Genomic DNA, 144,179 nt, shown 5'->3' on the forward strand with positions numbered 1-144,179 from the left:
TATTGCTTGCTTAATCATCATCAACAATAAAGAGAAACTGCTTTCCCATTATACAATCTTGTTTCATTCTTCTGTGTCTTTATGCTTCCTGTATAAGTGGACTATATTCCCTTTTGCCATAGTCTTTATTTTTAATTTATTCTTTTTGTTGTTGTTAAATTGCAAGCAGCATGTTTTTTTTTCTGTTTCTTTTCTTTTTTTAACTTACATTCAAGTTAGTTAGCATATAGTGCAACAATGATTTCAGGAGTAGATTCCTTAATGCCCCTTACCCATTGAGCCCATCTCCACTCCCACAACCCCTCCAGTAACCCTCTGTTTGTTTAAGAGTCTCTTATGTTTTGTCCCCCTCCCTGTTTTTATATTATTTTTGCTTCCCTTCCTTTTTGTTCATCTGTTTTGTATACGAGAGTGCTCAATATGAGTGAAGTCATATGATATTTGTCTTTCTCTGACTAATTTCACTTAGCATAATACCCTCTAATTCCATCCACGTAGTTGCAAATGGCAAGATTTCATTCTTTTTGATTGCTGAGTAACACTCCATCGTGTGTGTGTGCGAATATACTGGTATCCAGTATGTACTGAGAGCTTTGCCCCTAAGATCAGGAACAAGACAGGGATGCCCACACTCACCACTGTTATTCAACATAGTATTGGAAGTCTTAGCCTCAGCAATCAGACAAGACAAAGAAATAAAAGGCATCCAAACTGGCCAGGAGGAGGTCAAACTTTCACTCTTCACAGATGTAGTGATACTCTATATGGAAAACCCAAAGATTCCACCAGAAAACTGCTAGAACTGATCCATGAATTTAGCAAAGTGGCAGGATACAAAATCAATGCACAGAAATTGGTTGCATTCCTATACACCAATAATGAAGCAGCAGAAAGAGAAATCAAGGAATCGATACCATTTGCAATTGCACCAAAAACCACAAAATACTTAAGAATAAATCTAACCAAAGATACCTCTTTGGATTTTTCAATCTATACACTGAAAACTATAGAAAGTTTATGAAAGTTTATAGAAAGTTTACAAAAGAAATTGAAGAAGACACAAAAAAAGAAAAATATTCCATGCTCCTGGATAGGAAGAACAAATATTTTAAATTTTATTCCTAACTTGTTACCTGTTTCCAGAAATTCTACTTGTTCCAGAAATTTGTATAAATTCTACTGGATTTTAGCTATATCCAATCCTCATGTTTCCCCCAAATACTTCACTCAGCTCAGATTGCCTCTCATCTGTTCTCCATAATACCCTACATGTCCACCTACTTTGTCTTTGTCTCCATTACCTTCTTGAAGAAGGGTTGTCAGTTTTATTTGCACATTCAGTACCAGGGATACATACACGTGTGTGTGTGTGTGTGTGTGTGTGTGTGTGTGTGTGTTTAATATGTGAATATACATATACATATATTACTGCATATAAATGCATACACATATATAAATAAATATATAATTAAAATAGTTCATCATTGCTATGTGGTGGTTTTATTACTCACTTAAATGTCACTGAGGAAAATGAGCTTATTAATTTGTGTCTGTCTAGCAATATATGTATAGGACACAGATTTGAACCCAATAATACCTGAGTGAACACTAATGCTCATTGCACTACGTTTCATGTTTCCAACTGAAATATTAGAATTAAATGAGTTGAACATTCATAAAATAAATGGCTATCATATTTAAAATGGGAACTCACTCCCCAACTTTTTTTTACACTGAAAGCATTTTCATACCAAAAAGTATATAATTATTATACATTCTAAAATTTTTAAGTATGTCATTATGCTTACTTTAAATTATTTAAATTGATATATAATTATAGGGTTGACAGATAATATTCATAACCTTAGTAAAAAGTAATACATATTTACTAAAGAGTTCAAACATATTATTGAAATGGAATAAAATTAGGAATAAGGAAGCAAACTGTTTCCAAATATTAAAGACACTTATTTACTTAAAATTTTTTCTACTTGAGATTTATATATCCATGAATGAAACGATCAATTCATATATCCAAAAGTATACCAGAACAACTGTAAAAACATTTACTATTTTTAAAGGAAACTAAATCTTTTCTTTTTTTAACTGACATCCATTACATCATCAGATTTTCCGCCATCTGCATACAACATTATTTGGTGTCATAAATCTAGAGGCATCAAAAAATACAAGCCCACATAAAGCATCCTACTTATGCAAATAGTGCATCTGCTGCTGTTTGAGGAGGCCAAACACTATTTCCAACTAGAATCAGACCTCCATAATACAGTGAAGATTAAGTCAATCAAAACAAAATTATATTAAAAGTACTTAAAATCTTAAATGCCATAATATACACCTGCTCATAGAGTCACTTCAAATTTCCCAGAAAATTTGGATGTCAAATCACCAACCAAACCTCATTGTTCCCAACTGAGAAAAGTTTCCTCTGCATTTTAATCAGTATAAAATTATCATGTCTAACTCTTTAACATTATTATCGTATTGACAATTATTTGCTGGGTACTATTAAAATCTTTCTAGTAGTCACTTATAAAAGGAGGTTAAAGCAAGGGTAAAATAATATTTTTCTTAGGTTTAAATATTTTGTAGGGTTATTTTCTCTGTATAAGGAAATATTAGTTGGGTATTATGTTTTTAATTGCATTACTAATATGTATGACTGAAATAAAAATAATGTTTTATAGTTTCAGAAATATGGTTATATAGCTTATTAAAGAGTCCAGTTCCAGGCCCAAGTCCTACGTACAAATCTTTCAAGCCCAACTATAGAAGATCACAAGGCTTTGCCTAGCAAGTCTTAAAGCAGAAAGCAGCCTTCCCCACACAAGACTTAGTGCCCATCCAGGGCATTACAGTTTTTTAGAAGGAAGTGCAGACTAGGACCCAGCCCCAATCCCCTCCTCCTCCATGGCCTCCCATGTTCACAAACATGTCTCTATCCCTAACCCAAGCTTCTCCACTCAGAGGCTTCCTGGTGGAGGGGATGGAAGTCAGGCTGAAACCCTTTTTAGGAGCTCCTCCTTACACCTTTTGGGCAGGGTTTTCACTAAGATATTTCTCCACTCTGACTCAGTGCTTTTCCACTACTAGCCCTTTTCTCTTTCCTTCCTTGAGAGACCCTGTGTCTATGAAATGGCAGGAGCTTCTCATTCAAGGCTCTTCAGCAGTGAGATTACTCCCATTTGTACTACATGTCATATGATTGACACTCTCCTAATAGTGGTCCATGGGGAAAAATAAAACATTGTTGTTCTTGCTTACACGACTGCAGTAAATGAATGAAGATTTGATTGATACTTTCATTTGGGGGTCTTTGTCCTAATGGACCACTTCCACACCCAGAAGCTCAAAACTCAATCTTATGTTTCTTCCAACCACTCTGTGAAGAGAGCTATCAACTATTGATTGCTCATATATCAAGTAGAAAATCTATACTCATTTAGAAAATACATACTTTAAATGTAAGATATAGTTTTCTGAATCCTTCAGACAACATTTAAAATTTGCTAAATGTGTAGAGCTACTAGGTTTATGTTGCACTTAATACTTCTGAATTTATTTATCTACATATTTACATAACAACAAACTAAGCAATGTGAGGTACTTAAATTATCCACAGGCAAAATGAATTCTAAGACTTAACACTGCCTAAGGACAGAGTTCAATACAAAGCAAAATAATAATCTTCAGAATATATAATTTATTTAACAGTAACTAATATTGACTTCTCTCTAGGAAGCGATTTGTATTTTATTCTAAACATGTTTCTGACCCTATCTATTGTATTTTTCCCCCTTAAGGGTATGATACACTTCCATCAGTATCAGTGACCAGAGATTCACTACAAACAATCTGTAACGATGAGGTAGGGGAAGAGGATATAATTAGAAGGATTCATGACAGGGGGTTTCTGTCTACCTTCCACAAGGGTGTACTGCCTCGTATTGTCTCCAATAATTTAGATTGCTGATGGAAGAAATAAAAACAAAATAAACAACAACAAAAGGAAATGAATACAAAGTACTCTGCACCCCCTTCTCAAAATTATAATTTTAAAAAGTTTATTTTGTATGTATATTGTGATATGTCTTATGTTTTCAAAATTAAAATTTATAAAACAATATACTGTAAAAGTCTAGTCTCCATCTTTGTGCCCTCAAATAATTAGTCCTGTATCCAGATGTAAATCAAAAAAAGAAAAAAGAACAGCATTTTGACAAAAATTCTAAAAAATGTTACACATATTCAAATCAAAACATGTACTCTTTTTTTCTGCTTTTTACACTAATGATGTTATATTATTAACAATATTCAATACTCTGCTTTTTTATATCATATATATTTAATAAATTTATATCTGTGTATCATATTGGCCAGTTAACATCTGTGCATAAACACACTCCTCATTCATATTTTATACATGCAAGCTTTATTGACATAACATAACTTATTCACCCAGTCTCCAGCGGATGAACATCTTGTTTCAATATTATTTTGCTATCAGACATAGTGATGCAATCAATGAGGGTGCAAGAAATAACCTTGTATATATTTTCTATGTACAAATGTATCTGTAGAATCCATTCCTTGAATGAAGATTGCCAGGTCAAATGATTGTATAATGACATATTTGAAAAATAGAAATTATAAAATGATTTATTTGCAATCAATTACTTAATATCTGTGTTGACCACTAGAATATATTAGCTTGGTTACTTTATTTTCTTTCATAAAAGTGAATGCATTCCAAAGTATAATACACTGGTTTGGACCATGTCATTGCTGCTATTATGGAATGAATTCTACAAACTTTATGAAATTTCACATTGCTTATCTAATAGCTGCGTCAATGTTCTTAACCAACATATTTTGTCTCTGGAACTACTCTTCTCCATCTTGAAACACTTTCTATTCTACTGGCTTCTATTGACTTGCCACTCTCCTCACTCTCCTCTTCAATACCTCTAGCTAATGCCGTCATACCACTGGCTTACATTTTTATACTGTTGGCTAGTCCTTTTGTTCTTGCTGTTGTGGTTTTTTGGGCCCCTTTCAAATACCTAAATTTATTTGTTGTATTGTTTCATGTACTTATCTATACTCTTTAAATAATCTTACCTGATTCTTTTAGACACCACACTGTAGCTTCCCACATGGATATCTCCAGCATTGATCTTTATGCCCTTGTTAAACTGCCTTCTCAGATGCCTGAGGACATCTCTGTTTTCAGTGAATTGCACTGCTATCCACTGTGTTGTCAATGGTGGAATCTATTATTATGCGTATCTAGGCCAATATTCTCTTAGTTAGACCCTTCACTAGGCTCTTCACTTTTTTCCAATCTGTTTCTCCTAAAATCCATTCTTCCCACAGCATACAAAATGATCACTTACCACTTTAACACAGTTAATGTCATGTGTCTTCTTCAAATCATGAGTGGCTTCTTATTGCCTTTGTTCTTCTTCTGTATGTAATCTGCTATTGCTTCTGATCATTCGCTAAGTTTCAGGCACTTTGGTTACCTTTATACACTGCTATTCACTTGTCAAATATCCACTGAATACCTATTACATGCCAGTCTATACTTTCAATAATAGGGATACTATAGATAACAACAACAACAAAAAAGAGATATGGTCAAAGTATAAACTTCTAGTTATAAAATAAATAAGCCCCAGAAATATAATATGCAGCATAGTGATTACAGTTGATAATATAGTACTGAATTGTATATTTGAAAGATGCTAAGTTATCACAAGGAAAAAAAATGTAACTATGTATGGTGATGAATGTTAACCAGATTTATTGTGATCATTTTGTAATATATACAAATATGGAATTATGTTGTACACCTGAATTTAATATAATGTTGTATGTCAATTCTATCTCAAAAAAATAAATAAAACAGAAAAAAAGAAAAAGTCCTTATTTTTATAATGTTTCAGTTCTACTGGAAGAAAACATAAATAAATAAATAAATAAATAAATAAATAAAATGGTAAGTGGTATAAAGTACTAAGAATGAGGGGGAAAAACAGGTTAAGGTTAAGGGTCATAGAGTGATGACAGATAGTGTTTTTAATAGGACTGCAAGTGAAATAAAGCTCAGTGGGATGAAAGATAAGCAGTTACAAAGGATGCGAGGCAGGAACATTCTTGATGCATTGAAAGAAGAGTATGACCAGTGTAACTGAAATGGTACTGGTGAGTGAGCTAGGAGAAGGAACTGCGGATAGCTTATCAGGATGGGGAGGATCATGTAGAGCCTTGACTGGACATGGAAGTTCTTTAGCTTTTATTGTTAGAAGAGAACCACAGTGACATGATACAATCCAGCTTCAATTTTTGAAAGATCACTCTCAGGGTATGGGGCACCTGGGTGGCTCAGTCGGCTAAGCGTCTGACTTCAGCTCAGGTCATGAATTCACAGTCTGTGAGTTCAAGCCCTGTGTTGGGCCCTGTGCTGACAGCTCAGAGCCTGAAGCCTGTTCTGGATTCTGTCTCCCTTTCTCTCTGCCCCACCCCTGCTTACACTCTGTCTCTGTCTCTCTCAAAAATAAAAGTTAAAAAAAAAAGAAAGATCACTCTCAGGGTAAAATGAGGAAAATGTAGTGGGTGGATGCAAAAACAAAGATAAAAGGAAGGAACTCAAAGGAGGCTAACGCAAAAATCTAAGTGAAGATGATAGTGCCATGAACACAGGCTAAACAGTAGTTATTCAAATGTTATCTGAATCGGAATGAATTTCAAACTGGATTTGTTAACGAATTTCACTTGAAAGATGAGCCAGAGACATTCAAGATAGAACCATGTTTCTTGTTGTTGGTTTGCTGGCCAGAGCAATTAGAATATGTGCAAATTGAGAAAATTTAAAAACATCAGATATTGGGGGAGGAGAGTCTTTCCTTGTTCACAGGTTAGTCATCTGATATGGACTAGAAACGGGGGAAAAGAAGAAGCAGCCAGTGAGATGGGAGGATGCAGAATTAGAAAACACTTCAGGAGAGAATGGTCAGCATTGTCAAATGCTGCCAACAAGAAAGGGAGATGAGCAGCAAGTAAGAATCACAGTTGGATTAAGTGATTGGAGGTCTATGTTGACCTTGAGAACTGCAATTTTTGTGGAATTATGGGGATTTAAGTCTGATTAAAGTGTGTTCAATATGTAACATCAGGAGTACTACTGAAGACGGAGAACACAGAAAACTCTTTCTGGTGTTTTACTGGAAAAGGGGAAAACGTAGTAGTTTCTAGAGTGAGGTGAGGACAAGCAAGTATTTTTTTTTAACTGAGATGGGAATAATACGGCATATCTGGATAATGATGGAAATAAATGTTTTTATTTATTTTATTCTTTCCTTCTTTCTTTCTTTTTTTCTTTCTTTCTTTCTTTCTTTCTTTCTTTCTTTCTTATAGAATTTAAAGTCTTTAAAAAAATGATGTGACATAATGAGAGGTGGCAGATACAGGCATGGATGTGTAGGCTTCCTGTGCTCCAATCCTTAAATCAAGCAGAACAATCTGATTTTCTCTTTACTAGCTCTATTATTTATAGAGAAATGTTGAAGACCCAATGTAATTGTGGACACATACATTTCTCCTTCCAGTTCTTTCAGCTTTGCTTTGTATATTTTGAAGTATTCCTTGAGTTTCCTGTTATATTTTATTATTGGTTCCTATTTTAATTTCATTATGGTAAAAGAAAATAGTTTGTATTACTACAAATGTTTTTTTTTTTTTTTTTTTTAAATTTTTTTTTTCAACGTTTTTTATTTATTTTTGGGACAGAGAGAGACAGAGCATGAACGGGGGAGGGGCAGAGAGAGAGGGAGACACAGAATCGGAAACAGGCTCCAGGCTCCGAGCCATCAGCCCAGAGCCTGATGCGGGGCTCGAACTCACAGACCGCGAGATCGTGACCTGGCTGAAGTCAGACGCTTAACCGACTGCGCCACCCAGGTGCCCCTACTACAAATGTTTTAAATGTGTTTAAATTTTATTTCATGGCCTAATATAAGTGTTCCAAGTGCACTTGAAAAGAAAAGAATATGTGTTGTCTATTATTAGATGGAGTGTTTTATAAATGTCAACTGGATCCAGCTGCTTGATGGGTGTTTTATTCAATCCTCTCTATCTTTTTTGATTGTTCATTTACTAATTCTATTAATAACAGGAAAATGTTAAAGACTTCAACTATAAGTGTGGATTCATATATTTCTTCTTATATTTCTTTCAGTTTTTGCTTTGTGTATTTTGAAGTTCTATCTTTAGACATATAAATATTAAAGCTTGTTATTTCGCTTTGGTGAACTGACCCTTTTATCAATATACTCATCTTTTCATTGTCAGTAATTTTCCTTCTTTTGAGATCTATTTCAGATATTAATATAGCTACTCAAGCTTTGATTAGATTTTGTATGACATAACTCTTTCCATTGTTTTTAATATTAATGTACCTCTATCATTATTTTTGAAGTTTCTTGAAGATAGCATATAGTTGAGTCATATTTTCTTAACATGCTTTGACAATTCATGTCGTTTAAAATTGGTGCTTTTAGATCATTTACACTAATGTAATTATTGATTAGTATTGATATGATAAGTACTATTTTTTCCTTGTATGTTTTTTCTTATTTTTCCTTCTTGGTAGTTCCTTTGTTTCTATTTTTCCCTTTTATTTTGGGTTATTTGAATATTTTTATGTTGAAGTTTAATTTAGTTTTTGTGATTTTGACCATACCTCTTTGAATAATGTTTTACTTGTCACCCCAGGATTTAAAATTCATACTTAATTTTTCATAAGCCATTTAAAATCAACAATTTTGTACTTCAAGTGAAATTTTATGAATTTTACAGTTCCCTTTACCCTCCCTCACTTTAAGCTATATTTAAATTATATATTACATCTACATACATTGAAAACCCTATCATTGCATTATATATGTGTGTGTATATACATTTACTGTATGTGTGTATGCCTATATTAACTATTCTCTTCTAAAGTTCTTAAAACATGTTCGGCAATTGTATAAATACACACACACACACACACACACACACACACACACACACTGCAAATACCAAACACATTTTAAGAACTCTGGATAACAGGCTGGGATTCAAGATGCCAGCGTGGGAAAATACTGAACTTATTTCTTCTCATGGACACACATACAGAACACTCCCTCCTAAATAAGACCTGAAAATTAGCTGAACAGCTCCTCCAAAACAAAGGGCAAAAGAGTCACATGAAAATGGTTAGGAGAGACAGAGATACAGTCTTGTAAAAAAATCTCACCCCTGGTATGGTAATCTATGATATAAAGGGAACTCACAAATATGGAGCTTCCCCCTGAGGAGTGAGGAACCAAGCAAAAGCAGTTCTGATAGGGAAGTATACAGAAATGTAGGCCTACCTCAGAATACTATAAAAATCTTAAACAGTTTAATCTTATACCCAAAGGAAATACAAAAAGAGGAACAAACAAAGCTCAAAATTAGTGGAGGGAAGAAAATAAGAAAGACTAGAGTAGAAATAAATAAAATACAGACTTAAAAAAAAAACAATAGTAAACATCAACGAAACCAAGAGCTGGTTCTTTGACACAATAAACAGAATTTATGAAAGCTCATCACGAAAAAAAGAGAAGACCTAAATAAATAAAATCAGAAATGAAAGAAGAGAAATCACATCTGAGTCCACAGAAATACAAAGGATTGTAACATAATAAAAAATTATATACCAACAAATTGGAGAACCTAGAAGAAACAGGTAAATCCCTAGAAACATACCATATTTCAAAACTGAATCAAGAAGAAATAGAAAATTTGAACAGCCTGATTATCAGTAATGAAATTAAATCAGTAATCCCGACAAAGAAAAATCCAGGACTAGATTGCTTCAGAGGTAAATTCTACTCAACATATGAATAGCTGATTCCTATTTTTTCAACCTATTCTGAAGAAGTAGAAGAAAGAGGAGGAGGAGGAAAAGGAGGAGGGGGAGGGGGGCAGAAGGGAAGGGGGAGGAGGAGGGGGAAGAGAAGGAGGAAAGAAGAAGATGATGAGGATGGTGACAATGACAATGATGACAGAGGATGGGGAGGAGGGGAAGAGGAAGGAAAACTTCCAGATTCATTCTGTGAGACCATCATTACCCTGATACCAAACCAGATAAAGACATTACAAAGAAGGAAAATTACAGTCCAATAGTCCTGATAAATTTAGATGTATAAAAATATCAACAAAATATTAGCAAACTGAATTCAACAATACATTAAAAACATCAGTCACCACAATCAAGTGTATCTATTTCAGAGATGCAAGGATGATTCCATATTTGCAAATCAATGTAACAAATTAAAATAACAAAGAAGAATAAAAATCATATAATCCTCTCAGAAAACACTGAAAATGCATTTGACAAAATACAATACCCATTCCTGTTAAAACTCTCAACAAAGCCGGTTCTTAGAGGGTGTATATCTCAACACGATGAATACCATATATGACAAGCCCACACCTAACACCATACTCAATAGTGAAAAAAACTGAATACTTTTTCCTCTAAGGTTAGAAATAAGACAAGAATGGCCACTATGGCCACTTTTATTCAACATAGTGTTTGAAGTCCTAGTCAAAGCAATTAGAAAACAAACAAAATACCCAAACTGGAAAGGAAGAGGTAAAATTCTCACTATTTGCTCATACATAATTTTATATATAGAAAACCCTAACAGCTCCACCAAAAAGCTCTTAGAATTGATAAATACAGTAAATTTTCAGGGCCCAAAATATACAAAAATTGGTTGTATTTATATATGCTAACAATTAACTACCAGAAACAGAAATTAAGTAAACAATCTCATTTACAATTGCATAAAAAGGAACAAAATATCTGGAAATACATTTACAAAGAGGTGAAAAACCTGTACTCTAAAAGCTGTAGCTCGTTGATGAAAGAATTTGAAGATGACAAAATAAATGAAAAGATATTTCATGCTCAAGGAATGGAAGAATTTATATTGTTAAACTGCACATCCTACCCAGAGCAATCTACAGATTTGATGGAATCTCTATCAAAATGACAATGGCACTTTTCAAAGAAATAGAACACACAGCCCTAACATTTGTATGGACCACAAATTACCCTGAATATCCAAAGCAACCTTGGAAAAAAAAAAAAAAGGTGAAGGCATGACTCTGACTTCAAATGGTATTACAAAGGCCTAATAATCAAAACAGTATGGGATTGACATAAAAACAGAGACGTAGATCAATGGAACACTATAGAAAGCCCGGAAATAAATCCATGTGTAAATAATTTATTTACTTATGCACAGGAGCCAAATATATAGCCAATTGGGAAACGATGGTCTCTTCAATAAAGATGCTAAGAAAAATGGACAGTCACATGCAAAAAAAATGAAGCTAAACCACTATCTTACACAAGACACAAAAACTAACTCAAACTGGATTAAAAACTGGAATGTAAGACCTGCTGAAAACCTAGATGAAAACATAGGCTATAATCTCTTGGTAAAAGTCGTGGCAGATTTTTGGATCTGACTCAAAAAGCAAAGGGAACAAAAGCAAAAATAAACAGGTGGGACTATGTAATACTAAAGTTTCTGCATAGCACAAGAAAATGCAACCTACTGAATGGGAGACAATATTGGCAAGTCACGTATCTGATCAGGGGTTAAAATCAAAAATATATAAAGAGCTCATACAACAGATGTTCAGCTCATAGATATTCAGATCATGTTCTTATTTCTACCTTACAGTTTTATTTTACATTTCAGTTAATACACGGAGTATTTAAATATATCAAATGCACCTATTTTATATCTGCTACAAAATGCTGTACTTCTCCCACCTTGTATATAAGTATTTTATGTTTGGGGCCTGTCTTTAATTTATCTAAGCAACAGACAACTTGAAACCAGATTCTGTTATCCAACCTACCCAACCAACTCTGGTAATGATTTCATTAGTTCTCTTTGGTTTCTATGCCTAAAGCCATTCCAAAAGAGTTTGTACTTATAAAGATATGATGGATGAATGCATTAGGATATGTTCATATGTCTGAGGCAACTCATAAGAATATTAGGTCTGTCCAAAATTGCTACTGAATCAAAACAAAACATTTAAAGATGATATGTCATGCAAACCCTCTAACAGTTTTCCTAAATTGGCTAACACTCAAACACCAGTTTCTATATCAGAGTCATTATGTTGCTTCTCATGCAATAGTTTCATTTTCCATGAGAATCATATACAAAAATCGGAAATATCTGCAGTCTCTACACAATGAGGCTGCAAACAATTTGCAATCAATGCCCTATATTACTGATGAATGATAACATTTATATTAGTTATAGGACATTATTGTAAGAAAAATTACAGTCATCCAAATGGCTGATACTTTCAGGGAACAATGTCACCCATTTCACAATTTTTTCCCAAGCTAGAAACCAAAGGATATAATTTTATTACTTGTGTTATAATGAAAAACATGTTATCATCAGCCCAAACTATAATTTTTATATATAAAATGAAATCCTGGAACTTTCAATGTAACAGTGAGTAAATGAGAATACTTTGTACATTTAATGAAATTTCAGAAGCAATCAGTGGAGGGATAAGCAAGATGTGCCACCTTTGCCAGACTGTCATTTTATGTAACTACCCTGTGGGAAAACCACTATTAATGGTTGAAGGTTCTTAATGCCTTAGGGCCCTCTTCATTTGCTAAGACATGATAATCAGCTATGCCAGGTTGTGTGGGCTCTGTCTCTGCCAACTCATGAATACATTTCTCAAAAAGTTTCATAAACAGAAGGGAAGATAAGCTGCTTCTGTCTTCAGAGCCTTCTGTCAAGAATTTAGAAGCTCTCTTGTTTGGAAAGAGAAAAATAAATAGAAGCCAAATTGAAAATGTCAATCCTGAGAAGGAAAATACATTTAGGTCATATTCAACTCTAAATGATCTTCACATCATAAGAAAAAAAAACATTGTAATTGCTAATCCAAAATATTTGAACATCTAAAACATATGTTAGTGAGGCATATTCTCCTAAGCTCTTTAAATTCTGTGAGAAAGTATCGTATTATTCTCCTGCTACACGAAAATACTGTTATGAGTAACCTGTTTTTTTGTTCTTTATAATTTACTCTTCCACTTTCTCAACTGTATTTCTTACTTCTAGGTTTCTTTTAAAGTGATGTTTAAGGGAGAATTAGTTAATTTTCAACAGGAAGAGGCAGAAATATGTTTGTTGCTTTTTTTATGCTGCTACTACAAGAGCATCACTATACTAGAATCATAATATGGTAGATGCAAAAACTGCCTCAAATCCATCCTTTCTTTGTGGCCATATCCTTTGTTAGTGCATCACTTGGTTATATTATTTTCTTTGATCAATGAGACATTGGCAAAAGTGAAATGCTGGGACTGGTTTCCTGGTTTCTTTAGTTAGAGAAATATCTCCCAGACCCTCCTTCGTGAAAGAACTCACTGCCCAACTTCAGGAAGTGCAGTTAGCAGAAAACCTACAGTTATCACCTCCCTCAGAGTCTACCTCAAAGATTCATATTGCTGGAGGTAAAGCCTTTCTGATATTCACTCTAGAATTCCAAGATGGATGGGAACAAGGATTCACTAGAGTTGTTTCACAGTTTGACTTCTTTTTCCAAATATGTTTATTTTGGCTTCTTTTTACAGGTGGTGGTCACAAATAAATATCTTGTACCTCACAGTTCATCTCCAGATTTGACATGAAAAACTAAACTTGAGACAGAAAATTCCATTACCTTGTAAACAAGCCTGGGTTAGTGTTCTGGAAGGGAAGATAACATCTGGAGAATATATGAGCTACATCAGCTGAGGTCTCCATTGGATCAACCAGCACACTAGCCAACTGGTTAACTGATTAAAGACGTATGAGTGATCCCAGCTGAGATGAACAGAAGAATCGCCCAGCTGAGCCCACCCCAAACTGCTAACCTGTGATTTATGATGTAATTAGTAGTTGTTATTTAAAAACAAACAAACAAAAAAAAACCTTCATTTTGTGGCATTTTATTACACAGAAGAGATAACCTAAAAAAGTGACACTTAAAATTGAAGGGCTGCTGAACAAAATTTTAAGCCATGCAATGTTAATTTATTGATTTAAATATAAGTTGAATTAGCAAAAGGACCAACAGCTTGAGCTAAAAGGGTATGAGTTAAGCTATGAAGAGGCTACCAGGCCCCCAACTGTGTATAAGCAGAAAGCACAGTGGCAGAGCTATCTAGCTGCATAGACCTATCTAGCTGCAAATATGGAGCATTTGGAGAACATAGAGGGAGGCTTAGAAGAAACAGTCAATAAATCTGAGGGCAAAGCCAAGAGACTCAAAGAATGTTGAATGGGGGAATATCCCTAGAGAAAACTAGAGAAAACCTGATAGACGAGCTACTTCCAGGTAGCAAAATCTGGGCCTAATGAAGATTTATCATTTACTACCAGAGAAGGTAGCCTTTGAGATTTGTGTCCAGCTCAATTTCAGAATGCTAAGGCTTAGCAACAGTTATGGGAATAGAAATGGCCACAGCAGGTAATCTTCTGTCTCAACATTGTATGTTGGGCAAGTCAGAGGCAGAAAACATCTTTTTAGTTCAGCAGTTTCTGAATTCAAGAAACTTCCTCAATATAGGGGCGCCTGGGTGGCTCAGTTGGTTGAGCGTCCGACTTTGGCTCAGGTCATGATCTTGTGGTCTGTGAGTTCGAGCCCCGCGTCGGGCTCTGGGCTGACAGCTCAGAGCCTGGAGCCTGCTTTGGATTCTGTGTCTCCCTCTCTCTCTGCTCCTCCCCCGCTCATGCTCTGTCTCTCTCTCTCTGTCAAAAATAAATAAACATTTAAAAAAATTAAAAAAAAAGAAACTTCCTCAATATATAATTAAAGCTCATGAAATCCTGGACTTCGAGGCTGATACAATGATTATATTCAATCTGTGGAGATCCTAGAATGGCACTGAGGATATTTTATGTGTAAATATTGTGAATAATTGATGGCCAGAAGGTAGACTGTTTAGAAGTTTGTAAAGATGGCTACAAAAGTTTCCTCTCCCTTGTTCATGCCCTTCAGTAATAAGTTCTCATAATGACTTTAAGACTGGCCATGTTACACGCTTTACCAATAGGGTAATAAGCAAATGTAACACAAGTAGAGGCTTAAAAATGCTTGCACTTTAGGGCAGGTTCACTTGTTGATCTTGGGAAATATGGCACCATATGAAGAAGCTAGCCAGCTGGCCAATGGGAAACATCATGGAACAAAAATGATTCTGAATATGCTGAGGTTTTCCTAGAACAACCAGTGCCTTCTTCCTCAGCTGACAGCAGTGATCCAGCTGAGATGTGTAGAACTATCCAGCTGTTCCAAAGCAAATTACCAACTCACTAAATGTAAAGTCAAATACACTGTTTAAAACTAGTAGATTTGGGATAATTTAGTTACACAGAAAGTTAACTAAAACAATCAAATATAAAAGGTATCCTAAATTAATAATTTCATGATAAATAAGTCATAATATAACATAAAGTAGACTTTTAAATTCAATAATGCTACACAATTGTCAAGCTCCTCTATTAGATATAATATTTCAGATTTAATTCCTATTTCATCAAAATTTAATGTTACTTGAGAATATAAGCATATTAGTATGATTACTATTATATCACATTTATAGTTTACTCATGAAAATAAAGAAAATTCAAGTAACACTTATTTACTTCAATTACTTATATCATGATTGCTTATCAGCTCCTGGACATACGAGTCAATCATTTTTGATAATTTGATACTTTAAAAATATAAATTATTATAATAACAGGTTTTACATAATCTGTACTTCTCATTTTGAAGTAGTTGCATTCACTATTTAAGGATTTCCTGATGGACATCTTGAAAAAAAAGCAAAAAAAAAATCATCAAACTATCATAAATGTTGAGAATAAAGAACCTGGGGTGAGGGTTAAAACTATTGCTCAGTTAAATAGTCCCTTTATGTGCCAGCAACAGCTGGGCAATCAACTTTCTGTCATAACTATCTACAGTAAGCAGCTTGCCCATGGCCAAGTCAATAATTATAGAATCAAATGGTTCATCAACTTTCTTCCAAGGTTTAATTTGGCACACAGTGCTTTGAAAAATAAAGCATTATAAAATATTATTACAATTCCTGAATTTAATATCCTACTACTGTTTCTGACCTAGTTAGGTGGAATAAATTGAAATCCTTTCATTAATATGTTAACAGAGTCATTTTAAAATTGAATTTCGATAGTAATCCCCTTGAAATTGCTTATAAAGAACTACAGTATATTGCTGAGTTTCTTATGCTAATTTTAAAAAGATGACAACTGTCTTATGATCTTAAAATACCAATGCAAAGTTCTGTGTCAGTCAATTTCTTGGCAACAAAATAAATTTCAATCTGATTATTCTTGATTTAAAGATTTGCTAATTCTCTTTAATTTGTGAAGAGCAAGATTTAGTATAAAGTTTCACATATATGCAAGGTAAACATGACCTTATTTTATAAATATTGTTGAGATGGTGTCATATCTAAGTTTGTGGTTTGTAAATATTGGTGTGTTCAAAAAAATTCAGTGGACAGTTTATTAAAAATTCAGATGCCCAAAGAATCATGTTGATAACTTTGTACTGCTAAGTAAAAGCTAGGTGCTCCAGGATTTCTGAACTACCATTCTAAAGGAATTCACTGATGATCAAGTCATGTAAATGAATACATTCAATACTATAAAATAGTGGTCCTTTTCCATATAACAGCTGAATGAAGCACTGTGATATAACATTTTCTTTTTTTAATTTTTTAAATGTTTATTTATTTTTGAGACAGAGAGACAGAGCACGAGTGGGGGAGGGGCAGAAGAGAGGGAAACACAGAATCCTAGCAGGCTCCAGGCTCTGAGCTGTCAGCAGAGAGCCTGACACAGGGCTAGAACTAAATGAACCACAAGATCATGACTTGAACCAAAGTTTCTTTATGGCTCTCTAGAAAGATAATTTTTAGTCCACAAAAAAATAAGAATTGTGTTACCATTAACATACAAATAATTTCAGAGATACTTCTTCAAAATATATATGTCTCTTTTCTATTCCTTTTCTTTTTTTTAAGTTTGTTTATTTTGAGAGAGACAGACACAGCGTGAGCAGGGGAGGGGCAGAAAGAGGCAGAGAGAAAGAGAATCCCAAGCAGGCCCCTCACTGTCAGCACAAAGTCCAATACAGGGCTTGAACCCAGCAACTGTGAGATCATGACCTGAGCTGAAATCAAGAGTCGGAGGCATACCCAACTGAGCCACCCAGGCACCCCTACTTTACTCCTTTTCTATTTGAATCAGAATTTCCATAGGTTGGGATAAGAATGTGGATTTTTAGCAAGCCAAGAAACTGCCTCAATAAGTGGTTCTCAAAGTAATTCTGTAAAATAAACCATTTACCAACAAAACATTTTTATGTTGGTATACTATTGCTTATTAAGTCTTCACCTTTGACAGGCATGCAAGTACCTCTCAATCTCATTTATTTTACTGCGCAAAACAATCATATGAAGTAGATATTCTTATACCCATGTTACAGGTGTAGAAACTGCAGTGAAAAAATTTAAATAATTAACTCAATCACACAGATATCAAGGAATAAAGCCAGGAAGTAATCCTGGTATGTCTGACTTCAAAGGTAATGATCATTTCTTATCTAAATGCCCTAATATTTTACTTTGATTCTTCAGGTCTTAAGAGTGTTAAAATAACCAAATAGTAAATTAAGGCTACTATAAATATTGCCATTATGTGTATATATTCAGAAAGAGATTGTCTGATGAACAGACATTGAATATAGAAGGAATCACTGGAGAAACTTAGTGATATCTGAATTTAAATAGGTCTCTTGTTTTTAAAGTCATTTTTAAACTATTAACCTTCTAATTTCAAGGTCAAGAAAACTGTGGAAAATAGCATAAAATACTGTATTTATATATGTATGTACACTAATGTATTTATCATTTATTAAATTTAATAAATTGTAACATATTTAATATATTTATAAAATAAATATAATAATATATTACTATTTATTTTATTATATATATTTGCATAAATACTATACATATATTACTATATGTATGTAGTACTATATATACATATACACATACACATAAATAACACATATATGGTATTAAAAGGCTATCCTTATAACCTTTTAGGTGAAATAAGTGCTGATAGACTTGAATGGGTTAAGATTCTTACATGAACAAAACATTTATACAGTATTCATCACATTATTGATTTCTGTATTTTTTTTCTTTGGATATCTTTGTCTGGTTTTGGTATCAGCATAATATAGTCTTCATAGACTTAGTTGGAAAATGTTTCCTGTTTGGAAACTTTTTGGAAAGGTTTGTGAAAGGTTGGTATTAATTATTCATTAAACATTTTTAAAATTCACAGTGAAGATATCTTGTCCTAGGCTACTCTGTTTTTAAAGATTTCCTTTTGTGTTACTAATTCAATCTCTTTTAATTTACAGGTCTATTCATATTTTCAATTTCTTCTTGCGTAAGTGTTGGTAGTCTTAATAGACATCTGTTCATCTCATTAAGGTTATCTAATTTTGTATTAAATTTTTCATGGCATTCATTCCATTGTCATCATCTTTATATTTCTGTAAGATCTGTAATAATGTTCTTTCAACCTTGTTCTTAGTAATTTGATTGTTCTCTAATTTTTCTTTTGGATGGTCAACTAATATTTGTCAATTGTGTTGATCTTTTCAAGGAGCATGCTTTTGGTTTCATTGGTTTTTCTCTATTGTTTAGAGAACAATATTGTGTCTATTGTGTCTATCCTCTATTTCATTTATTTCTGTCCTACTCTTTATTATAATTTCCTTCTTTCTGCTTGTTTTGATTTCAGTTTTTTTCCCCCTAATTTCTCAAAATAGAAACTTTGGTTGGTATTTGATATTTTTCCCGTTGTAAATATAGAGTTTTACAAGTAATATAAACCTTTAATGCTGTACTCCATAAATTGTGGTATGTTGTCTTTCATTTTTCACTTATCTCTAAGTATTATTTAAATTCTCTTGTGATTTCTTTTTGATTCATTGGTTATTTAGGAGTATATATATATATATTTTTTTTTTATTTCACCCTGTTTTTAATTTCCCAAATTATTTTTCATTATTGTTTACTGATTTCATTATATTATAGTTGGAGAAGATATTTTGTATGATTCAAACACTTCTAAAATATTAAAATATGATTTATAGTCTAGCATATGGTCTAGCCTGGAAATACATGTGCACTTGAGAAGAATGTACATTTTGCTGTTAAAGGTTGAGTGTTTTATAGTTGTAGGCCCATTGGCTTATGGTATTATTTAAATCCTCTGTTTCTTTATTGATCTTTTGATTAGTTTGTTCCAGTCATTATGGAAAGTGGGGCATTGAGTTCTCCAACTATTATTACTATAGTATCTATTTTTCTATTCTATTAATTCCTGCTTTTGTATTGCTGTTAGGTGCATGTATATTTAAAATTTTATGTCTTCCTGATACATTAGTACCTTCATAACTTTAGAAAATGTCCTTTTGTTTCCAGTTATAATTTTGTACTAAAGTCTTCTTTATCTGACATTAGTATATACAATCCAGCTCTCTTTTGATTACTGTTTGCATGTATATCTTTCCAATCCATTCCAAAAGAATCGATCCATTTTCTTCCTATTCATTTTACATTTACTTCAACCAACTTGTGTCTTTGAATCTAAAGGGTGTCTCTTATAGACAGCACATAGTTGAATCACAATTTTTTAGACATTTATATCAATCTTTCCCTGTTGAGTGAAATTTCGAATCCACTTTCATTGAGCATAATAGCTGATATGGTAGGAGTTATGTCTCTGAATTTACAATTTGTTTTGTATTTGTATTACTTTTTTTGGGTCCTCTGTTTTTATATTACTGCTTTCTTTTGCATTAAACAGATACTTTTAGTGTACCTTTTTCAATTTATTTTTGTTTTTCTTGAATAAATGCTCACCAGATTCTTGCATGCCTTTGGCTAATTTATAGAGGTCTAAAAAAACTGATTTTGGCTTTTTAAAAAGGTTTGGCTATTTTTCTCATTTATTTTATAGAAGTTAGAATTTTTGGAGGTCTTTGTGGAGGTCATCCCTATAAACCATCTAGAACTATCTTAATGACTATTAATTTTTAATAAAGCATAAAAGTGAATCTACACAAGTGATTAATTTATCTGTTCCAATTTTTAAGGGCACATTTTCTGTCATATTAGCTATCAAATTCACATGTTAAAATCTTCTTTAATAATAAAATGGGTTTTTAAAAGTCCAAAGGCAAAATCATCTAGCTGTAAGAAGTAATTGTTCCAATGATAAACATTAGTACTCCTCTGTTATATCAACTTAAAATTAGATTATCTACTGTTCACTAATTCAAATCTAAAATTACCCAGAGAGATTATTACAACTTGTTTCCCAAAATGTATCAAAGAAACTTGGGGAAACATTTTTAATGTTTTTAAAATGTCTAACTTTATAAAAAAACAAATCTTAAGTGAAAAAAAGTGGTATACATATATACATATATATATATGTATATATATATATATATATATATATATATATATTTCTGCAGTTCACCATTTTACTGTAGTTATGAGTACATATGAATAGTATAAATTTGTAAAGTTATCTAATAAACTTCCATTATATTATTAACAGATGATAACTCAAATTTTATTTGGATACTTGCAAGTATTAATAAAAGACAAATCCTGAAACAGTTTGGAAAGCTCTAATTATTATAATTTCTTCTTAGCTAAATGAGGTATAATTACTTTAAATTTAAATTTTAGCTCCTCCCTGAATTCCAGAATAAAACAAAACAAATATGTTAATCTTCCTCCACAGAAGAACCTCATATGATGAATATAATGAAAATATTGTATTCACATTTCCTTCAAGTGAAAGAACTAATATATAATATAATCCCAAGAACTGTAAGGTATTCTTTTCTCATTTTCATATTGAACTTTTTGAAAATTAGTTTAGCAGAATCAGTACTGAAAACATTTTCTGAAAAATCACTGGAGATTGTAAGAGATCAAGATGTCTACACATCCCTTACTATTCCTCCCAGCAGGAAGTGGAGGTTAATTCCCATTGAATTTTGGCCATCTTTACTGATTTTCTTTACTTACATACTGTACAGAAGTGATATTCTGGAACTTCTGAGAACAGATCCTAAGAAACGTGATAGTTTCTACTCAAGCCCCTCAGAATGCTCTTCTTAGGATGTTCCTTAGGATGCTCCTTAGTGGAATGTTCCCTCTCAAAACTTCACTGCTATGCTGAAGAAATCCAAGCCACATGAAGAAACAACCACGTGTAGGTGTTCTTTTTGAAAACTCCAGCTAAACTCCCAGTAATATCTGGTATCAACTGTCAGCTATATCTGTGAGCATGAAACTACTTGGAAATCTACCCTGCCTGGGTCATTAATGACTGCAGCCTCAACACCACCTGATACAGTTAGATGAAGAATTTGGAGCAAGAATCCTTTGCTGAAACTGTAAGTCCCCAGAATCATACAAAGTTAGATAAAATTGTTTTAAGCCATTTGGTTTGGAGTGCTTTTTAAGAAAATTTTTATTTTTCTAACTAAGCAATCTCCACACCCCACACGGGGATTGAACTCACAACCCTGAGATCAAGAGTCACATGTTCCACTGACTGAGCCAGCCAGCCACCCCAGGTTTGGAATGCTTTTTATTTTTTGTATTCTTCAGTAAGAAATAATAGGGACAAAGAAATAGTCCCTTGTTCTGAATAGAATTTGCATTTATTTAATGTAAGCTCCTTGTACTAATGTATGCATTACACTGCTGGCTAATTTTAACTATGTACTCAAATTCCTAAATGAAATTTTTAACCAAACCACTCAACACTAAACTAAATCTTCCAGATTTTTTATTGTGGAAAAAAAAAAAAAGCAAAACATTACCACATTGTAAAGTTAGGTCTTATGAAATTAATATTTGCACAGATTACAAACTGCTTAATTTGAAAGAAAAATAATTTCATACTTGTCACGAATTATCAATCCTTATTTAATGTTTGCTTCAAAACCCTCTATTTAGAGTCTTGAATATTAAATTTGAGAACTTAAAGATTATTTCTACACCTCATATTGGAGAGTAAAATGAGTATTAAGGGAAAGAACAAATAATTGAGTAACATTTGAAAATGGTTTATGAAACATACCAAGTGACTACTCAAAGAATAGGAAATATTTATGACAAATTATCTCTGTGATTATTAAAGCCATGACTATTCTCTCTCAAATTCTAGAGAATAATTAATTGCTTTTACCTTTTTCTCTAATTTTTTGACAATATTGCCAATATTGACAATATCAAAGTTCTCCTTTCGTACACTATTTTTAGTATGACAATAATAAAGAGGGGCGCCTGGGTGGCTCAGTCGGTTAAGTGGCCGACTTCGGCTCAGGTCATGATCTCGCAGTTCGTGAGTTCTAGCCCCGCGTCGGGCTCTGTGCTGACAGCTCAGAGCCTGGATCCTGCTTCAGATTCTGTGTCTCCCTCTCTCTGACCCTCCCCATTCATGCTGTGTCTCTCCCTGTCTCAAAAATAAACGTTAAAAAAAATTTAAAAAAAAGAGAGAAAATAATAAAGAAAACTAATATGGTTAGAAGATAAGGACCAGAAGAAACAACTAAAATTCCACCAAGTTATCTGTAGATTTGATATATTGTACCTATCATTATAAAGTACATTACATGTACTTTATACAAGTACATTATTACAAGTACATTTACATGTTCTTTTAATATTTCCCTCCTTAGAACTGAAAAACAGTGCTGTCTCTAAAAATAGCAGTTTGTAAAACACTCTCATTGTAGAATTCATTCTCTTTTTAAAATTTGCTGTTTAGCCTATTCATATATTTTATATGCAATTTGATTTTATTTAAAATTTTTTTTAATGTTTATTTTATTTTTGAGAGAGAGAGAGAGAATGGGAGGGGCAGAGAGAGAGAGAGGGAGAGAGAGAGACAGAATCCAAAGCAGGCTCCAGGCTCTGAGCTGTCAGCACAGAGCCCAATGTGGGGCTCAAACTCATGAACCGTGAGATCATAACATGACCCGAAGTCGGATGCTTAATGGACTGAGCCACCCAGGCATCCTGAAATTTGATTACTTTTTATTTTAAAAAGTAATTCTCTAATATAATTTACTAAAGTATAAACAATTATCAATTATTTCAAATTCTAAATACCATTATTACTAACCTATTGAGAGTCTTTTTCTTTTCTTTCCTAATGACCATAAACTGACTGAGTTTGGACAAAGTTTACATTGGGAAAGGGACACTGACATGACCTAGTGGGTAACTTCTTTCGGGCCAAATGGTGTGCTATTGTTGAAGCTACATCTGAAAGTGTAGCTGGAATACATTTGTTATATGCTTGTACACCTCTGTCCCCTCCATGCTAGGGGGGAATCTATAGGTTGGAAAGAGATATAGGTAGAGAAGTACTACTACTTTTCAGTCCACACAACTTTAAGATTCTTTTGAGTCAAATTCCTCTGTGACTGATGCTTTGATATTTGGAGCCTCTGGGGAAGGGATGCAGCCCTACTCAGAAGAGCCCTTTCGGGGATGGTATGCATCACCTCTCTGACACAGCTACCAGGAAAAACCCATTTGAAGAGCACATTGCTACTGGACTCTTACTGAAATTTAATGTCTTATTCATGAAACCTATGTAATTCACCCATCTGATATTCTCATTTTGTGTGAGTCAACTCAGACTCAGTAACTATAACAAAACTGAAAGTGCCTCAAAAGCCTCACTTATCAAATAGAAATGGTATATTTAAGAGCTGACACGTATCCTATAGCACCTCGGTTTTAAATAAGAACACTGAATAGGTATTTCTGAAATAAATTTATTCACATTCTGCTGTTTGCAACAACACTGACCACTCACTGGGGACTCTGATTCATAGAGGTTTCCCTGATTAGCTGGGCCTTGTTAGTTTACTGAAGTCTCAGCTAATCTGGAAACGAATGGTGTCACTGGGCCATTGTGGCTTATCAGCAGCAATCCAGAAATGAAAGTAGACACAATTGTTAAAGTATGTAGGCAGAAATCAGGGCTGTTCTCATAGCTTTGACCAATATTCCCCTTGATAAACCTTGTTATAGTTTTATTGACTCTTGGACTGTTGCCAATGGCCTAGCTGTTTGGACTGCTATTTGGAAATCTATAGACTGGCAGATAAAAAGTAAATCTATCTGGACTGTGGAAACAAATTATGGCTGCTGATTCAACTGTCTGAGTCACTATACAGATGCCAAGAATAAGGACAATTCTCTGATGAGAGATATGGATTGCCACCATTGCTGCCTAGATCCATTATCATACCAGATATAACACATCCACCAATAAAAATACTAGGCACAGGGACGCCTGGGTGGCTTGGTCAGTTAAGCGTCTGACTTCGGCTCAGGTCATGATCTCACGGTCCGTGAGTTTGAGCCCCGCGTCAGGCTCTGTGCTGACAGCTCAGAGCCTGGAGCCTGTTTCAGATTCTGTGTCTCCCTCTCTCTCTGCCCCTCCCCCGTTCATGCTCTGTCTCTCTCTGCCTCAAAAATAAATAAACGTTAAAAAAAAATTAAAAAAAAAATAAATAAAATAAAAATACTAGGCACAATGTAAAGACTTTATTTATGATTCAGAGGTACCATTGCATGCCAGACTTGTTATTCCTGTCAAAATTTAACTCATTTGTCTAAGTGAAAGAGACCTATTACATGCCCTCCTTGTCCTCTCTCTGCCTGTTCCCAATGGTTTGACTACTGCAGACATTTGTCCCCATTGATGGTTCTTCACTGTTGTCAACACATTTCCAATTATGCTGTTGTTCTAGCACAGGCAACTGACTGTGGACCCACTCTCATAGCCCTTAAAGCTAACCTGTGTTATATGTTTGGCTTTCCAGAACATTTGTAGTCTGATGACAATATACCGTTTGTTGTAAAAATCACTCAAAAATGAACTCTAATCAGTGTGTTCAATGTATATTTCATGCTATCTACAATCCAGTCATCTAATATTGTTGAGCACCGGAATAGCTCAAAAATTAACTCAACGCATTATTGACATACTCTTTTTTCCTGCTTCATACTCCTCAGCAATGAAATTTAGTTAGTCACTGAATGCAGTTGTTCCCAGAAAGGAATTATCTCCTCTGTACCACTTCCTCAATAATGATCAGGGTCACAGTGGTAAAGAGTTATACAAGCCTTTTTTTTTTTTTTTTAATATACAAGCCTTTTTAGAAAAGTCTGGATTCTTCCCTGGACACTCCTTGGCATTTTTTTTTCTCCCCCTTTCTGAATAGCTATCTTTCCAAGCAGGGGTTTGGGGGATTCAAAAAATCTTGGTTGTCTACTTGGATTATTGTCTTGGGTTGACACTTTCCTGGATAATAATTTAAAAAAATGAAGGGCACCTGGGTGGCTCAGTTGGTTAAGTATCCAACTCTTGCTTTGGGCTCTGGTCATGATCTCATGATTGTGAGACAGCCCCACAGTCGTCGGGCTCTAAACTAGGCATGGAGCCTGATTAAGATTAAGATTCTTATTCCCTCTGTCCCTCCCCTCCTCACGTGTGTGTGCATGCGTGCAGACTCATTCTCTCTCTCTCTCTCTCTCTCTCAAAAACAAAACAAAAAAACACAAGACAACAACAAAAACCCAAGAAAACAAAAACCAATAACCAAAAAAAAAAAAATTAGCAAATGACCACTTGGTTGATTATACCCCAAATATTACACCTACACTGGCTCAGGTGGCTAAAGTAAGGGATATGTGGTTCTCCATAAGTTTTATAACAGTATCCTTGTTCCTCTTGCACCTGACCCTTCTTTCTATGATTAAGTCTGGGTGCAAGTAAAGAAAAATGCAAAAATGGTGGAATTGTAGTTATTGAAAGGGGACACTCTGATTTCTGTCAGTAGGAGTAGAAATAACCCAAGCACTTGATGGGGAAGAACTTAACACGCCGGAAAGTACAAGGGAAAATGAACATTAATGATCTCTTTCACTACCATCGCTAGTGCCTTCTTCAAGAAGAAAAAAAGCCCTGGTGATCTCTCCAAGGTATTGCAAACACCTCAAATTTAATTGACTCTCAGGTTTACCATTATCCCCTCCCCAAACAACTCCCTCCCAAAATAAGAACTGTGCTCAATTATTTGAACTATCTGGTAACCCTAAGATCTACCAACTAGTCAGGACGCAAGTTGGAAGTGCTGTCAACCTATACCCCCAATTGATATATATCATATTTGGGACTCCCAAAAATTGTAAACAAGATTTTACTTTCAGGATCACTAATGACCTCCAAAGCATTGTATTTCTTATGTGAAAGCAAAGTTTCAATGGACCTCCACTGAAGAAACATTATGACTTGCATTTTAGGAGCTTCCATAAAACACCCTAATAATTTTAATGAGATATCACCAGTTGATGACAAGGTGTTATGTGTAACATCTTGATGACTGCAGAAATGTCTCCAAATAGAGGCTTCCCTTGGTTAACTGAGAAGCTTTCCAGAGGAATAACATTATGTGTATAGTGATCCCTATGTTGAGAGCCATATAATTAGAAGAACTGGTGTAAAATTTCTCCTGACTTTATCTGATCATGACACCACTTCAGCCCTTAAGACATTCACATGAGCCTCAATTAACTATCCAGGGTTGTTATGAATAATGGAATTGCCCTAAATGCCCTCCCTAAAAGCCAAGAAAAAGTCTCTATAATGTCTAATATATATTTCTGCCTCTGTATTAATGCCTTATTCCAAGTAAAAAAGCCAACCAAAATTATAGAGAAAGATGCCTAGATTTCTAAGGTACACACCAATGATTTATGAGATTTGTTAAACTGGTTGGGTCTGGGATTTTGGTGGTAAAGTTGGGTTCAATTATACAAATTGGTCTTATGCTACTTCTTGGAGCCCCACTGATAGACAATTTTCCATAGGTATCTCATATTTCTGGATATCTTATCATAAAACATTTCAATTGCCCTTTTCTTAAAAATAGCCTTAGAAGATAAAGATTGTGTCTTTTTCTGAGTCAGTGGAAAAATTTCTTTCACTGCACTAATAAAGATAATGTCTTTCACTGAAGCAAGGTCAAGGAGATTTAGCTCTCTTAAAAGATTCAAGTTCCTAATACTTGGAATTCTTTTCCTGTAACATCCCCGACTGCATGTGCTGGTATCATCTGTACCTCTTTGCTCTGTGGGAACTGGAATCTGGGGAGATGACACATATGCTGAAACTCTTATCATTGTCAGTAAAATGCTATACCTCCTGTCTCTGACCCAAGAGTCTTGTAGCGTCTATCATCCATGTACTACAGTAGCCTATTAGTTTGCAAAAAAGATAAAATCTACATCTTATATGGCGCTTCCCAATTTCTATCTGAGAAAGCATAGTAAGTGAGCTTGATGGCTTCTCAATACTAAATTTTGAGAAAAAATTTGACATATTAACAAGTGTTGTGAATGTATATAATATTTCACAGATATCAGATGTTGTAAATAGATACTATTTTTCCTACTAAGAAATACTAATAAGCAATAACATGAATAAAATAACTAACATATAAGAATCTTAAAACCTATGCTAAGTTAACAAAAATGGGGGACATGAAAGGCTATGTTATTTTTAGCTATCTTTATATGAAAGCCTAGGAAATGAAATTTCTATAGTGACAGTAAGATAGGTATTGTCTGGATCCAGTTGTTAAGAGATGGGATCAATTGAAAATAGACATGAGAAATCCTTCTAGGATGATGATATTGTTGTACATTTTACTATGGTAGTATTTATATGACTGTATTCAATGACCAAATTTCATCAAAATTTATTCTTTAAACTGATGTATTTCTTAATTTAAGCTACATATCAAAAAAGATGAATAAAATATTAAGTATTATTCTACAACATGATTTTTCATAGTAAAAAAAAGTTCATCACAGAGATTGTCAAGATTTGTTTAAATGTGCCCCATACGCTTGTAGCTACTAAACTTAAAGATCTTTCAAGAATAGTCAAAAATGAAATTTCCTATGAAAAGCATTCTATAAATAGATTCCTAGCTTAAGTAGGATAGCTTTTGTAATTATTCAACATCTTGGTTTTTTAAATATTATTTTCACATGACTTGAAAATATTTATACTTGCACTTTGATTTACATTTGTATTTAGTGTCCAACTATTCCTATTAGTTTATAAAGGCCATGAGAACAAGACTCATGAATTTTTAATTTTATCTTTAGACACCTAACATCATCCCTGGAATCTTGGTTATTCAAGGATTGGTCAAAACTCAAACCTAAAGCAAGGATCTCCCAGCTTCTCTTTCCTTACGATTTCCATTTATTGTGGAGGGTTTTTGGTTAGAAGTTAGACCGCATACTAGAAAACTTACTTCAAGACCACCACACTAAAGGTAGAGTACTATGAGATAAGACATCACTAAGGATCTTACAGATTCCAAAGCTTGACTGTAGAGTTACCATGGAAACCTGTAAGATGAGTTCAATATTGAGTAGGTGATGAGCCAACTAATGGAAACTGTTCTATTTTTCTCTCCAAATTTGATTTTCTCAAAAATACAATTTCCCTTACACTTCTGCCAAACAGTATGTCTCACCCCTGTGGGCAGAGATCATGCCCACACCCTAAACTGACAATAGTTCTTCTTTTCCTTTCTTTTTCTTTTTTTTGAAAACTGGATTATATGTTCATATTTATGGTCACATTAAATTAACCTGCGTAAGTTTGGTAGACCACTGCTTTTATAGTATGAGATTCATGTGCTGTGAAAACAGTTCTCGTCTTAACATGGCACCTTAATTTACTCAGAAGGTGGTAGTGAGGCATAAGTCATATTTATATTTTGCAAATAGCAAATATAAAATAAAATAGAATAAAATAAAATAAAATAAAATAAAATAAAATAAAATATAAAAGCAAATAGAAGGACAGGTTTTTGGAGCTACAGAGGAACATGATTTTCATGGAAGGTCTAAATATAGTTGAAATTAAAAATGTTCAATAGGAGTATGAGATTCTCCTTTCCTTCCTTCTCCCAAATCTAGAGTCAAAGTCTGAAAATCAAGCAAATATAATGCTGAACCCAGAGTAAAGAAGATGGAGATTGGAGTGCAGACTTGCACTACTGTACTTTAAGTCTAGGGTGAGAAAGAAAACAAGACAGATGCCCCATTTAGTTCAGCAAGGTAGAGGACAAGAAATTTATTGTGAGGAGAAACATTTAAAGGAGAAAAAGTACCTAGATTATCTTTTGATATTTAATACAAATAACCCCACCAGGAGTTATCACTAACACTATTTGATGCTTTTAAGCACTGTGCGGGAAAATTTCAATAGTTTGTCAGACCTAATCCTCAAAACGACTCTACTATTAGGTTGAGGAAGAATTAATTCAACATCAATTGACATTTAGCATATTAAACATAACAACTGATTCTTGCTTCCGATTTACCTGACTACAAACTTTGTTTTTTTTTTTTTTCTTTTTAAATTTTTATTTAAATTCTAGTTAGCTAACATACAGTGCAATATTGGTTTCAGGAGTAGAATTCAGTGACTCATCACTTACATACAACACCCAGTAACAAGTGCATTCCTTAATACCCAATCACCCATCTAGCCCATCCCCCACCCACCTTCCTCCATCAACCCTGTTTATTCTCTATCATTAAGAGTCAAAAAACATTCCTTTTTGTTCTCTTTCCTTTGTACAACTTTCCTTGGGTATGCACAATATCTCAGTAACTAACCAATAATTTAGTGTTTAGACATCAACTCAAGGAATATCAGGCTGTCATGAACACAGCTAGTATCTTTCTATAGTAACTTTCTTAGGTTGCAGTTTGCCAGTCTGGGACAGTAGGGGTAAAATCTGCAAATACTGTGCTGGCAGAAAAGATCTCACGTTTTTGAGTTATCAGAGGAATGTTTCAGAGTTCCCTGCAAGACTTTGTCTGTACAGTGAGTATAAACTAAGTAATTTAAGCAATGAATCATTACAAAGATAATCGGAAAAAAACAAAACAAAACAAAACAAAACAGGAATTATAACACTGAATGAATGAACAGATTTGTAACATTTTTAAGCAAGCACTCAAAAGCAGTAAATTCATATTTTTTTAGAAGTGCTTTTGCTGGGCATAGTAAACTGATTATTCTGAAACAAAACATTGTAAGTAAAAACTCTATTAATGTTATCAATTAGCAGATGGCATATAAAAGAAATCCAGAAATAAATCAAGTTATACATGAGATTTTCCTAGCAACTTTTCCAAGTGTTTCAAAACAGAATAAATGTGGCCACTGTGACTCTCTATATACAAGATCTACTTTAATAGCTAAATATAAACAAAAATAACCAAGATTTTCATCAGGTCTATCAGTGCCTTACTGGAAGAGATTCATTTTAGTTTGTTTGGAAAAGAGAACCTGCATTTGGAAAGGAAAAGATCATGAAGAAGCTGCTGGTAATTCATCACTCAAAATATGCCCATGTTGACTAAGGTAGAAAAGAATTTTCAAAATGTTAGAGGCCATATACAGCTCTGACTGCTGTGAAGTGGCTTTATATATGAAATGCTGTGTTAAAGACAAGTATTACTGTCTGTGCTGGCATGCTCAGGATACCTCCTTCAATGAAACCTGCAGTAGTGCTGACCAAATTCCAACGTAGGATTTTTCATTTGTATAAAAAGTGTAGTAAAAGAGAGAAGAATAAGTCATGATAATTTTAAATTTCTCATTGAATATTCCCCTTTAAATATTCTAATTCTATGATCCTTATTCATATTTGTACGTTAAAGCCATATTAAAATCACTTAGGGGGACTATGAAAACTCTGATATAAAAATATGAAAATCAGTGATTCTCATCCTTGTCTATACATTAAAACCACTTAGTGGAGCTTTGAAAACTTTTAGAAATGAAATCTACTAAATAAATTATATATATGAGGGTGAGGTTGGGTATCACTCAGAGGTACTCTCCCTAAGACTTCCAATATACAGCCAGAGTTGAGAAATTACTGCTTTACAGAAAAAACAAACAAACAAAACCCAGTCTAGGAATTATTTTGAAAATAAGTTAAAACAACGCAAAATATTAGCTATGAAAAATTAAAGGAAATTAATTAAAATACAAATTGGGTACATAGTTAGAATGGGAGAATTTCAAGAAAGCTTTGAATAAAAAGAAAACCAACTGCATTTAGTTTTTCACTGCAAAAGGAAAATGTGTCATCTTGTATTGTAGACAAAGCTTAATAGGAAAAGAATGATTACACAAAGGGAAGAAACAAGAATGAAAAAATACATAAACAGAAACTATAAAATGGATTGTAAATCTTGTTAAGAATAAACTGGAGACTCAAATAGTTATTGATGTGCCCCATATTTCTGACTCCACACAAGCCTAAGATTAACAACAACGACAACAAAGAATGGTGGTATTTTTAAAGTTCTTGCTTCACTGTCTCATGCAAGGTCTAAAAGTGTCTCATGCAATGTCTCCCTTGTGTCCTTTTTTTTTCCCCTTCCCTCACCACCAACAGTTATCAGGTATGACCAACTATATAATCTACTCATTACAGCTGTCATTTGTTCCCTTTTCTTTTTTTTTTTTTTTTTTTTTTAAATTATATTTATTTATTTATTTTTTCTTTTTTTTATTTTTTTATTTTTTTATTTTTTAATATATGAAATTTACTGTCAAATTGGTTTCCATACAACACCCAGTGCTCATCCCAAAAGGTGCCCTCCTCAATACCCATCACCCACCCTGCCCTCCCTCCCACCTTGCCCTCCCTCCCACCCCCCATCAGCCCTCAGTTTGTTCTCAGTTTTTAACAGTCTCTAATGCTTTGGCTCTCTCCCACTCTAACCTCTTTTTTTTTTTTTTTTTTTTTTTCCTTCCCCTCCCCCATGGGTTTCTGTTATGTTTCTCAGGATCCACATAAGAGTGAAACCATATGGTATCTGTCTTTCTCTGTATGGCTTATTTCACTTAGCATCACACTCTCCAGTTCCATCCATGTTGCTACAAAAGGCCATATTTCATTTTTTCTCATTGCCACGTAGTATTCCATTGTGTATATAAACCACAATTTCTTTATCCATTCATCAGTTGATGGACATTTAGGCTCTTTCCATAATTTGGCTATTGTTGAGAGTGCCGCTATAAACATTGGGGTACAGGTGCCCCTATACATCAGTACTCCTGTATCCCTTGGATAAATTCCTAGCAGTGCTATTGCTGGGTCATAGGGTAGGTCTATTTTTAATTTTCTGAGGAACCTCCACACTGCTTTCCAGAGCGGCTGCACCAATTTGCATTCCCACCAACAGTGCAAGAGGGTTCCTGTTTCTCCACATCCTCTCCAGCATCTATAGTCTCCTGATTTCTTCATTTTGGCCACTCTGACTGGCGTGAGGTGGTATCTGAGTGTGGTTTTGATTTGTATTTCCCTGATGAGGAGCGACGTTGAACATCTTTTCATGTGCCTGTTGGCCATCCGGATGTCTTCTTTAGAGAAGTGTCTATTCATGTTTTCTGCCCATTTCTTCACTGGGTTATTTGTTTTTCGGGTGTGGAGTTTGATGAGCTCTTTATAGATTTTGGATACTAGCCCTTTGTCCGATGTGTCATTTGCAAATATCTTTTCCCATTCCGTTGGTTGCCTTTTAGTTTTGTTGGTTGTTTCCTTTGCTGTGCAGAAGCTTTTTATCTTCATAAGGTCCCAGTAATTCACTTTTGCTTTTAATTCCCTTGCCTTTGGGGATGTGCCGAGTAAGAGATTGCTACGGCTGAGGTCAGAGAGGTCTTTTCCTGCTTTCTCCTCTAAGGTTTTGATGGTTTCCTGTCTCACATTCAGGTCCTTTATCCATTTTGAGTTTATTTTTGTGAATGGTGTGAGAAAGTGGTCTAGTTTCAACCTTCTGCATGTTGCTGTCCAGTTCTCCCAGCACCATTTGTTAAAGAGACTGTCTTTTTTCCATTGGATGTTCTTTCCTGCTTTGTCAAAGATGAGTTGGCCATACGTTTGTGGGTCTAGTTCTGGGGTTTCTATTCTATTCCATTGGTCTATGTGTCTGTTTTTATGCCAATACCATGCTGTCTTGATGATGACAGCTTTGTAGTAGAGGCTAAAGTCTGGGATTGTGATGCCTCCTGCTTTGGTCTTCTTCTTCAAAATTACTTTGGCTATTCGGGGCCTTTTGTGGTTCCATATGAATTTTAGGATTGCTTGTTCTAGTTTCGAGAAGAATGCTGGTGCAATTTTGATTGGGATTGCATTGAATGTGTAGATAGCTTTGGGTAGTATTGACATTTTGACAATATTTATTCTTCCAATCCATGAGCAGGGAATGTCTTTCCATTTCTTTATATCTTCTTCAATTACCTGCATAAGCTTTCTATAGTTTTCAGCATACAGATCTTTTACATCTTTGGTTAGATTTATTCCTAGGTATTTTATGCTACTTGGTGCAATTGTGAATGGGATCAGTTTCTTCATTTGTCTTTCTGTTGCTTCATTGTTAGTGTATAAGAATGCAACTGATTTCTGCACATTGATTTTGTATCCTGCAACTTTGCTGAATTCATGTATCAGTTCTAGCAGACTTTTGGTGGAGTCTATCGGATTTTCCATGTATAATATCATGTCATCTGCAAAAAGCGAAAGCTTGACTTCATCTTTGCCAATTTTGATGCCTTTGATTTCCTTTTGTTGTCTGATTGCTGATGCTAGAACTTCCAGCACTATATTAAACAGCAGCGGTGACAGTGGGCATCCCTGTCGTGTTCCTGATCTCAGGGAAAAAGCTCTCAGTTTTTCCCCGTTGAGGATGATGTTAGCTGTGGGCTTTTCATAAATGGCCTTTATGATCTTTAAGTATGTTCCTTCTATCCCGACTTTCTCAAGGGTTTTTATTAAGAAAGGGTGCTGGATTTTGTCAAAGGCCTTTTCTGCATCGATTGACAGGATCATATGGTTCTTCTCTTTTTTTTTGTTAATGTGATGTATCACGTTGATCGATTTGCGAATGTTGAACCAGCCCTGCATCCCAGGAATGAATCCCACTTGATCATGGTGAATAATTCTTTTTATATGCTGTTGAATTCGATTTGCTAGTATCTTATTAAGAATTTTTGCATCCATATTCATCAGGGATATTGGCCTGTAGTTCTCTTTTTTTACTGGGTCTCTGTCTGGTTTAGGAATCAAAGTAATACTGGCTTCATAGAATGAGTCTGGAAGTTTTCCTTCCCTTTCTATTTCTTGGAATAGCTTGAGAAGGATAGGTATTATCTCTGCTTTAAATGTCTGGTAGAACTCCCCTGGGAAGCCATCTGGTCCTGGACTCTTATTTGTTGGGAGATTTTTGATAACCGATTCAATTTCTTCGCTGGTTATGGGTCTGTTCAAGCTTTCTATTTCCTCCTGATTGAGTTTTGGAAGAGTGTGGGTGTTTAGAAATTTGTCCATTTCTTCCAGGTTGTCCAATTTGCTGGCATATAATTTTTCATAGTATTCCCTGATAATTGTTTGTATCTCTGAGGGATTGGTTGTAATCATTCCATTTTCATTCATGATTTTATCTATTTGGGTCATCTCCCTTTTCTTTTTGAGAAGCCTGGCTAGAGGTTTGTCAATTTTGTTTATTTTTTCAAAAAACCAACTCTTGGTTTCGTTGATCTGCTCTACAGTTTTTTTAGATTCTATATTGTTTATTTCTGCTCTGATCTTTATTATTTCTCTTCTTCTGCTGGGTTTAGGCTGCCTTTGCTGTTCTGCTTCTATTTCCTTTAGGTGTGCTGTTAGATTTTGTATTTGGGATTTTTCTTGTTTCTTGAGATAGGCCTGGATTGCAATGTATTTTCCTCTCAGGACTGCCTTCGCTGCATCCCAGAGCGTTTGGATTGTTGTATTTTCATTTTCGTTTGTTTCCATATATGTTTTAATTTCTTCTCTAATTGCCTGGTTGACCCACTCATTCGTTAGTAGGGTGTTCTTTAACCTCCATGCTTTTGGAGGTTTTCCAGACTTTTTCCTGTGGTTGATTTCAAGCTTCATAGCATTGTGGTCTGAAAGTATGCATGGTATAATTTCAATTCTTGTAAACTTAGGAAGGGCTGTTTTGTGACCCAGTATATGATCTATCTTGGAGAATGTTCCATGTGCACTCGAGAAGAAAGTATATTCTGTTGCTTTGGGATGCAGAGTTCTAAATATATCTGTCAAGCCCATCTGATCCAATGTATCATTCAGGGCCCTTGTTTCTTTATTGACTGTGTGTCTAGATGATCTATCCATTTCTGTAAGTGGGGTGTTAAAGTCCCCTGCAATGACCACATTCTTATCAATAAGGTTGCTTATGTTTATGAGTAATTGTTTTATATATCTGGGGGCTCGGGTATTTGGCGCATAGACATTTATAATAGTTAGCTCTTCCTGGTGGATAGACCCTGTGATTATTATATAATGCCCTTCTTCATCTCTTGTTACAGCCTTTAATTTAAAGTCTAGTTTGTCTGATATAAGTATGGCTACTCCAGCTTTCTTTTGGCTTCCAGGAGCATGATAAATAGTTCTCCATCCCCTCACTCTCAATCTAAAGGTGTCCTCAGATCTAAAATGAGTCTCTTGTAGACAGCAAATAGATGGGTCTTGTTTTTTTATCCATTCTGATACCCTATGTCTTTTGGTTGGCGCATTTAATCCATTTACATTCAGTGTTATTATAGAAAGATATGGGTTTAGAGTCATTGTGATGTCTGTATGTTTTATGCTTGTAGTGATGTCTCTGGTACTTTGTCTCACAGGATCCCCCTTAGGATCTCTTGTAGGGCTGGTTTCGTGGTGACAAATTCCTTCAGTTTTTGTTTGTTTGGGAAGACCTTTATCTCTCCTTCTATTCTAAATGACAGACTTGCTGGATAAAGGATTCTCGGCTGCATATTTTTTCTGTTTAGCACACTGTAGATATCGTGCCAAGCCTTTCTGGCCTGCCAAGTTTCAAAGGAGAGATCAGTCACGAGTCTTATAGGTCTCCCTTTATATGTGAGGGCACGTTTATCCCTTGCTGCTTTCAGAATTTTCTCTTTATCCTTGTATTTTGCCAGTTTCACTATGATATGTCGTGCAGAAGATCGATTCAAGTTACGTCTGAAGGGAGTTCTCTGTGCCTCTTGGATTTCAATGCCTTTTTCCTTCCCCAGTTCAGGGAAGTTCTCAGCTATAATTTGTTCAAGTACCCCTTCAGCACCCTTCCCTCTCTCTTCCTCCTCTGGGATACCAATTATGCGTATATTATTTTTTTTTTAGTGTATCACTTAGTTCTCTAATTTTCCCCTCATACTCCTGGATTTTTTTATCTCTCTTTCTTTCAGCTTCCTCTTTCTCCATAACTTTATCTTCTAGTTCACCTATTCTCTCCTCTGCCTCTTCAAGCCGAGCCATCGTGGATTCCATTTTGTTTTGCAATTCGTTTAAAGCGTTTTTCAACTCCTCGTGACTGTTCCTTAGTCCCTCGATCTTTGTGGCAAGAGATTCTCTGCTGTCCTGTATACTGTTTTCAAGCCCAGCGATTAATTGTATGACTATTATTCTAAATTCACTTTCTGTTATATTATTTAAATCCTTTTTGATCAGTTCATTAGCTGTTGTTATTTCCTGGAGATTCTTCTGAGGGGAATTCTTCCGTTTGGTCATTTTGGAGAGTCCCTGGCGTGGTGAGGACCTGCAGGGCACTTCCCCTGTGCTGTGGTGTATAACTGGAGTTAGTGGGCGGGGCCGCAGTCCGACCCGATGTCTACCCCCAGCCCACTGCTGGGGCCACAGTCAGACTGGTGTGTGCCTTCTCTTCCCCTCTCCTAGGGGCGGGATTCACTGTGGGGTGGCGTGTCCCGTCTGGGCTACTTGCACACTGCCAGGCTTGTGTTGCTGGGGATCTGGTGTATTAGCTGGGGTGGGTAGGCAAGGTGCACGGGGGCTGGAGGGGCAGGCTTAGCTCGCTTCTCCTTAGGTGATCCACTTCAGGAGGAGCCCTGTGGCAGCGGGAGGGAGTCAGATCCGCTGCCGGAGGTTTGGCTCCGCAGAAGCACCGAGTTGGGTGTTTGCGCGGAGCGAGCAAGTTCCCTGGCAGGAACTGGTTCCCTTTGGGATTTTGGCTGGGGGATGGGCGGGGGAGATGGCGCTGGCGCCTTTGTTCCCTGCCAAGCTGAGCTCTGCCGTCCGGGGGCTCAGCAGCTCTCCCTCCCTTTGTCCTCCAGCCTTCCTGCTTTCCGAGCAGAGCTGTTAACTTATGACCTCCCAGACGCTAAGTCGCGCTTGCTGTCGGAACACAGTCCGTCCGGCCCCTCCGCTTTTGCCAGCCAGACTCGGGGGCTCTGCTTGGCCGGCGAGCCGCCCCTCCGCCCCGGCTCCCTCCCGCCAGTCCGTGGAGCGCGCACCGCCTCGCCGCCCTTCCTACCCTCTTCCGTGGGCCTCTAGTCTGCGCTTGACTCCGGAGACTCCCTTCTGCTAATCCTCTGGCGGTTTTCTGGGTTCTTTAGGCAGGTGTAGGTGGAATCTAAGTGATCGGCCGGACGCGCTGTGAGCTCCGCGTCCTCCTACGCCGCCATCTTCCGGAACCCCTGTTCCCTTTTCTATATTAACTCTCTATAATAGGATTCTGAGGCCATTTATGTTAATGACTGTGCACTGTCAAATTCTGCCATCTTGCACGGCCGTCAGCAATCATACCTGTGCTACCTGGAAATCAAGCCACACAGAACAACTGTGTTTATTCTTTCTGCAAAACCAACTATACATTCAAGTTAAATACTGTGCTAAATTGTCCTACCTCTGGCTTCTCTTCAAGTAAGACCACTCTACTCCCACTCCTCTGCATGTGGCACACAACACAGCTTCTGCACGCTAGCACCTAAACTCTGTGCCAGTTCACAAGGTTCTTATGGCCATACTCTGGTTTCTGCCTACTGTCATGAGTACCCACCACTGTAAGCCAAGTGGAAAGGAACACCAAGGCCACACTAGCGAATCATCCAATATCCTCCATAGCTGAGCACTAGCTGAGCATTGTGAACCAGGAATGCTCCCCAGTCTCCAGGTGATGACAAGTTGTAAATCCACCAAGTGTCACATCCCTGTTTACTTCAGCATCATTTCCCCTTGCCAAGAATTGTCCCTCTTGCATTCTCATATTTACAGTGCTCTGTTTCTTTTCCCTACCCTAATACCATGCTTCTCTTTTCCAACACAAACCCATTGACCATGCCCTTTGGAACTCCTGTTCCATAATTTAAAAGACCCTTTTTCTTATTCAGCTTTTTGCCTTTCCAAAGGCTCACTGAAACAATAGATTCATTTTTATATCCAAGTTTCTCTTTCTCTTCATTCTTTTACCTATTTAACTTGGATTTATAATCCTTGTTCCCAGCACACTCTTATTTTTGGCTGGTAATTCTGAGATGCAGATATAAATTTACCATATAAATGAAAGTTGAATACAAAGGACTAGATGAGGTCTCCTAAGGAAAGGGAAAAATGCAAAAAGAAGAGAAAAGGGGTGCATTTTGGGTTATAACTTGTAATTATTCTATATTATATAAATTATATACACACACATATGGGGAGGGGTGTCTCTTTCTGTACAATGCAAGAATTTTATAGTTACAATGCCATTTATTAGTCAGCAACGTCTCTCTACAATAGGTTTATTACCACATTGAAAAAATATGCAAACTATCAGATATGTTAAATAAATAGCCCTAAATAACACAACTATAACATGAAAGATTGTTTCTCTGTGGCTTCAAAGATTCACACTTTTCCACTATACTCTGTACAGGAAAATTTGTGAACTAGGTTGTATATGTCTTCACTTTCCCACACAAGGTACATTAAAAACAAAATAAGTCTACCCGTTGAAAGACAAAAGCAGTATCAACCACCCATTCTTTCCTTTCCCCTTTTTGGTTACAGGAAATTTGCTTTCATAAGCAGCCATTCCCTCCCAGGAAAGTTATGATTTCAAGATCCTGGACTATGACTGTACTGCAATTAATTTCTACTAATCAGAATCAGAGGGAATTGGTGATATTAGCAAAACACTGAAATGGGAAACATGTGCCAACCAGAACAACTATAATCTACAACAAGGGCTAAGATCTTTAACTGGTCCCATTTATCAGTTCATATAGATAGAGATGGGTAAACCCTTGGTGGTTCTAATGTCCAATTCTCTTCTATAAGGTATAGGGGGTGCTTTCATATTGTTAACTTTACTACTAAGACAAATTTAGAAAAAATCGAAACCTAATAAAATTAGCCTACATGGATTATTAGTGAGGCGAAGCCTACTAATATATAGATATAAATTACTTTTATGGCCAAGCCTCATAAATGATAAAAAGCAATCTCTGATATATTATGTACTATATTATTCTAAAATATACTCACTTCTTTAAAAATATTAAACATTATCCAGTTACTTAATGCTATATAAAAATTATTGGGGTGCCTGGGTGGCTCTGTCAGTGGGAGTCTGACTTCAGCTCAGGTCATGATCTCATGGTTCTTGAGTTCAAGCCCTGCATCAGGCTATGTGCTGACAGCTCAGAGCCTGGAGCCTGTTTCTGATTCTGCGTCTCCCTCTCCCTCTGCTCCTACCCCACTCACACACTGTCTCTCTCTCAAAAATAAACAAACATTTTTTAAAAATTTTAAAAAATAAAAATAAATAAATGAAAATTACTATAAAATTCAATGGCAAAAAGCAACCATTGATTCTGTGGCTGGAATTTCACATCAGCACAGCATAGTTTGTCTTTCCTCTACAATGTCTGTAGCCTCATGCATGAAACCCAAAGACTTGAACCTAAAATCTGTTGAAGGATAATTTATTCACAAATCTAATGGTTGATAGTGACAGTCATCTAAGAACCTCAGTTTCTATACATTGTGCCTGTCCATGTGGTCTCTTCAGATAGGTTGGTTCAGGCTTCCCCTCAGCACAGTAACTGGATTCCATCTCCATGTGTCCTTGCAGAGAAAAAGCCAGATGGAACCTGTAACATTAAGATCTAGCATTGAAATCACATAGAATTTATTTTCACCATTTTCTATGGAGACAAACACTATTCCAACCCAGATTCAAGAGGACGGAACATAGATCATGGATTCAAGAATGCCAGTCACATGGCAAGAACAACATATGAAAAGGGATATGTGGCCATCTCTGGAAATTACAATATGCTACAAACAAGGTTATGAATTTACAATTCACCAAAGAGGAGAAACTTCTTCATTTACTTCTCTTTTCTTCATCCTTTATCATTAGATATTCACAAACAGTTAATTAAGAAATTTCCTATATACTAAATCACTTTTCTAATTATAAGGAATAGGTAGGTATTATAAAACTTGACAATAATAAAATCTCTACATTTTATGAATAAATACCTAATTTCAAAAAAAACTCAATTTGCGTTGATGTTTAAATCATATTATTTAACAAGTCTGTAAGCTATCTTGTTATGAGATGTACTGTCATCTCTACTTAGGGATCATAAATGCATTTGGAAGAAAATTAAGCCACCATTTCTTGAAAGATCTAAATCACAATAAATGTAGGAAAAAGAAACTACCAAATAACTTCTCAGTGATAATGGCCTTACATAATATCATAGTTGTGACACAGTGGTAAGGATATTTCTTTATGTTTTTTTTTTAATGTTTATTTATTTATTTTGAGAGAGAGGGAGAAAAAGAACCCCAACCAGGCTCTGCACTGTCAGCACAAAGCCCAGCTTGAGGCTTGATCTCACAAACCGTAAGATCATGACCTGAGCTGAAATCAAGAGTCAGATGTTTAACTGACTGAGCAATGCAGGCACCCCTAGATATTTCTTTAAATTAGAGCTTATTTATAAAGACACCTTTAGGAACATATGCTAGCACTACAGAAAATTTATTGAAAAACTTAGAAGAGGTAATCTAGAAGTAGTACTCAACGATCCCTACCGTTTTATTGTCTATTTTTCCACATGAATTAATTCTATGTGATTTTATGTTATTATCAATCTTTCTACATTATTGTAGTTCTCATCAATTTACTTTGGCTAACACAATCCCCAAAGGGAACTATATTAGAATATATATTTCTTGTAATTATGAGAACATAAATGGCCAAAACCTACTTTAAGAAAATAAACAGGCAAAAATGGCACTTTTGATTAGACTTACTGGCAATATGTATAATTCAATACACTGCCTTTTCCTAAAATAATTCGACTAAAATTTCTTTGGATTTACCTAAAAATTCTGAAATAGAAAACTGTTAACATAAAAAGGCATGTGTATCTTTACTCTCATATACAGACATCAATGTACAAGGTAAAAAAATAGGAGAAAACATCTGAGAATTAGATTAGGCTGAGATTTTTTTTAAAAAACAGAAAAAACAAAATGTACAAAAATTGATAGAATAAATTTCATCATTAAAAAGTTTTGCTTTTTGAAAGACAAAACTAAGGAAAAAACAAAGCAAATTACAGACTGTGGGAAGTTTTCTTTTCAAATCCAACAATGGGTTTCTGCACAAAATATGTAGAGAGCTCTTACAACTCAAAAATAAGATGGCCTAATTAAAAAATCAAAGATATATACAGACACTTCACAAAGGAAGATAAACACTGGAAAATTTTCATGTGAAAAGATGCTAAACATCGCTAGCCGTGGGAAAAATACAAATCAGAATGACAATGAAAAACAACTACACACACATATACTAAAATAGCTAAAGTGAAAATACTCAGGTTTGGTGAGTATGGGGAGTAAGTGAAACTTTCACACACTGGTCGGTGGCCAAAATGTTAGGCACTTTAAAAAACAATATAGCTGTATTATATAGAGTAAAACATACACTTACCCTACAAACCAGTAATTCTACTCTTTGGTACTTATCAAAGGCAGATAAAATATATGTTTACACAGATGTGTATGTTAATACTCCCAGCTGCTTTATTCATAACAACTTAAAGCTCAAAGCAACCCATATGTCCATCTACTAGTGAATGGAAAGCAAATTGTGGCTAAGCATACTGTAGAATATTACACGGTGATCAAAAGGAAAGAAAGAAAAAAATGATACGTACAACAACCTGGATAAATCTTAGACATTACGCTGAGTAGTAAAATATAAAATATTATGTAAGTCAATTTATATAAAGGGAAAACTATAGTGATAGCAGATTCATCTTCTCTGGTATGATGGGTACAAGTTGGTATCCACTACAAAGGAGAAGGAGAAAGCTTTTTAGGGAAATGGAACTTGTCTACATCTTAGTTGTGATGTTGGTGGCTACATGTTTATAGAGAGTTTCCCAAATCCGTCAAACTGTACATTTACAATGGGTCAATTTTATTGTATATAAATAATACCTTAATAAATGTATGTTTCATTTAAAAAAAAAAAGAAAAAAATAAGTTTATGTCACAATTTTGACATTATTCTTCCCAATCCCAGAGAAACAACCACTTATTAAATGGTTTCAGTGAAATTTCAGAGTATTTCCAATTGTACAACTTAAAAAAATTCAGGCCTGCATACAATAACTGTCCCTCCCTATTAACATAAATCATCAACAGAAGTTGCACAGTCTGTGCTTGTCATAAAACTCTATAGACATCAAAATCCAAGACTATTTTTAACAGTACCATTACTGGTAAGGTGCTAGAATACACAATGAGTTGAAAATTTTAGGCAACCAGTAGTATAACCTAGTAAATCTGTAATTTTTTAACTTGAAAATTTTCTCTGAATAAAAAGGAATGAAGATTATAAGTCTATTTTAGTCTTAATTCTATTATAGTAAGTATATGTTAATCTTAATTCATATTTTGAATTAGAAACACTAGTTCTGGTTTATTGAAGCACACTGATTTCCTGAAGCATATGAATTTCCAAGTAAATTTGAATTATGATAGTTTTCTTTCAGGAAAACAGAATTTGACTTTAATATTTTGTTTCCCATATATTTTTAGTCACACTTATATATAATGTGAATAAATATGTATTGTCTTATATAAATATAAGGCTGTTTTAATTAATACATTTTGCTAAATTTTTAAATAATTATTTTTAATGGCTTTCCTGTGATACTATTTGATTTTACCAGGTTTTGATCAGAAAATTTATATATATATAGAAAGACCTAGTAAGATTTCTTCCATATAAAGCTTAAATGTGTAATCTTCAAAAAACCCTGAATTTTCTATTTGATATAGATTCTATAAAAGCAAATAAAAATTAAAAATAAGAAGCTTAATTACTTCTGTTGAAAATAAGGAAAGAGACTTTTCTTCCCTTCCTTTTCTTATTTACTTTAGAAAACTTGTAATTGAAAGTTCTTTTTTCTGTGTTTCATATGTATGCAAGCCTTTTTTAAAAGTTAAATAAGTCTCTCTCTTATCAGCTTTCAGACTTCAGAATAACTTTCTCTAACACTAGCAACCGTCTCTTTGAAGTGTAAACATCAAAGAAAATAATGTCCCTCTCTCCAAGTTTCTCTGGAAGGGTAGGAACCTAACTTCAGTGGGCACTCATTCTAGACTGCAAAATTACCTCCTGTCATAAAGATATGAGAGTTTTTTGTTCTTTTAGATAAAGCCGACCAGCTAACATAGAGGTTCACCCCAATTACCAAGTGAATTTAGGATGAACTGTGTGTGACAAATGGTGCTGTCAAATCCTCTTAGTTGATAAGTAATTATTGGTTATCTTGGGAATATATATGTAATGGGTTGGTATGCTTGGCTACATTCAGGAGTGAGATTTCTTTCTGTCCTTGCAATACCTTAGAGATTGCCAGTGATGTGCTTGACATTCTGGTACACTGCTTATGCAATTTTTAAATTATTTTCTTTCTTCTTTCTGTACATTTGTCAAGAGGTATTCTGGGTTGGAAGGAGATTTTTTAAAACACTATACAGTGTTTTAAATACTGTATATTTTAAATACCAATAATTCTTAGCTATGATAAATTTTCTAATTTCACTATTTTGGTAGGCTTTAAGTAGACCATGTACCATAGTTTAGAAAACATACATATAAACAAGTGGTGCATTTCCTATTTTAATTTTCAATTTATGTTTTCATTTTGTAAGAAATAAATTTTTTTCATCAATCATAATATATAGTATATATTACACATATTTATAATGCTAATTTAACCCCATAATTTAATAATAACATTATAGAATATATATAATTGTATTATAGTAGATATATTATACATTGAGAATACTAGTAATTTGACTGCCAAAAATCATATATATATATATATATATATATATATACACATATATATGTATATATATACACACATAACTACAATTGAATTCATTTTTATTATTTAATTATTTCATTTTAGTTTAATGGAATGCTTTTTTGCCAATGTTCATTTTAACATTTCACTCTAAAATTCTATCCTTGAGTATGAGTTTTTAAAAATTGTATTCTTTTAGCAAAATTAAACAAACTTTGACCACTTTGACTTTTAAACACTATATCTGAATGTAAGTAGCAATAAAATCTTCTATAACAGCTTATTTGATTATGAGGTCTTTTTCTTCCCCACCAGCATTTTTTTTCCCAAGAGAACCTGCCACTCTGGTTCTCGGGTATTATTAGATTTAACCTATGGGATTTTTATTGTTTTGATGTCAAATACTTTACAAAGAAAAAATACATTCCCTTAGAGTTATTTTATGATTTGAATTTTTGTTGTATTCTAATTGTTTCACTCTCACATCATATTCACTATTTTGCATATATAGATATCCTTTAACATCTCTCCATTTTTCTTTTATATGTGTGTGTATATGTTTTCTGTTTATATACTTACTGTTTACTCACTTACTCTTGTCCTTCTTTCTAGATAACTCCAAATAGCGTATTAGCAACTTGTTTTATCTTACTATTTTCTCATTATGTGTGTCTACATGATCTTTTTTTTTCTCATTTGTTCTTACTTTTCACTAATTCTACCTTTGTTTGAATACATCTTAACTTTCAGTGAAGAGGTATTCAGCTGTGTAAATGTTGGCATGTTTTCAAAAAGATAAAATTAAGCAAAGTGGCTAGAAAACTCAGAGGGGAATAGGAGACATGCGTAAGGATGTCTACTGCAATATTCTTCTTTCTTCTTTCTTCTTTCTTTTCTTCTTTCTTCCTTCTTCCTTCTTCCTTTCTTCTTCTTCTTCTTCTTCTTCTTCTTCTTCTTCTTCTTCTTCTTCTTTTTAGCAAATAGAAGAAGGCTACCTAGATGTTTATCATGGGGACAATATTAAAATAGTGGTTGCTATATGTGTAATAGGATACTACACAGTGATGAGAAGAAATGAACTATATGTAGATATTGAATGTAAACATGTGAAAAAAATAACATAACTTTGAATTTAAAAAGAAACAGAGATTTATAGCAAAATGTGTTTGTAAACTTATCAAAAACATAAATTAATAGTCCATATGGTCTTATAAATACACATATAAGAAAAAAAACATGACAGTGCATTGAAAAAAAAACAGTTAAATAAGAAAGGATGTTTATGTGGAGGAGGAAATGGTACTGGGGTTGAAGGATGAAGGGTAAAGATAAAAACACAATAAATTAACAACGAAAATCATGAGTAAATAATATGTATAGTACCATGAAGCCATGAATTCAATCAAGTCAATTCTGTGCTTCTGGATACTAAGTAAATTAACAATATACAGTAAAAAGTACTTTTTATTTGGCTTTATGCAATGCTTAGAAATTTTCACTTTAACTGTTAATGTGTGTGCATTTTCCATCAACTTTTATGAGCTGGAAATAGGAAACAAGTGTCTTACTGGTTTACCTATTACACCTCACAGCACATATTCTCAGCCTCCCTCACTTATAATTCATGTGGATAAGTGTCCTAGTGGCTTTTAATTTATTCTCTTCTTTACAGTCTAGATTCTTGTATCTGGCCACCATGTGCCTAATAAGGTGTTTTAGTTGAAAAGTCTAAATTAATTTATTTGAATTTCTTTATTTTGAAGGAGCATAACTGTGTCCTCATAGTTCTCACTTAAACCATTTTCAAACACAAAGGCATTATTAATAAAGTAATAAAACTTTTATAAATAAAGTTTAATTTTGTAACTGTAAAGAATCCTAGCCCTCTTTGACAGGTAACAATTAAATAAATATCAATTTTACAGTTTCTTTCCCACAGCAGCTGAAATTATTTTATTTTTTATTTTATTTATACACGTCTTTTTTTTTAAGTTTATGTATTTATTTTGAGAGACAGAGAGAAAGAGAGAGAGAAGAGAGTGAAGAGAGGGAGAGAGAGTGAATCCCAAGCAGGCTCTGTACAGTCAGCGCAGAGGCCAATGGGGGGACTCAAAATCACAAACCACGAGATCATGGCCTAAGCCGAACCAAGAGTTGGACACTTACCCTATTGAGCCACCCAAGCACCCCTGAAATTATTTTATTGATGTTGTATATTAATGGATTCACCAAAAAACACCAAAATATACCTTGAATTGAGCAATAAAATGAGAATAATCTAAAATCTGGATTCATATGCCCTCATAAATTTTTACTCAGCACAAATTATTTATTCACATGAAAAAACCAACAATCAAAGAGATGATCATAAATCAAATGTATATAAGTATGTGAGACTGTTTCTGGGCTTTGCATTATGCTCCATGAATATGTTTTCCATATTCAGCACAGTTATCCCTGTGTCTTTGTCTTATCATATGTCTTTCCATGTTGACTTATCTATCCTTCTCTTCATCTATACTGACAAACCAAGTTTTGAGAGCTTGTTATTTAAGTGTCTCTTGGCCATTTTTAACCTTTACATTTCCATGTAAGTTTTGGAGTCAGCTTGTCATATGTTACATACCTGTTCATACACACAAAAAACACTCAGAATTACACTGAATCTACACCTGAATTTGGGAAGAATTTATATTTTTATAGAATGTTTTCAAAATCATCAATGTGTTATATCTTTCTACTAAGTTAGGTCTTTTTAAAGTGAATCTTGATAAAACTTTTACAACTTTTCTCATGTAGGACATTACACAACCTTTGCTAGATTGATTCAAATGACCTCATATTTTATATTGATGTATATGGTGGCTTATTTTATTTCATTTCAAACTGTATGTTCCTGGTAAAATATAATATAGTTGTTTTGTACATATCAATTTTGTATCCAGCTACCTTGCTGACCTGTTATTAAATGTAATGATCTCTTTATGAATTCCTTTGATCCCAGAAAACCTTATTGCTATGTTTTGTTTTTGGACAGGTTATATTATCTATATTTATACAACAATTACCCTGTTGGTTGCTTTAAATGTTTTCATATCAACATTTCTGAATAAAAATCATTTTCCTTCTACAAAAGAATGCTTTTTATAAGATGAATCTCACGGTGACAAATTCTGTTAGGTTTATGTATTTGTGGGAATGCCTTTATTTCTTCTTCATTTTAGAAACATTTATTTTCCAATAGGAGAATTCTAGGTTGGTTCGTATTTTCTTCAGTGCTATTTATATATAATTTCATTGTCTTTTGAATTTCCTTACTTAGATTGTTTCCTTTTATAATAATATTTTTAGGTTTTTATTTAAATTCAATTCAGTTAACATACAGTATAATATTTGTTTCAGATGTACAATATAGTGATTCAACACCTCTGTATAACACGCATGCTCAGGTGAGGCTGTGTGTGTGTGTGTGTGTGTGTATGTGTGTGTGTGAGAGAGAGAGAGAGAGAGAGACAGAGAAAGAGAGAGAGAGAGAGAGAGAGAGACAGAGAGACAGAGAGACAGAGACAGAGAGACAGAGACAAAAACAGAGACAAAGAGAGATTCTCTGCTCGAGGGAATCATTGCTCTTCTTTTAGCTGTGGCTTTTATCAGATTTTGAAATTTCTCATCCATTTTCTTTCCAAATCTACACTTTACTCTTTTTGAAGGTCAATGAGAAGTCAGAAATTAGAATAAAATAGAAGCTAAAAGATACAAATTCTCACAATATTGTCTCAATAAGAAATGAGGTACATTTCAACACACACACAAAATGCATTTACTATAAATGTTTAGGTTAGTGTAATGCTATCAAAATAGTCTGCCTCATTTTAATTGAAAATATAAATTCTTTATGAACAAGTTGACAGCACTTTTGAGATCACTTAAAGAAAGTTTAGAAACCAGACAGAGATAGAATCAGGTACATCAATTTCATTCATTCAGAGACTAACAAAAATAGTGTATATAATGTAGAAAACACAATTATCCTTGTGAATGTAGCATAAAGGATTTACAAAGTAGCAGTGTAAGTTTTTCTAAGTAGATATGTGTTCTTAATAAATAAAATCTGAAGAATTTCCATTCTTCTTCTCCAGAAAACTGAACTAGATAGATATCCTTCAAGGAATGTCTCCAAACATTACAGTTAATATTTTAACTTTGCAGTTAAAGCAAAACTAAAAAACAACAAAAAACAAAAGACAAAAAGCAAAAACAAAAACAAAAACAACCAAGGCCATGCTGTCTTCCCACTGCATGAGAGAACCACAAAAATCATCTTGTAATAAATCACAAAAAGTGCATCTTATAGGGATCTTAGTCATTTAAACCTTAGTCACAAGAAAAATTCCAGTTAATGCTGCAACTTGTTAAGTTTTTTTAACATACACCTAAAAGGAATTTTAAAATCCATATACCTGCAAAGCCATATATCTTTGGCTCCTAGATAGGAAGGCAGACAAGAAGCAAGTACAATGACTTGCAGCCTGCCTCCAGTGAAGGCTTCAGTTAAGAAACATGCCTGAATTTTTAGTATCTCTTGGAGGCTAAAGAACAGCAACTAAAATCTCCTTCCGAAACCTTGAGAGGAGAAAGCCAGGAATATGTTCATGTGGGTAAAAAATCTCCATTTAACATTAAACTTATCTATTATAAACTTTACTCTTACAAAGTATAAAGAAAAGAAATTACTATTTAAATGAATATCATTATATTTACTAGATATAAAGACAACCTCAGAGTTGCATCTCTCATTAATTCTAAACTGAAATAATTTTTGAATTTTTGAGACCATCTTTATTATTTTTTATGTGAGTTTCCATTTCCCTCTTCCTTAAATATCTACTTTTTAATTTTCTCCTTTTAATATATTTTCTGGTAGAAACCAAAAACTAAGTGGGATTGAGTTCTTTCAAAGAGGAAAATTTCACAGATTCTGGATGACAGCCAGGGTATATCAGCTGGTAGAGTTGTTTCAATTAGAGTAAAAAATAAGTATAAAGTGACTAGCACACTGCAAGATACATGATAGGTTCTCTTTTTCCTTCCTTCTTCCCTCCTTTCTCTAAGAGGTATTTCTTGTTTATTTATCAGGTTAGGTTGCATCTCATACAGTTGCTAATGGTAACTAAAAAATAGAATTATAGATATCCAAAATCTATAAAGAACTTACAAAACTCAACACCCGCCCTCCAAAAAAAAACCAAAAAATAAAACAAAACAAAAACAAAAACAAATAATCCAGTGAAGAAATGGGCAAAAGACATGAGCAGACACTTTTCCAAAGAAGACATCGACATGGCTAACAGACACACAAAAGATGCTCAACATCACTCATCATCAGGGAAATACAGATCAAAACCACAAGATACCACCTCACCTCTTCAGAATGGCTAGCATTAACAACTCAGGCAATGACAGATGTTGGCGAGGATGCAGAGAAAGGGGAACACTTTTGCACTGTTGGTGGGAATGCAAACTGGTGCAATCACTCTGGAAAACGGTATGGAGTCTCCTCAAAAAATTAAAAATACAGCTACCCTACCATCCAGTAATTTCATTACTAGGTATTCCAAAGAACACAAAAATGCTGATTTGAAGGGGCACATGCACTCCAGAGTTTACAGCAGCACTATCAACAATAGCCAAATTATGGAAAGAACCCAAATGCCCATCGACTGACAAATGGATAAAGAAGATGTGGTATTTATATACAATGGAATTTTACTCGATGATCAAAAAGAATGAAAACTTGCCATCTGCAATAACATGGATGGAGCTAGAAAGTATGATGCTAAGCAAAATAAGTCAGTCAGAGAAAGACAAATATCATATGATTTCACTCACATGTGGAAATTAAGAAACAAAACAGATGAACATAGGGGAAGGGAAGGAAAAATAAGATAAAAACACAGAGGAAGACAAACCATAAGTGACTCAGAGAACAAACTGAGGGTTGCTGGAGGGAAGTGGATGGGGGATGGGCTAAATGGGTAATGGGCATTAAGGAGAAGGAGGGCACTTGTTGCTATGAGCACTGTGTGTTATATGTAAATGATGAATCACTAAATTCTATTGAAACTATTATTATATTCTATGTTAACTAACTTGGATTTAAATATAATTAAAAAAACAACAAAAATAAGAATTAAAGATAGATGAGGTAATATTAATGATAACTGAAAAATAGAATTTTACATAGATGAGGTAATATTACTAATTTATTAAGCTGAATTTTAGAATGAGTAAATCTTTTGAGAGTATATTCTAAGTATTGAAATTATTGTTGAACTAAAGCCTTTATTATGCTGTATGGAAATACTATACTGTATTATATGAAAAATAGTAATTCATAACTGTCATGGGTTGGTCATACTTTGCTAATCACAATATTTGGTGTAATGATTTTGAATTTGTATCTTTCCTGTAATACATGTGATTAAAACTCATTTAAAAGCATTGTAACATACATAAAAGCAGAAGAAGAATTTGCCCAACTGCCATCTTCCACAGATAATCACTGGTATTTTTTTTTTTAGTGATTTTCTTACTAGCATTCAGTGTATGTATATTTTTAGAGAAAACTTTGATACTGCTCTATGTACAATTTTAGATTTTTTTCATTCAATATATACAATTACCTCATGTTATTACAAAATCATTATTAGCCATAAAATTTTTAATTCTGCATAATATTCCACCAAATGTATCAAGTGTCAATCAAAAATTGTAAAGAGGCAATAATTGAGCAAAAAATGTTTATTCAAGATCAAAGAATTGCAATCTTGGGAAGATCTGGGCAGCAAAACGATCAGTATGCCACCAGGGAACAGAAGTCAGAAGTTTTAAAACAAATAAGGAACCTTTTATAGACGTTGCTTACAAAGATTTTTGATTGGTAATGGTGTCTCAAAGCTAATCTTGGCTGAACATAATTGGTTCCTAAGGCTAACATTAAGCAAAAGTCTCTTACCAGAGCAAGTTGCACGTGTTCTTGTAGAATCCTTGGAATTTTTGTGACTTGGCCCAGTTCAGAAGTTCCTGGTTCCAACTGGTGAAGACATACATAATGTCCATCTCCTTAATGGCCTCCCAGCTCCATTTGATTCCACCTTTCACAAAAACAACATAGTTAAGGAGTTACCTACAGGTGAATGTTCCGTTTTCTTTTTCCATTTTAGTTACAAGGTACTATTATAATTAACAGTATTTATGTTTTATAGGTTTCCCATCCCCCATATTCTGTCTTCTTTTTCCTTGGGATAAATTATTTAATTGAATTGTGATATTATAGGACATAAACATTTTTAAGGCTTTGCCAAGTTGGAAAAAGGCAATCTCAGAACTATGATTCTACTACAAAAGACATCCAGCAAATCCTCCCCGGGTTTTGGCTGTCCTGCTTGCTTTTCAGATTCACTACAGATAGAGTGGAGTCTGTTTATTTTATCGATGCCATCAAGAGGCATTCAGGCGGTCTGATAATACGTTTTTAATTTTATTGAGATTATTGTCAATGGACACGCAGTTGAAAGAAATAGTAGAGAGAGATTTCCTATACGCTTAAGCTAGTTTTCCCCAGGGGTAACATCTTGCAAAAGTATGGTACAATTCTCATACTGATAATACTCTGTGAAACCTTGAATTCTGTTAATAATCTAATTCCTAACAAGAGGTCCTGCATTATCATGCGGCAGGAGAGCCAAAGTCAGCATGTCCTTCTTCTGCCCACCCCCTCCCTGGAATGTACACTGTTCACCCCAAATCTGGCTATGAGCTCCTAACACACAGAAAATTACCAACAAGCCCTCCCTAACACAGCATTCACTGGTTTGAAGGGGAAGATGTGGCCAACTCTAGAAACTGGAAAGCATAATTATCCATTTATCTGTCTCTCCACCACCCCTGAAGGCAGTTATCATGTGACCTTCAGGAAGTACTGTAATTCTGCTGAGACGTAAGACTGAACCATCAGCAGCAAATATACTCAGGTGCAAATATGGTCACCAGGAGGGCTTGCATCCAGGATAGGAAATTACTGCTAAAGTAATTAAACAGGGAGGCCATTAGACTGGGTGGCTCTAATGCCTTGGTACCTTTCCTAAGCAAACCAAACCCTAAGTCAGAGTCAGTGCACTCGAATCAAGAAAGTGAAACTAAGGAACAACCCACCACAGCCAACTAAGCTTTTCCAAATAAGACAACCACTAAAGCTATAACCAATGAAACAATGCCCTTGTTTTGCTTCTTTACGTTCTCTATAAAATCCTCTCCCCTCGCTGTCTATGCAGCACTACTAACCACTTTCAGTTTGACACTACTCAATTTCAACTGATGCATGTTCAGATAAACTACTGAAATGTTCTATTTAGCCTCAGTTTATTTTTTAAAACATCCGAAAGGCTTGCAACAGGTTGCACCAAGTATCTACCCTTTAGGCTCCTCTGGGCAATTTCCCATCAGACACACCTTCCCCAGGTTATGACACCAGCAAAATCCCTTCCCCCGCCCTGCGCACGCAGGACCCTGTTACCACATATGTGGTACTACATTTCAGGGCCACAGGTAAGTGAGGCCACACAGAACACAGAACAGCATGAGCCAAAGGGTAATCCTAGCTTTACCCCAGGATTTTCAAATGTACTGTAAATACATCTAAATGCATTGTTACACCTAGTTAAATTTATTATTACTATAATTACATGGTAAATTTAAGGTGTTACTTTTAAGACTTGTAGACTTCACGAAATACCTTAGCTATTCCAACATGCTTGATGTTGGAAAATTTGAGAGCTAGAGACAAGACCAGTAATATCAGAGAATTATGTATCTCCCATTCAGCACATCCTTGTCTTAGTGTCCACATCCTTTCTACCACTCATAATCTTAGTGGAATAAATGGCAAACACCTGCTGCAAGCAACCTCAGCATCCCTCACAAAATTAAACAAGTGGCTATCAGAGAATCAGAATACACCTCAAGTATGCTAGGCTTTCTGATGGAATTTTATTTTGCCCATCTCCCCATTGCCATCAAATTTGTCACATTTCTGTTAGTCATTTAGCATATGGACCAGTAATAATGCTGCCTCGCTCACGAGAAGGCACAAATTTTAAATTAGTAGTGTGGTCAGATTTGGTAGAGTAATTTTCTTTGAATGATATGTCCTCCTCACAATGAAAGTAGCAGTTTCTGGAAGTGCCAAATAACCTGTGAATTCAGTTAGTTTGGAAAAAAAAGTGGCCATAAAACTATTACAGTTGATAAGAATTCCAAACTACACACACACTAAGCTCATAAATTATCAGATGTCATGACGCTTCTTCTATTCATATGACCTCTATCAGGTCCTATCACTCCAGATAACAAATCTGGGTGCTACCTAAAAGTTTTAAAAATGAGTTGCTGTTGTTGCTGTTGTTGTTATGGTAGTGGTGAAACAGTTTCATATGATTTTTGATTGATTCTTTCCTCAAGATGCTCCATCATATATCCTCTTCGGTGCAACAACAAAACACACAGGCAAAAGAGAAAGAACAAGTTTTCCATAAGAAGTACTCCCATGGTTATCAGTATTCTATGAATACTTTTTTTTTCTTCAGAATGATGTCTCTTATTTTTCAGCCTTTACTTTTATATTGTTTTATTGACATGAAAAGCCCAACTCATATTGGTTTTAGTGCATCAAGAGAGTCATTTTATATACAGACCACTGAGGTGTCTTGCTGTTAAAATCACTGGATTGCAGAAACTGTACAAACTGATGCAGAATATTGGAAGAATACGGCTGGCTTTATTTTCGAAGCTAACCGATACCAGGAATAGAGGAAAGTGTATGAGCACTTGGACATACAGGAAAACGGATGATACTTACAATCCAGACATTTTCACATAACAGTAAGGTCTCTCAAAATATGATCTCAACCTATGTGTCACTTCTCGTCAGCAACTACCACACCCTCAGTTTCTAAGAATTGTTTTCCTGTCTATGCTTCAGCTACTGCACCTATTATTCCCTTTATTTGAAATGTTCTTTCCCTCATGTTTAGGTAACTCTATTCATTTAGTCAGTCATAGCTGATAATCCTGGAAAAACCAACCACAACCAATGCTGCTAGGAGAAAAGAGCTGCGTAGTATCAGAGGGGAGAACACCACAACTGTTTCTGCGGGGTGAGAGATAAAAAGCAGGGTTAATTGTATTTATCCAAGAACCAAACTTAGTTGCACAAACACACAATGTGTTTAGGAAAAGTTCAGTGCAGGATTTGTCTACCAAGGTTACACTATGTGGTGCAATGATAAAATGGATGAAAGGAAGTAGACTTAAGCCATGGAAGACGAATGAAAAAAAATCTAATTATCAGGTTAATTAATCTTTTAAAGGACTATGGAAGATTTAAAGTGAGAAGACTAAAGATAAATTTTAAAATTCTTGCAAATACAAATCCAATTTTGGAGGAAAGTATCTTTAAGGAATTATTAATATTCAAACTAGTTTTAATTATTTATAAAAGTTAACTGTATCTTCAGGAATATAGTATAATATTGTATTGTATAGACATTTCCCTTACTTTGGATTTGTGAACAGATGTGTATGTATAAATTATAAAACTAAGATGTTACCTTTAAGACCTTAAAATTTTATAAATTATCATGTATATAATACAATATCATCTCATATATGTACATATACATATATACAGTTCACACACACACACATACACACCTCTTCTACTTAATTATTTGCCTTCTGGCTTTCAGTGCTAAGGAAAAACTGATGTTTATGCTTATATGGTACATGCATGATCTGGCAAGTAGTTAAAAGCTCTCTTTCTGGAGACAAATCTGGTTTATTTCACTACTCTATCTTACCAGTTTCCTATAGCTATGGCAACAAATTACTACAACATTCTAACCAGAAAACAACGTTTCCCACACACACACACAGTTCTGAAGACCATAAGTACAAAATGACTATCACTGGGCTGAAATCAATGTGTTGACAGGGCTACGCTCCTTGGGGACATTCTAAGGGAGACTCTGTTCCTTGCATCTTCCAGTTTCCAGGGGCTGCTAGCATTCCTTGACCTGGGCCACATAGCTCCAATCTCTGCTTCTGTGTGTGTGTGTGTGTGTGTGTGTAAACTATCAATCTGCCTTCCTCTTATAAGGATACATGTGATTGCACTTGTATAATCAAGGAAAATCTCCATGTCAACATCCTTAACTTAATTACATCTCCAAAGACCCTTCTTTTTTGCCATTTAAAGTAGCATCCACAGATTCCAGGGATTGAGAGGTGGGTATCTTTTGCAGGGGTGCTTTTCAGCCCACCACATCCACTAGCCACCTTAGTCACCTTTGGTTAGCTATTCAAACTCTCTAAATCTTGGTGTCTTTCTCTGTAGAGTGACAAAAATAAAAGTATTTATAGTGATGACTAATAAAATAATATAAAGCAATAAGTGCAATTCTTGACACGATAAATATCAATAAATGTTGCCTATTATTGTCATTATTTCTATGTTTCATTGCTTTTTTTTCATTAATATCTTAAAAATGTGTTAGCTCTCCACTATGGGGAGGATATTCCATTATTCCTAGTCCATTTTCTTGACAAGACATGAGTCTTCCCCTATTTCCCTGGCCATTCCCTTGGTTTGCTACACTCTGCTCAGACCCCACTGCTTCCATTGGTAACATCAGGTCTCAGACTGTCAAAATAGAATGTTAATAGGAAGCTACTTTTTTTATTTTTAATATTTATTTATTTTTGAGAGAGAATGCAGGTGGGGGAGGGGCAAAGAGAGAGGAGGGTGGACTATCCCAAGCGGGCTCTGCACTGACAGCACAGAGCCTGATGTCTGGCTCCAACTCACCAACTATGAGATCATGACCTGAGCCATCTGACACTTAAGGGACTGAGCCAACCAGGCGTCCCCAACAGGAAGCCATTTTTAACATGAGTTTTAGTTAACGAATGCACAAATTAGTTCAAGATTTGCATCCAGTACCAAAGATAATTACCTGAAATCCCACCTCATCAGAAGAAGTTAAACTAAATTGAAGTTTATTCTACAAGATTGTCGTGTTTTTTTTTAATGTTTTTTTTAATTTTTTTTTTATTTTTGAGAGACAGAGTGTGTGAGCAGGGGCAAGGCACAGAGAGAGGGAGACATAAGATGTGAAGTGGGCTCTACACTGACAGCAATGAGACCATACAGGGTCAAACTCACAAACCATGAGATCATGACCTAAGCTGAAGTCAGACCCTCAACCAACTGAGCCACCCAGGTGCCCTGATTATTATGTTTTATAAGGGATGTGTGTGGTGTGTGTGTGTGTGTGTGTGTGTGTGTATTCATATATATTTAGTTTATTTCTGTTTTGAGTTTAACAATAAATGCTTATTTTGTAAGAGGAAAAATACAAAATAGTAGGAAATATGCATTATCAAAGAGTTAATCCTAAAAGGTTTCTATGAAAGTAGTTGTCCTGAAAGAGTTTTTAATCTTCCTGCATCTCTACATAAAACCCAACCCCATTCTAGGGTGCCTGGGTGGCTCAGTTGGTTAAGCATCTGACCTTGATATAGGCTCAGGTCTTGATCTGACAGTCGTGGAATCTAGCCCTGCATCAGGCTCCATGCTGAGTGTGGAGCCAGCTTGGGATTCTCTTTCTCCCTCCCTCTCTGCCCCTCCCCTGCTTGCGCTCTTGCTCTCAAAATAAATAAGTAAACATTTAAAAAACACAACCCCATTCTAGGACCCCGCCCCCTGTCATTCAACTTATGTCATTCTTGTCTTTCAAGTATGCAGTATAATCTGTAAATTGATATTTCTTTGCATAATTATTTGATTTTCTCACTAAACGGTAGGATCCATGAAACTTCAGAGTACATTTGTTTTGTTTGTTGTTATAACCTCAGTTCTTAGTTAATAGCAAGCACTAAATACTTCTGAACAAAACTGATTTCATAGCCTCCATCCTCTGTTCTATTCTTCCTTTATTCAATTGTCAGTAAAATTAAACTATCAATTTGTATGCAGAATAGATACTGGGTAACTTACAGAGAAATTTTAATACTTGTATAATGAATATGTAGATAATGAATTTGACCCTATAGTTGATTTTTTTCATTTATTTTTACCACATAAATGATAATTAATTTTAAGCATTTACATATTTAAACTACTTTACAAAATTAAACACCACATTTTTTCTAGATCATACATCAAATATTTTCTGAAGAGATAATTTACGGCCAATACAATTTTAAGAAGCAAAAGACAGAGCTGTTTTTTCTAAAATGTATTTTATTAATATTCCACAACAGAAAAAAAAGTGATGTTCATCTGTTAAGAGCAACACATTAAGCCTCATTACTAAATAAGTCATTTTAGTCACTATCCTTAATCATTTAGGGGGCGGGAGGGCTGATTTAAATTCATCCTAGTAATTAAGAATACTATTTTACTTTAACAGATTTTTTCATTACATACTTTTTGAAGAAGAAAAAGCCTTTTAAATTTCTACTGATGAAAAGAACACCTATTAAATGTTTCATTATTTTGTATATAAGAAAGTCTGCAAGCGATAGGAAGTTAAGCAGATTCACTGAACTATAAAAGGGAAACAAATCACTTTGGTTAGAATGCTCCAGTTCTTAAAAATAGGAGAAAGTGAAATTCATGCTTTGGTTAACAATCTCATAATATGGAGAATTTACCTTTACAATTACATGAATGCAAAATAAATTGTCTAAATGTGTGCATATTGTGATACATGTGGGGTTATACCTAGATAAAAGTAATTTTGCTTTGATTTTCAACGGGTCTTCTCCAATAGCAATGACATTTGAATCATTATTTCTTATTTAAGAACTACATATATAAGAAAATACATTTCTCCAGAAGATGACCGTGTGTGTGTGTGTGTGTGTGTGTGTGTGTGCGCACGTGCACACGCAAGTGCAAACACACAATCTAGAGAACTGTTTTTGAGGAAAAAATCAATTCATGAAAGCATATTTTAAGACACTGCGTTTCTTCAGAGTGTTTCCTAAGGTGAAATTCCGATTGATTACACACATATTTCATTTTATAGGAGAATGTAGGAACTCTGATACCTGGTGAAGGAAGAGTACGAGAGCAGCTGCTGTGTTTGGGGGGAGATAAGAAATCGTAGTGACTGCCTGGCAAGGTCACCAGATATACATGTCATTAGACAACAGAGACTGATCTTCATCTGCAACAAAACAGAAAGATGAGTTTATAAACTACAAGGGTAATAGAAATTTGATGAGTGAAACTGTCATTTTTATTACATAAATGCAAATTGTTACTTCAGAACACAAAATACATTAACAGCTCAATTATTTAAATAAAATGTCAGAAATCCTATGCTGCACAAATTCTTCAGAAATGCAAAAATTGTAATATTAGTTTAAAACGTGACACTGGTGTTGAAACAGATGTTAGGGAAGTACAGATTAAAATTTTATTTAAAATTATCTTAATATAACATTTAAATAACTTATATGTAAGATGAAGGCACTGTATGTATCAAAAATCAAATTATATATTAAATTGTAAAAGGTCTCCAAAAGTTTTTGTTTTTTTTTTAAGTTTATTTGTTTATTTTAAGAGAGAAAGAGCATGGGCGGGGAGGGGCAGAGAGAGAGGGAGGGAGAGAGAGAAAACCAGGTAGGCTCCACACTATCAGTGCAGCCCTACATGGGGCTCAGTCCCACGAACCATGAGAGCATGACTTGAGCTGAAAACAAGTGTCGGCCGTTCAACCAACTAAGCCACCCAGGTATCCAGGGTCTCTGAAAATTTTAATGAGGAATAGATTTTACTTGCTTACAAAATGGATGAAATGTGTCTCATTAAAAATTTTTAAATAAGTGATCTTATATCAATCATCTTAAACTAAATTTCTCTCTATAATCTTTTTCCATGGATGATACTTAGAAATATGAAAACATTCTAATGCTGAAAGAGGACATATTATATTATTCTTCCAGGATGTACCAGGGCACCAGGAGGAACTGGAGTATATCTTAGGACAAAGCCAGGGAAGGCATAAAGAACAGTGCACAGACTTGGTGATTAAACCTCTGATGCGGTGCACAGACTTGGTGATTAAACCTCTGATGCGGTACCTACTTTCTGATGCTACTATTTTTTAGTCGTAGTTTTAACTTGTAACCTCCAAGGAAAAATTATTTTTTAATACCATGTCCAATTTTCATTGAATCCTGAATAGTTGGCCATTAATTTCAAGTATATCTAGCATGCTTTATCAAAAGCGCTTTACTAAATTAAAAATGATAGGATTCATTTACCTAAAAATCTCTAGCTGGCAAGCAAACCAACTCAAATATTATCATACATTCCTTACGTCAGCCACCAAGGTACCCCTGTTTTTGCCCTGTATTAGAAAAGTAAATGTGCTCAGTATCGAAAAAAATTGCAAACGGACAATAGATATTCCAGCTAGTGCATATTACCACGTTTTGCCAAACATGGGGAAAGAACAAGAAAAGACATTATAGTATTTAAATCAAAGAGTGGAACCTTCAGTAAAATTTTATATTTTGACAAACATTGTTTTATTGCTACTAGTAATGTAATAGTGTTGTTACTAAAGTTTATCCCTTGATATCTGCAGTTGTTTTATGATAAAAAAACTCAAATTTATTTGCCAAAACATAGGCATAATTTTTCAATTGAATACATTTTACAGATGATACTGATTGATATTTAAATCTAACGTTATTTTGTTTTCCTAGTGATAGTCTCCCTCATTTTTTTTATTTTTTATTTTAAACTTTTTTTAATGTTTTTATTTATTTTCGAGGTAGAGAGAGACAGAGCATGAGCAGGGGAGGGGCAGAGAGAGAGGGAGACACAGAATCTGAAGCAGGCTCCAGGCTCTGAGCTGTCAGCACAGAGCCTGACACAGGGCTTGAACTCAGTCTGTAAGATCATGAACTGAGCCAAAGTCGGACGCTTAATGGACTGAGCCACCCAGGCGCCCCAACAGTCTCCCTCATTTAAAGTCTCAGAATACGGGGGGAGGGCCTGGGTGGCTCAGTCCGTTAAGTGTCCGACTTCGGCTCAGGTCATGATCTCTCTGCTTGTGAGTTTGAGCCCTGTGCCAAGCTCTGTGCTGACAGCTTGAGCCTGGAGCCTGCTTCAGATTCTGTCGCCATCTCTCGCCCCTCCCCTGCTTACTCTCTGTCTCTGTCTCTGTCTCTGTCTCAAATATAAAAAATAAAAGAAAAAAAAACATAAAAAAAGTAAAAATAAAATAAACTCACAAAATAGGGGGCAGTGCCTGGGTGGCTTAGTTGGTTAAGCATCAGACTTCTGCACAGGTCATGATCTCATGTTTCTTGAGTTCGAGCCCTGGTCTGTCAGCACAGAGCCCACTTCAGATCCTCTGTCTCCCTCTCTCTCTGCCCCCCTACCCAGCCTGCACTCTCTCTCAAAAATGAATAAACATTAAAAAGAAAATTTAAAGTCACAAAAGAGGTTAGTTTTTTTTTTTTCAAATTGGTATAGCTCAACATAAAATTTTTCAGTGTGTTTTGAAATTCCTGTAATTTTCTAAATATAAAAAGGGCTTTTTATTCCTTTATTCACTCATTATTAATTCATTTGACAAGTAAACAGTACACTGAAAGCCCACTCTTGCAGGCCCTCTTCCCCCTGTGGGAACACAGCAGGGAATACCGTTTATTTCATCCTACCAGCCTTTATACGATACACTGTTAGTGGCTAAAAAGCCCAAAAGCATTCTTTACTCTCACTTTTCATTTTGATCCCTAGTGTATTTATTTATATAGATTTTTCTCCCGAAATTCTTTCTTTCCTCCACAGATTTGAGAATTAAACACAAAATCATTTTCTCTACACCCTCGGATTGTCATCATGACCAATAGCATCCATCTGAGACCTCAGAAGGAGGAATATGAAAGCTTTCTGGATCTAGGTGGGAATTTTAATGCTCCATGTTACAATCCCTGTCAATGCTAACCAAGTTTACAATGTAGAGAACTGATACTTGTGGATTACACTTATTATTAAGGAAAAAAAACAACCCCTTGCTCTTAGTGTCAGAGGGTTTGGCAATGTTTGTCAAAGGTGCGCTTGAAACTGTTATCTCTGTATTTGAGGCTAGAGTGAAGCTAGGGCTCTTGATATTACCATAAAGTAATAGTTTTCTGTTTCTACGAGAAAAAAAAATAAACTTTGTAAATTCTAACTATATTTATTACCATTTTGAGTAAGGGACCATGTATGTCAGCTGCCCAAACAGGCCAGGTCCTGCAGTTTCAGGCAGAATGCCACCACACTTAAGTGAGGATCACTATTCTGTACAACTCCGATTAGCTAAAAGCAACAAAGAAACACAACCCAAAACATAGTTTATACAGCCAGGCAGCCATGGGCTATATGAAGTATGGCTGATATTTCCACAGGTTAACAAAGCAAAAGTCCTGTCTTGTTTAGAGTAAAATGGATTAAGAACAAATTTGTGAAGAAAGGGTGCATTTGAAAATTTGACTCTATCAGGGGAAAAGCATATATATCATGAACATTACCTCCACGTACTCAAACAGAGCAGACTTCAAATCAGTCATCTCTGAGGAAATGGCAACAGGCTATAGGGGAGAACTTAAATCTCAAGTAAATCACTTTCTATCTATCAAGGAAACATTAATGTTTGTTGTCTCCAAATTGTGTCCCAATCAATCAGCAGAAAATACTTCAGTTTATTGAGTTCTGGACTAAGTCTGTAGGATTTGACTGGAAGATGTGACTTGTCCGTTTTGGAACAAGTTACTTAAGGAAACGTTATATAAAATAAATAAGCCATAGGGATGTAATTTACAATGTACAACATAGTGATTATCGTTAATAATACAGCACTATATTGTATATTTGAAAGTTGCTAAGAGATTAGCTCTTAAAAGTTCTCATCACAAGAAAATAAATTTGTAACTATGCGTGGCAATGGATATTAAGTAAACTTAATAAGGTGATCATTTCACAATGTATAAAATTGTATATGTATAAAATAAAATGTATAAAATGTATAAATATAAAAAATATTTAATCATCATGGTGTACACCTGAAACTAATATAATGTTATATGTCACTTATACCTCAATAGAACAAACAAAAAAAAACTATAAATAAGAAACGTTATAAGGGGCATTCTCAAATCTAATGTGTTTTCCCCCTTGTTTTTCCCTTGTCACCAAATACATTTGGTGCCACAGTGTAGTGGAAATGTACAGCAATTGGAATTGGAACATTTCAGCTCATATGTAGTTCTGCCACTTTTTGTTTAATGAAGAATAATACTGATTGATTAGAAATCACACTTATTCAAAAAGAAATAAGGTATTCCTAATGCCATGTGGGTTCCACCACTCATTTTCCTCATGTTCCAAATCTCCCTGTGTTCTTGTCACTTCACCCACACCACTGGGGTGAGAAGATACCATCTGAGTGTTATGTGGCAGAGGAGACAATGGTTCACTGACCAAAATCATCATGATGACTCCAAATGCCACAATGGATGAATGTGTAACCCATTCTCACATTCCTGGGACTTTGGAATGTTTACTTTGCAGCTCAGGGAAGCCACCCAGTGTGGAATGCCAAGGAAAAGGAAGATGCAAAAGAAAGTTTGCAGTATCTTTGCAAAGCTCAATCCAGGCAAGGTTTTGGGCTTTGCTACCTTTGCAGGGTAAAAGAAGAAGGGTCTGGTAAATATGTGTTTTGTAGACGTGGCTGGTGGTAGAGACAGGGTGACATGAGGGGGGTGTTTAGTTTCCTCGTAATTGAGTATCTCTACTTTTATCAGGCTATTCTCCAGCTGCTGATTTTTTTTTTTTTTTTCTTTCCCTCCAAACACAGAAGCCAGTGTGAAAATCAGCCACTTCCTGTTGTTTTTCCTTCCAAAACTAAGAACTGGCAGGAATCTCTGGCTGGAGTTCCAGCAGTAACCAGATAGTCTAATCACTTCTTTGTGATTCTGCAGCTCCTAGCTATGTGAGTGTGATTAATGAGAGCTGAGATTAACGAACGGTTACCTGCCCTAATGTTCTGGGTCCCATCAACTCAGCTCACACCTGTTCCTGCATACTTCCTCCTTCTCTCCTTCACTCATTTTTCTAGTTGTCCTCTGCACAGACTTTATTTATCAAGGCAGAGAAACAGATCTTAACGTGTTTGATTTCAGGGGGGGAAATGACCCAGGGACCTGCTGCCCTTCCCTGAATATCACACTTAAAGCTGAGATAAAATATCTATTTCTTTGAATCATACAGGAGTTAAACAAATGATGTCTGCCCTCCTTTATTCTCCATGGCTTTATCTTATTTGATTTCCTGAAATCTCAAGTTAGGGCTGTTTTTATTTACATAAGAATTGATTTGATTATCTATAAGTGTCTGTTGCTTGTTACTTCATCCATTAATTAAAAAAAAAAGTTGGAATTTAGTTGGTCATGGATGAATTATCTGGTCCCTTGTGGTCCCTATAGCTTCCCATTTTGCCCATGTTTATCAGAAGTACAGAAAGAAGGGCTAGAACTTGGAAGTCCTCAATTAAGCACTTTCATCTGAGTTATTAAAAGACTATGTTACTTGTATTAATGTAAATTATCACTTATTAACATTACGGAACTATTTTTATGACTTAGAATTCTCTAGTATTTAATCCATAGAATTTTCTATTCTTATATGAAAACTATCACTGATTGTGAACTTACAAATATCATGCTAAGTGCTTTGTAAGATTATCTAATTTAATTCTCATAAATAACCCAGGTGGTTACTCACTATTAGCCCCATTTTACAGATGAGACTGATGAGACTCACAAAGCAGAGATAATTTGCCCCAAGTCAACAGAATTTATGGGGAAGAATCTGAATTAAAATCAAGCTTGAACAACTCTAAAATTGTACACTTTATATGACAGAGTTTAGAAATATGTTTGCTTTTAAAAATTAATTGTGATTTTACTTAAATCTGCAATTAATTTTTGACTCTGTCTGGAATTTGCAAATGCTATTGTAACTTACTGACTTATAAAAACTGGTAAATCTAAAAAATACATAGGTAAGGCTATAGTGTGAGTGCCTGACATCCCTGAGGCACCCGCTTCACAGACATCCATCTCGAATAAACATATTGCCGGCTGTATAACACAGCTACTAGTAACACAACTAGATAAGAACCATGCCACTCCACCCACAAAGTGGCCCTTTTTAGAAAGCCCTCTGTGACCTAGATAATTGACCACTGAGTGATCCTGCTTTTCCCTTCCTGTGCCCTAATTCTTGTTTTTACGTTTTAAATACACCAGTAAAGAGAAACTCAAAAGACCGTAGGCACCCCACCCTTAACCCCAATAAAGACTGAAGCCCAGGCTCCCTCCCCCTCTCCTCCTTCTCCTCAGTCTTCCTCTCTCTCTACAGCAGCCTCTCTATGTGGTCTCTGAGGTGCCAGGCGTACCCTATAAGACTTGTTAGTAACAAACCGTGTTTTCTCAAAATTCCTGATGGTTGTTGCTGAGGTGCATCTTTAAATCATAAAAAGAACCACAAAAGCCAGTCTAGACACAAGAATAGCTCTGAAAGGGGGAAATACTCATGGGAGCTCACCTCAAATAGCAGGGACCTAAGTAAGGATCCCAGGCATTCCCAGCCTTAGACAGACAAACACATAAACAAAGGGTATCAACTTCTTGTATTTCAGCTTCTTTAGCCACAGATTGCCTTCCAAATGATAGCAAAAGTTTTTAAAAAATCAATTTCCTACATCACCAGATGGGCTCAAAATGAAATGAGAGTTAAGACTATTCTTCAATGGTATAATCTTGAGCAACTTTAAGCTAGTTATCTAGACATGGTCTCTGTCTCCTACAATTTGATGAGACAGTGCAAGAAAATCACTTAGTATAGTGCCTGGAATATGGTGAGTGTTTAACAGAGGGAAAGCATTATTTTGTTTTAAATTTTTTTTCATGTTTATTTATTTTTGAGAGAGAGAGTGACAGAGCATGAGCAGGGGAGGAGCAGAGAGAGAGGGAGCACAGAATCCGAAGCAGGCTCTAGGCTCTGAGCTGGCAGCACAGAGCCTGACATGGGGCTCTAACCCACAAACCGTGAGACCATGACCTGAGCCGAAGTTGGACGCTCAACCGACTGAGTCACCCAGGCGCCCCAGCATTTTTTATTATCATCTCATTTTTATATTTCTCACAAATTAGGCCAACTTTGATAATTCAATAGAAAAAATTAAAATGTAGCACAATGAAAACTCTTCAAAAACACTATTTTGACAGAGCTATCTTTCTCCCTCCATTCTAAGCTGTTTAAATGGATGACATTTTCAATAGGCAAAAAAAAGTATTTCTTTTACTTTCAAAGCTGGAAATTTCTCAGTTTCAAATATTTCAGAGTTGCTATTACAATTTATTAACAATTTTCACTGCAATATTTTTTTTCTGTTCTCAGAAAATACCAACTATGGTATTGAGGCAGCCACATAACTTACACAGATATCAAAGAAAGACAGCCCCCCCTCCACCGCCCTTGGCACACCTCAGTGTTCCTTGTTCTCCTGTCCAGATCAAGAACATTATCATGTGAACTCTTGGAGTCTCCCAGATATCCTGGAAGATGAGAAAAAAGAAGAGAGATTGATGTTTGTGATGATAAAACAAGAAATGAAGATGGCTTCATTTCTTAAGACTTAGAACTGAACAGAAAAATTCAGTTGCATGTAATGTTTCCTGAATAAATTTAGATATTCAAGGGTTTGTTTGTATTGTTCTTCCCATAATTTCCTCTCGCTCTCTCCCACTGATGCACAGATCCGACACGGTCCAAGTGTCCAGAATGCATGTTCAGGTCATTCCTCTATTAGTAATTCATCCATCACCTCCTCCCTCACTCCACACACACAAAGAATGTCAAGGCATCCGAGATAATCATCTTGTGATTAGGCCAGGGTTAAAATATTAAAGATTTTATACCCTTTAATGTCATGGTGTTCCCTATACAGTAACTTCAGTAGTGCTATGGTTATAATTTTGTTAGGGCCGTTTACAGAACTATTATGCACAAATGAAAAGCTCTTACCTCATGAATATCTGCAAAGGTGGCAAAGCAACCCTATAAGAAAGGAATCCGAAGGAAGATCATTGAGGGCGCATATCTCTTTTATTCTGAATAACTATACTTCAAAGTCAAAACAAGGACCACGGTGAAGAAGATTAGAGGATTCTAATATTTAGATTATTCTAATATTTAGAATATCTACTATATTCAAGAGAAATTTCATAACAACATGATTTGGTTTAAAGACCTCCACTTCTTTATTTGCTTCAATCAACTAAGTAGCAACTGAGAGCAAGGAGGAGGTGATGGGGTGGATGATGTGCACTAACTACGCAGACCAGTCTCTCTAATTGCCTTGGCCACTGCTTACTCTCGGCTGCCATGTCTAGTGATCTCTTCTTGTAGATCCCCTCCCCCGCTTGTGCATGTATTCTCTCTTTCTGAAAAATCCAAAATCAAAAAAAAAAAAAAAAAAAAAAAAAAAAAAAGAAAGATACAGGAAGTCAATGTTAATGCTCACCATGTCAGGAAGGCCACACAGCTCTATTTGCTAATGGGAGCCTGGGTGTTCTGGATATGCCTCATATTCTATGGATTTGTAGTTGCATATACCATATTCTGACCAGTGACAAAGACTCTCTCAATGACCAAAATTCAAACAGGTTCCTCTGAGTTTTTTTTTTGTTTGTTTTGTTTTTTTAATCTTTGTCTAGGCCTCATCCATTGGCCTCAGTCAGTTGTAGCAAGAATTCTACTTGGTCAGTTAAATGACACTCCCCTCACCCTTGATACCTTACTACCGTCAATATCTTATGAAATTCCTTTTTCTTGTCTCAACATCTGATTATCCTGATATGCCTTCACTAAGAATCTCATTAAGTTGGGTTAGCAAAGAATCCCTCTACCCCTGATGTCTTCTCTTAGTAAATTTCCACCCACCGACTCCCAACTCACCACCCACTCTGCTCTTAGGCTATACCCTCCCAACTGTTGACTATATTCAGAGTCGAGCCTGATATCTCTCTCCACTCTTGTCATAGTCTTGACACCTATCACAATACTCCTGAATAAAGTCTTCCTTATCATTTTAACTAGTGTCAGAACAATATTCTTCTTGAACATAAATTACATCCAAAGTAATATAAAACCTTACATAATTGATTATAACTTATTTACAAGTAATTCTTCTCCTTATCAATGTATTCAAGAACTTTTCAATACTTTTCAACATGTGCTCATAATTTTGGAATACAGCAGGTGTTTATCTCTTCTGGGCAAGGTAGCCATGTGTGTAGGCTAAAGGAGGTAAATATGTTTCCAAATTTAACTACTTTCAAGGAAAACACTTTTGCAAGCAAAGGAACATTTGTTGCTGGGAAAGCATATTCAAGAATAGCAAACAAATTTTTACTCCCATTAAAATGCAGTATGAGGTATTCTTTTTTTTAAGCTTATTTATTTTGAGAGACAGCACAAGAGGGGGAGAAACAGAGAGAGAGAGAGAGGGAGAGAGAATCCCAAGCAGGATTCAGGATTCTGTGGTCTCAGCACAGAGCCCGATGCAGGGCTCAAACTCACGAACTGTGAGATCATGACCCAAGCTGAAATCAAGAGTCAGACCTTAATTAAGCCACCCATGTGCCCCAGCATGAGGTATTCTTAAAAAACAAATCACTCATCATTCTGTGGGTTGTATATTCATTGCATTTTTCATTATTAGGAGGTAAAGGATACAGTGAATTATCACATAATTATAAAACCTGAACTATAGGGATAGTGTTTTTGTGATGCTTCTGGATACTATTGCATTCACTTCGATTAAGGCATTTACAGGAATAAAGCCTCAGGACCTCTTAAAATTACATATTATAACCTTCAAAATCTTAAATTGAGAACACAACCTTTCATTAAAATGTAATATAACTGTAGTAGAATCAAAGCCCATGTTTCATTAAATTTCATGGAAACAAATGTGACCTTACTTTTCTAAAACTATATATTTGCATGTTTCATATGCACATGGAGGTTTTAACAATGTTATTAGTATATAAACAAAACTTTATTAATCTTTATGCTTATTAAACTCTTGAAGAGTCTCAAAAAATACAAATAGAAAAACTTGATAATATTAGAACTAAACAAACATTTTTTGAGTTTATTTATTTATTTTGAGATGACAGAGGCAGCATGAGCAGAGAGGGACAGAAAGAGAGGGAGACAGAGAATCCCAGGCAGGCTCCATGCTGTCAGCACACAGAGTCCAACATAGGGCTCGAAACTACTAAACTGGGAGATCATGACCTGAGCTGAAATCAAGAGTCAGACACTTAGCCACCCAGGCATCCCTGAACTGAAAAATCTTAAAACATGTGGAATTGCAGAAAATTGTCACAATAAACCTATGTAAATATAGCAGCAGTGTCAAAAATTATTTATGTGTTTATTTAATAGAATAGGTAATGCAATATACATGTATAGATAATACATGTGTATATGACACAAATTCAAATGTATGAAAAACAATAAAATAAAGTCCTTTTCATTCCTGTCCTTCACCTTCCACTTCCCAATTTCCTTCTCCAGAGATGCCTAGTCTCACTAAGCTATGAATATTTTCAGAGAACAAAATTATCTAGCTATGTGACCATGGACAAGTTACATTATAAGTCCACAACTCAGTTTCCTAAGCTATAAAATGGTGGGAGAATCTTAAACTAGGTAAATATTCTCTTTATATGTAAATTACATTATGTCCTAATCACTATATTGTACCTTGTTTTGTTTTTCTTCCTTATACAGTATTGTATGTCAATTATATCTCAACAAAGCTGGTGGAAAATAATACATGTTGATCGACTCAATTATGAAACTGTATCACCCTCAGACTTATAAAGTTTGATGGTGTTAACTGCCTTTAAAATATAAGAGATTTTACCCATCTTAATATTTACAGTAGCTTTCCCTCCATTATTTTTCACATCTTCAAATTTAATTGATTCATTTTTCTGTAGACATACTAATACTAGTAAATAAAGTTTTAACTTTCATATGCTCAAATATGTTTTCTGTTAAGAGACAGGAGAAAAGTAATATACAAATAATTAAATGGCTTCAAGAATCATTCTTGCTTAAAAAAATAATAACTCTCAGGAAAACAGAAATGGTCAGGAACTTTCTTAATCTGAAAGAAGTATCTACAAAAAACCTAAAGAAAACATCATACTGAATGGAGTATTCTGGTTTTTTTTTAATGCTTATTTATATTTGAGAGAGAGAGAGTGTGTGTGTGTGTGTGTGAGCAGGGAAGGGACAGAGAGAGAGGGAAACACAGAATCTGAAGCAGGCTTCAGGCTCTGAGCTGTCAGCACAGAGCCTGACACGGGGCTTGAACTCACAGTCCATGAGATCATGACCGGAGCCAAAGTCGGCTGCTTAACCAACTGAGCCATCCTAGAACAGTGTATTCTTAATAGCTTTCCCCTTGAAGTAAAAAAGAGTATGACTCTTGTGCTGTTATCTCTTTTATTCAATAATGTAACAAAGGCCCTAGTCATTGAAAAAAGGTATAGCAATGAATGAACATTGGATACTTAGGAATAAAACTCATTATTCTCAAGCAAATGATTACATATTTTAAAAATCATATGTGGGGCACCTGGGTGGCTCAGTCAGTTAAGCATCTGACTTAAGCTCAGGTCATGATCTCACAGCCCATGAGTTCAAGCCCCAAGTTGGGCTTGTGCTGACAGCTCAGAGCCTGGAGCTTGCTTCTAATTCTGCAACTCCCTCTCTCTGCCCCTCCCCCACTCATGCTTGCTCTCTCTCTCTCTCTCTCTCCCTCTCAAAAATAAATAAAAACATTAAAATATATATATAAGGAATGGAATATATATAAGTTATGTATGTATATATATATATATGTATATATATGTATATTGGAATATATATAAGAGGTATATACAGAAAAATATTAGAAGTTAATAAGTGATTTCAGTTATATCACAGGATACAAAAGCCATTTTATTTCCATTTATCAGTGTTCCAGTTGTTTAGTGCTGCCCCAAACTTACTGGCTCATATAGAAACAACCATTTTCTTAAATCCCAAGGTTTTGTGGGTCAGGAATTCAGGTAGAACTTGGCTAGGAAATTATTCTGTTGTGCAGAACATCAACAACAGTTTCTGTGGTGTTCTGCTGGTAGATGGACTAATCTGGAACATTCAAGACCAATTTATCCACATGTCTGAAGTCTTGATGGAAATGGCTATAACCCTAGGCTCAGCTAAGGCTGTGGAATACACAGCCTACACATGGCCTTTCCAAAATGACAGTCTAAAGAGCAATCAGAAAATTTGCATGCCAACTCAGAACTCCCAAAAATAGTATATCAAGAGACAACAGGTGAAAATTGCCTGGGCAAGGAAAATGATAGAGAATCATTTTTATTAGCAAAAGCCATTATAGAGCTCATCAAGACCCAAAGAGACAGGACAATAATCTCATATTTTCATGAGGTAACTGACACTACCAGTAACAAGAGGTAAACTAAGCCATGGGCCAAATACTATACACAGATTATCTCCTTTAATTCACCCAAACAATGCATTTCATAGATAAAAAAAATCAAGACACACACAGATAGAGGTTAAGTAAATTGGGCAAGCCTCAAAAAAAAAAAAAAAATAACTCATTAAAAACACAACCAAAAAAAACAAGTTTAGCAGTATCTCTTTGACAGAGAAACATATGATTTAAAGATTCCACATATAAATCAATGCAAATTTCAAAATACATGTATAGATAAGAGTATTAATCTGTAACACAATATATTAAAAGTAAAAACTCTTGGGGAGCCTGGGTGGCGCTGACTTCAGCTCAGGTCATGCTCTAACTGTTCATGAGTTCAAAACCCACATCAGGCTCTGTGCTGACAGCTCAGAGCCTGGAGCGTGCTTCGGATCCACTGTCTTCCTCACTCTCTGCCCCCACCCCCCACTCACACTTTGTCTCTCTCTCTCAAAAATAAAATAAACATGAAAAAAGTTAAAAAGAAATGAAAGTAAAAACTTTAGTGGCAAAATGAAAACTTGTAAAACAGCCATCGAAAGCAAAAAATCCACTTATTTATTTAAAGTACCAGTGAAGCAGTGGTATGAGGATATAGGTGAAGAAACTAATCACACAATAAAATGTCATAAATGCACCATATTTTTAATAGGGAAGAGTATGTGTATGTGCGTGTGTGTGCGTGCGTGTGTGTGTGTGTGTGTGTGTGTGTGTTGTTTGCTTGATACAAAGAACAGGAGGGCAGGGAAATGTAGCTCTCTACCAAGAAAACTAATATATATACATGACTATAAACAGCATTCTAAAGACAGGTACACTGTGTTCAACATGATTTATATATTTAACTCCTGGCTTGAAAATTAAAATCAGCATTGGATCCACAAAAGCTGTTGTATTTTTCTGAGGTTTAGCACTACAGGAAATTGTCAGTAACAACTTTTTTCTCAAGAAGCTGACTGGTTTGTAACTTTACGCAGATTTTCTACCTAGTAAATTCAGTATGAGGCAGGGAGCAGAGAAGAAGGAAGGTTTCATTTACTTGGATGTATATACATCATGGTTAATAAATTGTAACAAGCACTAGTAAGTAAAGAAATAGTTGCTTAAGGAGAACATAGGCAAAGAAGCAGTAATCTTCCCCACTAAATGTACTTCATTAGCACAGTTCTCCAAGGGCCAAGAAATAATGAGACCATGACAGCCCTTGACTGTGAATGCTGCCAAATCTATTTAAAAACAAACGAACAAACAAACATAAATAAAACTACTACAACTGTAAAAAGCCCCTCCTATTACATGTGAAGAATCATTTAGAAATGATAAGTAATTTACATCTGTAAAAGTAAAAAGGACATTTCCACAACTCTGTGTAATTTTATAGCCACTAATTTATATGCACACATATACTTACTACTTAGGCTATATACATCCTTTTCAAAATAGGTTGAATTCTTTAAGCATACAAAAGAGTGTATTTGTAGCTGGTGTGCACAGTAAAATGGGAATTTCTGAACACCCAAAACACTTTCTGAGATGAAGTATATTTCATAGGAAAGATAATGACTTGAGGATGCACTTTTGTTCAGCCCATTTAAACATTATGAGGTTAACATTATTTCCATTTTATATATCACCTGACTATGGTTCAGGAGGTTAAGAAATCGTCACAGTCTTGCTGTAGTGTGTATCTGAAATTTCTGCATTGGCTTGCTCAGGCCCAAAACACATTGTCTTCTGACTTTCCGTATAGGCTTTTAGAGTTGGAGAAAGATAATTTCTGGATCCCACTTGCATAAATTAAAGTATTTTGAGCCCTGACCACTAAGTTTGATTAGTTTTCCAAAATAAGTCATTGCAGGTGGGGAGGTGGGATGTGGCAATAAAGTGAGCTATCAACATGAATTTCCTCCTTAGAAGAGAATGATTCAGGGGTGCCTGGGTGGCTCAGTCTGATTTTGGCTCAGGTCATGATCTCACGGTTCATGAGACTGAGCCCCATGTCAAGCTCTGTGCTGACAGAACAGAGCCTATTTGGGATTCTCTCTCTCCCGCTACCCCTCTCTCTGCCTCTCCCTGCCACCCCCTCTCACTCTCTCTCAAAATAAGTAAACATTTTTAAAAACAGAACAAAATGATTCAGGGCCCCTGTAGCTAGTCTACAATGTGGTCCTAAGGAAAAAAATGTTTTAATCACCACACTCAATGATAAATTAAAGAGCACTTTCTGTTTACATTATACTACGTTAGGGGCAGTGACAAACCAAAAGAAATAAACTACATTATGTGATTCACCGGAAGCCAACAATGCAATTCGAAGGCATTAAGTGAAATGTTAAATGGAGAATATTTGTGATCTAAAACTTCAAATGAGACTGTCTCGTGGGTTAATTTAGGAATAAGACTTTCCCTAAAAGTTAGTGAGGCACAGAATTATCTCCCACTCCCTGCTACTTCTGCTGTGCGTATACCTGAAATCGTATGAAATCATGGTGAAATCGTCCCAACCTTGTTCTCTTTTCTACTTTGCTTGTTCATTTCCCCCCTAACAATAATTAGGAGGTAACATGTATTAGCTTTTGAATCTTTAGAGTAAACCCATGAGATTTCACCTAGTCCTGAAGATTTAAATGCCACCACTGTGCTGATGAATGCCCAATTTATACCTTGAGCTTTGAGCCTTTCTGAACTCTAGACTTGCTTATTCAACTCCACTTGTGTGTTGAAAACCCATTTCAAACTTACCTTGTCGAAATATGACTTGTGATCATTCTCCCTTAATAACTGGCACATACCGTATATTAGATGTTTAATCCTTAAAACTATGAGATAGTTTCCATTAGGCTTCTCATTTCAAACTGAGGAAACCGAGGCAGCCAGGGTACAACACGCCCATAGCTGGTAAGTGCTGAAGATAATTTGCAAACTTGTCTTCCTCCAGAGTCCATCCAATCAACCATGACACTATCGCCACATCTCTTCAGATCTACCTCCAACATCCATTCAAATGGGATCGCTGTTCTGGGTCTTGCCTACCATCACCCTGTAGCATACACATGTATCTCTGTTCAGATGTCCAACAGGTATTCAAACTGTACAGGTTAATTTTTTTTTTCTTTTGCTCTTCCTTCAGTGATAAAATGTGCCATATGTCAAGCACCGTTATAAACAATTTTAATGCATAATCTCGTTCACATCTCCTTCTATCCTTAGAGCAAGTAACAAGACAGGTATTAAATTTCTCATTTTATAAATGGAGAAACTAAGGCACAGAGAATTTTAAAAACTTGTCAATGGACAGTAAGTGAGGTAGGTGGAACCAACCTTTTCTGTCACCAGCAACCACATTGTCTCAATCGCTGCACTATACACCTCGTCTTCTCCTGCTCTTCCCTGCCCCAGGAATGCACTTCTAGCCAAGTGATAGGCAAGCCAAGTCCCTAGGACTTATCTCTGATTTTTACCCTTTGGCCAGTTCAGTTATTCCCAACATGCAGTTGTTAAGCATGTCATTTCAGCACTACCTTCACCATATATCTCAAACCTGATTACTTCTCTCCATCTTCACTGTCATTATCCTCTTACATTCCACCATTTTTAAGCTCCTGATGTACATCAATAGCACATTCCACATATCCTAAAGTCCATTCCCCTTATATCAGCCTTATATCCTTATGATGAGTGGTCATTTTAAAACCAAATGAGGCCATGTCCCTACATTTCTAAGGACCATGGCTCCTGAAATTAGAATAAAATCCAAACTCCTCACCAGGGCTGAACATATCCCACAGAATGTTACTCTGGGTACCCTTGCATCCACTGTGCTTGCTCCCGTCACACTGGTCTTCCTTCTCTCCCTGGATGACACAAAGTGCACTCCATTTTAGAGTCTCTTAGCCTGGCTATCCAGAGTGCAGGCTCTGCCAATCTTACAGGTCCTAGCTCAAATGTCACCATCACCGAAGCAGCCCTCCCTCCTGAGCACATTTGTCACGCTTGAGGTCATAACCTGTTTTGTTTTCTGCATAGTTTGTATCTGAAATCACCACATACATTTATTTGTATGTTAATTTTCAGTCTTTGCTAACTAGAAGGAAGGCTACAGGAGGGCAGGGACTGCCTGTTGTCCATCACTTTAAGGTCCGCGCCTGGAAGTGTGCATGGCTCACAGCAAGCATTCAAATATTTTTTGAATAAATGAATGCCAAGAATTATCCTACTCTCTGAGTTTATATCTCTTATACTTCTGGTATTTTTTAAGGAAACTCATTTTACTCATTTTAGAATTTCACTTACATGTTTCTCAATTATACTATCCTTACTTGTTGTCTAATTATAATAAACAGTATAAATTTATTAAGGGTTTACTGTGCTAAGCATTTTATATTAGTTTTAATTCTCATGGATAATGTATATAACCAATGAGGTCTGTGTTCTCGTTTCACAGAAATAAAACTGATACCAACAAAAGTTAAAGAACTTGCTAAGGACCACAGACATAAACTATCAAGGCTGGGCTTTAAATGAAGGTTTATCTCATTCTAAATGTCAAAATCTTTGGGGGTGCCTGGGTAGCTGAGTTAGCTGAGTGTCCAACTCTTGATTTCAGCTCAAGTCACCATCCCAGGGTCACGCAATTGAGCCCCACATCAGGCTACTTGCTGAGCATAGAGCTTGCTTAAGATTTTCTTTCTCTCCCTCTGCCCCTCTCCCCAGCTTGTGCTCTCTCTCTCTCCCTCAAATGTATATTGTAAATGTCAAGCTCTTTAAGCTTATCCAGTTATGCATCTGATTCAGGTAAATAAATGATAAAAAAAAGAGAAACTGAGGAAAAAATAAAAACACAAATGTAAGAAATCAAGAGGAAAATAGTTCAGTTCTTTAAGTGTACAAACAGAATAATGACTTATTTGGTTAAGGTGAGTGCCCAGTAAATTAATTTAATACAATAAGTAAGCTCTTGGAAATCTTACAGTAACAGATGTTAGAGTGTAATTATATAAATATCTTCAAATATTTTAAATAAGTTATATTACAGATGGATACTAAGCTATTCAGGGGAACCAGGGTGTCTTAAAATTATATCCCTCACCCAAAGAGGCTGAAGTCAGGGAGGCCAACCATACCTTTCTCTTTCAAGCCCTTTGCAGAGATGTTGGAGAAAGTTTACCATGTGGATAGATGACAGGGATTTTAACTCTCAACAAGGGTGTTCTGCCTACTCAATTTTACCATATAATTATTATGTTCACATCAGTGGCCGCTGGATTTGCCCTAGTAAGTTTTAGAGTATCTCACATAGTTCGAACCAGCAGACTTTAGAAATGATCAAATCTAATTTTCAACTCTTATAAACACTTAAACTGAAATGGAGATAAATAAAAAATTATAATTTGTAAAGGGTTTTCATATCCACACGTGTATTACATTTTATTAATAGCCATTTGAACTAAAAGGTATGGCTATTTTCATTCCCAGTTTTACAGATGATTTAGGCCCAGTGATGGGACTGGAAGGGAAAAGTCACATGAACACTAACCTGCCATCAACAGGGCTCCTGCAGTACAGGAATAAAAACAGAAAAGAAACAGAGAGTTGGTATTTCTTAAAGAGGATGCATAAGCCTTTTGTCTATAATATGAGTGAGATTTTTTTTTTTTTAAGTCTAATGTACTGGAAGCTTTATGTATTTCTCTGAAAACAGAGACATTAAGAGATTCATTTACTAACTAGGAAACATACCAATATTGGTATATACCAATACTGAAAATATTGACAATATTGACTAGAGAGACTTAAATTTATAAGAAAAGTAATTCCTTGGTGCACCTGGGTGGCTCAGTAAGTTAAGCGTCTAACTTCAATTCAGGTCATGATCTCACAGTCCATGAGTTCAAGCCCCACGTCGGGCTCTGTGCTGACAGCTCGGAGCCTGGAGCCTGCTTTGGGTTCTGTGTCTCCCTCTCTCTCTGCCCCTCCCCAGCTTGCACTCTGTCTCTCTCCCTCTCTCTCAAAAATAAATAAATATTAAAAAAATAAAGAAAATTAATCCCTTCCTTTAGTTATAAGAATGAAGAAAAATACTAGGAAAAGCAAGCAAGTACTATTTTTTTAAAATTTTCTAGCAAGCAAATACTATTTTTCCCGGTTAATACATATTTCTTCCTTGTTAAGGAATGCTAATAAATAAATAAGAAAAAGAAAGACCCCAATAGAAAATAGACAATTAGAAATTCTAAAACTAAAAGAAGACAATATATAGTTTAGTTTAGATAAAAATGGGATACAGAACTAGATTTATTAATAAGGAAATTAAGCCTATGCAGAGAGGAAAGAACAATTTCTGTTAAAAAATTAAAATTAAAAAATTAAAATATTTTCATAAAAATTAAAAAATTCTGTAAAAATTTTCTGTTAAAAAAGGAGTGAAAGGCGATTGCTAATGAGCAGTAGAATTGCACTGGGGTTTTCAAATTGGGGTAACTGGCAGTAGATATTTTAAGATGAAAACACCAATTAAAAAAAGAGAGAGAAAGAAAGAGCTAAACTGAAATGGATAGACATACTGAAAGGTTAGAAAAGCTTGAAAATGTTCATCAAAAACAGAGACCATTAAAAATTATCTGAACAAAGCTTAATTTAGCGTATTTTGTAAGACTAATTTAACCTGGGTCATTTCTTTTTTTGCCTCTGCAAATCATAAGCAAAACATGAACCGCTTCCCTAGGCTGATATGACATAACCACTGAAGAATTGCCTACCACTGAAGAAAATTCTAATATTATGACCAATCACTGTGAAGAATGAACAGTCATGCTTTCTCACTAATGTAAGTGGCCTTACAATATATCTCTGAGCCTCATTCAATGTTTTGGTTTGAATGTTGTCAGTTTGCAAACCGTGTTTTTTTGTTTGTTTGTTTGTTTGTTTGTTTTTTGGTGTGTGCATAATAAATGTTTGCTAACTGCTACTTCACTGATTCACTATTTGAATTTCACTATTCTGAACTTTTGACAGAAACATTTCATTATGTGCCTCACTTAAACCAACAGTGCTTCTATGTCTTTTGCTACCATCTGTGGGTTTTTAATTTTTTTTTTAATTAACATTTATTTATTTTTGAGAGAGAGAGAGAGAGAGCGAGCGAGAGAGAGAGAGAGAGAGAGCGAGCAGGGGAGGTGCAGAGAGAGAGACACAGAATCTGAAGCAGCCTCCAGGCTCCGAGCTGTCAGCACAGAGCCTGATGTGGGGCTCAAACTCACTCAGGGATCGCAACATCATGCCCTGAGCCAAAGTGGATGCTTAACCGACTGAGCCACCCAGACGCCCCTACAATCTTTGTTTTAAAGTCTATTTTGTCTGACATTGAGTATTGCTATCCCAGCTTTAATTTTGTTTATATTTGTAGGGACACTTTTCAATTTCTTCACTTTCAGTCTCAAATCTGAAGTGAGTGTCTTGTAGACAGTATATAGGTAGGTATTGTGGGTTCTTTTTTAATGCATTTGGACATCCTATTAGGTCTTTTGATTGAAGCGGTCCATTACATTTAAAGTAATTATTAGTAATAGGTATGTACTCATTGCTCTTTTATTGTTTTCTTGTTGGTTTTGTAGCTCTTCTCTGTTCCTTTCTTCACTTGCTCTCTTCCCTTGTGGTTTGATTGTTTTCTTTGTTTTATGCTTCAGTTCCTTTATCTTCCTTTTGTTGTGTAACTATTGTAGGTTTTTGATTTACACTCACCAAGAGGTTCATACATATCAGCCTATTTTTACAGCAGTCTGTTTTAAGCTGATAGTCACTTTTTGAACACATTCTAAAAGCAATATATTTTTACAACTCACCACATATTTTATTTTTGACATTACATTTTACATCTTTTGTGTGTATACCCTTTATCTACTTATGGTGGCTATAGCTGACTTTATTACTTTTGTCTTTTAACTGTTATACTAGTTTTTAACTGTATGATCACTGACTTTACCATATATTTGTCTTTCTGTGAGATTTTTTTCCCTGTATTTTCTTATTTCTAGTTATGGCCTTTTCCATTCCACTTAAAGACCCTTTAATATTTTTTCTAAGGCCAGTTCAGTGGTGATGAACTCCTTTAGTTTTTGGTTGTCTAGAAAACTCCATATCGCTCCTTCAATTGTGAATGATAATCTCGTGGGGCAGAGTGTTCTTGGTTGTAAGGTTTTTCCCTCCAGCACTTTAAATATATCCTGCCACTCCCGTCTGGCCTGCAAAGTTTCCGCAGAAATATCAGCAAATAGTTTTACGCGGTTTCCTTTATATGCATCTATTTGCTTTTCTCTTGCTGCCTTTAAGATTCTCTCTTTGTTTTTAACTTTTGCTATGTTAATTATAACACGTCTCAGTGTACATTTCTTTGGACTCCTCTCTTTTTGTGACTCCCTGTGCTTCCTGCACCTGTATGTCTGTTTCTTTCCCCAGGTTAGGGAAGTTTTCAGCTATTATTTCTTCAAATAAGTTCTCTGTCCCTTTCCCTCTCCTTGTTTTCTGCAACCCCTGTGATACAAATGCTATCATGCTTGAAATTGTCCCAGAGTTCCCTTAAACTATTTTTAAAAATTATTTTCCCCCTTTTTCTTTTTCTGATTGGGTGGTTGCCACTATTCCATCTTCCAGATCATTTACGCATTTTTCTGTATCATCTAATCTGCTGATGATTCTCTATAGTTTATTTTTTCATTTCATTTATTGTATTCTTCAGCTCTGAGTAGTTTTTTCTTATATTTTCTAACTCTTTGTTGAAGTTCTTACCATGTTCCTCCATTCTAATCCCAAGTTTGGTAAGCACCTTTATGACCATTACTTTGAATCCTTTATCAGGTAAATTATTTATCTCCATTTCATTGTGACTTTCTTCTGGGTTTTTTTTATTATATCTTGTTCATTTGGAACATATTCCTCTGTCTCTTCATTTTGTTAGATTTCTGTGTTTGCTTCTAGGAATTAAGCAAAACAGCCACCTCTCTCAAAATGAGAGAGTCTTGAAGAGGTGGCCTTGTGTAAAAGTGTCTCCTGTGCAGATTGTGTGTGGTTGGTGGCAGGCTAGCCATATCTGGAGTGGGCAGAGGCTGGGGCATTTCTGGGGCACACTGTGTCAGGACCCATGTGGCAGGATGGCCAGAGCTGGAGTGGGTATAGATGGGGGGTCCTGAGGTGTGCCTCACACAACCACTCTGGTCAGACATCTGGAGCTGGAGCAACATGGGCCAGGGGTCCCAAGAGTTGGGACAACTGGAGCTGGAGTGGGTAAGTGCTGAGGGGTCCTGAGATGCTTCATGCTGGAGCCACCTTGGGAGGATGGTTGGAGCTGGTATGGGTAAGGGGCCTAAGTGTGCTTGGGTAGCCCTAACAAGGAGGCAAGAATGCCTGGGGGTACTATTAAGGTGGAGGGAGAACAAAAAAAAATCATTGCTTGCTGTCAACTCCAACTTTGGAGAGAGTCCCAAAAGTTTCCCATAGACGTGGAAGATGTTCTAGGGTTAATAAACGGATTTCTGCACTTATAATATACTTGTCCTTTAAGCCCCTGATTTTTGCTGTGCCCAAGAGCAGGTGAGCCTGAACACAGGCCCCCCTCAGTGATATCGCTTCCTACTGAAGGTCACTTTCTCATCACTACCATGTCTCCATTTCACCTACCCTTCTCTATGTGGCACTCTGCTGTTTGTTGTGTAGGAGTTACTCAATCGGTCTTCAGTTACCCTTTATGACGAACTGCTGTATATGTAACTGTGGATTCACTGTATCCATGCAAGGAGGTGGATTCAGGGTCTTCCTACACCAACAACTTGGACCTCTCCAAAGTGGGGATTCAAGCTAAAACCACTTCAGCAACCAGTGAAAGGGCAGAAAAACCTGAACTGTCATTGACAAATTGCTGGAGGCATTACATAATGATGACAGGTTCAATCCAACAAGAAGATTCAATATTCACAAATATTTATGAACAAAATAGGAGAATCTAAATGTATAAAGCAAACACTAACAGACATGAAGGGAGAAATTGATAGTAATACAATAATATTAAGGAACTATAACATACCACTTAAATCAATGGGTGGATCATCCAAACAGAAAATCAGTAAGTGAATACTGGCCTTAAGTGGTATATTAAACTATATGGACTTCATATATATGGAATATTTTATCCAAATTCTGAATACACATTCTTTCCTTTTTGATTCAGAATAGGGACCTTCCTTCCCTCCCTCACTCCTCCCTTCCTTCCTTAGTTTTTATTTTAACTCCAGTATAATTAATAAACAGTGTTATATTAGTTTCAGGTGTACAGTATAATGATTCAACAATTCCATACATCACCCAGTGATCATCATGACAATTGTACTCCTTTATCTCCATCACCTAATTAATGCATCCTCCTATCCACTCCAACCATCAGTTTGTTCTCTGTAGTTAAGAGTATATTTCTTTGTTTCTCACTCCCTACCTCTCTTGTCTGTTTTGCTCATTTGTTTAGATTTTAAAATTCCACATATGAGTGAAATCATATGCTATTTGTCTTTCTCTGACTTATTTCGCTTAGGATTATACTCACTAGATCCATCCATGTAATTGTAAATGGCAATATTTCATTCTTTTTTATGACTGAATAATATTCCATCACACACACACACACACACACACACACACACACACACTTCTTTATCCATTCATCAATCAATGGACATTTGGGCTGCTTCCATATTTTGGCTATTAAAAATAATGCTGAAATAAACATAAGGGTGCATATATCCCTTTGAATTAGTTTTTTTTGTTTTTGTTTTTGTTTTTTGTTTTTTTGTATTCTTTGGGAAAATACTCAGTAGTGTGATTACTGGGTCTTAGGGTACTTCTTTTTTCAACTTTTTGAACAATCTCTACATTGTTCCCACAGTGGTTGTACCATTTTGCATTCCCACCAACAGTGCAACAGGGTTCCTTCTCCTCCACATCCTCATAGGTGTAAGGTGATATCTCATTGTAGTGAATACATATTCTTTTCAAGTGCACGTGAAACATTCTTCAGAATGGATCACGTTAGGTCACAAAACATGACTCAATAATTTAAAGAAACTGAAAACCTATCAAGCATCTTTGCCAACCAACAATATGAAACTAGAAATCAATTACAAGAACAAAACTGAGAAAAAAGAGAAACAAAACATGCAGATGCTAAACAACATGCTACTAAACAATAAATGGGTCAACAAAGAAATCAAAGGGGAAATTAAAAAAAAATACTTTGAGACACAGGAAAATAGAAACACAACCTTCCAAAATCAATGGGACACTGCAAAAGCAGTCCCAAGAGGGAAATTCACAGCAATATAGGCTTATTTCAAGAAATAAGAAAAATCACAATTAAATATTGTAAGTTTATACCTACAGGTACCACCTCTCAAGAGAACAAAGACCAAAGTTAGTAGAAGAAAGGAAATAAGACCAGAAAGGAAATAAATGAAATCAAATATATATATACATATGTATATACATACATATATATATACAAATATATCTATACATATCTACATATATATGTATGTATATACATATCTACATATATACATATACATATATATCTACATATATACATATCAAGGGCACTAAGAGCTGGTTCTTAGGAAAGATACACAAAACTTATTTACCTTTAGCCAGTCCCATTAAACAAAGATGAGAGCCCAAATAAATAAAATCAGAAATGATAGAGAAATTACAACTGACATCACAGAAATACAAAGGATCATAAGATAGTACTACAAACAATTATACACCAATAAATTGGAAAACCAAGAGGTAATGGATAAATTCTTAGAAAGATACATTATCCAAGACTGAAACACGAAGGAATAGAAAACGTAATAGACCAATTACACGAAAAGAAATTAAATCAGTAATTTAAAAACTCCCAACATACCAAAGTACAGGACTTGACAGCTTTACTGGTAAATTCTACTGAACACTAAAAGAGTTAGTACCAATTCTTCCCAAATTATTTCAAAAACTGAAGAGGAAGGAATGCTTCCAAACTCATTTTAGAAGTCTGGCATTATCCTGATACAAAAACCAGATAAAGACACCAAAAAAAAAAAAAAAATACAGGCCATTATCCATAATGAACATAGATGCAAAAATTGTCAACAAAATATTAGCAAATGGAATTCAACAATACATTAAAAAGTATCCTACTATGATCAAGGGGGAATTATTCCAGGGATGCAAGCATAGTCAACATCAGCAAATTCATCAGTATCATACACCATAATAATAAACAAAGGTAAAAATCATAAGATCATCTCAATAGATGCTGAAAAAGCATTTGATAAAATCAACATCTATTTCTGATTAAAAAAAACCCTCTCTACAAAGTGGATATAAAATATAAAATCTCAATATAATAAAGGCCATATACAATAAACCCACAGCTAACATCATGGTCAATGATGAAATGCTGAAATTTTGTCCTCTAATATCAAGAACAAGACAAGGATGCCCACTCTTGCCATTATTATTTAACATAGTATTGGAAGTCCTAGCCATAACAATCAGACAAGAAAGAGAAATAAAAAGCATTCAAATTAAAAAGCAATAAGTAAAACTGTCACTGATTGCTGCTGACATATTATACATAGAAAACCCTTAAGACTCTACCAAAGAGCTATTAAAATTTGTAAATATATTTAGTAAAGTCACAGCATACAAATTAATATACAGAAATTAGTTGTGTTTCTGTACAGTAATAACAAACTACCAGGAAGAGAAATTAAGACAACAATCACATTTACATTTTTCTCAAAAATATTAAAATATCTAAGAATAAATTTAACCAAGAAGGTGACAGACCTGTATTCTGAATTCAGTAAGACACTGATGAAAGAAATTGAAAATTACACAAATAAGTGGAAAGATATATCATGGTAATGTATTGTATGGGTTAATATTGTTAAAATGTCCATACAACCTAAAGTAATCTACAGATTCAATCCAATCCTTATCAAAATAGCAGTGGAATTTTTCACAGAACTAGACAAAGAATTCTAAAATGTGTATGGACCCACATAAGACCCCAAATAGTCAAAGAAATTCTGAGAAAGAAGAATAAAGCTGGAGGTATCACACTCCCTGATTTTGAACTATACTACAGAGCTATGATAATCAAAACAGCATGGCACTTGCACAAAAACAGACATAAATCAATGAAACAAAATAGAGAACTCAGAAAAAAAACCCATGCATATATGGGCAATGAAACTATGACAAAGGATGTTGGGATGAGCACTAGCTGTTGTATGGAAACCAATTTGACAATAAGTTACATTTAAAAAAATAAAATAAAAAATAAACTATGACAAAGGAGGCAAGAATATACAATGGGGAAAAGAGAGTCTCTTAAATGGCATTGGGGAACCTGGATAGCTACATGCAAAAGAATGAAACTGGACCTCTATCTTATATTATAAACAAAAATAAATTCAAAAGGATTTAAAGACCTGAATGTAAGACCTGAAACCACAAAATTCATGAAAACAAACATAGGCAGTATGCTCTGTGACACTGGTCTTAGCAATATTTTTTTGAACTAGTCCCTTAATCAAGGGCAACAACAGTTAAAATAAACAAATGAGATTACATGAAACTAAAAAGCATTTGCACAGCAGAGGAAACCATCAACAAAATTAAAAGGCAACCTACTGAATGAGAGAAGGTACTTGCAAATGATATATCCAATAAGGGGTTAATATCCAAACTATATAAAGAACTCATACAACTCAACACCAAAAAAACATACAACCCAATTAAAAACAAGGCATAGGACTTGAATAGACTTTTTTCCAAAGAAGACATACAGATGGCCAATGGACCCATGAAAGATGCTCAGCTTCACTAATCAGCAAAATGCAACCAAAACCTAATGAAACAGTAACTCACCCTGGTCAGATTAGATATCAAAAGACCAAAAATAACAAGTGTTGGAGAGAATGCAGAAAAAAAGCAACTCTTATGCATTGTTGGTAGGAATATAAATTGCTGCTGCCATTATGGAAAACAATATAGAGGTTCCTCATGGGGCGCCTGGGTGGCTCAGTCGGTTGAGCGTCTGACTTCGGCTCAGGTCACGATCTCGTGGTCCGCGAGTTCGAGCCCCGCGTCGGGCTCTGGGCTGATGGCTCAGAGCCTGGAGCCTGCTTCTGATTCTCTGTCTCCCTCTCTCTCTGCCCCTCCCCCGTTCATGCTGTGTCTCTCTCTGTCTCAAAAATAAATAAACGTTAAAAAAAAAAATTGAAAGTACTACTTCCATATGATCCAGCAATTCCACTTCTGAGTATCGATCCAAAGAAAACAAAAGCACTAATTCAAAAACATACATGTACCATTTTCTTATAACAGCATCACTTACAATAGTGAGATATGGAAGCAACATAAGTGTCTGTTAACAGATGAATGAATAAAGAAGAGTAGTATATAATATACATATACAGAGAGACAGACATAATGGAATATTATTCAGCCATAAAAAATGAAATCTTATAATATGGATGAACCTAGAGCATATTTTGCTAAGTGAAATAAATCAAAGATAAATATTGTATGATTTCACTTATATGTGAGATCTCAAAAATACAGAAAAGGAAAAAACAGACTCATAGATACAGGAAATAAACAAGAGGAGGGAGGACGTTGAGAGGTTGGTGAAATAGATGAAGGGCATTTAGAGGTACAAACTTCCAGTGATAAAATAAATGAATCATGGGGATGTAATGTACAGCACAAGAAATAGAGTCAATAACATTTGAATAACTTTGTATGGGACAGATGGTAAATAGACTTATCATGTGGATCAATTCATAATTCATAAAAATATCAAATCACTATGACACATACCTGAAACTAATGGGATATTTTACCTCAATTACATTTCAAAAAAAAGAAAGAATGAACTTTTCCCCCTCATTATGTTGTTGTATTTACAATGAATTTTGTTAATACCTGTATTTTTTAATTTAGCCTCAAAACAAAATCATTTTTAATTTTTTTATTAGAAGGCAACCTTTTAGTAATAAAAATAAGGTTCCCCACCCTGATTTATTGTTTGAGAACTGCATATTTACACAGATTTCTCTTAAGATGAATGTGAGGAGTCAAGCATTTCCTATGGCACAATTTGGTATTAGACCATGATGGTGTCATGATTCCTTAGGATTTACCTTAGATTCACTGTCTCATATTATTCCATTTCCCTGTGTTTAGGTGTGGAGAGAAGAGGCTTCCAAGTGGAGAGAAGAGGCTTCGGGCTACTTGGAGAGAGAGGGAAGCGTGGCCATCATAGCCTGCCAATTGACCTCAGATGCTCCCAGTCCCAGCTGCCACCTTATTGTCACACTATAAGAATCCAAATGAGATCAGGAGAACTGCCCAGCTGAGCCCATTCAAGTCACAGAACCATGAGAGATATCAAAAGCTACTAGCTTTTTAAAATTTTTTTTAATGTTTACTTATTTTTGAGAGAGACAGAGAGAGAGAGAGAGAGAGAGAGAGAGAGAGAGAGAGGAGGGGCAGAGAGAGAGGGAGACACAGAGTCTGAAGCAGGCTCTAGGCTCTGAGCTTTCAGCACAGAGCCTCACATGGGGCTCAAACCCACAAACCACGAGATTATGACCTGGGCTGAAGTCGGACGCATAACCAACTGAGCCACCCAGGCACCCCTAAAAGCTACTAGCTTTTAATTTTTTAATTTTAATTTAAGATACTAAGTTCCAGGATCATTTGTTCTATAGCAATATATAACTGAAATAGATTATATATCTCAGCATTACAGTAAACATAATTACATTACTTATCCTCTAAGGTATATATTTCAGACTATACATAATAAAGTACCTATATATGCATACATATAAAGTCAATTCTATTATAATCTGACCTAAGCAGTGCTAAAAAAAATCACCAAATTGTGCAAAATCTCGCAGTATAAACCACAAAGCCTATGTAAAATGGTGTTGAGCACATATAACTCAGAAACTAAAAAATAAATCTAGGAACCTACTAACGTGGCAGCACAGTTTTGCACATATTAAATGATCAACAAATACGTAAATATTACAATGAATATGGTACTTTACCTCCGAAAAGGCCTGAAGGTCACTCGAGGAGTGGGTGTCGGGAGAGTTGTGAGTTACTGTGAATTGGTCTTCAGCACCAAAGGGCAGCTAAGGCACAGCTTGACTGGAAGGAAGTTAGATAGTCAAACATTAAACATTCCCTTAATTAAAAATATACATATACTAAATTTGCAATTTCCCCAAACCCATATTAACCATTGCATATTTCAGCTTTAGCTCATAATATACTTTACATGCATGAGATATAGTCCAGGTAAAAAAATTTAAGACAGCATCCCTACTATCATTAAAACTAACTTTTAATTTCACCAAAATTACTCAGATATTGGCTATAATTTTCAAAAATACTACTTTCTAAAAAAACAGCTAAAAGAAAATGTCATATTATACATCAACAAATTAATAAATCTCTTCACAAAAATGCAAGTCTTCTTCTAAGATATTTTAATATTTTGAAATTCTTTCATTTTAAAGATGCTAAAGAAAATGTTTAAATGATGAGAACCATTTAGAATCAAGACTTTACATATTTGAGGAGACAATCTCCCATTTTTCCCATTAAACTAATTTAAATTGAAAAATAATTAGCATAAAAATAATTAGCATATCACAGGGATGGTAGATACTGTGGTAACTGGGAGAGGGTGAGAACAAAAAAGAGGTAAATTCTATTAGAGTAAGCGTCTTGACATTTATAGTCCTATTTTTAAGAGTTTCTATTAGTGTAGTCCTGGAAAGGAAAAAAAAAAATGTATGTTCTATGTAAACTTTTGAGAATTTTTTTAAAATATAATTCATTGTCAAATTGGCTTACATACAACACCCAGTGTTCATCCCAACAAGTAACCTCCTCAGTGCCCATGACCTACTTTTCCCTCTCTCCCACCCCGCTATCAACCCTGTTTGTTCTCTGTATTTAGGAGTCTCTTATGGTTTGCCTCCCTCCCTGTTTGTAACTTTTTTCCCTCCTTTCTTCCCCCATGGTCTTCTGTTAAGTTTCTCAAGATCCACATAGGAGTGAAAACATATATCTGTCTTTCTCTGACTTATTTCACTTAGCATGATACCCTCCAGTTCCATCCACATTGCTGCAAATGGCAAAATTTCATTCTTTCTCATTGCCAACTAGTATTCCATCCCAATGGCCAACAGACACATAAAACGATGCTCAATGTCACTCATCATCAGGGAAACACAAATCAAAGCCACGCTGAGATACCACCTCACACCGGTCAGAGTGGCTAAAATGAACAAATCAGGAAACAACAGGTGTTGGTGAGAATGTGGAGAAATGGGAATGCTCTTGCACTGTTGGTAGGAATGCAAACTGGTGCAGCCACTCTGGAAAACAGTGTGGAGGTTCCTCAAAAAATTAAAAATAGAACTACTCTATGACCCTGCAATAGCACTACTAGGAATGTATCCAAAGGATACAGGAGTGCTGATTCATAGGGGCACTTGTACCCCAATGTTTATAGCAGTGCTTTCAACAATAGCCCAATTACAAAAAGAGCTTAAATGTCCATCAACTGATGAACGGATACAGGAGATGTGGTTTATATATACAATGGAGAAATTAACCAACATTCTGTTCTAATATTTCTTTTTAAGGACAAAGTATGAATGCCTGAGTGTTTAAGATTGGTTTCACTTGTGTCTCAGTACTTAAGTATTAGTGTTTTAATAAAGACATTTCCACTGTTAAAGAGTGTTGTTCTCGAAATCCTTCCACATAACATTGTTGCTATATTAAATCCGTTTATAAAAAGGGAAGAAAAACTTCAGTCCTAACTAAATTTAAAATCCAAATGGTTCTCAGAGTAACTAATTGAAGTTGAAATGCACTGTGTCAAACAGGAATCCCTACTATCTGTTACAGGATTCTAGTCTAGTGGCTCACCCAACAGAGGGTACTAGCTCAACAAACTTATCAAAGAGACAATTACAAATTTTGACAGAGATCTTAAGCAATTACAAGGGGGAGGACAGTGACTTTCAATGCTGGAATGTCTCGAAAGAGAAAATTACAAATAACTTAGAAGGAAAACTGTGGGGTTTTTTCTTTAAGTTTTGTTTTACTTGATTTAATTTGATATGATTTCAACTAACAGAACAAAATCAGTCCTTGGTCAATTCTGAAATTATCTCAGTAATTAAATTTAAGAGAAACAAAGTTGCTTAATTTATTTTAGAAGTTACTATACTACACAAGTGGGTTATTTCTATTGGATTCGCCAAATCCTAGGACACAATTAACTAAAGTTAAATTTCAAAAAGCTGAAGTCAGCACTTCAGAAAATTTTAAGACAGGTGTGAAAGAAACAGAAAACCGCAGTATCCACTCCCATCTGTTTAGGCCCTTTGGAAAGAGGCTTCACAAGAAAAGGCCAAATTGGTAGTGGCCCCATAACTTTGTGATTATCTAATATGTTACTACAATTAGCCATACAAGGTCTGTGAACCTGGTGAGACTCAGTGCAACAGAGTGTAAGAAGCAAAACCCTTCACCCAAGGGACTGGCTTTAAGTACCATTCGCAGAAGACAGATGCTAACTAAGCTGATAAGATGATGCCTAAGTGCCACAGCGATCCAGTAAGGTTTCTTGAATATTTTAACTTAATGGTTTCAAATTAGCTAAAGCCAACATACATATGCAAATAACCACAACATAAATAAACTTTCAGAATAATGTTTTCAACCCAAAGTACACCACGGAAGTCTCACCTCTTGGTCTAAATAAACTTAATTAAAACAGAAGACAAAAGATGGCTAAATAAAATGTCATTTTCAACCATATCATTTCAGAGCCTCGAGAAACTTGTTCAGACCGACGGTGCCACCTCCGGAGTCCTCATCGCAAGTCGCCCGGGTCGGGTGTCTGCGCGAGGACCGGCCCCGTCCATCATCTGGCGATTACCTCGGGCTACAGCCGTCCGCGGGATCCTCCTTCCCGGGGTGGCCCCGCGGTCCGGGCGGCGTCCGGAGGCGACGCGGCGGAGGGAGCTCGGCACGCGGGCCACTCGGGCTGGTCCCGAGCGCAGGCGGCGCGGGGAAGGGAGCCGCTGCCGGGCGAGCGTGGCGGGCGCGCCGGGGACTAGCGCGCTCGCTCCGACGCGCACCGCGTCCCCGCTCCCGACCCGAGCGCGCGCTCGCCCGGGGAAAGTTGGGGGTGGGGGCGTGAGCTGGGGTTGGAGGCACCTCTGTCCGCCCGCCTTGCGTCCAGGTCGGCCCTGCGGATCCGCCTGCCTTGGCCTCCTCGAGGTGACCCCGGGCGGCCCGTTCTGACGGCCCCTGCTGGCCGAGGGTGGAGGCTGCCAAGGAGGAGCGTGGTAGCGCCAACCTGGCAGAGTGTGTGAGGGACGCGAGTTGGGCGACTGTTGGGAAAACTCACAGTCAAGTAAAGTCCTACTTAAGGGAGTTCGCTTCCCACTCCCAGGACGGCTTGTGGGAAGAGGCCCAGTTACTTGTATGCTTCATATAATAATACTAATTATTAGTAGAGTATAGCTACTCTTCCATTTGGCCTCCACATAATGTACATGCCATAACTGCTGTTCCCCGCGTGCTGTCACTGCCTTTCTGGGGTTTCTTTTACTTCTCTAATCCACACCCTACTGGACAGACCTACCGTTCTGCTAAGAATAGAACTGAGATTTTGAGTCTCGATCTGCAGATACAGCTCCACGTGCCTATCGCAAGGTAGGCTGAAAGTCGATGAGTTCCTTCAATGAATGAATACGCGAACCGATGGCTGATGAACGTTTTCACATCTGAGATGTGACGTTTTGCTGTCTAAAAATCTGTTTTATTAGACGTCCTTACACTTTAATAAATTCCCATTTTGGTTCCAAGCAGCTCAGAACGTATAAATAACTTATATAATTTATATATTATATAGGAAGCAATCTTTAGTACTTTTTTTAAACAGATACTTGCAGGTTTGCTGCCTAGCAGCCCCTACCTTTTGTGGGAACACTATCCGAATTTTGCTTGTAAATGATGAATCATCCACTCTTAGTCCATTTGCCTCAGGTGATGGCAACTCTTGGCCTGATTCAGTGCTTAACCCTAACCTGCTCGATGGTAGTTATTTATTCCTCTGGTAACAGGGTTTATTTCAGAAATATGTCCTGTGCTCCAAAGCAGGCCTCTCAGAGACAAAAAGACATAGTTCTGGAACTTTGTGACTCTTGCAAATTAGAGTCACCTAGCTCTAGAGATTGTGTAATGCTCAGCCACTGCACGTCTGTTTATGCTAAGCTTAGAGCCCCTGTGAGGAAAGAAATATGGGATGCTGAAAAATGGATGCTGATATGTAGAGGGATGCTTCTGAAGATACTGACTTTATAAGGCACCTGGTTCCTCATACCTTGCAGAGGCGCTCCCCCTGCACTTCCAAATAAGAGATAGTACGTCTCCTGTGCTGAAAAATGCTGTAGAGATTTCTCCTCCACAAGTGAACATGTACCCCCATCAGAAATTTCACCCACCTACTCTTTTGGTTGTTAAGTCCCTTATCTAGGGATAAATCCCAGCATGACTTGACTGGGGACATGCTAAACTTGACATGAGTGGAAAGAGGGGTTAGAAGATTCAGGATCTACAGTCAGGAGCCAGGCCAGTACTCCTGCGATGAAGTTTGGCAAGTTCTTGATCAAAGTAACCAAAACCTTTCAGACTGAATAAGCATGAATTCATTGACTTGGGGCAACTTTCTTTGGACATGAGATACAATACCCTAGGAAGGACCCCAAGGGAATAGGTGAACTCACTGCTAGCATGGCTCTCCAAAAGAGATAGCTAAGCCTAAATCAAATGGATATGTGTTAGCTGCTCTGGAAGACAGCAGAAAAGGCACTAAAAGGAGCTGAAGGAGGTGAGATTGCTGTGGTGAATATACTATTTGAGGGCAAAATGCCCGTCAGTGGATTATATGTCACTGGAAGGCCGGAGGAAACACTGTTCAATGAAGGTCATCAGGAATGTACTGGTGAGAGGGACACCAACATCACTAAGGTGTGTAGTGGAGATTCTCCTCTGGGGACATGAATTAATGCAGGAGAGATGTTCACAAAGCTGGGCTCAATGATATCCATGAAGATAATGATTCGGCCATGAGGCCAAGGAGGTAACATTTAATCACCAAGAGGCATGAAGCTACAATCATCATAAAGACCCCCAAGGTCAGAGGGCAGTCAAAAAGGTTTGACACACAGGGAGTTGAGATTGTAAATAGACCATGGTGTTAAGAAGAGAAGAGATCAACAGCCATTATGGGTTCTAGGTAATAGCCACAACCAGAAAAAGGTTGTGAACCTTGGGGTTGTGAATAATGGGAAAGCAGGAGATGGAAGGAAGTCACTGAAATAAAAAGGCATGATTCAAGTGTGCAATTTATTTCCCAGGAAGCTGGCAATTCAGAAACGCTGTTACAGCTTTTCTTCTGGCACTGGGATCCATGTACTTGAATTCCGAACAGACTTGAGAGTATGAACTTGATGACGGGGGATATATCATGGGGTATGAAGAACATGGTATTCTTCTAAACCATTGTAGCCAGCATGCCCTCTGCATCAATTAGATGCATAGAAATACCATTAACTAAACAGCTCCCTGTAGTTCGTCTTATTTAATTACCTCATGCATGAAAAGATTATCATCATCACTCAGCTAGACTTCTTATACTGCAAACTCTTTGACTTTGGTTGAATGAAACTATTAGTAAAAAAATATACCTTTAGAAATGACGTCCCTTAAAAATCATCCATGACTATCACAATTTCAAAAGTGGGAAGAATTCCCAATTTTGTCAAAACTATAAAAACAATGTATTCTGAGGGTGCCTGGGTGGCTCAGTCAATTAAGTGTCCAACTTGATTTCAGCTCAGGTCCTGATCTTCTGGTATGTGGGGTCAAGTCCCACATTGGGCTCGGTACTCACTGACAACAAGGAGCTTGCTTGGGATTCTCTCTCTCTCTCTGTCTCTGTCTCTGTCTCTGTCTCTCTCTCTCTCAAAATTAACAAATAAACTTTAAAAAATGTATTATGGGGGCACCTGGGTGGCTCAGTCGGTTGAGCATCCTACTTTGGCTCAGGCCATGATCTTGTGGTCTGTGAGTTCGAGCTCCGCGTCGTACTCTCGCTGTCGTACTGATAGCTCAGAGCCTGGAGCCTGCTTCGGATTCTGTGTCTCCCTCTCTCTCTCCCTCTCTCTTTCCCCCTCCCCTGCTCATGCTTTATGTCTCTCTCTCTGTCAAAAATAAGTAAACATTAAAAAACTTAAAAAAAATAATGTATTATGGTTTTGAGATTTAACTTGTGATAAAATACACAAATTTTCTTGAGAAGAAATTCATACCATTTTGTATCTGTAGTCTCATTTCTTAACAGCATATACCTACACTTCAAATAGAAACTCAACTTCTTGCAATATGCTATCTCAAAATTGTGGAAAAAATAAAAGTAGAATAAAGGTAGAAAGAAAAATCTCTTCAAAAATAGATGCCTGTCTTGAATGTATAGCATCCTACAAGTTCACTGTTTTTTTGTATAATCATAAGTCTCATAATAAAATATTCATTATTAGTATTAACAAATTTTAAGTAAGTATGAGGTGTTTTAATTAGCATGAAATTAAAAAAAATAATAGCCAAGTGTTGTAAATTTTCAAGCAAAACTGGCCCATGTGGCAGTACAAATTCATACTTCCATTTAGAAAAGAACATGACAAGAACCCCTGGGTGGCTCAGTCAGTTAAGTTTCTGATTCTTGATTTCAGCTCAGGTCATGAAATCACAGTTGTGGGATTGATCCCTGCATCCTGCTCTGTCCTGGGTGTGGAGCCTGCTTGGGATCTCTCTCTCCCTCTCCCTCTGCCCTTCCCAGTCATGAGCTTTCTCTCTCTCTCTGTCTCCCTCTCTAAAAGAAGAGAAGAGAAGAGAAGAGAAGAGAAGAGAAGAGAAGAGAAGAGAAAAAAAAGAAAAGAAAAGAAAAGAAAAGAAAAGAAAAGAAAAGAAAAGAAAAGAAAAAAGAAAAAAGAAGAGAAGAGAAAAAAAGAAAACAACAAGACGGGGTGCCTGGGTGGCTCAGTAGGTTAAGCATACAACTCTTGATCTCAGCGTAGGTTTTGACCTATGACCACATTGGGCCCCGTGCTGGGTGTGCAGCCTACTTCAAAAAAGAAGGTGACAATGCATATTTTAAATTATGGAAAAATCTTTTTGATCTAACTCAATAAGTCCACTCTTGGGAAAGTACTTTATGGAAACACTTTAAAAGGAGAAGAAAAAAAATTGGATAAAGTAGGGAGAAGAGGAAGAAGAGGAGAAAGAGAAAAGACAGAAAAAGAGAGAAACGAAGTGCAGAGAAGCATATGGCAGCAATAAGTATAACAAAGAAACATATAGATACAATTAATATATAATATAGTGAAATAATTAAGCAAACTAAAATACTACCATTTGAAGGAATATTATGCTTCCATTAAAATAATCCTAAATATGATTTCAACATTAAAAAGTATATCTTATATAATGCTAGATTGTAAAAATATGAAAAGTAAAACTTGGTGCAGACTATGTTCTCAAATATTTGCAAGACCAAGTGTAATATGAACATATCTCAATGAAAAAATATTTTTCTCTTTTAAAATGTTAATGTTTTCATGCTTACATTATATTTAGTGTTGAAATAGTTAATGTTTTATTTACTGATTATTAAAATATGTTAGAGAAAAATTAATTTCTTTGTGTTGTTCATAGTTTTATGTCTTGCTGACTTCATATTTGCTGTTTGAATGCTTTAGCACCATTCAGTGTTATGTCTAGTAGTTGAAAGATGGGATAGTTTTTGTGAATCTAAACTATAGATATGTAAAAATACAGCATATCACTTAAAATCAGATGATCAGATACATTCTCTCTTGTTTTCTCTCTCTCTTGCTGCCCATGCACACACAAACATAAACAAATATATACTTTCTATCTGTCTCTGTCTCTCTCTGACTCTCTCCATACCCTCCCCCACACATGTAATGTATATGAATATTGATATTATATGTGTGTGGAGTGTATATATGTAGGTATATGTATAGGTAGTAATAGAGACATAATTCATTCATATTTCCAATAGTATCTGTGGCTCCCGGCAAGGAATAATATACACAATAATAAAGTTAGTTAAAATCTTTAAAAAATTATTTGTAATTTTGTAATGTTTGAAAAAGGGAAATACACAATGAAAATAATTATTTATAAAACTAACTTAAAAATTAGATAAGGGATTTTTAACTTCAATATGTACAAGGACCAGGCCAATAACATAAATAAAGCTGATGAGTTTTCACATATAGTCTGCAACCAGTTTAACAAGGATAATAGCAACTGAGTGAGACCCAGGGCACAAAAGAAGCCAGGTTTTGATATAAAATTTTCTTTATCTGACATTGGAAAGTTTAAAAAAATGAACACCGTGGGATTCTGGGTGGCTCAGTCACCCCATTCCATATGTTGAATCTTAACCCTCCAAAGGGCATTAGGAGGTTTAGATTTGGAAGGTGTTCAGGTCATGAAGATGAAGCCCTCATGAATGGGATTAATGTTTCTGTAAAAGAGACCCCACCGATATCTCTCAGCCCTTGTGTTTGTATTGTTGATACAAGAAGTCTGCAATCCAGAAGAGGTTATTCATGCAACCATGCTGGTACCCTAACCTAGAACCTTTAGCCTCTAGAACTGTGAGGAATAAATTTCTGTTGTTTACAAGGTATCCAGTCTGTGTTTTTTTGTTTTTTTGCTTTGCTTTTAAATTTGTTTTTTAGTGTATTTATTTATTTATTTTGAGAGAGAGACAGAGACAGAAACAGAGTGTGAGCAGGGAAGAGGCACAGAAAGAGGGACACACAAAATCTGAAGCAGACTCCAGGCTGTCAGCACAGAGCCTGATGTGGAGCTCGATCCTGTGAACCATGAGATCATGACCTCAGCCAAAGTCAGATGCTCAACCACTGAGCCACCCAAGTGCCCCCTCCCCACTGTGGTATTTTGTTATAGCAGCTTGAGTGGACTAAGACACCACCATATCTAGTTTGTGATCTCTGATTCTAGTTCACATTCCTTTACTTCAGAAATTCAGATATAAAGCTTATGAAATAAGTTAAGCTCCAAGAAGCTAAAACCTAAGAGCTGAGACCATAGAGTTAACTGGTCTCACAGAGCAGCGATGGTAGGTACCCAAAGATCCTGGATTGTCAATTCCATACAATATATTTGTCTACTAATTAAAAATTCTTTATCATGCCAAGTTGAAAAAAGCAAATGAAGTTTTAATTTCATGTGAATATTAGAATTAAAAAAAAAAACCTTTTAGGATGCCTTAACATTCAGGTGTACAGAATATACAGATTATTGTTCTCTTGGAAATACTGCAGATTCTCCTACTAGGCATCTAAAACTTTCTAAATGCAATCTCTTAAACCCCAATTTCTTTCAAGGATTCAACAACAACAAAAAAGTGTGAGGCATTCTGCCAGTATTAAAGCGAAGACTTTTTTTTAATTACAATTAATTAAAATGGAAATTAATTTTGCCCAGTTGATTTGCATTTTGCATGCAAATGTGGAAACTTTGCCATCCTTTAACACCCTGATAGCCTTGCTATTTGAAACAATTTATTTAAATAAAGCTTTTTGTTCTGCTTTGCTCATTTTTCAAATGTCGCCTCCAAGCAGTGGGATTTCAAAATGTCGACCTCGGTGTCTCTTGGAGTTCTCAGAATAATAAATGATTTGCAATATCATCTATATTTAAAATTTTCTTATGAATAATTGGTCACATTCTCCATGCCAACCCTACAACAGCACTTGCATTCTGAATTCTTTTCAACATCATCTTTTTTTTTAATTCCTAACTCCCTTTTATTAACTTATTGCCCTGAATTTTGCCAATCGACTCAATGGTACTTTAATTTGTCAAGATTTCACTAATGACACCGCTATCATAAGCAAAATATGCTAAAAAGATAGATCCTTTATCTGTGTCCGCCTGATTGTCTACTCCCTTTTCCTTCTTTTAGGCTTTCCCTTTTGCAGCCTGTTTTATAATCTTTCAAGAATTTTTGAAATATCGTTTGATTAACTCATTCTCTGCTTAAAAAGAAAGCAATAATCCTCATTAGTTAGAGTGACATCTATAAGTCCTTTATTCTTACAGTCAATGTTCTTTAAATTTTGCCCACACTTCACTTAAATGCTAATTTAGAATATCTAGAGAACCATTTTCCTATTTTGGAGTCTCTTTTAGAGAATTAGAATCAATTATTTCCATATATTAGACCATTTTATTTATTATCTTTTAAATCTCATTGTCCAAGGTGCTCCTTTAGGTATTTATTCCCCAACCTGGACTTCCCAGCATGTCCTTTGTCACATATGGCAGGATAATTTGTTGACACATGAATCTACATTTTGCTATGTGTTTATTTTCACTTCACTATTCCAAACTGGTTCCCAAACATACATATTCTTGACTAAAAGGAAATTTATTTTTCCAAAGAGAAAGGGGAACTTGTCATAGAAATGTTTTCCTAGTTTGTATTTTTTTTTTCAGAAGGCCAAACAAGAATAGAGCAGGTGGGGAGAGGGGTAGGGGGGAAAGAAGAAGAAGTTCTTATATGTGACAGGAAGCAGATTAGCAGGTAACAAGAGTATGGCAGAACTCTGCTTACTCCCTAGTACCCAGAACAGGTGGCCAACAGCAGAGGGCACTGACTTGAATTTGAATTCTGGTACCCTCAGAAGAGAGAGCTGACGTACAGAGTTCCACCAGAAGCAAAGATTCTTGTGTGCGAACTTGAGATAGAAGTATTTATCTGCAGTCAATGTACCACATCTGATTTGAATAAAATGATTATAAATTTTTGTATATCTAACATATAAAGTAAGATATACCCCCAAATCATCCATCTTCCAAGACTTAATTTAAATTCACATTGTTATAAGTTTTTCCTGAAATCCTCACAGTTTGAATCATTCCTTCTCTTCTATATTGATGAGATTCCTTCTCTTCTACATCTATAGATGCTTTGCATCTAGAAAACACGCAATATTGAATTTAATAATTTATTCCTATTTAATTTTTGTTCCTGGTGGTCATATTTTTCCCCATTTCCTCTTTGACATTTAGAACATGTATATATTTTACAAAAGATTCTGTAGTACCTTTCCAATGCAATCAGATTACTTGAGTTTTAAAAGAGAGTGTTCAGCTCTCAAATAGTAATTATGATTTCAACAACCCCAATAGTATTTCAATCTTCTTCTGAGATAAATGACAAGTGAGAGGAGTAGGTTTTGTTCTCTAATCCCTCAGAGTCTCAAGTGCACCAAGATTGCTTGCAATTATGTTGAGCAATGTCGCTAGCTAACCTTGGCAGTTTCCGGCTTTCATAATTTAGTATGTTTTACCAGAAGTGACCTCTAAGTATGCGATATGTCACAATCTTATATACAAATAAATCCTCTGTGACTCAGCTGATATTCTTACAGGGATGCTGTGTTCCATTTGGTTTAGTTTCCTTGGTGTACCAAATTTTTGTTATGTTGGAACTGGAAGTAAAAGTACAAACTTAGGGAAAACTCAAATGAAATTTCGCTATCATTTTTCAAAGAAAATGCATTTTTTTTTTCATTTGGGGACTGAGGAGCGTGTCATTTTCTTCTGTCTGAGCAGAAAAAATGACAGACTTCGGCAAAAATGAAACTCCTATGTCAATGAAAGTTTTCCTCAGTTCTGCATCATCCCATAATGTTGACTAACTCTGTTCTTTGGGAAGTTTATCAGAATTCAGATCTGACAGGATCTTAGACTTGAGGTGGATATATCTTGTTTAAATCAGTGAAAGTAAAGAGGTAGAAGTGAATACTAAATTCTTTTTTAACTATTCTGATATAAAATAGTCACTTTGAAAATGTCTTAAGTACTAAAGAAAAAACACCATATATTCTTACCACATACATTTAATATTACCAAAAGAAGCAAGCATATTTTCAAAATCCTAATGTACAACCTGATTACAAATACAAATCAATTTTTGCAAGTTTAGTTGATTTTTACAATGTGATACCTTCCTTTAATTCCTTCCTCTGGATGTCCAGTTTTATTGCTGGGTCCTTCAAGCCTCTATTGTTAGAGTAGTAATCTCCCCAGGCTCTGCAATAAATTAGTACTTAATTTAGTACTTAGGTGTTCTTCCAGGTACTTAGCTCAGTATTCAGGTGTCTCACAGCAGGTAGGAAGGTGTTTGTCTTGTTGATAAGAACAGCTTTGGGGTGCCTGTGTGGCTCAGTTGGTTGATCGTCTGACTCTTGATTTTGGCTCAGGTCGTGATCTCACGCTTTGCAGATTTGAGCCCCACATCAGGCTCCGCATTGATAGTGCAGAGCCTTCTTGGGATTCTCTCTCTCTCCCTCTCTCTGCCCCTCCCCTGATTTCTCTTTCTCTCTCAAAATAAATACATAAGCTTAAAATATATATAAAGAACAGTTTTGTCTCTGAGTGCCATGGTTTTAGTAATTGCCTTCTGCCTCCATCACTTGCCTGGCCTTTAGCTTCCTTTTTTTGATTCCCCATAATGCCACACTGACCCCTAACCGTTTTTCATGTACACTGAAGTTACCTTCTTCCTAGATCTCTGTCCCCTCAATACTTGAATCTCAGGCCACTTACCCATGGTTCTCTGTTTCTTATGTAGCAAATTAAAAAAAAAAAAACAACTGTTATCACTTATTTTTAGTTGCAAACTTTACCCCGCAGTCCAGCTGAATTTAAGAAGAAGTTAAGGGAAAGGTCAACTAAAGAAAGGAGAGTAAAAGCACAGAGGTAACAGGATACGAGAAGACACCAAGGGCAGCAAGAGCTATTCCCAGATACAAAAGTCATGGGTGGGCACAGCACCATCCCACACTGAAGCAATGGTGATCTTCCAGGGGATGCTTGCATTCTAGGCACCAAAACTCCACCAGCTTTTACAATGTTCATTTGTCCTTTTACTTGGCCAGAGACTGCGTGAGACCCACAGAGCCCCCTCATAACAGATGAAGAAATGAAATCATATGTGGGGGTCCAACGTCTGTCAAAAACAAGATGCCACAACTGCTGTGATCCTCCCTTGAAGGTCTCATAAATGTGTTTTCTTCTGTAGGTAGTTTTTCCATCAGTGCCACTATGACCTATGAGCTTGCCAACCTGGCATGAAAAGTCAAGAATCTTTTGGTGGTTTCAGAATCCTTATGTTTGAGTGCTTTCTCTCTGGTGTTTATGACCCAAGTGTTTCTGCTGTCTTTGGAACTTCATCAGAAAGTAGTTTCAAAGGAAACAGTGTAAGGCTGAAGTATACAACAGAGAGTTGGACATATTTGGAATCAGTTCAGAAAGCCAGAGTAAAAGCTCCAGGAAGTATCTACCGTGTGCAAAATGCCCGCATGTTTTATTCAGGCTGCCACCATAGTCAGCCATCTTCTTTGGATAGTGTGCTACCCTCAAGATTCCAAGTCAGCATAGTACACATTACTATTTCCTCAGTGGGGGAGTTGGATCCCCAGGCCTAGGTTCTGCCATCTGTGATGAACTGTTAAGTTATCTACCCAGCTGGGTCATGGGATTTAAAAAGATTTGCACATTCCTTGGTCATGAATCTTGGTTTTGAGCTAATTAAGAAGTGTAGGATACAATGGTATTTTCTACAGTAAATTGTTATTTGAAGGGTGGATGGTATTAGAGTAAAAGTTTGGGAGTGGGGGTGGCGGGGAAGACTATTTTGTTTTGTTGAATTGTAAAGCATGTTTGGTATAAATGGAAGTGAGGCACGTTGAGTCCTAGAGGGCATTTTATTTTATTTTATCATAATTTATTGTCAAATTGCTTTCCGTACTACACCCAGTGCTCATCCCAACAAGTTCCCTCCTTAATGCTCATCACCCACTTTCCCCTCTCCCCACCCCTCATCAACCCTCAGTTCGTTCTCTGTACTTAAGAGTCTCTTATGGTTCTCCTCCCTCCCTCTCTGTTTGTAACTATTTTTCCCCTTCCCCTCTCCCATGGTCTTCTGTTAAGTTTCTCAGGATCCACATATGATTGAAAACATGGTATCTGTCTTTCTCTGACTTATTTCACTTAGCATAATACCCTCCAGTTCCATCCATGTTGCTGCAAATGGCCAGATTTCATTCTTTCTCATTGCCGAGTAGCATTCCATTGTATATATAAAGCATATCTTTTTATCCAGTTCGTCAGTTGATGCCTGGAGGGCATTTTTATGTTCACTGACTTTGATTCTTTTAAATAGGTTTCTAGGTTAGATACCCTGCCCCACAGCTTTCTTCTCTCTCCCTTATTTAGGGAGGAATTATTCTTTGTTGAAAAATCACAGAGAAATCATATGATTGATTGATAAATATAATAGCTGCCATTATGGATTATTGAAATTTTACTTTTATTAGAGCCAAACAGAAACAAAACAAAGTGAAACAGGGTCTCATCAATGTGTTGTGTCTCAAGTGCCAAGTTCTCCAGCTAGTTGCCTTTTCTCTACCTTTCGGAGTCTTCTGTCAGTTGCTTTATTCATTGTACCCAGGGTTTTTGGTGTAAGTAGTAGGAAGACTGAGGTCAAATGTGTATACTCCATCCTGTTCAGAGCCAGGAGAGCAGTTATGTTTTATAGGGGCATATACACGAAGAAAAGGCCTTCTTAAACTCCAGTCCCTGTCTCCTCAAGAGAGTGAGACCACTGCACACTGGGTTTAGTTTCTACTTCCTACCCTGTGGTTCAGAAACTGTCTCCAGGCTCTAAGGTGGGGCAAACGCAGCCTCAATTCTTTGCTTTTCTCCTTTCCTTTGTCATAATCCTCCCTTGCATGTTGACAAAATACGAAATCTTGTTTTCATATATTTGTCAGTTTTTCTAGTTCTTTTTTTTCCTTTTTATCCATCAGAAGGTAATTCTCTCCAGTTAACTCTTCATGGATAGAAGCAGAAGCATTCCTAACTAGTGTCATTTTAATTAAACTTATTTGCCAATCCTTGACTTATGAATGTTAGCTCTCATTTTCATAGACCCTCTACTTGAAGGTAGGGCTTTGATTCTGTCATAGGAAGCATTAGGAGGGGAATTACAGATGTTTTTGGTCAGTGCTTAATTTAGCATTGCTGGTTGCTTGAGGGTGGCTTTTGATCATTACAGAGCTACAGTACCACATAAGTTTCACCATACGCAAAATGTTGTGCCTCTGAGTACACTTTCATACCATCGTGACAGACTTCAGCCAGAAGATTAGAACACAATGCGTTGTAAATCTGGAAATACATTTTAGTGAAATGAGAAAATTCAGCAGATGATAAACATTTACAGTTCCTGTTCATGGTATGTTTAGTAGAGAAACAATTAAAAATCTATGGAAAATCCCTTTCTGTCATTCTACTTTCTTTTTTCCCAGGCCACATAAAGTCTAAATCAGTCAGAGATGGGTACGAAAATTTAATTTTAATATTTTTATAATTATAATATTGTATGTTATTATAATTATACAATTATTATAATTATAGCATATATTATTATACTTATAGAATCATTATAATTATCTTTTCACTTTCTTGGGAGAGTTATAGAATATTTCTAAAGGTACCACGTCTACCTATCTTGGGCAGGTGTTTTTCATAGTCCTGTTTTATATGTTTGAATGGAAATGGAGATCATTTTTATGGCAGTGAGTGTTTAGAAATACATAAATGATTTTTTCTTGTGCTTGCAAATATGCTAGGACAGATGATTAAATAGTGACAGTTTTTCACACTAAATTAGGAAAGGGGATCAATTAATTTCAGTAATTATATCAAATTCTGCACAGACAGCCTTAATGCACTTATTCTGCTTTTAATCACCAGCCCCATTCACATTTACAATGTTTGCAGTACAGTGTAAAAGAAATAGCATGGGCTTTTAAGATGAACATAATTGAGTTTAATTCTTGGCTCCATAACACGGCTCACAAGTAAGTCAGACGGCATACATACACACACACACACACACACACACACACACGTACACACACGTATGCTCAGAGAGACCTATATCTATTAGTTATGAAAAATAAGCGAGATAATATATTAAAGTAAAGTATATTCAAGTACCCTTTTTAGTGAGCACATTGTAATTCTTATACCTGTTAGGTAATATTATGAGCATTATATAATTTTATGAATTTATAAAGGCTAAAATATAACAGTTTGGGTGATTCTAGAAACTGGCAATTCCACAAAATTTCACTTCTAAAGGCTTATAATGTATCTTTGAAGATAAACTGAGATATTAGTGAAACCCTAAATTTATTTGGCCTTCTTTCCTTTGCTGTGTAGTCTCCTGCTGCTGTCCTCTTTTGTCATGACTCAGATGTCACGTTTCCCCAGCAGAAATGAGCATTAGAACACAAAATTGTTCGTATGTTCACTTAATCCTGCAAATATTTATTGAACAACTATGAAGATTATAACAAACAGATGTTGATGCCTTGCATAAGAATGGATCTGTTAGAATTTCACTCTAATTCTGTAGAATAGATGGAAGATCATTTCTCTTAAATATCTATCATATGCTAGGACTTTTACAAAGATTATCTCATTTACTTCTCTATTAAGCAGTGAGAGTAGTTTTCTCACTTTCTAGATAAGGCAACCAGCTAAGAGGTTAAGTTACCCATTCAAGGTCATACAAGTCGTGTGACTTAACCAGCTTACGAGGCTTGTTTATATTTGGAAGTATTACAATATTATATAGACTATGTAATTCTTATTACCGCCTCTCTCTTTACAAATGAATATGTTTTAATTGTGTTCCTCTAAAGTGTAAAGATTTTGGAGGTATGATCAACACAGGTCTTTGCTTTACTCAGCAGAAAGATTCTGACCAGTAGCTTAAACCCTGAAGGAGCATTTTCTTCCTTTTCATAGATTTAATAGCAGTCTTTTCTCCCTTGATGTCCTTTTCTAGTGATGTACAGGCGTGGTATTTCTTTTATAGATAACAAACACGAGATCAGAATGTGCAGAAGTAAAATAAATGGCGGACGAGGATCATCTGTTGTCTGTAGGCAGCGCGATGGCAGCACTTCCTTTGCTTTACTGCAGACTTGACAGGCATCCCACTCCCTGATGGTGCAGCTAGTGAGCTTTGGTAGTGGCTGCAAAAGCAGCTTCCAGCGATTAAATCTCAGTCTTTCAGTCAGGAAACTGCCTGTGATGTCTTTTCTCACAACTACTTATGTCTCATTAAAAGCCTTCTTTCTTCTCTGTAGATTCAAATCTGGCATTGCAAAGGAAAAAAAATGCTCACATGGCACGTTCTGCTGTTCAAGTTCCTTACCTTTATATATGGATTTAAAAATGTTGATAAACTCATTAACAAAGAAGGAGGAAAGAGAGCAAATGTATTTCTGAAAACGTTGACGATTGCATATGCCTTGGAATCCGAATATATATTCTTGAGCATTTCTAAATTGCATTGCTCTGTTTTCACTGATATTTTCTAAACAAATAATTTATTTCAAGTAGCTTCTTAGCATGTGTATTGCTGTGGGTTGTGCAATGTAGATCAAACCGCGTAGAATTTCTTAAACTTGAAATCTAATTTACATAAGCATAGGCAAAAAAAAGTGTAAAAATCTGAGTGCATTTATTTGGGTCATAAGTACAGGTTGTCTGGATGAAGATGGAGTGTTAAAAAGATGTGAAGACTGGATAATATTCAGATATGTTAGTTCTAGGGGGAAGCTTTTCCAGGCCTGAAGCATCATGATTCTAGATAAGGAAACAGATAGAGTAGGACGGGGTGCATTAATTTAAAGAAACACTAGGTCACATAAATTTTAACATGCATCTCCCCCTCATTTTTTTCAGTGTCCCTACTCTGCCCTCTTTCCATTGATAAATGGATCTGTGCTTCTTCTCAAATGAATTGCCTCCGGGATATTAATAGAAACACATGTGAAACGACTCTGGAAAAAAGAAGCTCGTCCACCTAACTAGAGGCTATGAAAGAAAATAATTTGTGTGCTCACACCTACACACCCAGAACCTAGGGGAATTGTGGCTATTAAGTGATAATTTGATTGAGAAGGACTATGTGTCCTCAAATATGTAAAATTTTCCTGTTCTATATTAATTCTTATGAGCAAATCCATTTATCCTTTATAATGCTGATACCGTGCTGGTGGGTTACATGTCAGCTTCTCACCTTAGCACTGAGTAACAGATTGCTATTTCCTTAAGCAGGTGATTTCAGTTGAGGGAAATGTGCGTTAGTGGAATATTAAAAACAAAAATTTAATTGTGCTTGATAAATAGAGACTGAAATAAACCATACTGAGAAGCTTCAGCTAGCCCCAAAGCAGTATGAGAATCCTGGGTACGTGGTGGATACCTGTGAAAGGACAAGTAGCAAAATTGTGTATGCTTACTTCTCCGAGTCAGGCTGTCCAGCGTACGGCTGTAAAAAACACCTGAAAACAGCACTCCAATTGGGAAAAAAATGTTGCCATTAATTCTTCAATCTAATTTCCTGCACTATTCTTTCTCTCTTCATTTATGAAGAAGCCAATTATATTTAACTTACTGCTTGGTATTACGCATAAGTCAGTGTTCTGCTTTTTCCATAAACTGTTTTCTTTTTATTCTTCAGATTGAATCCTTTCAATAGATCTCTCTCTAATTTCAAATTTATTTTGCTATCTCTGATTTGTGATACGCCTGTTAGGTAATTTTTCATTTTAATTATTATACATTTTGGTTCTATAGTTTCCATTTTTGTTTCGTTTTGCTACTTCTATAGATTCCACCTCAAGTGGATTATTGTGATATTTTCCTTTGGTATATATAATAGTCAAAGAACTTATTGAACTTAAAACCCCAAAGAGTATTGTGCACATAAGCTATACCTGTTCAGTCCTTTCAGCCTTTTGCTGTGGCTTCCTACTGAGAACCTTGAAGTTTCCACATGCATGCAGAGTTTCGATGTAACCTAACAATTTGGGCAGGGTTCATATGGACATTTGGGGGCTCCTTCTGTTACAACTCATTCCTTTGTGGATTCCCTGTTCAACTCCTTGCCACTCTGCTCATCTCTGAGCTTCATCTTCTGACACCTTAAGCCACATTCTGAGGCTTTTTTTGCTTGGGTTCTAGGTGTACTGAGCAACTTGGATTGTGGAATGCTCTCAGAAAGATCATATATTATTAAGCTCACTCAGTGTAGTTCCTTTTGTCAAGGGTCAAATGCTCTCAAGTTTCTGCCTGTGTTTTGTCATTTCCTAGTGCTCTCAAATGTTTCTTTTTATTTATTGTGTAGAGTATATAATTGTTTCTTCTGCAAAGGTTGGTCTAATACCAACCCTCTGGTATTATCAAAATCCTTCTCCTTACCTAATATTTCCTGATGTGGATAAATTCTATTTATTAACCTTCAAACAATTAACATTAATGATAGTGATGACTAACACTAATGTATTTTATATTTACTTAGTTCTGTAAATATTTTATATTCTTTTACCTCTGTTATGCCATATGGGGATATATATTGTAATAAAGACAAATAAAAGAGAAAAATATTATATTCTTTATCTTTATAGTATTAAAAAGGACAGGGAAAGCAAAAAAATGATTTTTGTTTAAATCATGAAACCAAAAAATGACAGAAGGTAGTAGTTGAAGAAAATCTGACATTTAATCTTCTAAGCCTGCTAGATCCCATGTCAACTCCACTGGGAATGTATTTAAAATACATTCTCATCTTTGTATTCAACCATAAACCTTCACTAGTGAAATCATTAGTGATTTGTTTTTTTTTCTTTTGTGGGATAGGTTGGACTTAAAAAAAAGAAAAGGTAGACCTAATCAATCAATAATGGAAGTTTAATATTCTTTGGGCAACACTGTGAAATTTTCTATGTTCTCAGAACGTATTTTTATGCTTGTTACATGTGAGAAACATTGGTAGGGTTAGTTGTTTTATAGTTAGTGTTTTTGCTATTTTAGAATTCCTCAGTTGAATACATCATTAAATAAAATTTATATAAGATGGAAAACTTATTTAAATTGCTTTATTGAGCTCAGCATGTGGTATTCATTCTCGGGAATTTAAATAAAGCTTCCATCTGTTCTTTTATTCAGACATCTCTGATTAAATTTTCACACAAAATACAGATAAACACAATATATGCAAGCAAGCTATAAAAGTTCCATTAAAAGTTCACGTTCTCATTCAAATGTTATTTTGAAGTTGAAACTCATTACTTAAAAGTTTTTCTCACAAGAATGGGATGTGATTTTGTTGAATTTCAAAGCAGACATCCTGTGATTCCAAGCTTTATAGGGTGCCAACAAGTGGTTGCAGAAATACAGTGTTTGTTATTGTCCATTAAGTATTTTCTAAAAACTTTTTAAAATTTTTTTAAAGAAGAGACCTAGGAAGACTTTGTTATATTTGGAGCTTATGGTTTTGCTTTTTTAAAAGTTTTTTATGATTTTTGAATTTCAGGAACACCAATTTATCGGTGTTTTAGCCTAAAATAGGAAAGAAGATTGTCTTTTTTATATTTTGGAAAACATCTCCAGAAAGGCTTACAGTCTAAGAAATAACCTTACTGATTTCAACTATCCTAATTTGGGAGAATTATTTTAAAATGATCAATTATTTTTAAAAATCAATAAAATAAATTTCAAACATAATAATGATATCTGCAGTTACTTAACATAGTTTACTTCTTAATCTTACAAAGTACATCTGTAGTAATGTTTATTTTTTTAATTTATTTATTTAAATTCAGGTTAGTTAACATACAGTGTAGTATTGGTTTCAGGAGTAGAACCTAGTGATTCATCATTTACATATCACACCCAGAGCTCCTCCCAACACTTGCCCTCCTTAATGCCCATCATCTATTTAGCCCATCCCCCCACCCATCAGTTCTGCAGGGGATAAAAATCACATTGTTGAAAGCATGTAACTGGTCCCAGGTCTTATAATTCAAAATTTGGTAAGTTGGAATTCAAACTCAGTCCTATTTAAATTCAAAACCAAATTCTCCTTCCATAATTTTGTATTGGATCTCATATTAAGCACAATATCCCTCCTTTGACAGATTGAGTTAAAGCAGAATACAAAAAAAAAAAAAATAAACAGTTGTGTTTCTAACATTCTTCTCCTTTCCAGTATTTTGCAAGCTTATGCTGTTATTTCTGTTGACGAGAGAAATGGAAAAAACAGAAGAGGCAGATCCTAGATTTCTTTGTACTTGCCTGGAATCTCCATTCTGATTGGGAGATAGGCATCTGGCAGTTTTCTGTATGAAAATGTCAATGATTTTTTTTTCTTCATCTTTGTTAGTACTCCAACCCACCTGACATCTCTTCGCAGAGCTGAAATTTTCCAGGTACAGTCTTGTAAAGGACAGGATGATTTGGTATCACAGTAATTTTGGCATTGTCACTTATCTGAGCGACATGCCCTGCAAACTGTGGCCTGTAAGAGAGCAGGCTTTTTTTGTAACTAATACAGTGCAACCATTGATATTATTGATTTCCTTTGAGCTTTTGGAGGTTTGTGTGTGGAAAGTAACATTTGCAAAAATAGTCACAGAATAGGAGTAGAATACATGAAAATTTAGATAGTACAATAATCACATAGAACTGATTTTATTAATAACATAAAAAAGTATATATTGCAGAGTGGGTTTTGCGTTTCAACATAGGTAGGTTGGAATACTACAGATACAGCTTAAAGTGGAGTCACCTACTAAAATCCTATTGAATGGCCTTAATTCTGCTGACCTTAATTCCATCTTCCCTTTATGAGTGAAAATGGTCTCACTCTCTCTGATCCTTGCCTTATCATCAGGTTCAATTCTAAAAACACACAACAAAAACAAAAACAAAACCCCAAATTGGTTATTTCTAAAATCTTATTACAGACAGGCTTTGACACTAGCATTAACTTGAACATTCTAGGATTAAAAAAAAAAATCATGGGGTGCCTGTGTGGCTCGTTAGTTAAGTGGCCAACTTCAACTCAGGTCATGAACTCGCTGTTTGTAGGTTTGAGCCCCTCATCAGGCTCTGTGCTGACAGCTCAGAGCCTGAAGCCTGCTTCGGATTCTATGTCTCCCTCTCTCTCTACCCACTCCCCACTCACGCTCTGTCTCTCTCTCTGTCTCTGTCTCTCAAAAATAAATAAAAATTAAAAAAAAATCATTTGAGGCTCTGAATTCATTTCCCTTTCTTCCATACCATCAGTTGGATGTCTTTTCTATTGGGAAACATACCCATATAACTCAAATAACAAATTTAAGACTCTCTTATTCCTAAAATAATGCTTTTGCTAAATTCTGTTTAACTGATATCTTTAAATTAATGGTCCTTTTCACTCTCATCAGTTATAGAATGTTACTGTTCTTTTATAGCTAACTGATTCCTCACTTAGTCTCTCTGTTTCCTGAGGAACTGATCCAGGAAGATCATAAATTTTTCCACTGTGAGGAATTAATTGACTAAAGAGTACATCAGTCTAGAAAGCATGCCTGTCCAGTTCTGCTGTTGCTTGTTTGTAAGAGTTATGACCACAGTACAGAGATACTAGGGAATGATGTTTGTATTGCAAACACTCCAGCACTTACTAGCTTTGAGACTTTCAATAAGCTAAAGAACTTGACTAGCTAGGTTTTCTCATGTGTAGACATTAAGTATTAACATCATTTACTCCTAACTAGTCTGAAATTTTTAAATGTGATGATTTACGTAAAATGTTTAACCAATACTTGGCACGTTGAAAGTGTTAAATAAATGTTAGAAAATCCTGTTCCTTTGTTATTGTTAACTACTACTTTGTTATTATTATTATCTCAAGTTCCAAAGTTTCCCCTTCCCAAAAAACCCTTAGGATACATTCTGAATTTAATAAAAATATTTTCAGTTTAAAGTATTAAATTAAAAAAAACTATGATGTAATAATTTTCTGGACTTGAATATCTGCCCTGGATTTTTTCTACAGTATGAATTTTTACTATTAGTTTAAAAGTGTATATTCAAAATTGTAGATATTTAAATATATTTTTAATTTTTTAATGTTTTATTTAGTTTTGAGAGAGAGAGACAGAGAGTGAGCAAGGGAGGTGCAGAGACAGATGGAGACACAGAATCCAAAGCAGACTCCAGGCTCTGAGCTGTCAGCACAGAGCCCAAAGTGGGGCTTGAACTCAGGAACCACGAGATCATGACCAGAGCCAAAGTTGGATGCTTAACCAACTGAGCTACGCAGGACCCCTAAACATATTTTTAAAAGATACATGAGTATATTGTGATACAAGTAACTCTAAACTCATTTACATAAAATATGACAGATTTTTTTCTGAAATATTCTGGCTGAAAGCAGGGCAGAATATGAGATGTTACCTGAGATTCTTTCAACATCAAAGATATAAACATATACAATTTCTCTAAACCAATAAGCACCACTTCTTATTAGAGTGCCTGTAAGTTCCAAGAGGCATTTTGTTTACTTAGAGAGATTTGAATGATGAATTATATGAATGTTTCAGGACATGCTCCTATTACATCGCTATTCTTTCCTGAAGAGCAGGAAGGACTGTGCAGGAGGTAACATAAAATATTAAAATTAATAGGATGATATTATGGACATATGTTTATGACAATAAATATATAGTACAAGAAATGGATAATTTTCTACGAAATTTGCCAAAACTACCATGAGAAATAAAAATGTATAATATCCCTATATCTCTTTGGGACATGTAATCGGTACTAGAAAATTACCCTGTCACCCCAAAATCAAATAAAACAAAACAAACACATCAAAGGCAAGATGGCCCACTTCTCTCATAAGTCCTTACAAATATTCAAAGAAGAAATAATGCTAATCTTACACAAATTCTTTCTGTAAATAGAAAAAGTTAGTTTAGAAACTTAGTTCATGAGACCAACAAAACTGGATACTAAAATTCAAAAAACACGTTATAAGAAATGATATGATTAAGTACAAGCTAACTCCCACAGACATAGATGTAAAAACCCTAAGTAGTAACAAACAGGATCTAACAATATATACAAAGGATGATTAATTATGTCCAAGAGCAGATAATTACAGGAGTGTTAGTGGGGCTTCACCATAGGAGGATCAATCATTATAATGCACCACATTTACAGGATAAAGGGAAAGAAACATAATTGTCTTATAGATGCTGGAAATATAGTTTATTAATTCAGCACCTATATATGATACCTATTCTTGATTAACTTATAGTAGAGAGACTAGTTCAGTCAGATAAAGGGTATATGTATATCTATATTTACTTAATATCCATCTCTACATTTTGCTACCCATGAATCTTTTAAAAACTACACACAGCATTATCAAGGCACCTGGGTGGCTCAGTGAGTTAAGCTACTGACTCTTGATTTTGGGTCAGGTCATGATTTCACGGTTCCTGAGTTGGAGCCTTGCGTCAGGCTCTGTGTTGACAGCACGGAGCCCGCTTGGGATTCTCTCTCTGCCTCTTCCCCGCTCATTCCCTCTCTCAAAATAAATAAATACACATTAAAAAAAAAGTACAGACAACACTAAAGTCAATAGCAAAATTTTAATGCATGTCTTTTGATGGCAGAAGGAAATGTTGTACCAAAACCACTGCTAATAAAATAACACAAGGAAAAAATGGCATAAACATTGGAAAGGAATGGTGGGACCTGTCTTTATCCATAAATTATTTGTTTCTACAAAAAAAACATCAGATTTTAAGTGTACATTTTTGTAAGTTTCTCAAACTCAATGATATCAAAACCAGCAAAAAATATAAAGTTATATCATAAGATAAAACAAATAAAAAATATAAAATTAAATATAAAAATTCCATACATATACAATTGCATATAACATAATAGTTCAAAACTATTAAATACAAAGACACATATCTCAAGAAGAGTCAGAGATTGCTAAAATTTAAATTGCACTATATTTCTCAGAAAATGTAAGCCTAAAATTGGAAACCTTTACCTTGTTAATTGATTTATTCCATGTTATTAAGATCCATTTACTATGTTGCTATTATTCTCAAATTAATATATAGATTGAAAATAATCCAAGTAATGTTTTAAGCACTATTTAAATGGAAATTAACACATAAGATTACTATTCTAATTTGAGAAAACATAGAAAATTGGAGGGTCCTCTACATATTAAGAATGTTAATCATGTAATTACCCTCCCTCACTAAAAGTAAAATCTTTAAGGTCTGATAACCTCACTGGTATTTTAATAAAAAACTTAAAGAATGCAAAAACCTAGAATTTATACAGAAAGCAACAGACCTAGAATAGGTAATGCAAATTTGAAAAACAAGAATAATATTGGAGAAATTATATTATGATATTTCAAGGTTTCCTTTAAATCTTTTGTAAGACAGTGCATTTTTAGCACACGACAAGAACCAAAATCAACCAATGGAACAAATAAAGAGACACTCAAGTGTGTTCACTTAATATATGGCAAAAGAGACATTGCAATTCATTTGGGGAAAGTATCCATTCAATAAATCGATCATTGACAGAAACATGAAAGCTAAAACAATATAAATCATAGATATAGAAGTTAAAGATTATAAAGATTATAGAAGTAAACATAGGACATATCTTTACGATATTGTATAGTCCAAAACATGTTATGCAAATCATAAAGAGTACTAGACAAAAATTGATAAACAGGACTTCACTGATATTAAGAACTTCAATTCATCAAAATATAGTTCTCAGAAGCAAATAAGCAAGTCACAGACTGAAAGAAGTTATTTCAAATTTATATATGAAAAAAGATTAATATCCAGAAATTATAAATTACCACCACAAACAAGGAAGAAAGCATCTACTTTATATATTGGGCACAAGACTTAAAAATACACTTAAATAAAGAGAACCTCAAAATAGCCAATACACCTAAAAAGTCATGCTTGGTACCATGAATTTGGGGGAAATGAAAATGAAAACCACAGTAAAATAGCACTACAAATGTCAGAATGGATAAAATTTTAAAAGTTGACAGTTTCAAGTATTAGGAAGGATGTAGAGCCACTTTCAATATTCTAATTTGTGGGAGGAAGTGCAAATTTACTTAAAAAGAAAAAAACTCTGGATGGGGTGCCTGGGTCACTCAATTGGTTAAGCTTCCAACTTTGCCTCAGGTCATGATCTCATGGTTCCTAGATTTGAGCCCCGCTTTGGACTCTGTGATGACAACACAGAGCCTGGAGCCTGCTTTGAGTTCTGTGTCTCCCTCTCTCTATGCCCTTCCCCTGTTCATGCTCTCTCTCTCTCTCAAAATTCAATAAGCTTAAAAAAAAATCTTTGGAAACCTCTTAGATGATACTTACTAAAACTAAGCATTTTTCTATTTCATGAACCAGTAATTTCACTGTCCAAAGAGAAATTCTTGCATTTGGCTAGCAAAGATACATAAAATATTGTTCACTGCAGCTTTTGTCCTAATAGCACCAAAGTGAAAGCAACTAATTGCTTCCAAAAGGAAAATGTAAACTGAAACCAATACCAATGTGAGAAGAATGGATGAATAATTTCTGGCATATGCATAGAATGCTATCTTATACCCCCCCAAAAAATTTATATGGACTTATATGCACAATAACCTGCCTGAATCTCAGAGACAATATGCTGAGCAAAGAAATCATATAAAATGAGTCTATCTTGTATTATTCAAATTTATATAAATTTCAAGAACAAGTCACTAATATCTATGGTGATAGAAGTCAGAACAAAGGACACTGACAGGCATAAGTGAGTGAAGAAACTCTCTGACATGGTGAAAATGTTTTATATCTTTATAGGTGTGGCTATTACACAGGTGCATACATAGCATTTATTAAAGTGTTGTTACAGGATCATACATTGTAATGCACATAAATACAAAATCAATAAAAATTAAAAAATGTTTACAAATTATACTTCATTACAAAGTAACTGTATTTTAAACATTGCCTTAGATATAAATGTTAAACACACAGAAGTCTATTTTCAGAGATCCTAAACAATGCTAGCTAATGCTAATTTGGAACATTTGCTTATTTGACAAAGGATATTTGATTATAGATCCTTGGCTGAAAAGAAACTTGTCTCTTTATCCCGTTACAAGCCACCATGCTCAGAAGCTGAGGTTTTCCTTTTTTGACTCCAATCCCAAATAAGGAATCAACTCCTCTCATTGTAGGGGTTTACAAGTCATCTAGAAGAGTACTATCCAGTGATAGGCTGAAAGGTATTTCCATCATTAAGGATGTCTTGTTATTTATATTGCCTGCTTTTCCCCACTTCGAAGACTCTACTCCCTGCACATCTTCCACTTTTATTTCAGAAGCTCCTTCACGTCCTGAAGCTCCTTCAGTCCTCCTCCACACCCAGCATTAGCTCTTCTTTGGGAGGATGAACAGCAGTTCTTTTAGCAGCATCAGATTATATGGATCTTACAGCAAATGCAAATGTTTTTTGGTATTCTTATTTTTCTTTTGTTATAAACCAGAGTTGCCATCAGGATGTCTATATGAGAACTAAATGAGCAAAACATACATTTAAAAGCACAATAGTATTTTGAGATATAGTCACCTCACACTTCAGTTTTCTCGTCACCTCTGGGATGGTTAATTCGCTCTGCACCTTACATGGTGAAAACATGAGGCAATTTACACGTCCTATAATCCAGAGTCATGGGGCTTTTGACATAGCATATGTCTTCTTTTTTGTTTCTCTTTGGATATAAACTGTTGGAAGGGTTTTTGAAAGCATCACACGAGCATATACACTATTTACTAAGGACCTCAGAGGGTGGGAAAAACTGAGACCCTACTGTACCATGTATTCCACACCTAATGTATTTCACACATAATGAATTATGGCATGAAACAAGGTCCCTCATTCAGCACTAAAAGTGCTGTTACTTTTAAGCATTCTTCCCAGCCAAGGCAGCAACGTAGGCTTATTGCCTGCAATTGAAGATTTAGTTATGATTTAGCACAATGGAAATATAGGTTAACTTTTGGGTCTCCCAGCTGTGTTTTTTAAGTTGACAGGATGTACAGACAGGTCAATAACTTTTTTTGTGTCCAATGCACACATTTCCTTACACAAAGAATTTAGTAGCCTGTAGCCTGTAGACCTATGATACTCAAATTTTAAAATGTGTCAGACTAACTTTGAGGGTTTGTTAATAAAACCGATTTCTGGGCCCAAGTAATATAGTTTCTGACTGAGTAACATGTTTGGTAGTAAGATAAGATGAGAATTCACTTTACTAGTAAGTACCTAAGTGATGTTGATACTGTTGTTTCAGGCACCACACTTCAAAAACCACCAATCAGGGCTCCTACTTTCTCTCGCAAATTAATTTCAACTATAGTGAAAATTCTGGCATTTCTGTGGCTGATCTTGGTCAATTTATGAGGCAAAGTTTCTCCCCTGCTCAATGTAACATTTCTTTTTTACATTTTGTAATTTTACTGTGGTTATATAAGGAAAAATATGTTATTTCTTTGGGAATACATACCCAAAGCAAAGCAATAATGATATAAGGTGTATGCAACGTATACTCAAATTTGAGGTGTGTGTGGGGGGCAGTTTGCAGAGGGAGAGACAAGAGATGAGATGAATTATGAAACAAAAAGAAATTGTGTAAATGTAAAAATCTGTGAATTTGAGTAAACAGATTTCTGTGTGTAATTCTTACACATTTTCTCTAAGTTTGAAGTTATTTCAGATATATTAGTTGCACAAAAAAACAAAGGAGGAGAGAAACCTTGAGACCTACACTAATAATTGTATTTATGTTCTATCACTGCTGCAACAAAATGCCACAAGTTTAGTGGCTTAAAACAACACACATTTATTATATTATAATTCTGTGGGTCAGTAGTGCAATAGTCTGAGCCAAAATCAAGGTGTCAGCAAGGCTATGTTGTTTTCTGGAAGATCTGGGAAAATTCCTTTGGGTTTTACTGCTTTTAGACATTACCTACATTTTTTGGCTCATGACCTCCTTCTTCCATGTTCAAAGCCAGCAATAGTGAGTTGCATCCTTCTCACATCAAATCATTTTGACCTCTAACAGATTCTCTTTTCCTCTGACAGAGGCTCTTGTGATTACTTTGTGTTCACCTGAATAATCCAGGATAATCTTTCTGTGTCAAGGCCAGTTGATTAGCAACCTCAATGTCATCCACCTTCTCTTACAAATTTGGCTTTCCACGTAACTATAAGAGAACAAGCCGCCAAGCTTTCTGCTGATATTACGAGGATTGCCTTTCTCTGATTTCCAACAACATACCTCTCATTTCTTTCTGAGCCCTTAGTATTAGTAGCATCACCATGAACACCGATCTTTCTACTAGAAGATTGTTCACAATAATATAGGTATTTTCTGAGATCTTTTAGGTTTTTCTACCATGCTCTTCACTTTCATTTGAATCCTTGATTGCAGAAATGTTAATATCCATATTTATTTTAGCAATCTGTTCAAAGCAATCTAGCCTTTTTCTATCATGCATCTCAAAATTCTTTCTGCCTCTCTCCACTGCCCAATTCCAAAAAGATAGTTCCACATTTTTAAGTGTTTATTATTGCAGATCCCCACCTTCAGCATTAAAGTCTATTACTTTTCTTTTGTCACTGTAATATTACCACAAACTTAACAGCTTACAATGATGCAAATGTATTATCCTACAGTTCTGTAGCATAGGTCTGATTGGGCTAAAATCAAGGAACAGTGTCCCCTTCTGAAGGCTCAAGAGTCATAGCCATTTCTTTACCTTTTCGAGCCTCTTGAGGCTGCCCCCATTCCTCGGTTTGTGGTCCACTCACTCCATCTTCAAAACCAGCAAAAGCAGGTGAAGTCTTTGTCATCGTACATCATTCTGGCCTTTTCCTACCTCCCTCTTCCACTTTTTTAAGTAGTCTTATAATAAATACAACCCAGAGAATCTAAAATAATCTCCCCTTTTTAACATCATTTGATTAGCAAACTTAATTTCATCTATAATCTTAACCCCCTTTGTCATGTAAAATGACATATTCAAAAGTTCCGGGTTACATGTATGGGGTAATTTTTCTGCCTATCACGGTAATATCATTAACTTCTAGTACAGTATTTTAATTTCTTTATAGTACCATATTTATGTCTATAATTATATGTCTATAAGAATGCATTAATAAGGTCTTTGAAAATTTGAAACATAAAGTTGGATCTAAGTGACAAAAAGTAAAGAAAAGCCTATGGATTTATATCTTTGTGCAAAAGTTCATCACTTAGTTTAAAGGTAATAAGACCTGTTTCTGCTTTTCAGGTACTTACCTAAAACTCATCTGTATCTGCTAGCTGTCTTCTAGTCTCTGACATCTCAGAATTGTTAACTATCGAAACACTTTGCAGTAGGTTTCATTTTTTTCACATCTTCTACACCTTTTATGAGGGGTGTTTAATAAGTATTTTGTGATTGATTAGTAGCTAACAACACTGATCAGAAACTCAGATAATATTTAGAAAACTACAGTTGAGCTACATCTCAGTTTTCCAATTAAAAACTAAAACTTTATTACTTTCCTAGTTTTCCAAGAACAAAGAAAGACTTAGTGAAATAATCATAGCAGTGCTAAATGGTCAGCAAATTAAAACTTCCTCCTAAATACAAATATATTATCAAGAAGGATTTATTTTTATTTTTCTTCTGTGATGCATCAAGTTCACAAAGAACAATTACAAAGTGTGTAATTGGATGAGCAAAATATTTAATGGTGCCTTGACTGTAGTTTTTTTTTTTTTCTTTTAGTAATGGTAGTATTTAAAATAAAATGCTTTAAGTCTTGTAACTTGCAAATATATATGACTGGTTTTATTCATATCTAGAACATTACACTAAATATCAGATACTCAAGAAAGATATTAATCAATTATCTTTTTTTCTTCCCACCCAACTTCTCACTCAATTAGGATAATTTCATGTATTCTGACCACTAATTACTTATTACATTATAGGTGTAAATAGGATACACATCGTGGTGAGAAAATGAAAAATAAAACTCTGTAACTTATTTAGTAAAACCCCTAACAAAGCATATTTAATAAATTCAGTGGCCTTGCAAAAAAGCATTGGGTTTATGCTTAGTAGGTCATTATATATTTTTATATATATTTATATATTTTATATATTGTGGGGCTCGAACTCACAAACTATGAGATCTTGACCTGAGCCGAGATCAAGAGTCAGATGCTTAACCAACTGAGCCACCCAGGTGCCTCCCAAAATTCTTTTTATTATTTGTGTAAAAGGGAGAAAAATATGAAAAACATCAAGGATACATGTCCTTATACATTTTTCCAAACCCACAGATTATACAACACCAAGACCCATAGTTGTGGTGTGAACTATGAGCTTTGGGCGATTACAATGCTCCTGCATAGATAGGTTCATCCTTGATAAAAAATGTACCATTCTAGTAAATTATGTTGATGTTGGGTAGGCTGTGTATGTGTGTTGTAGGAAGTATATGGAAAATCTCTGTACCTTCCTCTGAATGTTGTTTTAAATCTAAAACGGTTCTAAAAATGTCTTTAAAAAAGTAATTCCCTGCCATTTAAAAAATAAAAGTTGTTCATTCATTAAAAAACAGTTCTTAGAGGAGTAGATTTACATATGCTGGTAGGAAAATAATGAGTATATTTTTTTTTTCTCTCCTAGTGGGATTACAGGATACCACGAAGAGTTATGAGAGTTGATCTATCTTTTCCACTGAAGGGTGATTCACACTGTGGAGGGGTAGGTAAATGGCTTTTACTTCAACATGCCATTAGCTCTATCTTATTCCCAATTTCAGTCATGTGCTTTTTTACTGTTATCCAATCATCAAATCCTTTTACTACTCTCCCTCATCATCTGGGTGCCTCTGAGGTTTGCTTCTACTCTTTTCACAGATCCAATACATTTGACTTATCACTTTGTAAAACACTACTTGGTGTCTGACTCCATCATCTGCATTTTGATAAACATCACTGAAATTCCCCACTTTCTCTAAGATTTACTAGCGGCCCTCTTTTGGGAAACAGCTTTCTTAACAGATATTATTACAACATTGAGATTATTTTCTCATATGACAAGTTACTTCCTCTAGAGTGAAAAGAACACAAACTTGGATAGCAGAGAGAAAAAAAATACAAGGGAAATTCAACAAAGTGATGACCATCATTAACATCTTGGGGTATGTCATCCCAATATCTACTAATAACACAGATGTCACTACTGTTTCCTGTCAATAAGGGCTAACTCTCTCAATCTTTTTTTTTTTTTTTTTTTTTTTTTTTTTTTAAGTGGCTCCATGCCCAATGTGAAGCTTGAACTCATGCCCGTGAGTAAGAGTCACTTGCTCTACTGACTAAACCAGCCAGGCACCCCTGTCTCAATCATTGCAAACCTCAGTGAGAATCCTCACAGGACTTTATTTCACTGACTGTTTTCCACAAGTTTTTTGTTTGTTTGTTTGTTTGTTTAAGTTTTATTTATTTAAGTAATCTCTACACCCAATGTAGGGCTCAAACTCATAATCCCGAGATCAAGAATCACATGCTCTACTGACTGAACCAGCCAAGCACTCCTGTCTTCCACAGGTTTTTAATATAACCAAACCTATTGTATTTATCTTTTCTTTCTGTTCTTTTCTTTTCTTTCTTTTATTGTCATAGGTTTGTGGAATTATAAAGAAGTGTCACATCATTTACTGCACACAGTACACTGGGGAAATTCTCACTGGAATATCTCTAACCAAGCTGCTTCTTCAGCCCCCAAACTGCTAGACTACATTCCTACTTGTTTCCCATGACACACTGCATCTTACTCCTTCCTTTTACCCCTTGGTATTTAGAGTAACTTCATTTTCTACATGAAGCCAAAAGCTGGTCTCAACAAAAATGGATCTTTCCCTAAAAAGGAATATTTATATTTGTTACTAAGGTAATAACCTTGCATTATCTCCATGTCCTTATACAGATACATTATCCAAAAAAAAAAAAAAAAAAAAAAAAAAAAAAAGGATAAAGTGCAACAACATATCAGAATTCTGTCATCAGCAAGTAATCACATACTCAAGTCAAACAGAATTAAGTAACAAGGAAATATGATGGCTTACACAAATGATCATCTGAGGTATGACAGACTTCCAAAGGGTGCGAGCCATGATCCATTTCCCATTGTCTTCTTGTCTTTCCTTTCCATGTAGCAAGATGGCAGTGATAATTCAGGTTATGTCACTCCCAGGAAACCTTCCCTGAAGCCTTCCCATTGACCTGAATTTTAACATATGCCCATTCTAACATGATCACTGGTAGCAAAAAATGAAGATGTCCTAAGTCTTGTCACCTGATAGTGGTGGGGGATCATGTCATCTTCTCATGGTGCATATGAGTTAAATAAAGGAAAGTATGAACACAGAACAAAATAGATGCCCAGTTAGGAAGGAGAAAGGATGGATACTCTTTAGGCAAGGAATAAAGCCCCCATATGTACATATTTATACATAAAATATATTGGATTTTTTGTTTTGTCAGTTTTTTTTAATGTAAGTTTTATTCATTTTTGAGAGAGAGAGAGAGAGAGAGAGAAAGACAGACAATTAGTGGGGGAGTGGCAGAGAGAGAGGAAGACATAATCCGAAGCAGGCTCCAGGCTCTGAGCTGTTAGCACAGAGCCTGACGTGGGGCTCAAACCCACCATCTGTGAGATCATGACCTGAGCTGAGGTCAGAGGCTTAACCGACTGAGCCTCCCAGGTGTCCCTGTTTTGTCAGTTTTTGTTTCTGTTTGGCAATATGGTATTAACTTATCTTCATCATTGTTTAAACAAAGAATGCCAATATGCTCATTCTAGAGCTGTAAATGCTTTAGATGGGATGCAAGGTTGAAATTTTCTGCTGGTTTAAATTATTTTTATTTCTTACCATTTATCCAGTTAGACTAATTATAATAAAGTAAGTGTGCAAAAGGTGTCATTCAATTTATACATGGATTATTTTCATTACTTGATTGACGGTAATTATTTTATAAGGATCTTATAATGATTATAATCAATCAATATGTAGGTATGAGTACCCAGAGGCGACATTTATTCAAAGACATGCTGTCCATATAAGTGGTTTGCCTGAGCCATATCAGGTCAATCAGCTTTGCTCTCTTAAAATTTGCATCAAGGTAGGTAAATGGCAACATACTAGAGATTGGAGGCAAACCCTTAGGACTAAGGTTCCTGGTTTAATGGTTTCCTGTTTTCTGTGAACTACAACTGTATCTTTCCAAAAAAATCACTTTATTCTCATTTGAGACACAAAGCATCTTATCTCTAACAATGAAGAAAAGTGGAAGTTTACAGGGGAAGAAATGGCAGGAAAATAAAACCATCAATGGTATCATTCCTCCCTTAGTAATTTCCAATATGTATTTAGACACTGATGTGTGCAGCCATCAAATGATCACATCAGAATGAATGGAAATGTTCAGTTGACTGAAATCCTTAAAAGTGCAAGTACTAAAAATCAGGGGCATCTGAGTGGCTCAGTTGGTTAAGTGTCTGACTCTTAATTTCGGCTCAGGTCATTAACTCATGGGCTCATGAGTTTGAGCCCCACATCAGATTCTGTCTCTCTTTCTCTCTACCTCTCTCCTGCTCACTCACTCACTCTCTATCTCTCTCAAAATAAATTGAAAATAAATAAATTTTTAGAAGTTTTTCTTTTTAAAAATGCAAGTACTAAAAATCATACCTTATCAATCAAACTTTCTTGATCATAGATTGATTCTTTGATATTAGGAAGGCAAATGACCACCTGTAAAGAGTATTAAACAAGGAAAACATGTTAATTTACTTCAGTTGTATTGTTTATTATTCAACCTCTATTATTTTAAAAACATTTTGGAAAATTGCTACATATTAGTGTTTCTTCATCTAATGTTTTATTATTATTATTATTATTATTATTATTATTTTTCTTATTTCAGAGAGACAGTGTGAGTGAGGGAGAGGGAAGAGAAAGGGAGAGAATCTCAAGCAAGCTCTATTTTCAGTGTAAAGTGGGACAGGATTCCACCACCCTGGGATCATAACCTGAGCCAAAATCAAGAACTGCTATGTTCAACTGAGTGAGCCACTCACACACCCCCTAGTGCTTGATTTTTATATGAACAACAAATTGGGTACTCAGAAGCATATATTTATATAGTAAAAGTGAGGATGTAATTTTTAAGACATTTTATTTTCCTATCCTTGATACTTACCTGGTAATATCTGTCAGTATATTCCAGTGAAAATGTATTCTATCAATAAGAATCAACAGATTAAAGATTCCTTACTGAAATACTGAGAGTCTCAAGAAAAAAAAAATCCAGAAGTATATCAATCATTTTGTAGACTATTTTTTTAGAAAAGTTTTAGGTTCACAAAACAAAACAAAAAAGGTAGGGACAGCAATTTCCTATCTATTCCATGCTTCTATACATGCATATAGATTCCCTCATTATCAACATCTCACACCACAGTTTCAAGTTTGTTAAAATTTATGTATCAGTGTGTATACATCATTATCACCTAAAGTTGAGAGCTTACACTAGGGATCACTCTTGGGTTATCCATCCTACGATTTGGAAAATTGTATGATGACATACATCCAACATTACAATAGCATCCAGAGTAGTTCTCACCACCCTAAAGATCCTCTGTGCTCTATTCACTGCACCTCCACCAACTCCAGGCAACCACAGATCTTTTTATTACCTCCATCGTTTTGCCTTTTCAAGAATGTTATATAGTTGGAATCATGAAGTATGCAGCGTTTTCATTTGGCTTCTTTCACTTAATAAAATTCACCCAAGATTCCTCCATGTCTTTTCATGGCTTGAGAACTTATTTTTGGTGGTCAATATTATTCCATTTCTTGGATGTATCACAGTTTATCCATTCACCTACAAAAATTTATTCCTTGCTTCTAAATTCAGTGTCAGTTATGAATAAGACTGCTATAAACCTCCATGTGAAGGTTTTTGTGTGAACATAAATATTCCCCTCTTTGAGGTACGTGTCAAGAAGCATGGTAATGGATAGTATTGTAAGAGTATGAGGTTAGTTTGGTAAGGAATCCAAAACTATAGTAGCTGTACCATTTTGCACTTTGACCAGCAATGAACTAAAGTTCTGTTGTTCCACATCCTCACTAGCATTTAGTGTGGTCAGTGTTCTACATTTTGGCCATTTAAAAGGCCATTTAAAAGGTGTACTATGACATTGCAGTTTTAATTTTTGTTTCACTGATAATATAATATGTGGGGCATCTTTTATATGATCATTGCATCTGATTTTATATGATCATTGCATCAATTTATATGATCAATTGCATCTGTCTACCTTCTTTAGTGAAGACTCTGTTAAGATCTTTCACCTATTTTTAATCAGGTTGTTTTCTTACCATCTAGTTTTAAGCATTTGTGTATTTTGCATGAATCTACTTTATCAGATGTATCTTTGCAAGTATTTTCTTTCAGTTTGTGGCTTATCTTTTCTTTCTCTTGACACTTTATTTGCAGAGCAAAACCAATAATAGTAATAATTTTAGTGAAGTCCAACTTGCTCCTTCTTTCTTTCATGGATTGTTTCTTTGGTGTAGTGTCTAGAATTTATCATCATATCCAAGGTTATCTGGGATTATTTAATGATGGTCTTTCCTAAGAGTTTTGCAGTTCTGAGTTTTACATTTAGGTCTATGATCCATTTTGAGTTATTGTGTGTGTGTGTGTGAAGAGTGTAAGTAAGGTCTGTGTCTAGATGTTTGCTTGTTTTTTTAATTTTTTAATGTTTATTTTTTAAAGAGACAGAGACAAGGAGGAGGGGCAAAGAGAGAGAAGGAGACAGAGAATCAGAAGCAGGCTCCAGGCTCTGAGCTGTCAGCACAGAGCCCGACGCAGGGCTCGATCTCACAAATTGTGAGATCATAACCTGAGCTGCAGTCCGACGCCTAACCAGCTAAAGCCACCCAAATGCCCCTAGGTTTTTTGTTTTGCTTTTTTGTTTGTTTGTTTTGTTTTGTTTTAATGTAGATGTCCTTTTTTTCCAGCACCAGTTGTGTTGAAAATACTATCTTTCCTTCACTGTATTGCTTTTGCTCTTTTATCAAAGATCAGTTAGTAAGTCTGAAGTTTCTGAGTGTTAGTGCCCCAACATTGCTCTTCTCTGTCAATATTGTGATGGGTGTTCTGGGGTTTTTGCCTCTGCACATGTACATTTTAGAATCAGTTTTAAAAACCTGTAAAACAACTTACTGTGATTTTGATTGGTATTTCATTGAATCTATGGTTGTGATGTAGAATTCTTTTTTCATTGTTGGATTTCAACATCAGTGGTCTAAATGCACCGATGAGATTACTGATACAGTTACATTAATATCTGCCATACTTGTTACTATTTATTTGTTGCTGTATCTCAGTTTTTAACAGTTATTTCCATTTTTCAGTGTGTATAAATGTATAGTAAGTTAACTACAGAGATGGAGGGGATTATAAGTCTAATCATGCTATAGGTTTTCCATAAATATGGTTTTATTCTAAGGAAAATTTTGTTATTAATAGCAAACAAAATATTCTTTGCTGTAGAATGGGCTTAAGCCAATTTCTCTTATTTGATTCTCACTCTGATGATGCATTTATATACAATAAAAACAAAAATAATTCTACTAAAAACAGATTACTTCTATCACTTCTTTTTGATATCAGCCATGTCACTCTGTTAGAGAGTTAAATAATCACATAGTCAATTCATGGATCGTTTTGTTTGTATGCGCAAATGTATTATTCATTTGTGACATTCTACAGTGGGGTTAAGTGAGATAAAACATGGCCTTATAAGTCTTTTCGGAGAGTGAATAAATCTATATATCAATGGACATATACACATGTATATATGTGTAGAGATATATAGATTTCAATATACTACAGAGTACAAAATGATGTGATAATATGCTATGAACTTCATAAATGTCTGAGATATTCAGGTGTCTCATGATGAAGGGAAGGATTCCTGCAGGTGAGTGAGGTGCTAAATTCAGAAAGAATGCTAAATCCACACAAAAGAGAGGTAGATAGAGAAGGTGAAGGAGAGAGAACAAATAGCCCAGCAATGAGCATTATATTCTATATTTTAGCACTATGTTAAATGTATTTTCTAATTTTTACTTCATTCTTGTTTCTCTCACTTAATCATAGGACATACAAGGAGATGGACCTGTATTTCTCTAACAAGTGGGGATGATTTTTACCCACTTTTATAATATGAGGTTTATTCAAGTTGGTATTTTTCTGTCAACTTACAGCTAAAGGAATACTGTTTTTTTTAATGTTTACTTATTTTTGAGACAGAGAGAGAGAGAGAGAGAGAGAGAGAGAGAGAGAGAGAGAGAGAACCTGTGCAAGAGGGGGAGGGACAGAGAGAGAGAGACAGAGGATCTTAAGCAGGCTCTGCGAGGAGCCTGTGCAGGGCTTGAACTTACAAACTGTGAGATCATGACCTGAGCTGAACGAAATCAGATGCTCAACCAACTGAGCCACCCACGTGTCCCAAGGACTACTGTCTTAAACATAGTCACCATACCTTAAAATTTTAAACATTCTATAATTCTCTTGAAGATCTCAGTGCTCTCTACAACTTACAGAGGTCTTTTAAAAATATATATGATTTTGGGGTGCCTGGGTGGTTCCGTTGGTTAAGCATCAGACTTTGGCCCAGGTCATGAACTTGCGGTTCCTGAGTTGGAGCCCCACCTGGGGCTCTGTGCTGACAGCTTAGAGCCTGGAGCCTGCTTCAAATTCTGTGAACCCCTCTCTCTCTGTCCCTCCCCCAGTGTCTCTCTCTCTCTCTCAAAAATAAAGATTAAAATTTTTTAAAAATTATACATTATTTCAGCAAGTTATTACCTCAACAAGCATCATTCTGTATAAAAAGATTTTTAACATCTTTGTTTAAATAAAGTTCTCTATTTTACTTATGTGAAAATGAGTGATTCAGAAGACGTGTTCTAAATTACAGTCAGGCAGTAGGATGCACTTTGAGAATAACTTTTAACATAGGCTTTCAAAAGAAATAACATGTTTTTTTTTTAAATTAAAATAGTCTAAGCTCTACTAAATTTTTCATCTGATTTTTGGGATGTTACATTGTTGTTTATCTATTTTAAAGGATAAGGGCTCTTGAAAGAATGGGAACTGTTGCCTTTTAGATGATGTTATATGTGCCAAAGTAATTTCATCAATGTGTCTTTCTTCTGCACTTTTTTCCCAAAACTATCCCTGATGGTGAAAGAGACAAACACATTTAAGTGGAATATAGCGTGCAAAGGAGAAAAACCTCATTGTCTCGTGTAGTCACATGAAGCTTTAAGGAAGAGACAAATGGCTGGGTGGGATTACAAGAGCTTTCCTCTAAGTACAGATGTCCTTGTTCATTTTGCTTGGCAACAGAAGTCTTCTGAGGAATGATGGAGACTTTCTGAATAGTGTCTCTTTAATTCACATCCAGCCCACATCTCTGCTGTAATTTCTCTGTGGTACTTTATAACTAAGGGAACAAGTGCAACTCTTAATCTTGCTTTCAGTACAATATCACTGCAAATGGGTGAAGCCTCTGTCTGCCTTGCATAGTAATTGACAGTCATTTTCTCAATAATAAATGATCTGTGCTTAGACTACATATTTAGATTTCAATTTACTTTATGAACAGTTTTCACAGAGTCCATCCATTGGAATGACAAGTTCCATCTATATACTGTTATTTTATTTAAACATGATGTGCTCCTCAGGTTGGAACTTAGTTATTTTCATATTACCCACACAAAGATAATAAATCTTAATTTCAGCTCTAAGTCATAAATTGATGTCCATTGAATTTTCTATTTTAAATGCCATCTTACATTACTCCTAAGACAATCTCAAGAACATTGCCTCCTTGGTATTCTAGAATACCAATTTTGAGAAACTATCCAAGTGTTTATAGAGAAAATTTGACAACTATGGTAATAGAAACTGTCAACACTCCTAGAAGGATTTCTACTCATCTACTTTACCAAAAGGAAAATAAGTTTAGACTTGGAAGCAATAAAAACTTAGGAAGTTTGCTGTTATTTTAAATTTTAAAAATGTCATGAAGGGGCGCCTGGGTGGCGCAGTCGGTTAAGCATCCGACTTCAGCCAGGTCACGATCTCGCGGTCCGTGAGTTCGAGCCCCGCATCGGGCTCTGGGCTGATGGCTCAGAGCCTGGAGCCTGCTTCCGATTCTGTGTCTCCCTCTCTCTCTGCCCCTCCCCCATTCATGCTCTGTCTCTCTCTGTCTCAAAAATAAATAAAAAACGTTAAAAAAATAAAAAAAAAAATTAAAAAAAAAAAATGTCCTGAAGATCAACAATTAATTTAATTTTCCTTTATTTTGCTACTATGGGGATGAGAGCGTTTTTAAAATTTTCTATCCTTTCCTGAATAATCTCATATATCTGATTAAATTGAAAACATATTTGATTATTTATATTAATTTATGAACTTCATATAAAGCTTCATTACATCTTTTCTGTTAAACTCATATTACTATTAACCATATGACTAAAAGTATATTTTTCCTTCCCTTGAAGTATTAATTATTATAACAACTTAGACAGGGATAAATATTCCTTTTATATACACCACTCATGGTTTAAAGATACATAGACTTTGCTATGCTACAGAAATAAGTCATGAGGACACGTGTAATTGTAGTGACTTACTTTCTTGATTTCTCCAAGGAGTAACAGTTAGATTTTGACAATTCTAGCATTTTTCCATATAAGCACATTTGATTTATGCATTAAATGTCTATTTAGCTTCCATATTTTATGATTTTGTCATAGTTAACTTCCTGGCTAAATTCTTTGTTTTCAATACACTGAATATACTACATTCAGATATTTTACTTTTTTTTTTTTCTTTCTGAACTTTCCTCATGGCTTTTTCTTTGGGAGAGGTGTGGTAAAGAACATTTAACACGTCCAACTCCCATGTCTTCATGGTTAGTATAGTGCTATATTCTCAAGCAACAGTTTCACTGAAAGTAATAGGTTTCTTCTTCTTGTGATTCAGTTCTGGGGCCTTTTCTAGAGAATGGTATTAAATGTATCATTTTTGATAGACTGTTTTTAGTAATAATTAAAAAAAACATTTATATATATATACATAAATAATGATAATTAAAATTTTTTCTTGTTTAAAAAATATAATCAGTTTCTGTGTTTATGTATAGCAATAGAGAGTTAAGAGTGTTATAAACAAAAACTAAGGGCATTAAAAGTGGAATATAACTGTGTTTATGTCATGAATGGGTATTTCTAGTGTTCAGAGAATTCATACAATTCAAATGAAAAGAACCTGATCACTTATCTGTGCTCCAAAATTAATTTTTCAGTTACCACTGGAACATCTCTACTAACATTTACAGTTTCTAAAACGGAACCCACACATGCAGACAAGCATGCACACTCAGAGAGGTACGTCCTGAGTGCACATATGAGTCATAATAATGAAACCTGGCCTTCGTGTTAAACAAGGTGGGAAAGGAATAGATGGCACCTTCCTTGGTGATTGCTCAGGCGGCAGGACACTTCGGGAGAACAAAATCACCTGACTGATAGAACACTTCTTGCCTAATGATGGCTGTCTTAAATGTCTGGCAGTTCTGTATCTCTCATTTCCTTCAGAATGAGAAGGGAGAAGAAATAATAACATCTGTTTCCAATGCAGCAAACTGACATATAGCTAGCTGTCAGATGTTCCAACTCAGCCTCTTTTCCACAGGAAGCACAATGTTGAGTTGGTTCTAACTTCCCCATGAGGATACTGACTTGACTTTGCCAGACAAATAGTTCAGCTTAGTAAGGCAGGCTCTTCCTGCATAGATAGAACGGAGACTCCTGATTTCCAGGTCCAACTACTCTTGAACCAAGTGGCTTATACATATGGTTTTAGTTTTCTTTTGAGGATGTAAATCTTAAGCCAAGAGTCATTGCCTGGCAAATGCCAGAATTTGGATTCCAAATGTGACTCTCTGTTATTAATATTTGTAACAGTGGCACAGGTTAATGAGTATCCAAGAAACTAAAACCACTTATTAAAAGTGAAACCGACAGCACATTCATTCTTTAATTGAATAGCTAATGCAGCATATTGTGCGAGAGAGAGAGGATTTGCAAAGAGTCCTTCTTAAATACTGAAGTGGACTGGCAAGCCAATAACAAATATTGTATCACAGTAAGGTAACATTTAGTTTATTTGCAATGAAAGCAAATTTTACTTACTGTACAAAATAATTTTGGCCTTATTTCTCACTGTCAAGTAGTTCTGATTTAGCATGTCTTTTCCACCTGTACACTTATGAAGGTGTCCATTCATCAAAAGAAGGTGGACACAATTTACATAACAAATGAATTGGAGACAAAGCAGTAGCTGACTGAACACATCATGTATCTTATTAGTAGCTATGTTTAACCTATGTAGTTATGTTTAATTTGCTATAACTTGGTAAATCGTGTGGGTTCATTATTTACTACATTGACACTTCAGAAAAATTAAGAAGTGAAAGGAAATTAAACATATATGATAGAATTAGAAAGAATAACAATATTATGATTTCAGAGGCATTGAAACAGGTATGTCAACTTCATGTCAGGAGGTTGAGATACATGCATGTATCACCTGGTTATTATCACTGATGCAGAATTAAGCTGTCACACATTTTGGGGGGTTTTTCAATATAATTTTTATTTTTTCATTTGTGGTTACTATTATAGGGTAGAACTCCTCTACCCATGACTTTTGAGCCCACTTTCTTCCATTTCTTCCAGAATGTAGCTCCATCATTTATGTCTTCTTTCACTCAAATCATCCATTCAAATTCATCCACTGATTTTTACTCTCATGATACAAATGTATCATGAAAACATCTGCATTGGCAAGGCAATCCTGAACCCATTACCCCTAGTTACTCTGCTCCTTCTAAACTGCTAACTTACAAAAGTGTCTTATGAAAGTAACATATCATAAGAGATACATTACTTTCTCACTACCCACTTAACTTTAAAAAATAAATGATGATTTTATCTAAGTGATGCATGTCTTAAAATCAAATGATACTAAGGTAATAATAATAATAATTATTATAATAACAAAATCCACTAGCCAGACTACTTCAAGTCCCAGCTTACTGATGCAAACTGCCACAGATGTGAACTCATTTAATTATTGACTGGCTTATTCTGGTATTCACCAGCAAGTTGCTCGATAATATGTATATATCGTCATTATTGATACGTCTCTCATAAATGACCTATTTATTTACTATTGTGTTCTGAGGATACAGTTATCTAATCCTGCCCAACCCACCAGCGGTTCACCTTCCATTATTGTCTCAATATATTAGAAGGAACTGCAAAATCCTTCTCACTACAGTTAAAGAAATCAAATAATCTATTTGTTTCCTAATCCTTCTTCTGAAGTAACTCCAATCTGTACTGGATGACTGCTAGCCAACTGCGTAGCTATAGATCTAGAATATCGCTTTACCCCATCCGCCTTCTGTCCTCCACCCCTCTCCGGTGTTGCATTCCCAGTTTCCAGAGTCTTATGTTTTGACCATTTATAACTTATTCTTTCTTTTGCAGGCTACTTACCCTGCAGTAGTTTTGTGAAGAACTCTCCTGCAAAATAAGATATCTGTGAGGTGTTGCATGCAAGAAATAGATTTTAATTGTCGTCTTGACCCTGGTGCACACTTGGATATAAAGTTTCAGATCAGCAATCAATACTTCTCAGTCTCTGAAGGCATGAACTACCATATACTGTGTCTCAGTGATACTCTTGAATAGTATAGTAACAATCTTATTTCTCCTCTGTGATATGTGGACTCTTTGTTTTTTGTTTCTTTCAGGTTTTTTTTTTTTTTGGTTGTTTTTGCTTTGTTTTGTTTTTTTCCTTTGTTTTGTTTTTCTTCTTTGCTACTTTTAGGATAAAGTTCTCTTTGTTCTCAAATTTTAGAACAGCTTGTGATAGAATCATTTTATCTTCATTTATGATGATAAGCAGTTGTTGGGATCTTTTTGTCCGGACACACATCTTCATTATTTGGAAATATTTCTTTTTTATAATCTTCTTCCACTTGTTTTTTTCCTGTTCACTTTTACTAAAATACACATTACTTGAAAACTGGACACCGTACTATAATATCCCATTTTGCTTTTCTATTTTCTATCTCTGCCTTTTTTCCTATTTTCTGGGAGATAATCTCAACATTATTATAAGCTTTCATGAAATGTCTAGTGATCTTTGGCTATCGAATCATGATTTAAAGTGAGATACTAAAAAGCTTATTGAGACTCTACATATGTGTTTGATGAGGGTGCTTTTGAATGAAGGACTTCAGAATAAAGTTCTACCATGGAATCTCAAATTGCTTATGTCTGTAGTTTTGTTGTGATTAATGTTTGTTTGCTTGCTTGTTTGAATCTTTTTAGGCTAATTTCTTCAGAGATGAATTTTCAAATCTCTTGCCTGGTGCTACACACCTGGCTGTTTTCATACTGGTAACTGATGGGAGCAAGAGGATGGGAACTGTAAAGTTTAATCTTGCATAATTAATTATTTACAATCATAATTATTTAAGAATTTGGTGAATATATATTTTTATTTTTTAAAGATCATCTCAGAACCTTTAAAATATGTGTATACCTACACACAAACATATTCACATATAAAAATATAGAGGGACAGTTGAAGAAACATTGCTCTAGAAAGAACAGCACCATTCCTTGTAGTATGAATAGATAGTGTATTCATGGATCCTAAAAATTATAAATGGGTTTTATAAAATTGTACCTGTACCGGTTTTTCAGAGACGAAAAGTGTAATCAAACCATTAAGTAAACTACTTTCATATCATAAAGGGAAAAAAAGTTCCCATTAAATATATTTCATATAAATCCTATGTGCTTCCTAGCCCTTTTTTGTACTCAGTGCTCTGACGTACCAGGACAGTTGAGTATTTCCTCATTCAGCCTAAATTTTCCTGCCAGGTTTTCAGAGTAATTTTCAGCATATTCCCCTCCCCTCAGGTTTTCTCAGACTGTCCTTGCTTAATACAAATACATTTGGCAGTAACCAAGCAGGAGGTTTCACAGCAAGGTCACTGGCTGTAGGCAGATGCCTGGCCAAAAGCGTGCAGGTGGTCCAGTGCTGCCCACACTCCAGACATCCCTGCCAGCACCCCACTGTAAAACTTCATCACCATCCAGTGACCCCAGCCCCTCACTCTTCAGTGGGGTCTGATTGTTAGGCTTGGTGGAGTTCCTTCTGTGTTTAACCTATTTTTTTTTTCTTTACTCTCGATCTGCCCTGGGTAGTGGCTGTTGATGACATTTATTGTTTTCTTATTCCTTAAAATTTTCTTTACTTCTTTGCATCGCAATTCCCTTTTACTAGTTAATTTTCACCTTAAGCTTTTGTTGTTTTTCATTTTGTTGTGTTTTCTGACCCCTGCCTGGACACTAATACAAAATGGAATACAGTTGGGGCGCCTGGGTGGCTCAGTCGGTTAAGCAACTGACTTCTGCTCAGGTCATGATCTCACGGTTAGTGGGTTTGAGCCTCACATTGGGCTCTGTGCTGACAGCTCAGAGCCTGGAGCCTGCTTCAGGTTCTGTGTCTCCCTCTCTCTCTCTGCGCATCCCTGGCTCACACTCTGTCTCTCTCTCTCTCTCTCTCTCTCTGTTAAAAATAAACATTAAAAAAAAATAAAAAAAAACAACAAACAACAAAATGGAATACAATTACTCAAAAATGAAGATTTCTCCCCTGCTTTCATTTCTAGTCAAGTGTTTAAACAACAATTTTATCAGTGAGATCCATCCATTGGCTCTAACAGCAAAAATTATTACCTGGCCTTATAAGAAGAACCTGTGGATTTAACAATCTATAAGGAATACCTTCTATCATTGCCACAACCTGCTCAGTAATGTCTTCTGTAGTGTCATTTACTAAGGATTGGTAAATACTATCCCTGTGACACCAATATTTCAGACAATTGCAAGTCTGTTTCAAATATGTGTTTGTTTATTTTTTTCTAAATGTGTTTTAATGTCATTGAAAAACAATAATGAATACAAGATGGATGGGAGGTATGCCTTTCCCTTAAGTGATGACATCAGGATTGGGAAAAGGGAAGCATCAAATCTTCCAGACCACCTTGATGCTGAGACGCAGACCAATTTGGGTACCATAAGCACAGGGATTTTTGCTATGACAGAATATATGCATTCCATGTAGACCCTGAATTTTGCAAAATCTTAAAATCCTCAGGGCTAATTAGAGAAATAAGGTTGAGCTAGTGCACTCGAAACTAGTGTAATTCTGTAACAGGAATGCACACATGCGACAACAAAATCCTTGGGACATTGAGAAGTAACTTCATTAGTGAAGGCAGGCAGCTTATTATGGCTCTAGACTTTCCTGTAGTGCTAATAAGATTACACCCCCAAAAATGAAAATAAAGTGAAAATACTGGCTTGTTGACCCTATGATAAGGCAGATGGAACTGGACCTCTAAGCATTAGGGGGAGGTAAAACATGCCAGGAACCTAGAACTGTATAAGGCTCAGGATTTACATCTTCATGAAAGAACAATCTGCAAGTATTTCCTTTATCATTAAAACAACAACAAAAATGTAAAGCCAGTAGCATTTTTCCCTGGGCAATATCCATGCTTGTTCCTTTCTTGCTGAAGATTATAATTCTATTAATGATATTCTGGCTGCCTTTACTGCAGAAAATAGTTCATACTCCAACATGTCAATTATATTGTACATAATTTTCCTGTTTTCCAATCACTAAGTTGTTTTAGAAGCATGCATTGTAGCAGAATGCAATGTATATGAAAGTTGAATATCTAAAAATTTATCTCCTTAAAATTCTTTGCTCAGTTACCTTTAATGTGTTCGTGTTACTCCTACAGATAAGCTTATCTCAGCTGGAAGTCTGATGGCTTATACCATTAATCACTTACCTTTTTCTGTACTATGATGGAAGACTCATGGTAAAAATGTAAACTCAAAGTATGATATACAAAGCAGTGTGCTCTTTTACTTATGGGTAGTACAAATTATGTTGCTAGCCATGTTTGTCTTTAATTGTCAGAAAGATAAAAGCAAAATTAAATTTCAATATTAATTTTTATAAATGTTGTATCCCATGTATCTTATCCAATCTGTCATGATAAATGAGTGAATAAAAGATTCTACAGATTACATGTCCTTCCTGTATATTTTGTTTTCAACTAGAATTCCAGACTTCTAGAGCAGAATATCTATAAACTAGAAAAATAAAGATAGGAATTATTTTTCCAAATTAGGAAATAAATTGGTATATGCATTATTTCTAAGAGAAAGTGTTTGAGATACTAGTTACTTTATTTAAATATATTTTAGTTACTTTCAAAATAACAGACAAGGGAATATCTGAAGACCTGTTATTTTATAATTTTTGACGATCTGTAGAATGTACCAGAATGACCTAATTATGTCTGGGATTAAAGAATTCTATGTTCATCAATAAAATTCACTCTCTATTAAAATAATAACACTGACAAGTTGGTTAAAGTTGGTATTTGCAAATAAAATGCCATTAGGAACTGCGATTCAGGATTGCAACATATGTTACTAATCGGGTCTTTTAGAAACATTTTAATCTTTGGAGAATTATTTTTTTTATATGATATAATATCAATGGGGAGTTTGTCAAATGATCCTTTATTGAAATATTTTCCTTTGTAGTTCTTAACTAGCTGGGCATTCTACTGCACCACTACTGATGTCATCTATGATGTCATGTGGGTGGCAGCCATCAACATTGGAGCCCACAGACTGGGAAGTCCCCAGGATCTCTTTAATGGTTCCCTCCTCTGGCTAAAGATTGGTGCCACATTTGATTGGGCAATGTTGACAATATCATCAAAAGTGATACTTCCACTGTGGTTAATGTTTTTCTGCTTCTTTCTGTCTCTTGGTGGTTCCTTAAAGGCTTTGATCAGGGCAGAAGCAGAAGGTCCCACTTCAATCTGGACCTGTCTGCTCTGAATGGTTAGTTTCACTGTAATTCTCAGACCTTCTAATCACCGTTTGCCTTGGTAAAGTCATCACCAACCTTTTTTGGAAACAGACTCAGGGGGTTGATCTTCTGGGCCAGGGCAGACACGCACCAACTTCCCCAACGGGGAACCTCAGGTACAGGACTTTGATCTCACTGGGGTCAAACTTAGGTGACATGGTAGAGGCGGATGGTGTTGCATGATTCTGGAGGACTAAAGAGAGCTGCACCTGGGTCTCCTCTGAATTCAAAGCCAAAGGACTCAATATCAGTAGTTTCTGAAAGAAAGCAAGTGAATTCTGATAAGCAGTTGATATCCACAAACATTGATTTTATCACTAGTACAAAACATAGCTACATAAAAATGACATTTGCAAGATATATATGTTCTATTAAACATCTAATATAACCTCTTACTGAACAAACTCTTGCATGTAACTAGAAGAGGTCATATCAGAGGATAGTCCTAGGATAAAGGTAAGACAGTAATGATAAATCAGGAAGTACATTATTGAATTCAAATTTCAGCTCCATTCATTCCTAGGACAAGTTATATATGAGATTCAATTTTCTTATCTGCAAATGAGGATAGTAATAATACCTACCTCCTGTGGTTGTTATGAAGATTAAATGAGTACATACAGCGCCTGACATATGGTAAAAACTTCATTGTTAGTTAATGTTATTGCCATTATTTTTAATGGAATCAAGATTTTTTTAATATTACAATAGAGGGAGTACATGAGGGTGATAACTCTTAACTTTTGTAATTATATTGAATACTAGAAATGAATCTTAGTTTAGTGATACATGATAATTCTACTATTTCCATGGAAGACTCCAATTTTAACTATACAACTTTGATTGTATCTTTCCATTATGAAACACAAATGTTTCTATTTAAATACTATAGAAAAGAAACAAAGCATAAAATATTTTATCTGTATACCAAATTTATTAGTGATCCCAGAGGGAGTGTTTCCTGGGTTCCCAGGCTAAGACTAGATTGGTCAATTCAAACCAAAAATAAAGTCCCTTGCTCACTTTTTAATTGGGTTGTTGCTATTGAGTTATAGGAAGTTGTTTTTTTTTTTTATCTCATTTTGATAGTAATCTTTTATCAGATGTATAATTTGCAAATATTTCCTTCTACTCTGTGGGCTGCCCTTTTATTCTATTGATTGTGTTCTTTGATTCATGAGTTTTTAATTTTAATGTGGTGCAATTTATTTATGTTTGTTTTGTTGCTCATACTTTAGCATTACCAATGCTGTCATTTCCAAAACCAAATGCTATGAAGCTTTTCCTATTTTCTAAGAGTTTTATAATTTTAGTTCTTGCATTGTAATCAATGAATTTCAGCTATATTTTTTAATGTGTTGAAGAGTCCAAGTTTATTTCTTGGCCTGTAGACATGCAGTTTTCCTACAATCATTTTTGAAAACATTGTCTTTTCATTGTTGGATGGTCTTTGCACCCTTGTCAAAAACCATTCACCCATATGTATGAGGGTTTATTTCTCACCTGTCTATTCTACTCTAATGGTGTATATGTCTGTGTTTATGTCAGTAATACCACAACAATGTAGAAATCAAAACAGTGTAAATTTTGAAGTTAGAAAGTGTTAAGACTTCCAACTTTGTTCTTTGTCAAGACTTGTTTTGGTTATTTGAGGTCCCTTAAGATTCCATATGAATTTTTGAATGGATTTTTTTTCTACTTGAAACATTATTATGATTTGTAATGATTTTGTTAAATTAACGTGTTAAATAGAGCCCTAGGTGAAAGATCAACAAAGCTCAACAAAGACCTCAAGGGAAGGTGAAATAGAGAAGTTTATTATGCATAGGTACACAGCATGTCTTGAGTCCACTGCATGGGGAAGTAAAGGCAGAGTGTGAGGGGTAGGACCTGGGGCATGTGTTTTTATTAGTGTTCACAGGGGGCAGTGTTTTTAGGGTTTCCTGGGCTAAGGCTGGATTGGTCAATTCAAACCCAAAATAATGGGGGGTTGGTAAAATAAGCAGGGGTCTTATTTAAAGGACACATAGGTAGAAAGGAGCTAAGGCAGAAGAGATTATAATCAGGGGTATTGGGGGAGACATACCAGGAACTTAAACTTTCTTGTGACTCTCCAGGATGTTATTGAGGGCATGCACTTGGGAGATGGGCTAGTGTTCATTCAACCAGCCAGTTAGCCCATAAAATGAATTCTGAGGAAGAAAAATCATGGAGTAGTTTAAACTCTCAACAGTATTTTGGTAGGAATTTCATTGACTCTAGTTTTCAGCAAACAGATATGTTACATCTTTGGTTAGGTTTACTCCTAGGTATTTTATGCTTCTTGGTGCAATTGTAAATGGGATCGATTTCTTTGTTTCTCTTTCTGTTGCTTCATTTATTGGCCATTTGCAGCAACATGGATGGATGGAACTGGAGGGTATTATGCTAAGTGAAATAAGACAGTCAGAGAAAGACAGATGTCATATGTTTTCACTCATATGCAGAACTTGAGAAACTTAACAGAAGACCATGGAGGAAGAGAAGGGGGAAAAATAGTTACAAACTGAGGGAGGGAGGCAAACCATAAGGGACTCTTAAATACAGAGAGCAAACTGAGGGTTGATGGGGAATGAGGGAAAGGGGAAAATGGGTTATGGGCATTGAGCAGGGCACTTGTTGTGATGAGCACTGGGTGTTGTATGTAAGTGATGAATCACAGGAATCTACCCCCAAAATGAAGAGCACACTGTATACACTGTATGTTAGCCAATTTGACACTAAATTATATTAATAAAAAAAATGAATTGCATTGACTCTGCAGGTTCCTTTGTATAATATTGACATCTTAACAGTATTATCTTTAATCCATGAAAACAGGGTGTCTTTCAATTTATTTGTGTCATCTTTAGCCTCTTCCAGCTATATTATGTAGGTTTTAACATAAAATTCTTTTCATCTCCTTGGTTAGGTTGATTTCTAAGCAGTTATTCTTTTCAATGTTGTTGTAAATATTTTTTTTTGTAATTTCCTTTTGGGATTTTTCACTAGTATATAAAATGGAAGTATGGTGTGTTTTATATCCTTTGACTGCTAAATTCATTTATTACTTCTAACATTTTTTTTGTAGGATCTTTAAGATTTTCTACATATAAGATTATGTCATGTGCAAATAGAGAAAAAATTATTTCTTCTTTTCCAATTTAGCTGACTTTTATTTCTTTTTCTTACTTAACTGGTCTGTGGAGAACTTCTAGTATCATCTTGAATAGAAGTGGTAAAAGTGGTGTTCCTTGTCTTGTGCCTGATCTTAAAGGAAAAGCTTTCAATCTCACCAATGAGTAAACTAAACTATCAGCTAAGGGTTTTTCTTCTATGGGCTATTATGTCATGGTATATTCCTTCGATTCCTGGTTTGTTGAGTGTTTTTAGCATGAAAGTGTGTTAACTAACGTGATTTTTAAGGACTTTATAACTGCAAATTGACCCTAAGGATGTTAAAAATGTTACGTCATTTCATTCTCTAGAAAAATTCCAAATAAAATTTGCTGCATTTATTTTTGGTGCAAATAGTAAGAAGAGATATGTTCTTAGACTATATATAGGCAAGGAATATGTAAAAATTGAAAAGTCAGACAAATTGAAAGTTGATTGGTAGGAATAGAAAGATTAATTTCCTAGGTACTATATTAGTAATACAGATTTTATTATATGATCAGATATTTAATTCTCTTAACTGTATACATTCATATAATAGACTTCGTGTATTCTATATACATTTTAAAAGGCCATAGCATCCATTAGCATGAAGCAAAATAGCTTGCATTTAATATTTTCCTTTTTAATAAGTCTATATATTTTTAAATTTTTTTTAATGTTTATTTATTTTGAGAGAGAGGCAGACACAGAGTGCGAGCAAGGGAGGGACAGAGAAAGAGGGAGACACAGAATCTGAAGCAGGTTCCAGGCTCTGAGCTATCAGCACAGAGACTGACATGGGCTAGAACTCACGAGCCATGAGATCATGATCTGAGCTGAAGTAAGATGCTTACCCAACTGAGCTACCCAGGTGCCCCAATATGTCTATATTTTCTAATAGCATTTAAAAATATAGTTCATAAATTAGTCTTATTAAGTAATTATTTAGCAACTTTGGGTATCTTATTAAATTTACTTTATAAGAGAAAGTATCTTGTAAGAAAAGTATTTTACTTTGTTGACTAAAATGTACATTTATTGATTAAAACTCATTAGAAACACATTGGATTTTTTTCCTACCAGTAATTGATATTATTAGTATTTCAAATAATAAAAAATGTTGCTGTTGCTTCTAAAAATCATTAATAATTGAACAGCCTCTTTTTCTCTAATTACTGTAGTGACTGAAACACAGATTGTCAAATATATTGCTTAATAAAGAGTAAATGACAATGTTCTTCAAATATAGCTTCTCATAGCACTAGCAAGATCTAAAGATTTAGAATTTTTATACTTAAATGATAAATATTTTCCTCTGATGAAATTAATCATATTCAATTAGTAAAGAAAATATGTATGTATAGGGTGAGGTAGAGTTGTATGGAGGAAACACAAGATCATGGTAGATATGATCCTGATAAACACTTTTGATAGCTTGGGTGATGGAAATTTATTCAGCAATAATTAAAATAACAAAAGTTAAACACCAACATAAATTTAGGCTATTTCGAAATAATATTATAATACATGTTACTTCTAGAATTATTTTATATTTTTTAATCTTTATTTTCAAATCTAAAAATAATTTAATTTTTATGAAATATAAAATTATTGTCACTAGGCATTGGTTGAAATGTTTCCATCAGTTAAGTTGTAGCATTTGGGTGAGCTTTCTATTAGCCTGTACTTGTGTCTTAAATATTGACAGGAATTAATTAGTTACATTTGGAGATTTTTCCTTTCTCAAGAAAGGAAGGGGGATCTTTACTGTATATTAAAAATCAACTAAAATGACAGATGCTATGAAAGACACTTAACATAAGAGAAAGCAAATGCTAGATGATTTAGGTTGGTAATTGCCAAATATGTGGTACTGTTTAACACTTTTGAAGGAAAACCCTAAATAAAGAGGATTAAGCATACAAGTTATATTTTAAATTAATCACTATTAATTTTGTACTGCTATTGACCAATTTAACTGATTCCTTTGCTTTTTACTCTACCCTTCTTGACAACTACTTCACCCATTCTGTCTCCTCAAACTTGTACTCTTTTCTCTGTGCACGTGCTTTCTTTTTGTTTTTAATATTTTTTTTAACGTTTATTTATATTTGAGAGACAGAGCATGAGTGGTGGAGGGGCAGAGAGAGAGAGGGAGACACAGAATCCGAAGCAGGGTCTAGGCTCTGAGCTGTCAACACACAGCCTGACATGTGGCTCAAAACCAGCAACCATGACGTCATGACCTAAGCGAAGTCAAATGCTTAACCGACTGAGCCACTAGGGTCACCACCCCTTCTTTTTTTAAACCTTAAGTAGACTCCATACCTAGTGCGGAGCCCATTGTGGGGCTTGAACAAGACCCTGATATCTAGACTTGAGCTGACATCAGAAGTCAGATGCATAACTGACTAGGCCACCCAGGCACCTCTCTCTGTGCACCTTGCTTAAGTTACACTGTTGCTCCTACTTCACTGAGGAAATGGAGTAATTACAAGGGAACTCCACATGTTCTAAGCACTCAATGACTCACCTACTAGTTTCCAGAACTTTATTTTCTGCTTCCAGACCTGCTACAATATGTTAACTGTTTATGTTACTATCTCAGTCAGGTCCTTTCAAAGATATATATCAATTCATTATTTTTATTTTACTGAGGGTCATCAGTCTCACAAATATCCCATTACTGTTCTACATCATTTATTTTCCTCAACTGAATCATTTCCATTATTAGCACATAAATACATGTTGGTCCCACCGTTTTAATAATAATCATTTACCTGATTTCATTTATCTTCTAGATACCACTCTGCTCCCCACTCCATTAAAAATCCTTGAAAGAACTGGCTCTACCTTATGTCTCCAATACTTCTTTTTACATTCTCTGGTCTAATCCACCTTTATCCACATGGCTTCACCCAAACTGTTATTGTCACGGTCATTAAAGACCATTATATGTCACATAAATTCACCCCACTCATTTTACACACTTTTCCCATTTTATTTTTTTTTAATTTTTTTTAACATTTTTTATTTATTTTTGAGACAGAGAGAGACAGAGCATGAGCAGGGGAGGGTCAGAGAGAGAGGGAGACACAGAATCCGAAACAGGCTCCAGTCTCTGAGCTGTCAGCCCAGAGCCCGATGCGGGGCTCGAACTCACAGACCGCGAGATCATGACCTGAGCCGAAGTCGGACGCCCAACCGACTGAGCCACCCAGGCGCCCCTATACTTTTCCCATTTTATTCCAGCACCCCACACTGTTCTCCCATCTCATCTTTTCAATTTCTCTCCAACCTGTTATGATCGGAAAATTCCAAGATTTAGTATTCATTCCTTTCTTTATCTCTTTCTTTACCCTCTCCTCTGGGGATTCCATCCTGCCTCTTGTATTTAAATATCATCTATATATTGAGTTCCCCAAACTTGTATCTTTAAGCCCTAGCCTATGTCCTGACTTCTGAAATTTTATATCACAAAACATACTTAGCATAGAAACATGGGGGTACAATTAACATCTCAAAATTAACATGTATAAAGCTGAATTTCTTATGTTATTCCATCCTGACCTCATCCTCACCCAGTCTTCAGTTTACCCCTTCATAATCAATGCTAACTTCACCCTTCCTTCCAGTTGTTCAGTTGAAAGCTTGAAATCATTTGCTACCCCCAACACATAAATTGTTTTCTTTTTTAAAAAATATTTTTAAGTAATCTGTACACCCAGTGTGAGACTTGAACTCACAACCCCAACATGAAGAGTCTCATGCTCCATGGCCTGAGCCAGCCAGGCACCCCTATATGAATTGTTTTCAAGGTCACAGTTCAATCACCTTAACTGTGATACCTCACTCTATGCCATATGGATTTACATCAGTAGCCTTTTAACTGATGTTTCAGATTCCATCTTATTCTTCATACTCCTAACAAGAATTATTCTTATAACATGCGAATCATTCCACATCTGTTCCAAATTCCCCCATGGTTTCCCATTTTCTTTAGGACAAAGGCCAAATCCACATGGTTGAATACCACCTACCTCTAACCCATCTCTAACCTTATCTCCTTCCTCTCTTAAAGATTCCCTCTGCTATAGCAATGTTGGGTTTTGCTGATTCTAGAACACACCAGGCATTAACCTGCCATATAATCTTTGTTCTGTCTGTTGCCTCCATCTGGAATGTTCTTCCTCCATATAACTTTCTCCAATTTCACCTCCTTGATATTTCTACTCAAATACCACTCAAATACCAGCTACCTTGGATTTTAATCTCCCCAACTCATTTGATGCTATTTACCCTAATTTTTCCATGACATTTATAACCTTATACTTTGTTATACAACAAATGATTTCGTATTTATAATATACTGTATTATTTATTATACTATTTTCATTCCTGCCTTTCCAGAATGTTGAATGCAGAGATCGTTTGAAGTTCTTTTCACTAGTAGATTCTAAGTGCACAGAAGAGTGCTTACACATTCATAAATAATTACTGGATGTATGAATAAGTAAATAACTGAACTTACATAATATGGAAATGTATTCACCTGCTACATCATAAGGCATATACAAACATGTATATAAAAAGAATAAGATTAAAAAATAAATACCTGCATTAGACACCTTAACTTCATCATAAAACACAATGGGCCGTTGTGAATGCTTGTGGGTATTGTTGTTATTGTTGAGGTAATATTTATAAAGAAAGGAAAATAGATTAAAATTTCTACTTTTTAATTTTAAATATTTTAATATGCAGTGCCAAATTAAACTGAGCTTGGTTTACTTATATATAATTGTTTTGGGGTTTTGAATGATAAAATAAATGTATCATTAAGAAATATTAAGAAGTATGATATAAAGTAAAATGAGTTGCACTAGAGTATTAGATATTTAACGTAGTGCAAGAAATACACTAACTACATTCCAAATTTATTATGTGTGTCTTATTAATACTTTTATTACTAAAAATTAAAATCTTATTGATTGATGAATAAAATGCAATGTAAATATTCTAGACTGACCGAGATGGTGTGAGTTCTAATTATAATTCCACCACTACCTTACAAACACAGAATGGGGCAAAATATTTGTTTCCTGCACTTGAGATTTTTCATATGTA

At 35.3% G+C, this 144,179-nt stretch overlaps 1 protein-coding gene, 1 non-coding gene and 1 pseudogene across 3 annotated transcripts in view; 1 reads left to right on the forward strand and 2 right to left on the reverse strand.

The window, feature by feature from the left end:
* Positions 1-51,449: 51,449 nt before the first annotated feature.
* On the reverse strand, positions 51,450-91,990 carry LOC132692165 (uncharacterized). Its single transcript, XM_081795430.1, has 4 exons — positions 91,896-91,990; positions 90,251-90,997; positions 87,526-87,628; positions 51,450-51,766 (listed from the first exon to the last, which is right to left on the reverse strand). The coding sequence occupies exons 1-2, from the start codon at positions 91,988-91,990 to the stop codon at positions 90,349-90,351; spliced, it is 744 nt and encodes a 247-aa protein (XP_081651556.1). The 3' UTR covers positions 51,450-51,766; positions 87,526-87,628; positions 90,251-90,348.
* On the forward strand, positions 85,476-85,560 carry TRNAR-UCG (transfer RNA arginine (anticodon UCG)). The gene has a single exon. It is a non-coding gene; the product is annotated as a tRNA-Arg (tRNA).
* A 43,280-nt stretch (positions 91,991-135,270) lies between the features above and the next one.
* The window catches only part of LOC132692163 (large ribosomal subunit protein uL11-like), a 99,229-nt pseudogene continuing 90,320 nt past the window's right edge, over positions 135,271-144,179 (reverse strand). The window contains exon 3 of the transcript XR_013555177.2: positions 135,271-136,132. The product of XR_013555177.2 is annotated as a large ribosomal subunit protein uL11-like (transcript). The remainder of the gene's footprint in view (positions 136,133-144,179) is intronic.

This window comes from Panthera onca, chromosome B1, assembly GCF_046562875.1.
Source record: "Panthera onca isolate mPanOnc1 chromosome B1, mPanOnc1 haplotype 2, whole genome shotgun sequence".
NCBI classification, from domain to species: Eukaryota; Metazoa; Chordata; class Mammalia; order Carnivora; family Felidae; genus Panthera; species Panthera onca.

What these genes read in the sequence shown, in the direction of transcription:
- LOC132692165 (XM_081795430.1), bottom strand. Translation starts at nt 91,990, where the DNA reads ATGTTCACTTGTGGAGGAGAAATCTCTACAGCATTTTTCAGCACAGGA. An exon ending in AGGGGGAGCGCCTCTGCAAG is followed by an intron (nt 90,998 to 91,895) that starts GTATGAGGAACC and finishes TATTATATGAAG; the next exon opens with CATACAAGTAACTGGGCCTC.